Source organism: Callospermophilus lateralis, chromosome 11, assembly GCF_048772815.1.
Source record: "Callospermophilus lateralis isolate mCalLat2 chromosome 11, mCalLat2.hap1, whole genome shotgun sequence".
NCBI lineage: Eukaryota > Metazoa > Chordata > Mammalia > Rodentia > Sciuridae > Callospermophilus > Callospermophilus lateralis.
Window position 1 is genome coordinate 102,242,304 of NC_135315.1, and position 144,179 is coordinate 102,386,482.

The window sequence follows — 144,179 nt, forward strand, 5'->3', positions numbered from 1 at the left end:
CTCACCCTTCCTCACTATCATCCCCCAAAAGAACAAGAAAGGTACTAAATAGGCTAAAATAAATACAACTTTAAAACCAGGCAATAGTTAGATCAAATGGCATATTTGTTTTAAGGTATAACATTTGTAATTCTATCCTTAAGATAAGTCTACAGTGTTAAAGTTGTCAATGCCTCTAAATAATGAAGCAAAAGAATAAAGAGTTATATGCAACAGCCAAGCTTAATAAAAATCTGCAGAAGGCAAAGTCATCTTTCATGAGAGCCGCAGAATAATAAATGAGCCTGTAATCCTCTGGGCTTACTTTGTCATGTGTTGCAACAACAATAAGGGGACCACATCCTGATGGTTATTTGATTTCAATACCATAAGAGTATCGATTTCAACACCTTACCATTCATATGTTGTTTATACATAGCTATATATATATCTTCTAGATAAGTGTGTTCAGAGAGGAAGAAAGGAGGGGAAAAAATTAACACTAATGAAATACTTTCAGAGTGTGGTGCTCCACATTTTGTCACTATGTGCATTATCTTAGAACTACAATGAAACACTGTCTATTACTATTCTCACATCACAGTTGAGGAACTATATTAATTTTCTGTGACTATGGTAAAAAAAAAAAAAATACCGCAGACGTAGTGACTGAAAACAACACAAGTCTGTATCTTAGTTCCATAGTGTAGAAGTCTGAAAGGGGCCTCTGTGGGCTAAAGTCAAGCAGGGCAGCATCCCTCTGTGGAGTCTTCAGGGGAGAATCCATCCCTTGCATTCTCTAGCTTCTTCCCATGTCTTGAAGGCTTGACTCTCTCTGCCTTGACCCTTCTCCTCTACTCTCAAAGCCAGCAGAAATCAGCCAGGGTCCTTCCCACACCACCATCTCCTTGGTTTTGCTTCCAACTCTCTTCTCCTTCTTAAAACCAGCCAATGTGCAACCCAAACTCCATCAACAACCTTAATACCTGTTTGCCATGCAATTCCCGACACATTCAGATGTTTTAGGGACTAGGGTGTGGCCATTTGGGGGCAGTTTTTTCTGCCTACCACAAAAGCTGAGTTCCATTGAGTTTAGGTACCTGGGCCAAGGTCATCTAATGCGTAAAAGTGCAAAACCTGGGTTCTCACAAATTTGCCTGCCTTCAGCTCCCTTGATCTATTCAATATGCTTTGCTGTGCAGTTCATATGTCTAAAACTCTCAACAAGCCCCATGATTTAGGTCCAGTCAGGCAATACATCTCTTGCTCAATTTGACAATCAGCATGTTAGATACCATGCTAGTGCTAAGTACACAAGGATGAATAAAGCACATCATTCTCTTGGGAGAGTGAAGAGTCTGACAAAGGAGATCCCAACATCCTATTGTTATATACTATTGCAGCGTGTCATTCTGTCAATCATTTTGCAATGTATTGTATACTCTGTTGGATTTATGAACAGGTGCTATAGGCACTCAAAGTCGGAGGGGTTCGGACCAAGACAGGGAGTGCAGCGAGAAGGTGGTCCACATCAAAAGGCTTCTCGCTAAGGGTCATGCTGTGTTATGGCCAGAAAGATGAATAGAATTTCACTCAGCAGAGTGAATAAATAAGGTTGCAGAGGGATTCTTGTGGAGAAGCAAGTTTTGGGATACACTAGGGGGGGAACAAAAGGAGACATGAACAGAAGTGTACCCAAACAGGAGTTTGGATCCAGACTGCATGAACCCTCAAATGGCATAGTGAGGAGTCTGAACTTTTACCTTCTGAATGGGAAACAGAAACCTGGGACATTTTTGAGCTAAAGAGGAGCATGAGCAGATCTGGCTTGGAAATGTGAGCTTGCTAGGGATGCAGAGGAGATGGTTTCACAGCAGTTGGTCTTGAGAAAAAGCAAACCAACCAGATGATCTAACAGCTACCTGGAGTGCTAAGTTTCCAGGTCGGCTTTAATTGTGGAAGCTACATATTCCTTTGACAATAAAGTGTCCCCTAACTAATTATAGGGAGTCATTTTTATTCATTTACTTGGTGAATATTTATTAAACATCCATTGTATGTTGGGATTTGTGCGAGGTGAATAATCAGTTCACAATTGTGAACAAATAGATATTACCCAGTTTCCATGGATCCTATATTTCAATAGGGAAAATGGACATATATGCCCAGAAAAACATGTAAACACAAAAATAATAAATGAACTGAGTGACAGTTGTACCAAAAGAGTCAAAGAAAAAGCTGAGAAGGAGAGTCCCAGAAAAGGTAGTCCCCTGGGCACAAAAACTACTGACTGACATCTCACCTGAATGTGCTTGTTAAAACATTGAAATAGGGCAGCCACGTCTGTCATAAATAAATTCTCCCAGTATCCCCATCTACCCCTCGCTGGTGCCTGGGCCACACTAGCTTCTCCCTTCAGACTCCCTAGAAGTCCCCCCAGAGTAGCAACCAAGGATTCAATGCTTGCCCAAGGAAAGCCTCCAAAATCTTGCTCCAGCTCCGTGACCTCCAGAATCCTTTTCAATCATTAGACTCAGTCACCACTTAGTAGATCAGTTAGCTGAGACATAGGTGGAGAAGAAGAAAAAGGTTCTATGGCACCCTTCTACCAAAATGGAATCTTTAAAGGAAATCTGTTGATATGACACTTAAGACTATGCTTTAAAAACAAAATTAAAGGAAAAGTGTAAAAATAAAACCTTAGGGAAAGTTTACCATAGGTCAAATTAACTCCCTATCTTGTTAGAGTTCATCTAGAAATGTTCTGGATGAGATGGTCACCTTAAAGTTAAGACAGAAAAAGATGAAGGTGCTAGCCACCTATAGAGTGGGAGATGATCATTCCAGAGAAAATTGTGTTTGCAAAAAAAGAGAGGAAGCGGGAACTTGATATACTTGTGGAATTTAAAGAAGACCCAGCATGGCTGCAACTTAGCAGGAAGGCAAATTAAATGAGGTGGGAGATTGGCTTTTCAGTATTCTACAGCTACTGTGGGACGTAAATGAGTTGCAGAGCAAGAAGACCAAAAGCTGCTTCAAGGAGCCATGTGAAAGATGGAGGGAGTACAAACAGAAGTCAGATGTGACCTATGTGGCTAGGAGAGTTTTCAGGATCTGGTGATGGAAATGGGATTGGGGCATTGGGAGGAAGCCATGAACTTCTAGGTTGCCAGGGTGAGTTATTATGTGGGAAAGTTTGTGGAAAGAGTTTCATGGAGGAAAAAGAGAGAGGAGGATCTTGAACTGAGAATCATATGCTTGAGAGTTTAGATGGAGCAACAGATGTCAGCTCGTGAGAAAGAGAAAGACACGGAGTTGTTGTCCGTGCAAGAGAACAGACTGTGTCAGACTGTGAGTCCGGGTGCATGCGGGGGCGGGAAGGGGGGTGAAATTGAAGTGTGCAGATGCTCTAGTCTGTCCCAGTTCAGCACCTTCTCTGTCAGTGAAGAGTTGTATGAACTTGGACACTCAGCTCCTCTGTGCTTCACTTTCCTCATTAGTGAAAGAGGGTGATATGGTGTGCATTCTGAACAAGTTAATATGGGCAATTCTAGGATTGGGCCCGAGATGTAGTCAGTGCTGATAAATCCACCTCCTGTTGTCATCCACAGGTAAGATGAGGATACAGACTCTCTTTTGGATTTGGAAAAATAAAGATCCTTGAGAATCTTCACAATGGTGGTTTTAGAATCGAGAATGGAGTGGACTAAAGAATGAAGGGAACTAATGAGATTAGAACAGCTGGTCTACCTGACTCTGAAGAGTCTGGCTGTGAAGAGGGACTGGAGATGCAGCGGAGCTGGATAGCTCAGCAGGGGTTTGATTTCTTCTTCTTTTTAAAAAAATATTTATTTTTTAGAAGTAGTTGGACACAATACCTTTATTTTGTTTATTTATTTTTATGTGGTGCTGAGGATCAAACCCAGGGCCTCGCACGTGCTAGAGGAGGGATCTACCACTGAGCCACAATCCCAGCCCCATCTGATTTCTTTTCTTACCTATTTAAGATAGAGGTACGGGCATTGAGATGAAGACAGGACACACATGAAGGCTCTGTTGGCTTTCAGGAGCCACAAATTCTCCTTTCTTGCTCTTCTTCACCTGCTAAATTTTTTTTAAAAGTAGCTTGGCTTTTCTCTCCCTTATAGCTTCCACCCTCACACCTGAAACAGGAACTGGCTCAGTTCATCCTAGGTGAAGGAGTGACATGGCCAGGGTAGAATTTTAGCCAGGATGTCTTCCAGGTCCTAGTTTCCAACCTGGAGCAAGCACAGCTATTACTGGGAGATAATCAAAAGGTATCTCCTAGGTCATTAACCCAATAACTGAAATTCATTAGGTAAATATGGATTTAAATTGGACTGTGGAGAACAGTGAGGACCATAATAACTTGGGGGTGATTTAGAGGAGAGGAAACCTAGTAAGGTACAGAGGAATATGGACAGTCCAACAGCAGGCTTACCCAAAGGGGGAAGTCAAAAGGGAAGTGAGAGGTGCCAACAGGTCTGCTCTGGCCCTCTTCCAAGTTAAGCAAGGCTCCCCTTATCATTTGGAGAAATAGGCAGCCAGTGGTTGGGAATGAGTTCCTACTCACTCACTTGTATGGAAGCACACAGAGCACAGGTCATGCTGTGTGCAAAGAGGCATTGCATTCATTCTATGGCCTAAGCATACACTTTGGTCTTCAGGAAGTGAGGCAAGGATGGGCAAGGACTGGGGACCTGGGAAAGAAAAAGAAGAAATAGATGCATGCCCTTATTAACTAGCCTCCCCATAGATGTCTGCCAGGGAGAGGAAGGGGGCTGCACCAAGATGCTCAGGAATACACATTTATTCATTGCGCTCAGAACCTCCTGCTCACACAGCAATCACCTTTCCCATCGCTTTTTGAGCTCATAGAAAATTTTCATTGTGAATGTATTCATATTCATGGTTTCACTTATTCTTGACTTTTTCCAATTAAATGTTGAGGCTTAAACTAACAAACAGATAATATAATGAAGGTTAATATTGTACAATGCCTTTAGCACATGCCAACTTTTTCTTCATTCACAAAAAGACCTGCTTTGTTGTGTAGGGAAAAATTTTACCAATGCTCCCTGAGTCATCCCAAATTGAAGGACTGCCTGTCTTCATTGCCTCATTAGGATACTTGACAATAATTCACAGATCTTTGGGGACAATGAGCAGGCTTTTGAGTACTGCCTGGAATAGTGATAAACACCATATTTAAAAAGTAGTGTTACATGATTCCCTCAGGCAATTAGGCTGCGTTGCTTGCTATAAGCTGCCCTGCTTCTGTCCCTACAGAATAAGCATTTGGTCTCTGCTCAGAACCATCGCGTTTTTCCTTCTCCCCTCTAGGTAGGTCACTAAATTCTTTTGTGAACGGTGGGCAAACAGCCATTAAAAAAGAAAGAAAGAAAGAAACTAAATGTGTATGAAATATAGCTCTTAATATTTCTCTAGAGCATCAAGTCATATTGTACAGAATTATAAAATACTATCAGAAAAGGGCACTTTACATACCATAATAGTCATTTTTTTAAAGTTCAACTTGGCAATTCAAAGCCACATTTAATTTTCTTTGAAAATTCACACATGGCAGGAAGATATTACTCTTTGTGGCTTTCAAGTCTCTTTCAGGGAATTGTAAAATGACAATCTTTTAGAATTAGCACTTTTCCCATAAATAGACACTAAATGACTTATATCAAATAAAGTCACATATGCATTTTCATTAAAATAAATACTAAAATAATAAGTAATTTTCCTATATAGCTTTTCTGGGATTCATGCAAATTAGACTTCTGCGTTATAGTTTGGTATGAATCATTTGTAGTTCTTCATCTTCACTGATAGGTGGGGCTAGTAATTTCTGCTTTAATTATAATATTTTAGCATATTAAAATCTATATCTAGATGGAGCAGACGCTTCAAAGCTTCAAAACTGATGAAACTGCATGCTTCTCTTTTAAGGGAGAAAGCTGTTTGCATTAATATGTGAAATACACTACTAAAACACCCCCTGCTGATTTCATAGGATTTTGCAAGGAGTTATGCATAATTTTCTGAAATTAAAAGACTGAGGATTAGATATTTATGATGATAAAAATTGAATCTCAAGAATTATTAAAAGCTTGGAAGATTCTTCTAAGATGGAATTTTTATTTGGTTCAATAATTATTTAACACATACAATGTTTTTCAGAAAGCAGTAGAATCAAAAGATTTGTCTTCTACACTCAGCTTCTTCACTTACTATCCGGGTGATAGTGAGTCACTAAACATCTTTGTGAACCAACAACCCAGAATTGAAAAGAGAATTAAGAGAAGTAGCAAGGGACATTGCTGGGTGATGGGCCATAACCTCACAAATAAAGATTATTGCAGATGGCATGGTTTAAGACAAATCCCTATTTAGATCTGGGGACAAATTCTCAGGAATATACAAATTCTCCATGACATTGTGTTTTTGCACTTTTGAATTTATTTTTAAAATAAATTTTAAAAGTTGCTGTTAATCTTGTAAGAAGTTTATGTGTTTATATTTTGGGTCATCTGAATATCCTCCTTATGACTTGAGGCAGTAGATGTACTCACAGCAGAATTGATACCAAATTATTCAATTCAATTGTTTTCAAGTTAATGAAAATAGACATAGGCAGACTTAATATGTAACATCCATCTTCTCCCAAATGATAATGACAAAAAATTTGAACAAAGATTTGTTAGTATTTTGAATCCAGAAAACTGATGAGAATATTCAATCAAAATGTGGCACACTATAGCACTGATAAGTTGAATTTGAAAGAAAAAGGAATCCTGCCAGCCAGCCAGCATTAAGAGTAGTGATTTAACATCAATCATCATTGTAAATTAACAAGAGAATTGGTTTGGGCTTTGTAAGTTTGTATAGATTTATTGTAATTGTGTTTTAAATAGTCATATGAAAATTGTAAGTTTAAATTTATACCTAGATTCTTATTTATATGTATTTAAATAGTGCCATAAAACTAACCTAAATTAATTCATTTAAAAAATAATTTAAGCTGATACAGTAGTTGAGAGATATGGCAAATAAGACAGGAACTCAGATGAAGAAAAACTCAGGTTGCCTTCTTCATGTACTTTGTTATGTGACCCTGAGCAGCTCACCTTCATTTCTTCACAGTAAATCTCATTCTCATAAAAACTGTGATGGGAAAACAAAATGGCCAAGATAACATGAGCGAATGTTTTCCCAGGTCTAATGTGTTATGGTAGATAAGACCTCTGGGTCGAGAGTTCAAACTTTCAACCTACGTTTTTGATGCCCCATCAGGCAAATCTCCTTACCACTAGGGGGTCACATCTCTATTTTCTAAAGCTAGAAGCTGTATCAGATTATCTCAGAGTTCTAAGTAAGAGAAGGTGGTTGGGGTTTCCACTGGAATTTCAAGGGACTTCTCACTTCAACATCATAACCACTGTTATTTGGTTTTCCAATAACTTTTTAAAAACTTAGTACACTGAGGTTAGTATTACTTGTCCTATTCCACAAGGCTGTAATAAGTTTGTTTTTTTTTAAAGTATCTGAAAACACTTTCCAAAGTCTAAAATACTACAAGACAACATTACAACAAACTCAGATTAAAGATCCTGACTTTTATTCACGATTCTAAAATTAGGCAGCCTCCAGAACCACAACAGGTTCAAAGAACTCCAGCCAGCAACGTCGTTTGGCAGGATTTATGGACAGAAAACAATAATGAGGTACACAGACGCCTGATTACATAGATGTTTTGCCTTATTTGAATTATTTGTCCGCCAGCAGTTTACTAGAGCCCTGCTGTTGTAATCAGCTGAGACTCAGCTGTTACAAAAGGATACTCCCAGATTAGGTTTTCAGGTTAGGTACTACACAGGGCCACTGTTCCCCAGGAGGGACTCTAGAGTGGAGGCATTCTCGGGCGAAACTCAGGTTAATTTAACATGAAGAAGGTGGGTTTCTCCTCCATGGGATACAGTGTGAAGGGCCGGAGGAACTGCATTCTTATGCTGGCCCTCTCAACCAATGTGCTGAAATGAATCGCATCCATCTGCCACCGAACTTGTATTGCCCACCACTACTGAGTGTCCGCCGGGTGCCCCGCATTCCACCAAGTTCTAACTTCGCACTTGGGGGCCTCTCAATCAGCGCCTACAACTCCGAAGTCGACAAGAGGGCCATTTAACAGATTAAGGACTGAGGCTGACAGCAGTTACGTCCGTGCCGTGCAGCACCTGCGAGATGAGTTCTTAAAACACCCAGCCAAGAGGGAGTTTTGCCGCCAGTCACCCGCATTCTACCTGTCACAGACCCGCACCTGGAGCGCAAAGGCCTGCAACGCCCCCCGGCGACCGGACTGCGGCGCTCCCCAACTCTCCCACACCCCACCCACTCGCGAGCATCCAGCCCCACGGACCCTCCACAAGCTCAAGGGCGGAAACCACCGCGCACCCATCCTGCACCGCTCTCCGTGGGGCACAGCGCGTGCTCAATCAGCACACCCGGATTTCCTGTCCGTTCTCGTAATTTCCGGGGAGGACAGCCAACCAATAAGGAGAGCCAGGAGGCGGAACCTACTGCCTCAGGCTCCTCCCCCGCCGCGCGTTTCGGAGGTGGGGGCGGTCCGGGAAAGGCCGGGTGGTGTGTTGTGGGCCTAATGGCTGCCTCCGGGAACCTCAGCAGCTTCCGTCTCCCGCCGCTGCCCACCATTTGAGAGCTCATTAAGTTATTCAGACTGCAAGCAGCGAAGCAGCTATCCCAGAATTTTCTTCTGGATTTGAGGCTGACAGGTGGATGCATTAGCCAGTGCGCCCCCGTGGTGTCCCCGGTGCCCCAGGGGTTGCGGCGAGGGGTTTCGCTGGGACCTCGCCGGCGGGTCTTAAGGGACAGCCCTGTCTGTGTAGGTGGGCGACCTGCATTCGGTTAGGTTCTCACTTAGCTTTGCACGACAGAAGTCCGGAGTCCCGCCGGCCCAGACACGTGAAGTGCGATGTCTGCACGGAGCCCGGCGTGCTGGGGTGTCGGCGCGCGAAGGCTGGCGGTGCGGGCGCTGAGCTCCCCACGGGCCGGGGCGGTGGAGTCTCGCTCACTACGCTCCGCAGCGGGCCTGCACGTGCCCATCAGATTTGCTTTTCGTGCAGTTTGAACTTATTAGGGCTTAAAGTCGTGTGCAGCTTTTAGCCATAACTCGTTTTGAAATCTTTGTAGGATTCGTTATTTAAACATGTTGAGCCTAAGAAATCCTTGAGAGTGCAAATAATCAGTAAATACATATTGCACAAGCTATGAGAGTGAGCAGGTAGTTTTCATTCCCACGCCTTATTTTTATAAACAGTGAAATTCACCAGCTTGAGGTGCCTGAGTTGATACGTTTTTATGTTTGTTTACCACCCCCTTTTTTTGTATGAGATCGCTGTAAGCTCTATTATAAATATGTGCACTAATTCACTTCTGCAGTACTCATGTTTTGAGATTTTGAGATTTGATATTTCAGTTTACTATTTGGCCTCCCTGTAGAAGTTAAAAAAATCGGTGAATCACCCAAAACGTTTCTATTAAATGATGTACAGTTTATAAAGCATAAATAAGTTGTTTTAATTTCTTGGACCTGAATTTTTCATTCTGTCTGTAGCAATATCATTTTGGATAAAACAGTCTAATTCCACTCAAGTCATTTATTTAGAAGAGGGGCCTACTACAAGAGCTTTAAAAGATTGCCCATTTTCCAACGTTCTTTGGGTTAACTAGTACCAGCCTTTCAACTAGTTATAGGCCACATGCTAAATATAAAAACCATTCTTAGGGCTGAAGATAACAGGTCTTTTTATTTTAACAGCAAAAAGAAGCTTCATTTACATTTTCTCCTGTGAGTCTTTTTTTTTTAATATTTATTTTTTAGTTTTAGGTGAACACAATATCTTTATTTTATTTTTACGTAATGCTGAGAATCGAACCCAGTGCCTCATGCATGCTAGGCGAGCCCACTACCACTTGAGCCACATCCCCGGTCCTCCTGTGAGTCTTTACTGAGCCTCAGGAATAAGTTCCAGATTGTAGATGATAATAATTCACTCTTCCTGTGAGAACCAAAGCACACAGGGAGATTAAAATACATGTAGGAGCAGACCAAGATGGACACTCACTCTTAATGATTTGACATTACATCTTTGATATTCATTTGTATTTGAATGCCTGAGAAGTTTGAGGGTGAAAACACTGTCCTGCCTACTGTTACAGTTTTACATTTTTTAAAATGAGAATCTTAAATTCACTACATAAAGCCTATGCTTAATTAATCATTCTTGTTCCCTCTAAGGCATTTGATAGCTGTAAGGGAGCAAATACTGGCTTTATAATTTACACCTGAATTGGAGTTTTTTTCTCTGCCATTGCTTTTTTAGGTGACTATGAACAAATCTTTGAAAGAGATTTTTTGCCTTTCAGCTTACATAAGCTTACCAAAAATAAGCAAAGTTGGAACTTTATGTCAGAGGAAAAGTGCTGGTGTGTTTTTAGTAGCTAAATTTCCTATCCTAGAGGGCCCAGTTGATCAGATTTTAATATCTCAGTCGATAAGACCAACACATTGTATGTTTTTCCAGAAGTAATGATAAGTTGCAATGAAACATTAGTATTCTACCCTTCTGATTTCTTAAGGTCTGCTGACTTAAATTGACTATTCGAAGAATTATTATTTTTATGTTAGAGTGAATATTTGCAAAGCTTAGAAAACCTGTAATGCTGAATTTAAACTTTATCTGAAAGTGTCCAAAAATTAAAATTTCTGAGAGTCTTATCACCCAGGAACGTGATACCATTGCCATTCTGACTACCAAATAGGTGTCTGTGGGTAAAAATGGAGACTGACTGCACTTTTTGCTTTTGCACCTTCAACTAGCAGCATGGAAGATTCTGATTGTGAATGTCATTTTGCTGAATTTAAGGAAATGTGCTATGATAATTCTGTTTTTGTTAAAGAATTAGTACAGTTTAAAGTTTAAACATTGAAATTTGCCAAGATGATCAAGATAATTAAACTTTTTTTTTCCCTCTAGATAAAATTGTAAGGAAAGCTGGCAATCTGACAAATGCTTATGTTTATGAAGTTGGTCCCGGGCCAGGGGGAATCACAAGGTCCATTCTCAATGCCAATGTTGCTGATCTCTTGGTGGTTGAAAAGGATACTCGATTTATTCCTGGATTACAGGTAAGATACTTAAAGTGTCTATTAGGGAGCAAAAACACAATTTAAAATATTAGGCCATTGTTCTTAGGCCTCTGGGCAACCAAGTTTACAGAAATTACTCCTAGACTACAGATCAGAATCACAGAGATTTTGATTCTGTACAGAGAGGTCTAGAAATCTGCATTCTATAAAGCATCCCCAGATGGTCTGTTGACTACTGCTTGAAAATACAATGATGCTGAAATGTTTTCAGTTCCCTTTTTTTTTTTTAAATCACTTATCATTGTCTGTGTACATCATGTCTGCTCCTTAAAAAAGTGAAAATCAGTAATGGCCAGAATGACTCATTGGCATGACTTTTGTGAACCTCATTCATTTAGGTTCAAAATGCATTTCCACAAGCAAAAGGCAGAGAAGACATTCATTTGTCTAGAGAGACTAATTGTTAAGCTTAAACATTCTTATAAAAGAATTTTGTAAGTGAGGAAATGAAGTTATATCATTCTGCTTATAGATTTAGGATAAGGTTTGATTGAAGTGGTACACCTTTAAAACACAGATACTATTATTACATGGGAAATATGTGAAAGAATGGTATATTTTTTTGGGAGAGAAGAAACCTTGAGGGAGGATCTTCCTAGCTGCCTATCAGAGGCTGGCAGTAGAGAGAATAAGCTTGTTTTGATCTTTTCTAAGAACTAAAACAGGTGGGAATTGAGGGAGACAGGATCATGGATTTGAAATAAGGAGGAACTTAAGTTTTTAAAACCTCGGCAAACAGTGGAACCGATTATGTCAGGCTTCGTGTAAAGGGAGTTCCTCATAGGGGGCACTTAATGACTTAGGGCCTCTGTTTGATTCCTGTGTAATTCTGAAACATTGAAAGAGCCCTGAGCCTTTGACAGTTTATTATGTGACTATAATGGAACAATAAAACTATCCACATTCTTTCTTCCATAGAAGAGGGCTAATGGGTTTAAAATTAGTATATTCTAATATTTATTTGTGTGTATATTAATAGAAAAATGTTTAAATTCTGTCAGAGCAGTATGAGAAAATTTGTTTAAAGATGTAGGAGTTTGTGTGCATACATCAGATTTTTTAGAAACAACAATTTATTTCTCATCTGTATCTGATATTTAGGCCTTAAAGAATTGTATAATGATTTACTTTGGTATTGTAACGTGGTACGTATTTCTTGATCAAATGTGGGATTTAGTAGTGATTTTTGCTTTCAGGCATGTTCTTGTTTTAAGAACTGTGTCTCAACTTGAGGTGGAAGTGGGAATAATGTTATTATTGATGAGCTCATGAGATGATAAAAAGAAATTGGATACTGCATAATTCCCTTCAGGTTTGTTGTAGCATTTTCTGGATATGAGGACTACTTGTCTGACTTTTTCTCCCTTAAAGGGATTTTTTAACCCTCAAATTTCCTCATCTGTTACATTCATTCTTTCTTATTAGGCAAAGGGGTGAATCAGTTACATTCATTCTTTCTTATTAGGCAAAGGGGTGAATCAGTTTAATTACATATTCTCCTCTGTGATCTGATCTGAAGATCTTTGAAGACAGGCTGTTTTAAAGACCAGTGCCCCCATCTCTCAACCCCCTGCCCCGGTCCTCCAGTCCGTGCCTTGTAACCCTCTACTATTATTAGATTTCACATCACTGGGCATGGTGTATGTGTTCTCCTCGTTTCTCCGTTCACTCCTCTGGAATGTAGGTGCCGTGAGGGTAGAGTGTTCAGTGTGTTGGTTTCCTTGCTGAATCTGCACTACAGGTGGCAGTGCCTGCTGCAGAACAGGCGTCAAGTGGTGACTCGAGGGGAACTAAGAAGGCAGTCGGCCTCTGTAACTGTGTATGTATCTGTGTGTCATGTGAGCTGACTAAAGGAGTCATTCAATAGTAAAATAAATATGTTTTATGGGTTATCAGAAATTTTGTGCTCTTTTTTCCCAATATCAAGGCTAAATTCGAGGTGAATTATAGGAGATATATATATGACTGCTCATCATTTCAGAAGAAATAAAATTAGTTCTTAGTGTCTTCTGTGCAGAAAAGGAACTCACCTTAAAAAGAAATGTTGGGTACTAAATTATCAAATAGGCTTCTTTTTCCTATAAAGAATGTTTCAATATGTAAAACCACTTTCTATTAGAGGTCCTAAATTAATCATAAAACTGAGTAAAAGCAGAAGAAGAGTGATCTATTTTAAGGATTCCATTTTAGTGGTTTCTAAGCTAATAGAATTACTTTTTAAAGAAAGTATAATAATTTATAAAAAGTCCTCTGGCTCAAAGTGTATCATTTGTAGCTTAATTTAGTTCACATAGTGTAATCAGGAGGCAACTCAGGGAAGGAAGGCTGGTGATAACTTAGTGCTGTTGAGGTGAGAAACCCGTGTCTGCTTCCCGAACACCGCATGGTGCGGTTCTGTGCTGAAGAATGTGGACGTCAGGCTCTATACTAGTTGTATGACTCTGGGCAGATGCTGTCTCAGCTTCAGTTACTCGTAGGCGGTTGGTGGGACTAAGTGATGCCTGACACTTAGCAAGCACTTGGTAAATCTGAATTATAAATACATGGTTAAATTGTTGTCCACAATAATAAAGGCGCCTCTGGTGACTCAGGATTGATCAGGAGACTGCTCATCTGGAATGAGTGTGGGGCAAGATTAATGTGACTCCTGGCACGATGGAAACTGCAGTGCTGTGGAAATGGTGGGGCTTTCTCCCACTCCTCCAGCCTGCATCAGGCACCTGGGGTTTTTTTCTCTTGATGTTGTAACATTCCAATTGTGTGGTTCTTGGTGTTCATTTTTTGATGTTTTCTCTTACTTATTTTTTACATTTTTATGGCTGAGTGGATTCTCTGTGCCTTGGAGGGGAGTAAAGAGATTCCAGACAGCACAGGGAGCTTGAAGCCTTGATGGGTTCTCCTGTCATTTCTGAGCTGGAGATAACTTCATAAATAACGTGTTCCCTTCAGACAGTTCAGATTCTTCTTCATTTTGGTCTTTTTGAAAGGTTTCATACATTAATAACAACAATAGAAAATATTTATGAAGAATTTGCCATGCTAATATTTTGTTTTATACCTTTGTTGAGGTGCAGTTGATGCTCAGTAAATTGCCTATGTTGCAAATATAAAAATCACTGAGTTCTGACATATGAAGATCACACAAAACCATCACCGCAGTCAACATAGTGAACTTCTCCATGAAGAGTGCCTGTGTTCCTAGTAACCCATCCCCTGCTCCTCCCCTTCCCTCTCTCCAGGCAACCATTGGATTGCTTTCATCATTGCATTGTTTTCCTTTTTTTTAGAAGCTCGTATTAATGGAATCGTTCAGTATGCCAAATAGAAAACATTGTCTGATGTTTTTCTATTTGGCATAATTACTCTTGAGATTCACCCATGTTGAGGTGTCTTACCAATAGTTTGCTTCTTTCTGTTGCTTAATAGTATTCCATTTTATGGGATACGCCAGTTTTGTAAATATATCCACCTACTTTTGGACTTCAGGTGCTTTTTTTACCATTGAACATGAAAATAAAGCTATTTGAACATTCTATGAAACTCTGTGTGTGGATATATAGGTTGGGAGATAGCCGTACCCTTTTACATTTCCATCATTGGGCATGAGGGTTTTTCTTCTTGTTAGTTCATAGTATAGTGTTTTTCACATCCTAGTCAGGAGTGATTGTATCTTATTATGATTTATTGGCACTACTTTAATGAAGAATCATATTGCATATGTATTCATGTGCTTATTTGCCATCTGTATCTTCCATGGAGGATTTGTTTGTTCAGATTTTTTTTTTTTTTTGCTCGTTAATTTTTTTCTCCTCTCTCTGCTTCTTGTTGAATTTTAAGAGATCTTTATATAGTTCAGATACATGTTTTGCAAATATTGTCTCCTCAGCTGTCACTCATCTTTTCATTTTCTTGACAATGTTTTTTGAAGAGCACAAAATTTATCAGTTTTTCCTCTTAAATATGCTTTTAGTATGACTATGTAAGAACAAATACCACCACTATGTATAATGCACCAATAAAAAATATGGGAAAAAGAAATAAACATTAAAAAATACTATAGCTATTTTCTAAGTAATAAGCATCTGCTGTATTTACTATTTAAATAATTCCCATATTTGATATTTATTTCAGTCTTCAACCTATTGTCTCTTTACATGTTGAATCTGAAGTATCTTTAAATATTAAACACATAAACACATTTCTGTTCATTAAAAAATAAATATGATACTTTTCCTGTCATATTTTAAAAATATTTGCCAATCAGGATTGGTAGAAATTATTCCTTCCCCCTCCCCCAAGATGTTTATTGCTTTACCTTTGTATTGAGGTCGGTGACGCATATGATTTTTTGTGTATGCTATTAGATGAGGGCTCAGGTTTTTTGGTGGTTTGTTTTGTTTGCCCCATATGTTGAAATCGTCTTTCTTTTTTCTCATTGAATTGGCTTAGTATCGTTGTCTTATACATGTCAGTCTGTACCATGGCCTTGAATTCTGTTCCCTTGGTTCATAGGTTTATCTTTTCACCAATATCAATCTGCAATGATTATGGTATCTTTATACTTGGACGTGAAGTCAAGTAGTGTAGTCTTCTAACCTTACTCTTCTTTTTCAGTGTCATTTGACCTGATTTCCCTATATTTTTAGAATCAGATTATCAAATTTTTCATTTTTTAAAAAGCCTGGCAGGATTTTTAAAAATGAAACTGTAGATTAATTTGGGGGAGAATTGACGTCTTAATGATATATTCTCTTCATCTTTGAATGTAGTATATTCCATATTTTCTTTTTTTATTTATTTTACTTAAAATACTTTACTTTTATTTATTTTACTTCATGTTACACATGACAGTACAGTGATCTTGACATATCCTACATTTGAATCAGATGGAATATATTCTCTGATTTGTCTTGCAAGTTTTGCATGTGCATCAAATTTTGTCAAATTTATCCGTAACAGTTGATTCTTTAGAGGTAGACTTTATATCTTGCAACCGTGCTAAACTCACTTATTAGTGGCTGTTTTGTAGATTGCTTAGTATTTGCTGTGTACATTATCTTGTCACCAAATGAACACAGTTTAACCTTCTGCATTCCAGCATCTGTGGTTGATTCTTCTGGTGGTCGATTATCTTATATTGTTGGCTAGGATCCACAGTATAGTGTGAAATAGCAGTAGTAGGAATACACACCCCTGTGTTGTCCCTGACCTTAGGTGAAATACATTCAGTCTGGACCACAGACCGTGATGTGAGTTGTAGGTTTTTTCTAGATCTCCTTTTATCAGGCTGAGGAAGGTCTCTTCTATTCCTGGTTTGCTGAGGTTTCACTTGTTTTTTTGGTGGGGGTGGGTGAAATAATGAGTAAATATTGAGTGTGCAAAACTGCTTTTTCCGAGTTTATTGAAATGATCACATGATTTTTCTCTTTTTAGTTCATTAATATATGAATCATATTTTTTAATGTTAGACCATTGTAGAATCTGTATTGGTGTCACCTTTCCCTTCTTTGGTCTTGATCATTTTAATGTCAGACCATCTGTAGAACCTGTAGCGGTGTCACCTTTCCCTTCTTTGGTCTTGGTTATTTTGTGTCTGTTTTTTTCCTGATTGCTCTGGCTGTAGATTGGTCAACTTTATTGATCTTCTCCAAACAAAGCTTTCAGTTTCATTGATTTTTCTCTGTTGTGTTCTATTTTCAATTGTGTTGACTTCTGCTCTGAAATCTTCATGTCCTTCCTTCTGCTAACTTTGGGCTTTATTGTTCTTTCTACGGCTTTTTTAAGGTGGAAGCTGAGGTCATTGATTTGAGGCTTTTTTTGTTTCCTTGTAGACATTTAGTACTATAAGTTCCTGATAAGTACTGCTTAACAGAATTCCACAAATTTTGATATGTTGTACTTTAATTTTCATTTTCTTTCAGAAATTATATACCTTAAGATACTGAATTTACAGGAAGACTTCAAAAGAAGGGTTTTTTAAAAATATATTTCTTAGTTGTTGATGTACTTTTATTTATTTTATTTATTTATATGTGGTGCTGAAGATTGAACTCAGTGCCTAAAACATGCTAGGCAAGTGCTCTGTCACTGAGCCACCACCCCAGCCCCTCAAAAAAGTTTTGAGGTGTATATTTAAGGAAAGATTTCAGAAGTAGTTCGGAATTTCCATTTAACATTCAGCTCCACTTTCCTTTTGATTTGTATTTGACTTCTAGATGATTTAGAAATGTATCATTTAGCTTGCAATTTTGGTTTTTTTTTTTTTCAATTCTGTCTGTAATTATTTTTAAGTTTAATTGGATTGTGATTAGAGAACCTGCTTATGTGACCTAAAGCATAGTAAATCTTATCAGATTTTAGCCCATGGCCTAGAATATTGTTTGGGGAGATGGTTCTCATGCACTTAAAGAGAACATGCATTCTTCTGAAAAGAACAGGTATTCTGTAAGAGTATGCATTCTGCCGTCCTTAGATGACACAGTCTGTACATTCTAATTAAATCAAGTTAATGTTGTTCAGGTCTTCTTTATCCTTGGTGATTATTTTGTCTACTGAAGTGTCATTGATTGAGAGAATAGTATTGAAATCTCCAAATAATAATCATGGATTTGTCTCTCTCCTTACAGTTCTGTCAGTGTGCTTCATTATGAAATGATCTCTTGAAGTGCTATTATCAGGCTCATGAACACTTAGGATTGCTTTGTCTTTGTGGTGGAGTAACCCCTTTATTATTATGGAATGATCTCTTGTTCCCTGGTAATATTCTTTCCTCTGAAATCACTGTGTCTTGTATTACCTAGCTATTCCAGCTTTCTTTTGATCAGTGTCAAAATACTCTCTTTTATATCACTTTTCTCTGTTCATTACTTTATATTTTAAATAGGTTTCTGTAGGCAGTGTCTAGTCAGGTCCTTTCCCTCTGATTTGACAGTCTCTGCCTTATGCATTAGTTTTCTATTGCTGCTGTAACAAATCACCGTAAATTCAATGTCTTTAAAAGGACAATTTGTATTCTTTTAAAGTTCTTGGAATGTAAAGTGTAAAATCAGGATTGGCAGGGCTGTGTTTTTTCTACTGACTTCAGCGGAGAATCTGATGCCTTGATTTTTGGCTTTTAGGGGCCACCCATACTCATCAGCTCTTGTTTCTACATCTCTTCCATTAACTCTAATCCTGCTGCTTTTCTCTTGTAGGACTCTTGTGATTTTATTGGACCCAAACAATCCAGGATAATCTCCCCAATCCAATATCTTTAACTCAACCACATCTGCAAAATCCCTTTTCTGTCTCGGATCACTCCCCCAAGGATTCATAGGTTAGAGGGTAAACATCTTGTAGGCAGATGGGGGTACAGTATTCCACCTATTGTCTGTAGCTTATTGTCATTATTTTTGTGGCCACTTGAAGTTTATAGTGAACGTCTTTAATGCAGTCTGTCTCCAAGTGGCATTGTCACTTCACTTACAGCTTGCAGATCGTGCCTCAGCATCTTTGCATATCTCCTACCAGGCCCTACACCATCTTGTCCTACATTTTGCCTTTTCCTATGTTATAAAGTTTACAGACAGTGTTACTTTTGTTTTAAAAGTCAATATTAATACTCTGTATTAAAAAGATTAAGAAAATGATAAAAACTTGTTAGATATTTCTTCACTTAGTACCATTTCTAGAGCTCTTTATCCATACTTTGATCTAGTACCTTTATTTAACCTTAACAACTTCCTTTAGCATTCTCTTGTAGTGTGGTTCTATTGGTGATGAATCATTTAGCCTTTTCATTTGTCTGGAAAAGTCTTCTTCGTTTTGCCTGTTTGTTTGTTTGTTTTAGTTGTAGATGGTCATAACTTTAATTTTTTTATTTTTATGTGGTGCTGAGGATCAGACCCAGTGCTTCACGTGTGCTAGGCAAGCCTCTATCAGTGAACCACAACCCCAGCCCCTTTTTGACTGTTTTGAGTAATAATATGCTGGAAGCTCCAGTGCCCTGAAGATATTGCTCCCATCTTCTCACTTGCAATATTTCTGTCAAGAAATCTCTTAGTCATCCTTATCTTTGTGGCTCCATTTTCTCTACTGGTTGCTTTGAAGATTCTCTCTTTACCAGTGGTTTTGAGCAATTTGGTCATGATGTGTCTTGGTGTAGTTTTCTTCATGTTTTCTGTGTATGAAGTTCGTGAAGATTCTTGGAGCCGAAGAATGTTTGTATTTCTTGTTGTCCATTACCTGAAAATTCTTGTTTTGTGTATTTTGTGCCTTTTTGTTATTAGATTAAGATAGAAGAATATATTTGGTCCCTAATGCTCCATCTTGGCCAAAGTAGGAAACTCAAGGACTCTTACTGGCTATTAAATTTTATGCTTGTTTCATGGAATTTTGGAGACAGAAGGTATGTCATTGACTATTAGTAGATAATATTAGATAATGTCTGCATTTTATAATAGGTTAATGCAGGGATTATTTTTTCTTCATAAGCATAGTGGAAAGTTCATGGGATTAATAGTTATGTTTGTGGAGATTACGGTAGAAATTGACGTAAAGAACCTGGAGTACTGACAGGAGCCAGTGGATGGTTGCTACTAATATAATTATTACTCCTCTTGTCTGTTAGCCAGTTTCTTGTCACTTTGACCAAAACACCTGACAGGAACATTTTGACCCACAGTTTCAGAGGTTTGGTGAGATTGGTTGGCTCCAAGGCAAAGACATCATGGTATAGGGCACTGTGGAGGAAAGCAGCTCAGCTCTTGGCACCCAGGAAGCAGAGAGAACCAGGAAGGGCCAGAAGCAGATACAGGCTCCAAGGCCATGCCTCCTGCAGTCCACTCCTTCCAGCCACGCCTCACCTCCTACAGTTTTCACCACCTCCCAGGTATTAATCCATCAGATGGATTAATCCACTGGTAGGTCAGATTTTCTTATGATCTAATCATTTCACCTCTGAACATTGCTGCATAGTCCATAAGCTCTTGGGGGGCATTCCAGATGCAAAGCAAATACTGTCATCTTATAAGGGACAAAGTAATTCACACATTCTTGTAGAGAAAGCTCTATTTAGTTAGAGATAATAAAATTTTGAAATTATTTCATCTCTAGCAAATTATTCAAAAAGAGCAATTGTCTGACTTTCTGTTTTGACGTGACTGTTCACTTGAGACATGCCTAACTGAGGTGACCACAGTTAATCACAACACAGACAGACTTGGTTAAACAAAATGTGCCAAACAGCTGCAGTGGTTTGCAGTCCACTGAAGGAGAAGGATAAAAGTCAGTGTTGGTAGCAGTTATTACAGTAGCAGAAAAGCTATAAATCAAGTAGAGAGCTAATCATGATAATTTAAAATAATCCCAACTCCAGTGCACCTCTGTGCCCACAAGGCCACCGCTCTTCAGGCAGCATTGACCGACAGCATCACGAAAAGCAGGAGCAATGCTTTCTGCATAGGAGAATTGTCCAGTGTAGTCTAAAAAGATGCCACTCTGATTTTCTCAAGAAATGTTAACAAATAAAGGAGTGCATGTTGTGTGGGAAGTGTACGGGAGCAGACATTAGATTCCTTAAGCTCTTAGCATACGTATGTGATTCAGTAGTCTAACCAACCAGCACACTGACGGAAGTCATGCTCTAGTCTTCTCCCTAAGAAGGTGTTGTGATATTAAGCTCCTGTTGAATAACAGCACTGCTGTTTTTTGTGTAGTCTACATAAAAGTAAAGATCTGAAGTTTTTACATGTCGTATTTTAAGTATTTGTGTATTTTTTCATTCTCATATTACTTGTGAGACAGTTTTGCCCAGCCCTTTTGCAAGTTTTTATTCCAGCAGCATTCAGGCCCTATTCTATGGCACATCGGGGAGTAGGTAATGAATGCCTAGCCCACTCTGAGTGTTGGCTGCCATGGGCTCCTCACCCTGAGGAGGTGGCATAAAAATGCACAAAATATCCATTTTACATGTGGTTATTTGTTCTTTCCTCATCAAATTAAATCACCAAAGAAGCTACCCAGGTGGACCACTGTTACTTACCCCCTACAGAAAAGCTTTTACTGGGACTGACTTGTTAAAGGAGTTTTGTGTTTCGTTTTTTTTAATGGCCATAGAATGGCACTATCCATTATATTGTTCCATGTACCCTTTACAAAACCTGGTTTCAGGAAAAAGAAAAATGACTCTCTTGGAGACTTGGTCTAATTACTTCCAGTAGAGAGTAAGGTTTATATATTTCATTATGCAAATCATGAGTGTTAACAACTCTAACAATAGGATTCTTAGCACATGTGTAAAAAAATACATTCTTCTCCTTTTCATGGTTTGGTTTTCTCTTTATTTTGTAGTCCTAGTTAATGAAAGTCTTTTACTTGAAGACCATCTCATTTTGGAAATTTAAATGATGGACCAGGTTAAGAGTATCTATGAATACTCACCTGGCTGAAATCAGGTGCCCACACTTATGATCTCACAATGGACTGTGCCTCTGGGCGCATTGTGTGGTCACACCTTGGGCATGTTGTTGAAGGGCAGCAACAGGGATCCTTCCACCCGGCCACATCCCCCTCCAGCAGCGTTTCGGTGGTGAAAGCATTCCTCTGTGACTAGTTTACAGAGTCTCCTGTCCTTTCTGGGTGGAAGGCTGTGTCTGTAATGGCAGTATCAGTCTGCACTGCACTCTCCCCTCAGAATTGCCCCAAGGTCTTCAGGGAAGTCAGCAAACACCACATCCATTCCTTCTGCAGTGGGGAGTCACAAAGGGAGCTGGAGCACAGGGCTGTCAAGGAGGGGGCTGTCATTGACTGAGACCTAAACCTAACTGGGAATTCAGAAGAAATAGAGTAGACCTGAAACTTTAACCTAGGAAAAGAAAGTAGGTTCGTGTCTTTGTCAGTTTACTGGGATGCGGTTGTGTTTGTGAGTGTGGAAAAAGTTAATGCTTCAAGTGTGACTGTCAGAGCATATAAATTAACACCAAACAGTCAAATTTACATTGTTTTTAGTCCTAATTACAAATTACTTAATTACTTTCTGTATATTAACATTATGTAACATAACCTTTTAGTTCTGCCACTTTGTTTTTGAAATGCTAATTTGTTTTGTTTTAATTATGTGAAACATAGTTATAAAGAAATTTTAGCTTTCTCTAATCTTGGTCAATGCTGTCATTAAATTCTCAGTGTTTATACAGCAAGAGCATGTCCTATAAAGAGCTAGCTCTTTAGTATATTGTGGTTATTATGTTTTCTGAGATTTATCGGCTGAAACCCATCAGGTTAAATTTTAGCAAATCTGGTAATTTAAAATAATCCCAAAGTATGTTAGTACCAAAGGTATGCTGTTAGGTTTGCTAAACTGCAATGGTTAACCACTAGAAGATTCCAAACTTAAAATGTTTATTCTCTTAACTATATAAGCATTTCAGCTATGTATTTCTGAAATATTATTTATATAATTCTACCTCATTTACTAGTGAAGTAAATCTTTGCAAGTTTCTAGACCCCACATTTTGGGAGCCAGCTTCCAAGAAGCTGAATGCTGTTTGATCATTCATGTGTTCATTCCTTATTCAATATGCATTAGTACTTAATGCATGTGCTGCTCAAGTAGATAGGAAAGAGGTACTGCCTTAAGGCGCTCATGCTGTTGCCGAGGAAGGAGTCTAGACACATGAACTCTGATCTTAAGTGCCTTCAGGGTCACAAGCAAGGCACAGTGGAGGGCTGCTGCCTGACTCCTGACTCCTGACTTCTGACACCTCTTCATCCTTCCTGTTTAGTTGCCTGAAATAGGTGAGGACAGGGTATTAGGAGAGAAGGTCAGCTTATGGAACTAGAAGGACAGAGTCCCCCTTGACTTGTTGACTGAACATCCCTGTGTAGCCCTGGACAGGTTCTAGAATTTTGGCAGCTGAGCTAGACCAAGGTTCTCTGGGCCCCCTGAGCTGAGACTTGCTGTAGGAGGAGGATCACCTCTTTCTTGCAGTCTGCTTTGGAGTGACGTCTCATCTGGCAAGTTCACTCTGGCATTTTAAGTTTTGTAAGCTAGGAGCTGCATGCTTTCTGTTTTACTGAGGATCAAGTTTTGTATTGGGCGCAGGGACACATAATACAGATTTATAGTTGGCTTATTCATATGGCCTTTGCAAACCAAGTGCCAGCTTTTTATTATGTCTGAGGGAGTGTGGTAATAAAGTGAATGAAATTAAAACAGAGAGATCTATTACAAAGGAAGCTGTGTTTTGTTGTTGGTTTTCTTTTTTGCTTAAAGAGATTGATGGAAGGCTGGGCGTGGTGGCACACACCTGTAATCCCAGCCACTCAGGAGGTTGAGGCAGGAAAATCGCAAATTCAAAGCCAGCCTCAACAAAGTGAGGCATAAGCAACTCAGTGAGACCCTACCTCTAAAAAACTACAAAATTGGTCGAGTGCCCCTGAGTTCAATCCATGGTATGCCCCCGGCCACACACAAAAAAAAAAAAAAAAAAAAAAAAAAAAATTGAAGGAAAGGGGGAAAAAAGCAAATGACTGGAAGGTGGAAAGGGGCTGATAGAGAGCAAGTATGGAACTATATAAACACAGGACAGTTATATCCAGGACAGTTCATAGGTGGATAATGCCTGTGAATCAAGAAAGGTTCTGGCTAGGGCTGCTAGGTGAGGGTGGTCTCAGAATGCCAAATGGGGCATGGCATTGACTAGGGACTTTCTACTTAGTTTGAATCTACCCATAGATTAGGCTAAAGATCTAGGTAATGTGTAGAATTCTGTGTGGGTATTTAGACTATGAAGATTTAGTTGGATTCAAGTTTATTTTTCTTATTCCTAATTCTCAGAATTTCATTATCCCTTCCTTAGTCTGTAATTGTAAGACTTAGAGATAGGAGTGTAGTTTATGTTGAGTTCTGTACAGAAGTAGAAGTCATTCTGAGGGCCAGAGTTACACTCATATGCCACGTGTGCAATCCTGAGCTGCTGTTGTGCCACCTGTGACTGTCCCTAATCCCCCTGTGTTGAAGAGAAACTCTGTCAGTTTGTGGATGGTCACTCTGGTCTCTGGCTTTTCCAGCAGATGTAATGATGCACAGGTTTAAACGCTGTAGTTCTGTTGTTCTGTTGTGTGAGCTCATTTTATTGACCTTATAAACTAGATGCTTTCTGATGCAGCGCCTGGAAAACTGAGAATTGTTCATGGAGATGTGTTGACCTTTAAGATAGAAAAGGCTTTTCCAGAAACTCTTAAAAGACACTGGGAAGATGGTAAGTACTTTGGGCATGTTTTTTAAAATTTTTCTTTTGTCATTATTTATATCACAAGTATTTATTATACTTTTACTATAAGGGTTCACTATTACATGTTTATATTTTAGACTATCTGAACAGATTTAAATAATGTGCATTGTCATTTTTTTACTTTTCTTCTTTCTTCCAAAATTTAAACCTAGTAACCTTTTCTTAGTTCTAATTTCTTTGACTCAAATTTTCAAATGTTTTAGATTCCGTGCAAGTAAACTTGTCATTTTTACAATACCATATACATGGGATAAACTCTTATAAAGTATTACTTTTTCTAAATGTGAAAAAGGAAATGTAAAGCAGGCCACACCCAAGCCTTGGTTTTAACTTTACTCCATTTTCTTTCACACTCTAACCAGGGCACTCTGTTTTCATGCACTGTGTTCACTGGGTATCTGCTGTGTGCCAGCTCCCTAGAGTACACAGATAGAGTATATTTCTTGCTCATCAAAACCTTTGACAACAAATGGAAGAGGTTTTTGACACATCATTATCTAGCTGCCCATGTCTCTGGCCTCCCCAGGGCCAGGCTCCTTCAGGGTGGTCTGTGTTTGCAGTGCCAGCCTCTGACAGACCTTTGGGCACTGCCTGGAGGCTCCTACCTGCCCCCAGCCCCATCCCTGGACAGGCTCCAGCTAGGCTCACAGTGATCTCCTGCCCTCAGACCTATTCTGACTGCATCCTCCTGCATTCCTTTGCTGTTGTCCACCTTGTGTGTGTTCCCTTCCCCCCTCCGTCCCTCTCTCCCTCCCTCTCTCCCTCCCTCTCTCCCCCTCTCCCCCTCCCCCCTCCCCTCCTCTCCCCTCCCCTCCTCCTCCTCCTCCTCCTCCTCCTCCTCCTCCTCTTCTTCTTCTTCTTCTTCTTCTTCTTCTTCTTCTTCTTCTTCTTCTTCTTCTTCTTCTCTCTCTCTCTCTCTCTCTCTCTCTCTCTCTCTCTCTCTCTCTCTCTCATCTTCCCTGATGCCAATATCCTCCTGTTTTTTATTTGACATTTTTGAACTTTCTCTAACAACTCTTTGCCAGTGGTTTCTTTCCACTGAGTTCTTATGTGTTGTTTTTGCTGTTTTTCTTTCTGAGCATGTCTTCTTGCTACAGATTTGTCTGGATTGCTCCACTTCTGTGGCTTTACTTCCCACCCAAATATTTTGGGCACTCACATCTTTATACCCAGCCTGTATCGCCTTCCAGGGCATCTGAGCCCCTGTCCACCTCAGAGGTGCTTTAACTTCATCATGTTCAACTCGTTTTTAATTCATTTTCTAAGTCAGAATTCCTAGCACTGTCACTACCTGACTGGCACTAATTAAGTAAAGTCCTTTGTGAGTACTTTGTGAAAAAATGTTGAAGAATCAATGGACCAAACAATGCTCAGTCATTATCTTTTCAGATACTTGTGTTTGATGCTATTAATATCCAGTTTGATTTTACTCTTAATTAAAATGGTATTCAGAATTTATTGATGAAATTATTACAAGTTATTTTTTTTCCTTGTCAAAGAGATCCCCCCAATATACATATAATTGGAAATCTGCCTTTTAATGTTTCAACACCACTGATTATCAAATGGCTTGAAAACGTTTCTTGTAGAGATGGACCTTTTACTTACGGCAGAACTCAGATGACTTTGACTTTTCAAAAGGAAGTGGCTGAGGTAAGCATTAACTTTGTGGCTTAACTTTTTCTGGTTATTAAATGATCAAAATCCCAAACGATAATGCATTTTTACCTGTGTATTCTAGCTTAATGCTCCATTATACACAGAAAAACCCAACAGTGGTTCAGCCAAACATTAAACATGTAATGGGATGACCGACAACTGCTGGGAGCTTCCCGGGAGAGCGTGACTGATGTGTGTCCACCAGGAAGGCCTTGTGGTAAATGCAGGGCCACAGCCACGAGCAGAGAAGGATGAACATATTGCCTGTGTGTTCACATGTGGAGACTGGCCTGTGACAGCATAGATTTGTCCTTTGTACTGTTAGGATGAAAAAGAATGTCATCATCCGCTTGTTGTTGAGAAGGGCCAGAGTTGAAGCCCTCATTATCTAGCACATGCACTGTCTCCACCCCCAGCTCAGCTAGCCTGCTGTGCTTGCATCCCCAAGGCAGGCAGGGCCCCTTCACTCAGTGGAAAGTGTCTCTGCAGGATGGACAAGGGAAGCTTTCAAGCTGCAGAGGTTTAAGGGGGCCCTGCACACTGTGAGTAGGCTCACTCTGATTGCCTCTCTTCTCCACTCCCACCATCTAGATAACCAATGCTATGACTTTTGGATTTATTATTCCTTTCCATGGTCTTATCACATAGACTTGTCCATATAGGTAGTAGCCTTTATCTTGAGCCATTTTGAGCTTTCTACAATTGAGTTTATTATACACACACACACACACACACACACACACATACATACATGTATACACATGTGTGTGTGTGTGTATGTGTGTGTGTGTATGTATTTTGTCCTGAACATCATTTGTAGGATTCACTCATGTTACTACTAGCTATATTTTATTTACATAGTCCAATATACTTCCCACTGTTTGACTGTCATCATTTTTGCATTCTCCTATTTGGGGGATTCCAAATTAGTTTCAGTGTTTTATTATTACAAACAAAACTATCATGAACATTGTCATACAAGGGCAATGTTTCCCTGGGGTATATGCTGTAAAGTGCAACTGCAGGTCTTTGCTCTGCTGGGTGGTGCTCAGGAGAACGCCTGTTGCAATGCCATCCACAGAGAGTTCATTTTGTTCCACTTCTTGCCAGTTCTTGGTATTGACAGACCTGTGCATTTTCTTAATCTGAGGTTGATGGTGTGTCGTGGTGTTTTATTTGGTCTGTTAATTTTTTTTTTTTTTAACTTGAGCACCATTTTATGTTTCCTGGCCTTTTAGGTCACTTGAGGATCTTCTGTGAGCTGCTTGCTCACCTTTCTTTGGGCTGCTTGTCTTTTCTTATTGATTCAGAGGAGTTCTTACATTATTAAATGTGTTGCAAATTTCTCCTGATGGATGGAGTTTTGTCATTGGATTTTTTACAATGTCTTTTGAAGATTGGGTTTTCTTAATTCTTAAGTTTATAATCAGTGCTTTTTGTGTTTTGTTGAAGAAATCCTTTTATATCTAGAGAATGTGGAGACACCTTTCTGTTATCTTCCAGGAGCTTTTTGTTTCCTTTACATTTCTATCCACTTGGGGTTGATTTTTTTTTGTAAGGTTGAATTAGAAATAATTTTACTATTTATAACATGTGGATCCCAATTCACCCCATTGGCCATATTAACAAGTATCTATCATTTTTGCACTTATTGAAAGAATAGTTACACAAACGTTTAGGACTGAATTAGTGATAGACAACTTAATCCATCAGAGAGTAAAGCAAATCAAAGAGATTTTTATTAAAATAAGAAGTAAAAAAATATTAATTGGAGATAACAAATTACTTTGAAAACTAAGAAGAAAAGCAAGATCTGAAAAAATAACCATGAGTCTTTACCAAGAGTCTCAAAATTTCACTTAAAAAATGTATCATACCCCTGGAAGGAAAAATGATTACTGTAAAGTTGCTGATCATTTCCAGAAAACTTTGTATATCTAATACACTTATAATCCTTAGGGAATTTATCTTGAAATGTAGTGAATTTCCCAGGACCATCTTGAGGAGACCTGTAAGAATACAAAAGAAATGTTGAGAGGGAGAAACAAAGAGAAAAGAATCTCATAATCTCATTTCAAGTGTTGAAGTGCGAGGTAAGACTTGAATGTTCAGAGCGGTGTGACACGGTGCAGAACCAGTCATTGATTGGCTACATCATAATATTCAGAATCTACAACTTAGTGTATGTTCGTGGCCAGATAAAAAGTCAACAGTGAAGAAAGGAGTTAGTCATTCTGGGAATATTTGGTTACTTGTTATGAAGAAAAGAAATTTTAGTAATTTACCTTGCATAAAAATTCTGGTTACTGCCTCTTCTCATTCACCACTCTCTGTTCCAGCATTCATCTTTGATTCTATTTAATGGAATTTTTACTTAAAATATTGTATTTTTATCTCCAAAAGTTCCATTTGGGCCTTTTTATATCTTTCTCTCTTCACTGTGGTCATGTTTTCCGTGGCATTTTTGTTCATGACTAATATTTAAAATTACTATTTTTTGTTTTGTTTGTGTGGTGCTGGGGACAAAACCTCTGCCTTTAGCTGAGGGGAGCACAAGCCATTCCTCGCCCTGTGTGAGCTCCACGGCTCTCGGGGTCTTTCTCCAGTCCTTAGGCACATCAGGGCTCCTGAGACTTGAGGGGACCTTCGACATATGGGAGCTCTGGCCCACCCCTCACCTCCTCTTTTTCACTCTGTGAGAGAGAGAGAGAGAGAGCAGAGACGGGAGGAATGAGAATGAATGAATGAATGAATGAGTTCTCCCTATCCAGGCCTCTCTGACCTCCATCCTGTCGCCCCAGGTGCAGCCCTCCTCTGCCTGAGCCACAGCCTGTGCAGGGCAGCGCCTCGGGTAGTCAGGGGGCAGTCTTGGCTTACCTCCTTCCCTTCCTCAGATCACAGACCTGCAGTGTCTATTCAGTTTGTGAAGAACATTTCCTGTATTTTATTCAGCTTTATAGTCATTTTGGAACAAAACTTATCAGAATTCCTTTGAGAGTAGGCTGTGTAACTACATGAGTTTGATTCTTAAGATTCTTTTCTCTCAGATAATATGAGTGTGTTGTAAGAATTTGATTTCTCAAATCCATCTCTCTCTCCACCTATGTCCCTTCTTATAATCATCCCTAGTGGGGAAACTTTTGTCCCACATATCTCTTGGAGACATTGGGCAATCTCTAGAGACATTTTTGGTTGTCACAGCCAGAGGATGCTTCAGGTTCCTGTTGGCAGAGCTTAGAGATGCTGGTAAACATCCTTCAGGGTCCAGGAAAGCCCCTCACAGCAAGGACTGGCCCAGCATTAATCATCCCCAAATGCCAGTAAGCCAAGGCCCAGAACACTTGGTTTGTAGTCTTCATTAATAAAATCTTCTCATAGTTGTGGGGCTTTTATCACAAACATGTGGGACCCATTTGTGTTCATGGGAACTCAAAGATGATGTCAGTACTCCCCATGGTTCTTATCATTTCCTGTTACTGAATCTTACCTTCTGTTGGTCTTAACTGGCCTATACTTAAAAGTTTCCTTCATTGTTTTCTCAACCTTTGGAACTGTCATTTCTGACAAAAACCACTCTGTTTATACTCACAGCATTCTCACATGAGATGTGTGTGTGTATTTTTTCCCCACACCAAGCATTCCAGGTTTCCAAACACCAGCTGGTGTCCTGTAATTTAATTAAATTCTGAGGCTCTCCACCTGTAGTTATTGTCAGATCCACAGGTTTAGGGCTCAGTTCTGCAAGGGCATCAGATACCAGTCACAAATCTGGGCCTCCAAAACTTCTGAGCAGCCAGCTGTAAACTGGGAGTCCTGTGACCCCTCATCAGTTTCCACGGTTTGTCAGAATGGCTCAGAACTCAGGGAACCCCTTCATCTCTGGTTTAAGTAATGAGTCATCAGTTGGTCTTTCTGGTGACCAGCCCCTTCTGGGGGCTCCCTCTCCCCTCACCCACCATGTGATCTCCTTAGTATAAACTCAGATGTGATGAAAAACAAGACACCCTCTCCCCAGGAGACTGCCAGCCATCAGGAAAAAGACCAAGTCTGTTTCTTATTACTCCACAGTGGGTGGGTTTATTTTTCTCTCAGGTGACATGATTATTGTGATACTTCATTCTTGCACTCCGTTTCTTTCCCAGGGAAGAGCAGGGGCAGAGGCTAAAGAGGTAACTCATTGTCAGCCATGGTTAGTAAGTGTTGCTTCCATGTCACCAAAGACCATCAGTTTTCTTTATCAAATAAAGGTTGATTTTAGTTAAATTTGAGCATAATATTGAGAAGAGTTGTTATCCAGTCTACAATTTATGGAGTGCAACAGAAGTGTAGTGATTTTCCCATCTCTTGTGAGAAAGTTTCAGTGGGACACTAGCAACATTGTGTTGTATTTTAGCCACAGAAAACATTTTTTAACATTGACTTTGGCTTTGTGAAATAAAAAACCAGAAATGAACACCATACTCTTATTTCTTTCTCCAGGACTATAGGATTAAAATACAAGAATTCAGCCAGTGCACGTGAGGCGACATACAGAGAATATTACGTTACAGCTCATAAAATAGAATCAGACTGTGTAACACTAAATGAGACCTTAACAGACCTCATCTAATCTCACCTTGTAGTTGAGAAAACGGAGGCTCAGTCTGGCTTAATGAAGTCACAAGGTTTAACTCCTCCATGTGGTTGGTCCTGAGGTTTTTCCTAACTGGACCAGCATCAGCCTGTCTGTTGTCTCTCATGCCCAGGAGACACTGCTGTTGATGGGTACATTCCTAGCAGGAGGGCCTTTCCTGCCACTGACTATGTGGCTGTCATTGTCCCTGATGGGCGGCTGTGTGGCTTCTCAACTGTAAGCACAACTTTTCTACTTGTATTTAAAATTGTTTCAGATGAATAAGAGGAAAAGCAGCACTGTCTTTGGGAAGTCTTTGACCCCTTGTTTTCTCATACTCAGAGTGCTTTTCAGAGCTCAAGGGTTAGCAGTTGCTTTTTACTTAAAAACTCAGCTGGTTTGGCTTCCTGGCCTTTTGTGGTTAAATCATGTAACTCCTAATGGATTTTGATGGTGCTGTACATTCAAATGGTTGGTTGGCCATTTAACTCTTAGGCTAGTTTTTAATGAAGTCTTTCACAGGGCTTTCCAGCCTGTGACTTGAATTTTTACCTTATGAGTTAGGGACAGTTATATGTGCTGCTCTATTCCAAATTAAAATCTGTGATTCACATGTTTTCACCTCTACCACCCAGGGATATTTGCTAGAGACTGAAGGGTCGAGCCAGTGGGTTAAGACACTCCCTCCTGGTTACACTGGGTGCTTAGTTTTCTAAGTGAATATACTTAAATGTGCTTTTATATGAAATTAGAATAATTTTCATGTCTTACAGTTTTCCTTTTTTAGTTAAAGTTATTTTTAAATTCTCTTGAATTCATCACTTGATGCATACCTTTCAAACATAAAGTAAAATATTAGCTGAGAGGGGGAAAGAAATCCAGAATAAAATAATAATTTTTAAAATGTGGGCATTTATTTTGGTTCATTTTTTAATATTGTGATTATGTTCATACTAGATTTTATTATAAAGGTCTGCCTTGAATTGTGTGAGTTGGATGTTAATTATAATGCATTTTGCATTTTCTACTTTTATTCTGGTAGTAAAACATTTTTTTTCCCTTCATGGAGAACTAGAAATGTTTTCAGTCATTTGATTCAGAAGCTTATTCTTTAACTGAAATCTGTATGGTGGCTTGTTTTTATATTTGCTTGAGAATATATGCATTTCTTGGTTTTACACTTTGATGAGGAAGGATTTTGTCTTGTATCTTAGAGCAGCTTATCACCTTGAACCCTTGAACTCAGCTTCCCAGTGATTTCAATTATCTTAAATATAGACAAGAACCGGATATTTAAAATTTAAGAAATGGGGTGAGATGGGGATGACTTCTGATTATCAAAACAGATGTGACAGAATCTCCAGGTTTGCTCATGAGAAGATTCCTCAGCATCTCATGCAGAGCCTAGATTCTGATCTTAAGGCAGAACTCCAACCAGCCAGACTGTGTGGGTCTCAGGTCCACCGCCTTTAGAAGCAACAGAGTAAACCGGGCTGTTAGAACAGGTCAGCTCAGGACACCAATGCAAACAACAGTGTCTTCTTATATAAAAATGTCACACTAGACTTATTTTCTGCCACTTTCATTTTTTACTGTTTTGAGATTTAACCTACATTGACGACCCCTCATTCATTTAAATTATTATTTCTTATTTCATTCACAAAAGTACTACAATTTATTCATTCACCTCTTGATGAACTGATGTGTTTTTCTGCTTTTTTAAATAATGCAGTAACACTACAATTAACATTCATATACACATCTTGTGCAAGCATATAAACCATTCTAAGGTGTATTTCCAGAGACACAACTAAAGGGTCGTGGGTTTGTATAACTTCCACTTTACTACACATTGCCAGATTGTGCTCCGGAGTGCTTGTGCTGATTCTCTGCTCCCTTGCTAGCATGCTCGAGCGTTCCTGTAGTTCCGTGTACTTGCCAATGCTAGGTTCTGGCAGGCTCTTTTAAAAATGTTTTGTTCGTCTCGTGAATATGAAACAACATCTCATTGTGGTTTTGATCTGTAAAGTGGCTGAGCACAGTTCATGGTTACAGCCCCTGAGGATTGCTCGTCTGTGATCTGTCTTACCATATTTTCTGTTGTTTATCTTCGGATTATTAATGCCTGTCATGCAGGCATTCCTTTTGCATTCCAAACACAGATCCTTTAGTCCTGCAAATACCTTCTCTCAGTCTGAAATTTGTCTTCATAGTGTTTTTATCATACAGACATTCATTTTAATGAGCTTCTGTTTTTGCATATTTAAGATATTCTTCCCTACTATGGAGGGTCATACTTTTTCCTCCTGTAGATACCTAGTTATACCCATATCTCCGTTGAATTGTCCATCCCTTTTCCTGTTAGCAGTTCTGTATCACATCTATCACTTATCAGCTCTCCAAATCTTGGGTTTGTGCCTACGGCATACTGCTATAATTTTCACACTTGGTAGGGTGAATCCCCCTATCAACATTGCTGGTACTCTTCGGAAGTGTCTTGGTCATTCTTGGCCTTATATATATGGAATTTAACTTTTAAAAATGTATGCGAATTTTTTTTTGTACATGGAAATCAAAGTTTTTTTTTTAATCCTGCAATTTTAACTAAAATTTTATTGCACTTATTAATTAAGTTGATTATAACTAATACATTTCAAAATAAAAATAGGTGCTTAAAAGAATAAATTATTAGTTATTTACAGACATTATTTGTCAAGAATAGTCAGTTCTCCAGCAAAGAAAAGCACACTGTTAAAATGTTCATTCTTGTGTTGGGGTATTTCAAAATGTTCATTCATATATTGGGATAATTCAGGAAATTTAGTATTTGAGCATCTTTGGTTTTTTTATTATTCTTGCTAACTTCATCATCAAGTATTAGTTGTTCTATAAAGCTGGACCACCTTCTATAGAATGTGACAGAGGCTTGAAAATCCCCAGCAGTCAGTGGTAGGGAAGATTTCTTCCCTAATTTTTTAGTGCATTATGCATGACACAGACCATATAAGGTATAATCACATGAATGAGGTGTGCATCTGTTGATGGTGATGTTGGAAGAAAATGTTCCTCCTATTGGCTACGTGCCATGCTTTTATAATTTACCTCCAGAAGTCCAACATCAGATACAGTGGGATGTTAGCTCTGTTATTTTTGGTCAGACTGGATTTATTATTCACTAAAATTCATTTTTTGTTCTTCTGTAGAGACTCACGGCCACTAAAGGAAGCAAACAGCGTAGCCGCCTTTCCATCATGGCCCAGTACCTCTGCAGCGTGGAGCACATCTTTACGATTCCAGGTCAGGCTTTTGTCCCCAAGCCAGAGGTGAGTTTCTGCTTATGATCATAATTTAGTATATCATAATTTGATCTTCATTATGATTTTTATTTCCCTGTAGTGTGTCATAGGAAATAGTCTCTAGGATCTAATATTTATTTATAGCAAACTATGGCATAGTTTATTTCTTTTGAATAAAAACCACAAAAAATATACAAATAGTTAGTTCTTACACTAATCTTTTTCTCCCTTAGATAGGGGGACTGATTACTAGTATTCACCACTCATCACCCTTCCTACTCCCAGAGGCATCCCAGTCCTTGGGAAAAGGAATCAAGTGTTGTTTGTGGTTTCTGAGAAGAGATTCTAACTAATGCTACATCAGACATTATTTATTCATCATGATTTTTTTTACACGTTTTTGGCAGTGTTATTTGTAATAAATCATCTGTGGAAAATCATTTGAATGTTAACTTAGGCTTCGACTATTCCATGCTAGTTATATGAGTAAGTTTTAATTACAGAAACAAAGTTTCTTTGCCAATAATTAAAAAGCTAGTGCCTGTTTTGGCAAAACCACTGTTCAGTGAATTACTGTAGGACATGTAGTATAAAATCTATTTATTTCTTCACTGAATGTATATTGGGTGCCTACTGCTTGAAAGAAGCTGGGCTGGGGATGCAACATCAGTGAGGAGACAAGAGACAAATCAGATACGGAGCTTCTTTCGGGAAGTTCACAGTCTGATAAAGGGTAGAAATCTCTTGGTGGTAACTAAAATTCTTAAATATAAATTTTTTGTAGAGTGGTCTTTACATAGTTCGAGCTCCATAAATAAAAGTAGATAGGATAACAAGTGTATGGGGACTGGGGTAGGGCTCAGTGGCAGAGCACTTGCCTGGTGTAGTATGGTTTTATAGATTTAGGTGCAGGTTCAGGTTGTAGATTTGGAACAAGGGCTCCAGCCATTAGTGTTACAACGATTTGTGGGTCTTGGAGTGTGTTCATGTGCTTTTCTGCCACCTTTACATTTCCTCTTGACCTCACCACAGTTAGCTGAGCTTTCAGGTGCCTAAGAATTTAGTCCATCTTCCACTTCTGAAGCAGACGCATCAGCTTTCCCTGAATCAAACTCAGGAGACTCACTAGCCATCCCACCTCCACCTCTGCTCCTCAGGATTGCAAAGACACTGTAGATGACTTATTCCAGAATAAGACGAGAGCGGGTAGAGTATCATCAGATCACCACACTTGTGCTCTCAGGGGCTTTCTCTCCTGTGGCAGGTGGCCATTATAATGAAAAGGTCCAGTAACCAAATACTTGGCTTTCTTCTTATCTTGTGTGTGCTTCGAGCATTCTGAGTGGCCTAAAACCCATTCTTTGATGAAACCAAAATCTTGGCTTAAAGGCTTTTGTAGTTATGGTTATTATCATAATATGGTTATTATCATAGAATCCTAGACAGACTAAATTTTACCAAGGATTTTTCAGGATGGATGTAGAATATTTTGTTGGAAAGTTTCTCTTAGTTTTAGTTACCTAAATGTTTTATGGTGTTTAGAAATTATTAGTAGGTATATAGTTTGTTTTTAAAATTTATTTCCTTTGTGATTAAGCCCTCAAGAAAATATTTATATTTTTGGGAAAAACTAGCTATGTCTTTGATTCTCTTTTTACTGAATGCTTGTTTGTTTTTTTGTTTGTTTCAAATTAAACATATGGCACTTCTCTCACATGTTTTTCATTATGTTGTAAATATTACATGCAGGGGATTCATTTGTGATCTAGGAAAACACTTATCTAGGAGGACATAAGATATATTATGATAAAGGAAAACAACCAAACGGTCGAAATTCAGATTTTGAAATAATTCTTCACTGCTCCCATGGGGGAGAGGAGCCCTCTTGAGCACAGATTGCCCCCCAGAGTTGTCTCCTGTGCAGTTAAGCCTGAGCTGGGGGCCGCATGCTGCAAGTGGGGGTGCAGTGCCCTCTGTGCAGAGGTGGCTCCAGATCTGTGAGCACTGCGGGTAGCTGGGGATGGTGCTCCAGCCAGTGAACAGAACTTGGGCAGGCTCCAGCAGTATCCTGTGGAGGTTCCTACCAACAGACAGTGCCCTAAGAAACTTTCATGGCCTTATTTGCATAGGTTTTGTAGAAATTTTAAATGAAGTTTTATATTTAAGTACTTTAGCATGCTTCAACCAGGATTATTTCAGATCATTTTTTTCCTCTTTCTTTGTAACTTTAGTCTTTTCTCAATGTTTTATATTTATCATGCTGCAGTTATTATTAAGTTGCCTCAAATTTTTTTTGAAAGCAGGTGGCTCTATATGTATAAAATGAAATGAGATGAAAGCAAAATTTCTTAGAGATAATCACAATGTATGCAACAGTGTTTTGGAGAATTATGGGCTATGATTTAAATCCTTAAAAATAAATCCTTAGAGTAGATACTGAATTGTACCAAGTGCTCTGCCTGTATCCATTGAGATAACCATATAATTTATCTCTTTCATATAATATTTCTCTATATATAAATGAGATGATTGGGGAAAAGGGAAAAAAAGAAAATGAAGTTAGTGTCTGCTGCGTCTACAGTATATACCGTGTAGAGCTACCGACACAGTGATGAAGGAGACATCATGAGGAATCACTGTCCATGTCACACACTGAAATCACCTCTGTTTGTCCCGGCCTCCTCCTCCTCCTCATAGTCAGTATGCTGACTATATTAATCCATCTTCCATCACTGCATGAAATTCATGAAATACTTGAAATAATTAACTTTTGAAGAGAAAAGGTTTGTTTCAGCTCACAGTTTTCCAGTTCAAGACCAAGGATGGCATTACTTTGAGACTCTGAGGAGGCAACACATCATAGCAGGTGTACATGGCAGACCAAACCAGTGTCCTAAGCTGCACCTCCCATGTCCCCCCTCCTGAAGTCCTACCGCCTCCTGATAGCAGCCCCCAGGGACCAAACCCTCACACCTGGACCTTAGAGGAGTATCCAGGAGCCAAACCATAGCACTGACTCATGACCTCTTAATGTGCCCAGGTCACACAAGCCTAGATTTAGAGGTCATTTTAAGTGCCACCCCACTGCCAGTTACTTTACTCTCATAGTTGATCGGTTGTCACCAACTCTGACCTCACCTGCATTTCTCTCACACCATCCTAATAGTCTTCCCAGTTCTCCTGGCCTAATTTAAGTGTTTATCATTTAACTTTGTGTAGAGAAGGCGAGCGTGTAGGGTGGTCTCACTCTCTACTATGTCACTCTCGTGAGAACTAACCCACTCTGTGAGACCAGTGTTAATTTATTCGTAAGGGAGGAACCCCCAAGACTTAATTACTTTCTACTAGGCTCCACCTTTTAAAGGTGCGCCACCTCCCTGGAGCCCCAGCTTCAGCATAAGAACCCTTCAGGACAAACTACATACATACACACATATATACATGCATATGCGTTCCACAGGTAAAACCTAGCGTGGTATTCGGGGGGGTGTTTTCACCATTTTACCTTTTATTTTGGTAACTTTTTAGTCAAAGAAAAAATACATATTTAAATATATTCAGTATATTAGACCAGAGTTTTTCAGCCTCAGAACTGCCTGCATTTGGAGCTAGATAATTCTGTGTCACAGGGTTTGTCCTCTGCACTGTAGGCTATTTGGTAGCCTCCCTGGTCTCTTCCCACTGGAGTCCAGTAGCAGCACCTCAGTTGTGAGAGCCCAGAATGTTTCCAGGCACTGTCTAAATTTGCCCCACTGAAATCTGCTGTTAGAGTGAGACCTGTCAGGTGGCATTCGCTGTGCTGCATCTGTGCTCAGCCAGCTCTGTGTGCAGGGGCTGTCTCCGTCCCCACTTTCACAGGAGACTGAGACTCAGGTGTGGGCACTGTGTAGCTTTTAGGGTTCACACCCAGGCATTTAACTCTGGAGTCTGGTCCCTTGGGCTGAGCATGTCCCTTTTTATCAGCTGGTGACCTTGGGCAGGTCAGGTAACTGACCTAAGCTCTTCCAGCCTCAGTTCCTGTAAGCTGGTAGTGTTAGGAGGCAAACCAGCCAGTGTATGCAGAGATGTAGGACAGGACTGCCAGGTGGCACTGGGAGTGGCACTTCACTGAAGACACAGACGTGGAAACAGTACCTCGACTCCCATTCTGGTTGGAGACGCTGTTGTGTAAACTCATAACTCGTTGAAACGACAATTTCTGAGGGCAGAGATGGAGGCAGGGTGAAGATCACTGTGAGCCAGTGGGTCCTGGGCGAGGGAAGAACGCAGCACAGGGACGCACCCAGCTGGGATGGCTATGGCGTCATCCTTCCTCATGGCCACTTGCAGTGCACAGGAATCTGGCCTTCATCTTGTCTGAAGTGCCATCTCTCCAAGAGTCTGAATCATGCCAAGGCACAGGTGAGGAGAAACATTCCTGAGGGAATAAAGGTCACCTTTGAAGCAGGTACAGAATTACCTCAATATACATGAAGTGAACTCTAATAGGCTGTGTAGACTGTATCAACATAGACACGTTAAGCAAGGCGAGACAATCATACAGGTGGCAGTGCAGTCTTAGAACGTTTTTTTGGTCAGTTCTTTTTAATATGACATTTTGTTTTATTTAGGAAATAACATTTTGACCACTCAAATACAGACCTTGTTAGTACCACACGCCAACTGATTGTGTCGGGGGCGGGGGGGGGGGGGGCAAAAAAGATGTATTTTAAACAATCATTTGAACTTCTGCTGAAATGATTCCCTTCTTAGTTCTTACATGAATAGTACCTTTTCATTTTTGTTGTTCCATTAATAGCTAATGGAATCTCTTTTGCAGAGGAAAATGATGATGTTCCAAGTAGAACAGGTATAAAGTATTTTAGTCTCTATTTCTGTATGCACACATGAAAATTATTTATTGACATAAAACATCTTCCCACTTCCTGAGTTACCAGTATACAAAGAAAGTCATTTTTTTTATTTTTCCCATTGTATTATGAACAATTAGTAGCATAGATTAACAACTGAATTATTAGAAATGACAGCATGCAATGCTGTCCTTGCAACTATGGAAAATCCAGTTGATATTTTCTTATTAAAAGTTTTAAATTACATATCATAAACTAATTTAACCCGTATTTTAAAAGCAGTCTTCATGTTTCAACTTTTTTCACATCCGTTAACTAATTGAAACTGCACATTTATAAGAGAACTTTTATTAACCTGAATCAAATTTGAAGGAAAAATGACAACCTGGAATAACTTACCATTCAAATGGTAGTAGATTAAATGGGTTGGGGTGAGTCTCAGTTGTTGTAGGAAAAATGAACTTAATCTGAGGATCCTTTTGCTAGAAGCAGAAGAGAGTTCCTCAGCATTTTAAGACAAACTATCACTTGACTTGGACTTCATGATCTATAAGCCCGGGGGCGGTGCGTCTTCACTGTGGCAGTGCTTGCCAGTTCCCTTCATCCTGTTCACCTGCTGTGCTGTGCCTTGGTGAGACCCGGTGCCTGGGGGTGGCTCTGTAGGAGAAAACCAGAGTGGAGGGCAGGCTGGCCCTGTGCGGTTTGGGCAGCTCTTCTTCCCAGAGGCCCCTTCACCCCTGTGGCTTTAAAACAAGCAGGTTCCTCAAGCATTGCCCAAGGAGATAGTCTTAACACCGTGGAAGGTGCTTTTTGGACCTGTCAGTTAAGTTCTTTTGTAGAATCCAGTTTAGAAGAGGTGTCAGTAAGTCATCTTAAAAAAAAAAAAAAAAAACACTGTCGGTTAATTGCCTTATTTAATGCAGTCAGAATCGATTCTAATTATAAACCCTTAAATAAAACATGAAAACAATGATTAAAAAAAATAAAGAAATCTTGAGACAGATATAATTGTGTGTGCTAGTTAGTTGGCATTTTAAAGTACTTGTAGTTTTTAGGTATCTTTCACTTTTTGTAGAGAAAGGTAAGCACGTGTCTGATGTTTTTGTATCTACAGTGCAGTCCTAGCAGGCGCCAGAAGCCTTGCTGCGAGTGTGCGGCACAGCTCTCTACACATAGTCCTTCAGGCTGTAGGCTGGATTGTTCTCCATCTGTGTGGGAGAGGGGGGCTCCTGCCTGGGTGGGGAGGGCCAAGCTTCAGGGTTCTTTTTTATATAAGAAGTGCAGAAAATAATGCCAGAAATAAAGAGCAGCATCGCTGAAATGAATCCAATGTAGACAGCCCCTCCAGGTTCGTGTTTGTTGCCCTCGGAAATCGCCAGATTTCGGAAGTTGGCTATGATGTTCTTCGTGTACCACACCGTTGGTATCAAACCAGAGACCCCTGCAGACACAAGGCAGACCCCTCCGGCAAAGGCCGCGTGGCTCTTGGTCTCTCTGTCCCTTCCTAAGTGAGTGCATTTCATTCCTACAGTGGAAGTACAGATCCCGAAGGCAGACAGAACACAGGCCAGGACCATGGTGGCCCTGGCGGCCTGCACGTGGGTGGGGAGGGACAGGAGGGAGTGCTTCAGGGTGCAGCTGAACATCCCTGTGCTGTACCACGTGCAGTCCATCCACAGCCCCTGCAGCTGCACGATGGCCGTCACGATGGTGGTGCCCGCGTCCACCTTCACCTTCCAATTGGGCAGCAGAGTGGCTGTGAGCACTTCAGAGACCCCAGATAGGGCCAGGATGAAAGCCAGGAGCTGGAGGCCCGCCGAGGCCATGATGTCGCTCCTGTGTCTGTCCCCCTGGAGAGCCGATGCTTAGTTCTGATGGTGCTGTGTCAGAACTGGGCAGTGGAGAACCAGAGAACCAGAGCTGGGAAAGAAGACAGGCAGGGTGAGGGGAAGAGACAGTGAACAAGAAGCTTCCCTTTGGAGCAGGAGCCAGGTGTCTGAGTGGCGCAGCACCACATGCCCCGCGCGAGCGCCCACCCCGGTGGACCAGGGGCTGCAGCCAGGAGGGATGCTCGCCGCAGGCCACCAAGGCTGAGGTGCTGCTGAGTGCTGTCATGGCATGCTCAGTGCATGCAGGAAGCAAGGAGCTGTCTGCTCCTGGGAACCCAGAGTGTGCTGAAGAAGCCTGTGTGCAGACATGGGCCGTGAGGAAGCCCAGGCACTTCAGATTCCTGCTCTCCGCAGTCGCCAGGTCTTGGACGTTGGCTATGATGGACTTTTTAAAAGAATGATATAGATAATAAGGAAATAAACGTCTTTAACATGACTTATGAATATATACTAGAGAAGTTTTCAGAATTTAAGATGGAAAGGAAAGCAGTGGGGGGTCAGGGTCCCGGCCCAGTTTTCCCTTATTTTGGCTCCCATCCATTGCACAGTCCTTACTGGACTGGTGCTTGCTCTCCTTCAGGTCCCTGGAACCAGAAACCGGATCAGGCAAGCCAATGTTTTGCTTATGAGCTCGTGAGAGCCTTCTAGTTGGGACCATCCATCTGGCTGTACTTACTGCCTTTGAGAGAAATGTAAGGTTCCTGAAATAGTGCAATACTGGCTTTATATTTATTATTATTTATGTCTTTAAGAATTAATTTTGAATAATATGCTACAGGGGCTGTGTTGTGATTCACAGATACTTCACCAAAGACAGCCTGGGTTTTTGAATCCAAACAGCCCAGATCACTTCTGAACCTCAGTATCCTCTTCTGGAAAATGGGGAGAATCCTAGTACCTATGTCAAAGGATTAAATACATTGATAGATTTTAAGGGCTTAGAATAGTAGAATCACAGAAAGTACTCAATGGTTTATAATTGACCTTAGTGTTTTTATTTACTTTATATGATGTGAACATTAATGTTTAAAAACATTTGGATCTTTTTGCTTTTTCCTCTAACCTTCCTTAGCTGATTTAACTTATTTTTGTAGAATCTTGGAACAGAAAGAAACCTCATCTGTAATCTTGAGCATCATTATTTGATGCCGCTGGGGTGTTCAGCCAGAAAGCCCCCCAGGCCATGCGGTCTTCCCCACCTGGTGCCTCCCCTGCCCCTCATCCCGCACCTCTCCTCTCCTTTACCACAGGACGTTCTTCTGTGAAACTCCTTTTGTGGGGTTCCCCACGGAAAGTGGGAAAATGCCATATCTGGGGACAAAAACCATCATTAACTGTCTCACCCGTTCCCTTTCCCACTAGGACAGAAACAGAAGGAAGCCATAGGGTCCTAAAGGGACAAGTGGCCCCGCCTCACGTGACTCACCAGGAAGCCTGGGTCTGGCTGTGAGGTGTCTGAAGTCAGTGCTAGGCCCCACCCCCATGAGAGACCCGACTTTCTGTGATTATAAACATCAGTTCTCTAAGATGTTAAGTCGGCCTGGATTGAGTCGTTCTATTTTTGTACATAATCTTGAAATACAAATCCTGTAATTTTAGAAGAGGATTTCAGTTGGATTGTAAATCCTGAAGTCAGACTTATCTCTAAATATGTGTTTAGGATTTGCCTGCTATTAGGCATTTCATTTTTTTTTTCTGTTTTCCAAATTTCTTTCCTTAACTGAGACCAAAATAGAACAAAAGTTAACATTCTAGAGAAAAACTAAGCACATATATGCAGTTTTATAATAACTGTTTTTAAGTTTGGATTTTAGCATTTCAGAGCCTGGCTAACTTGCTAAATTACTGCTTTCCCAGACCATGTTCAGCCTGGGGATTCTCCAGTAGTGAAATGGCGAGGAGGGTCCCTGAGATCTGCTTACTTGCTGCTTCCATTCTTGGGTCAGACAGCCTTTACACATTGATCAATCTGTGCTGAGCTAACCAGCTAGAACCAAACCGTGACCAAAATGAAGGTCACTATTCTGTTCCTTGTATGCCCAGTTACTGGCATTTAAACTGTATTGCTGAGATTTTTTTCGCCTCTCTTTGGTTTTAAGCATAAAAGGGTTCGTGGCCTGTGCTCCCAAATCTGTCCTGTAGAGAATAAAGACATACTTTGTTGCAGTGGCTGTGGTAGCAAAATACTGTGGCTATAATCACAAGCAAAAGGGCGGCATGTACAAACTTAGTCTATAGAGAACACTGATCACACACAGACACAGCCTACGTATATTCGGTTCGTGACCTGTTCATTACAAGAAAGTTTCTAATAGGTTTCATAAAAATGGAAAGTCAGTTTTCCAGCAACATTTATTCATATTAAAAATAATACTTAAAAAACAGATTTATAGCTTGTAATTCAAATTAAATACCTGACAGTCTCTGAACATTCTAGAAACTTCTCATTTTCCATACCTTTTGTTGGTAGCCTTCAGGGGTTTAATTCCCCTCTGCCAGTTGCCTTCAAATTAGCTCTAGGCAGGTCTGATGAAGAGAAACCACATATGTGAGACTTGTTTCTGCGAGTGAGTATTTTTCGTAAAGCTCCAAGTTAACTTGAAAATAGCAAATAAAGAACCACATGGAAATCAGAGAGTTCATGTGAAATGTGCTGATGTTGCTGGAAGATAAATACCAGGTTCTCCATCTCATTTTTTGGACTGTGGGAGAATTAAGAAAGGAGAGGCGGGGAAGGGAGGGAGTTATTTCAACACTATTTGTCAGAACCTGAAAGCTAAAATGCTTTTGTGTTGCTGCATACAGAAGAGGAATTATTTGGGTACCCACCAAAAAAAGGACCTTTTTCTTTTAATATTATGTGGTAGCCACATAGTTATAATTTATTTTGGAATTTTTGTCTGTGTTGGAAAAACAGTTTATTATTTTATGTCCTCAGAAATTAAAGTATTTAATGGAGTATTTTTAGCTGGATTGTGCTTTGCAGATGGTAGTTGAGACTGCCATATCATCTGCTGCTTATTGTCAGAAACAAAGATTCACAAAACTGCTAACTTTCAGAATGACACTCAGAAGAAAGTTTAAAAAAAATTTAATAAAAGAAAAAAACCAGCAACAGCTGTTGGCTGCAGTCTGATCAGGTGTTTTTGTTTTCTGCACTGCCCCATTTTCTTTAATTCCCTCCCCTAAGAAAGGCTACAGGAGTGTCTGTAAGTTAGAGACTTGGGAAAGTTTTGTGATGAAACATATCAAGTAAAACCATGGAAGAGTTGAGGCTCTGAACTGTGAATGTCTAAATCAACATATTTTACTGCTATCCTTTTGCATTCTTAGTAATTTCAATTCTACAAGGTAGAAATTTATAGCCATTATAAGAAAGAAGATATTTTTTATGTTAGACATAAAAATAACAAACAACAGGCCGGGTTGTAGCTCAGTGGTAGAATCCTGGCCTCACGTGCATGAGGCACTGAGTTCGATCCCTGGCAACAAATAAAAATAAGCAAATAAAATAAAGGTATTGTTCCATCAACAACTAAAAAAATATTTTTAAAAATAAGTAAAAAATAACAAGACACATTTTCAGTATCTAGATTTTTCCAGATTTTTTGTTTGTTTTTGTTTTAATCTTTTCTCAAATGGGCATTTGGCAAGATACTCCTTTCCTCTCAGAAATCTAGTGACTGTGGATTTGGCTTCTAGCCACAGTGTTGTTTTAATATGTAGACTTTCTTATTTTGTTTCCTGGAAATGTGTGAACAGTTCTGAGTGTGAGCACCGGGTGAAGGGGGGCTGATTACCAGCACTAACGGTCACGGCGCTGCTGTTCCTGCCGTGGCAGGAGAGCCCCACCAGGCCCCCTGGAGCCCTGGGCTGACTGTCACTGATGGCAAGCCCCAGGCTGGCCTCCCAGCCTGAGCCAGAGGAGGACGCTCCAGCGTGGAGGCGTGTGTGGAAACATGAGGCAGCGGTACTGGGGTCTGCTGCTGACGTGGACACGAAGTGGAATTCGATCTTTAAGTCCAGAGGCTTCTCTAGGTAAATCTTTTGGCCCCGTAAGTCTCTGGCCTGACCTTCTCCCTTGATTCCCAAGTCGCACTTCCATCTGCCGATCCACTTCACTGATAGACACTGCAGACCTCTTGTGGCACAAAACTGAACTACCGGTCTCCAACCCTGCTCGGTCTGCCATCTCCCTGCATCTGTTAATGCGACATCCTTCCTCCACTCGGCAAGCCCCACGTCTTGAAGTCATCCTTGATTTCATATGCAGCATCTACTCAGTAGTCAGTCAGTCAACAAACTGTTTTGTTTCTAATTTAAAATTCAAGAGTCCTTCTGCCTCTGGTCCCCTTTATCACTCTACTGTGGCTTAGGACTGGGCCCCTCTGCAAAAAGTTAGGTGTGATGGCACACACCCGTCATCCCAGCAGCTCAGGAGACTGAGGCAGGAGGATCACAAATTGAGGCCAGCCTGGACAACTTAGCAGGCCCTGACTCAAAACCAAAGGAGCTGGGGCTATAGCTCAGTGGTGGATCCCCTGTGTTCAGTCACCAGTACCAGGGGCCAGGGAGCTCCACTCAGGACCCCTGAACTGTAAAGCTCCCAGGGCAAGGCCTCCTGTCTGTCCTGTCTATCGCCAGGTCTCCTGCACCAGGAGCAGGGCCTTGAATCAAGTAGGGGTTTGAAAAAATTCAGGAGCTGCTTTGAATTATCAGTAATTAGACTGTGGGTTACTCTTGAATGATTTAAAATATAATTTTATCCTTTCTGAAGAAGATTAGAATTTTAAGTAATTTTGCAAGTCTTTATTTTGCTTTGGCTGATAATAATACCTGTCTTTTATGAACTACTACCTAGATCCTGGGTGCTGTTTAAGACACTCTAGTATTTAGTTCTCAGACAAACCTTTGAGGTAAAAGGAATCTGTATTTCACAGATAAGAAAACCAGTATACAGAGAAGTAATTGACAGAGGCCCAAAAATGATAAGTTGCAGGAATGAGATTGAGGCCCAGAATAGTGTGAGCAGAGCACTGCCCATCTCCTTTGAGGACAGCACATGTCCAGCTCTCATTTGCTGACCATTTCTTTCTAGGGTAGTCTTTGCAGGTCATGGAGATACATTAACTCTGAAATCGCTTCACATAAAATGCTTGTTCTCACCCGTGAGTCAGGCAGTCCATCTGTTTGCTTCTTTACAGTGTTTTCATTTCTGTTTCTATTTAAAAAAAATTGTATGCAATCCCCGTAATGTGTTGCCTAGTGATGCTAACCTGGGTCTTCAGACTGGCTTTTCTTTTTGAAAGCATCAGTCATTATCTGAGCACTTTATGAAAATAATGCTATGCCTCTGTGCAGAACTAACAGTTTATTTTCATTTCCCTTTCACCACCTATCGCCTGATCCCAGTAGCAGCCTGTGAGAGGGTGACAAGGGTGTTATCTCTCAGAAGAGAAGCCTAAGGGTCCCTGAGGAAAAGAGAAACATTTGGCTGGCATTTCTTCTAATGAGGACTTTGAATGCCACTAGAAACTGGAAGAGTTAGCTCTGGTGGGTCTGGTGGTTATACAAGCACTTTGATGAGGTATGGAGAGTGTGTTTAAGAGGCCCAGGTTGGAGGCAAGGACTCTGGGAGCTCTTGTAGTGGAAGAAAGGACATGGAAGTCAGTGGCAGTAGAACTACTGAACAGGTTGCTCATAAGCTCAGGAAATACAGTTGAGTGTGCATGATACAGTCAAGGTCATCTTCGGCCTGTTGAAACACATGTCATCATCTTTGTTTCCAGTCTATATGACATTCTACATTTTTGAAACAAAATTATCAAAGGGCCATTCTCAGCTATGGAGGGGCTGGGGACGGGCTGGCAATATGCTGGCTTTGGGGATGTCCCTGGGCTGCCAGAGCTTGGTGAATGGAATTGACAGTGACTCTTTCCCCAGAGGCAGTATTGGTCCACTAGGGGCAGCTGAGGTGTCTTCGGTCAGCGGCCCTCTGTCCCACATGCTCATCTTCTAGGCCTGGGGTTCCCCTTGATCTGGGATGGCACCCCCTTGTGTGTTTTTCCAGTTCTGCCCACTTAATTCTCAGGAAAAGTTGGGTTCTACATTTTTAAAAAATAGCATTTCTTCTTCTTAGCTTTCTATGCAATGTTGAAAATAATTCAAAGATAAGCTACTTACCTATTCTAGTCTCACAAATTTAATGAAATTGATTTGATCTTGAAATGATGGTTTTCTTCTGACCAATCTTAGGAAATAAACAGCATCAGCTCTGAACATATCAGTCTGCCATTTTCTTCCATCTTTATGGCCATTTTAGTTTTAAAATAATGTTATAGACTGATCTGAAAACTTCACTAACTTTTAAAATTGGTAGTTTGTGGCTTCACTGTCAGTAGTGAGGACTTTGCTGTAAATGAAGAGGAATGTACCTTGGCGTGTTGGTGTTGATTCCTTGAGGTCGTCCTGCTGCTGTGGATTTTCCTAGCAGAGCAGGTGTGTGCTTCTGTCTACAGCTGCATTTTCGTTTGCTCTGTTATTTGCCATTTTTACATTTGTGACTCGTTTTTCTGTCTTCCTGAGGAAGAATCTTGAGAATTCATGTTCTATGTCTTCATTACCTCATGTTAGAATATTGTCCATGCATTTTATGGTGAAGCTGCATAGTCTCAAAATGGTGTGGATATGCATTTTTTGTGCTCTTCCCATAGCATATTTCCTTTGAACATTATTTGAGGAGCTGGTTGTTTCTAACCATCCTCATCGGGTATCTGAGACTGGGCTGAGGTGCCCGTCCATGCTGGTACCACTGCTCCCTGGCCTCTTCCTCCCCCCACTTCCGACTGCCCCCCTAGGGCCTGCTGTCTTCTCCCCAGCATCTCAGCCCTGACCCCACTGCAGGGTCTTCAGGTGAGTTCATGTGGACTTTGGATTTTACCAAATTCGAGAATTAATTATTCTGAATCATTTCTCTTATTCTTTATAACTCTGGGAATACCAAAGGAGGCAATGAGCTTCCTCCCCACCAGAATTCTATGAGTTCAGCCAGTGAGATAAATATGTAAAAGATGGGATCCAATTTACCTTAAAACACACAAAACAAACCAAAAAGAAGAAAGAAAACCCAGAATGTTTTACATGTTAGAAATAGGAAGAGCAGGGGACAGCATTAACCCATGTGAAAGTCTGGGGGTGTAGCTCAGTGGGGAGCACTTGCCTAGCATGTGTAAGGTGTGGAGTTCAACCCAGCATTGCAAAAAAAAAATATGGAAAACATGTGAAGAAGAAAAGTTTCAACAAAAGAGGAGTTGGTCTGGCTGCCTGTAGCACACCCCTGAGAGAACTCAGTGCCCAGCCCTAGGGGTACACAGGGCCATTACAGCTGTCTGCTCCAGTGCCCTTGCTCTGATTCCACAGCACTGTGTAACCGTAATAACCACAGAGCTTGCAGTTATGGGGAGTTTGACAGGAAGGATGTACTGGCTAGGCACCTCGAGGTGGTCTGTTAGCGTTTTTGGTTCATTTTGAATTCATATATTGACATCCATATTGTCAATACTAATGTTAATAGCAGCAGCATTTCTTAATCTTTTGTGAGTTTATTCACATTGAAACCATCTTCAAGGACTGATCAGTCCTGAGGTGCTGGAGTTTTTCTGGATCTGCAGAGCTGGGGCCAGACCTGGGTGCTTGTCCACTGTGTCCTGCAGGGAGCCCCAAGGGGAGACAAGCAGTTCCTGCCGTACCTGCCGACCACAGTGGGAGCACATGCCAGAACAGCTAACTCAGGGCCTCCAGTGCCTTGGTCACCAAGGTCAGGCCTGTGAGAAAAGTCTTGGCTTTAGGAAGGTGTTTCCACATGGCCATCCAGGAACTCCAGGGTAAATAGAACTGAAATTCTAGACTGTTCGTTAGTTTTTATTCTTCTCTGCATTCTTTAGGATGAAGTGTTCATCTCCATGAATTTTCACATCTCTTGGACAGAGGCGCTGATATGTTACTAGGACTGCAGGGATAAGTTACATACATTTACATACAGAATTCACACTCTAGAAGTTTCCACCGTCCTCCCCCTAGGAAATTCTTGATGTTGTCATTGTGGTCTAAGCCTACTGTCCTTCTCCAGGCCTGGTCCTTCCCAGCCTCTCATGCTCTGAGAGGAAATACTATGTTACTGTTGAAATCTGTTCTTTTTAATGGTTGCAAAGATCTATAGGAGGAAAAATAGTGTGGGGTGGTCTACAGAAATTAATCTTGTTACAGTAACACAAATTATAAACTTAAAGAAAGCTGTTCCGGTACTGACAGTCAATCTTTGTTGAATATGTTGGTTTGAAATACCTGGACTGCTGTTAAAGTTTTAAGGTTTTGTAATTGAAATTCTGTCCTTAATTTGGGTTTGGGACAAGGACCATAGGGAGTGTTGAATGGAGGCCCTTTTCCAGACAATGGACTGTGTGTGTTCATGCAGCGTAATTGAGATCTTGGGCACGTCATCATCAGGAGTCAGAATGCACATTATCCCTTATATATCACTGATTAGGGATCTGAGTTGTAATATCCAAGATTTGAGGTTTAACAGCTTCTTGACCCTTGTCCCTCTTGAATGCAAAGTAGCTGCTCTGAGCTGATAACCAATCATGCCTTAGGTACGCTGGCCCAGAAAAGAGGCATGTGCTTCAGGCTGTTATGGCCATGGCTGCTGACATTGAGAAACTGCCTGGTACAGTGTTGGCATTGTGATGGTTAGAGAGGCAAATAGAGAAATCCATTATAAGTCCCTTAGATTTGAAATATTACTAGGTCATTTTGTTTTGCAGAGAGACTGTGGAAAGAAGTTGGCCACAGTAAGCTAGAATATGTTAAGTGCATCTAGTGCCTTTATTGTGATTTCATTTTTATAGAACTCAAGGAAGAAAAAATAATGGTTGTAATTTTAAATAAGCATTCAATTATAAGTAAAAAGCATTTTTGTATCTGTTACCATAGTTACACAGCAGCCTTCCTGTGTTTGTGGAGAAAATGGCCTCTGTCATACGGATTATTCCAACAAGTCTCTTTGGGAAAGGGATAGAGAAGAGGGTGTATAGGAGAGGTCCTCCCACACTAGAAGCAGCAGGCATTACTGACCACGTTATTTTTGCCTCTGAGTTTTATAGAGGCCCCCACTAAGTAGTGCTGCGTTTGAAAGTGGAGGTTTTCTTTTAGCTGCAATATAAATGTTAGCTAACCTCACTGAGTGTCAGAATTGTATTCAAACTTTGGAAATCTGCTGCCATTTACATGGGTGCTGCTATATTTCTGCAGGATCTTAAAATATTTAAGTAAAGCAAACACTAGACGTTTCCTGTATTTGCAAACACCAACTGTGTCTCAAAAGAATGAAATTAGTCAAATAACGGATGAAACCGAATTTTTAATTCAAAGAAGCCAGAAGTGACAGTTTCTGTGCAGGAAGGAATGGGAGGGAGCATGCTCCAACCCCAGATCTGCGCCTTTGCTCCTAGAGTCTTAGAATCAGGCAAACTTATCCTGAGTTTTAATTCTTTGATAGTTTGGGGTTGGGTAGGGGTTAAATATTATCTTAGGCTATATTTTGCTGAAAGATGTTTTTCTCTGGAGACCAGCAGGTTGTTGGATCATTCCTGGTGAATGCACAGCTGCTGGAATCGACTGTGTAATTTGGGAGAATTGGATGGATGGGTTTGGGGAAATGAGTCATAAAGGTTGGCAGAATGAGAGATAGGGATGGGGTGCCAGGGAGCTCAGATGGTGACAGGAAAGGAGGAGTGGTGGTCACAGAATGACAAGGCAGGAGAAATCTAGAGAATATCATAGAACCTTCTCAGATATCCCCAATTAACAAGAAAGGTGAGGACAGGCATTTCAGAGTATGTGGAATCCAGTGTTTAACATGTAGTTTGCATGGGGTTCCTTGGGCTGATCCTCCCACTGCGCCCCATTTGTTGACCGTCCCTTTCCTTCCACAGAAGTGCTCGAAGAGGGAGCCATCTTCTCTGCTGACTGCAGCATTCTTCTCCCTTGAGCCCCTAACTCACCTTCTCAGTCTCTCTCCCCTCTGACCGCCATGCTCAGTGTTTTTTCTTCAAGTCTAAGGAAAGTGCTGGCCTTCTAGAGCCCTACAGAAGTACTTGTTGCTAACTTAACCTGGTGAAGCAACGCAGAGAGCACAATTAGAAAAACCTGGAAAATTTAGGAACATTTAGCGTTGTATTTAGCCATTACTCATAACTAGTGACCACCATGAAATCTTCACTAAAATGGTCTGAAGCTGGCAAACATCTGGGGAAGTCATTTTTGGTGCGTAAAGCCTCTCTGTTGGTGGTTCTCAGGAGGCAGTGGCCCTAGAAGGCTGGGCTGTCCTTAGACCTGAAGAAAACATGCTGAGCACGTCTTAGCATGTTCATTTTGTTTTCTTGACCACCATGTATCACATCAGATATCCCAAATTAAGAAGAAAGGTGAGGACAGGCATTTCAGAGTATGTGGAATCCAGTGTTTAACATGTACTTTGCATGGTGTATCACACCATAGGCCATGATGTTTCCTCCACCCTGAAGCCAAAGCAGAACAGCACTTGCCCCGTGTTCCAGCCCTTTTCTAGGGAGACTCTCAGGAGAAAATGTCCTCTGAGGGGTTCAGAAAACAGCAGCACAGCTCACACTGCCCACACTGCTCTCTCTCGGCTTTCAGAGGACCTGCGGGTGCTCAGAGTGCAGTTTCAATTCCTGGAGCCAGGTCCCCTGGTGGGCTGCGGAGAGACTTCCCATTTCCAGGGTCACAGTCTCTGTCAGGCTGTGCACCTCGAGAGCTGTTTCGATTTCATTTCCCTTTGTCTCTGCTTTCAGTGTTTTTCCTTTGTTGTGTTTAATGTATCCCCGGGGCCACTGAGCCCATTTTTGGACTAAGGCTGGGTATAAATCTCTTAAAAGATATGCCTGACAAGTTTTATTTTCTGATAATTAAAGAATCTCAACAGCTGGGAGCAGCCTAAACAATCTCAGTGACATTTTTTGGAAGTTTCCATTTTCAGTTTCAGTCCTGGGGCATGTAAAGTTCCCACCAGAAAGTTAGGTGGCTGTGCAGACTGTGTGCCTGAATTCTGTCCACCTGATTAATCATGTCCATACCCATAGTAGATGGTGTCCTGACTGTTTCCCTCTCCAGGAGTTTGGTGCTAATAGTCTTTGGGGACCATCTGCCTTCACTGTTTTGAGGCCCTGACTTATAGTGAGAACTGCTGCTGTAGCTTATTTTTTATTCATTCAAAGCCAACTAAAATATCCTAATGGTAGCTGTTATTTGCCTGTCTTTAATGATGATTGGAATGGACTGTAAAGGCTATTGTAAGACTTCATTTTTAAATTTAAGTGGTCATCAGGCACAGATCTAGGGGATGTATTATGGAATAGATGGAGCCAACTGGGACTTGAGTCCTCTCAAATGGAACACAGCTTCTTATGTGGCCAGAGAAGAGGAGTGTGGAAAGGTGTGTCTGTGAAACGGTGTTTTCAGCCTCCCACACTCGGGGATTTAAAGATGAATTGCTCAGTTGTGCTTTGCCACACGTGCCACACAGTGACACATGCTTGTTTACAATCAAGGTGGACGTGGGAGTGGTGCACTTCACGCCCCTGATACGGCCCAAGATAGAGCAGCCATTCAAGCTGGTGGAGAAGGTCGTTCAGAGCGCATTTCAGTTCCGGAGGAAGTACTGCCACCACGGCCTGGGGTAAGCGTGCCCCTCCTCTCTGGCCTTAAAATCCCTAAAGTTCCATGACTCCTTCTCTGTCATTAGCTGTCATTGTCATCCTGCGATGAGCAAAACGTGGCTGCCTTGGTTTGCCTCAGAGGCCACTCGCAGGCCTGGCACGGTTGCAGGCCTGATGCTGACCCAGTCCCGGGGAGGTGATGGGTTCTAGGGTGGACAGAGACAGACCATGGCTTTACCACGCTTTTTGTACCACGTTGCCATCTCCCTTCTTGAAGGACACATGACAACTAGGAAGCAGATGTAACTTCTGAGCAGCCAAAACGAAGTGACAGGCTCCTTCCCGTAAGCGCACTTGGCCCTGCTCTGCTCGCTACTCCACACAGGAAACAGACACTGGGCCCTAGTTCAGAGCCCGCATACCTCAGTGGACCTGCAGTGACCACAGTGATATCCTGTATCCTGAGGATCACTTATAGTCTAGGAAGGCCGAGAAATGTATTTTATAGATTTCCACCTAATGGGTAGCATTTAGCTGTTGAAAGGGACTCGGCTTTAGAGGCACACATTTCTCATTTCCAGGACCTCCTGGCATAGCTCCCTCTCTGGTCATGTGAAATGACTTCAGGCTCTGCTAGGCAGAATTCCACAAAACCTGCTGTTTGCTGATCCAGGTGGAACTCACAGCTGTACCTGACCACCCTGATTCATAGCCAGGAAGCATCACAAAGTATATCCTGCTTTTAGAAATCCTTGAGTTGGTCTGAACTTCAAGCTGGCCCTACCGTCACCAAGGCAACCCCCAGCTAAGTGACAGGCCCTGTTCATTTCTGCACACAGTCCTGTCTATGGGTGTGGACAAATATTGTGATCCGCTTTGGTGTGTTGGTGTCCTTCAGTCACACCACATCACACAGTGGTCCCAGATGTTAGAGCATCATCAGACCCTCCTGCCATGAAGCTGGACTTTGAGGTCACCTCACCTGAAAGTGTGGGGGCCTGCAGCTCCTGTTGAGGCCACTAAGCCTTCACTAACCTCAACACCTCCCAAGCCATTCGGGTGAGCTCTGTGGACTGAGGTCTGAGAGAAGAAAACAAGGCCAGGCACACCTCCTCCCAGTGTCCCAAGCAGTTGTTTGATTCTTTTAAAATAATGACTTCATTTGGTTAAATGCAATTTAAAGTACTCTGAAATGCTGTAAAGATGCTTCAAAAATATCTTAAAGAGGGGAAGTGCTGTTTTCCCATCAACTGTGTTCTAGCTTTACAAAACAGTCACTCTTGGGGTTGAAGGAAATTTAAATTATAGAGAATCAAAACTGGATCGTTGGTATGTAGGAATACAGAAGATTTTCATCAAAATTTGAGGCAAATCAGAACATACTTCTCCAAGATGCAGCTGAACAGATATGATGTATAGCAAGCTAGCTTTGGAAACTTTTTTATTTTGGATACACCTGCTTTCCAAAGCAGGGTGCATCTACCTCTGCTCTGTCATTCCCTCAAGGTGGCAATTGCCAGGAACCCTGTCATTTTTAAGAGTAGGAGATGTGATGATTCCCAGAATTTAAGTAAAATCCTGCTTTTTCCCCTTCCCCCAGAATGCTGTTCCCTGCAGCTCAGTGCCTGGAGAGCACAGGAAGGTTGTTGCAGTTGGCAGACGTGGACCCCACTCTTCGTCCCACCCAGCTCTCGGTTTTGCACTTTAAGAACCTCTGTGACATATACAGAAAAATGTGTGACGAAGACCCACAGCTCTTTGCTTATAATTTCCGAGAAGAACTCAAGCAAAGTAGAAGCAAAAATCAGACAAAAGATAGTGGCAGGGAGAGCTGTGGACTCTAGGAGGCTCGCAGCCAACAGGTGGGCTTCTCAGTCCTTGTCCGTCTTCACAGAATGACAGTAAAATACCAGTGGTCAGATGACATGTTCCTTTTACTGTACAACTTGGTAAAGAAAATAAATATCAAGATACAGTACCAGCTTTCTTTTAATATATACTGCATAGATATGACATGTTTAGTATAAACAGCATCTATTACAACCTTACAAAAAATGAAATCTCTGCACATTGTGCCCCTAAACCACATTAAAATAACTTAAATTTGCTTTAAATAAAGCAAAACCTAACAGCTCAAAGAAAATGCCCAGAAGCTTCTGGGAGAAAAAAGGACCCCTTTAAAGCTATTAATCACAACTTCCCCGACCTTACTTTTTCCACATAACTTAAAATAAAATTTCATTCTAATTACTTTAAGGATTCTAAATCATTTTGATACCTGCTCAAAAAGGGATATAAACTAATTTACAGATTCTGACCAGTTTAATCTGGTTTTCTGGTCCACAATAAATTAAAATAACTTAAATCTTTACAATGTTTTTGTGGGAAAATATATACTGCACAAAACCCAGTAATGGTCTTTCTGCAGTTTCCACTTCACCAATTTTAAAAGTCAAGGATCAGTGTCATCCACGTCTGGATCGAGCTGCACTATGATTTTCCATGACTCTCTGTTTCGTAAAAGCACTCCTCGTTGACAACCGAAGTTAAGCTCTGGACACTGAATTCCCGCTCTAGAACTGAATTTAGATCAATGTTGGCGTTTTCAGGTTGACTGTCAAGGGACTGGTGACGAGTCTGCGCCTTGAGCAGAGTCCCTCTGTCCCTCTTGGTGCTGTTTGCTTTTCGTTTAATGGGGCAGAAGTGGGCCCGGACCAGCTTGGGCTGCTCCCCTCCCTTCTGGCCCTCGTCAGCCCTGCTGCCTGGCTGTTGGTCAGCTGGGAGTGGGTCAGGGTCCTCAGAGATTTTAGTCTTTGGAACCGAATTTCGATGTCCTTGGTAGGGCTACCCTGGTTCAGTGTCGGGTGGCAGTCCTCATCTTCGTCGCTCAGAATATCGCTCTCTTTGATGAGACTGTCTGGAAACTCTGCTGGGCCAATGTGGGGGTCCCTCCCGGGAGCCGCGCTCTTGCAGTCCTGCCTGCTCTCAGCCACAGGGCAGCCACTGCTCTGGGTGCCGCTGCTCAAGCTGCACTCGTCCGAGTCCAGAGAGTGGCCCTTGCTGGACTCACTGGGCCAGTCGCTGCTGGCAGAGGTCCTGAGGACTTTCAAAGACCTGGACGAGGCTGCAACGAGAAAAGAACATTGCTCTCCCTTTGTGACCCAAAGAGATTACATAGTGGGCAGTTTCTGATTCGTAAAGTATGAGATTTAACATCTTAATTATGTAAGATTTTATTCTATCATTTGAAATCTATTACCTGGTATTTTAGACAGAAATGTGTAAATACTGCAAGCATAGAAATTTTTTATTTATGTTCATTTGAAATTGTAAGTTCAGGGAAGTGAGCATTTTTTGATTATTATTTTATATAAATAATGAAGCTCTAGTAAACTACCTATAGAGCCTAGAACTCTTGTTTTGCCAACAAGTAAATTGAAAGTTAATCACTAATAAAATCTAGGTTCCGTTCTTTGTAATCTGATAATCAAGATTATACCATCTTTCTCTGCATATCTTCTTGTTTATTTTCCTTGCTCAATTAAAAGCAGAAATATATTCTTTATCTTTCATAAGAACGCTCTCTGGAATTTCTAAGCAACTTTCAGAGAGTCTGCATTCTGCATGTTGAGCCCTGTGTGTGTTTCATTCTGTTCTCTTGGGTTGATGGGGAAAGGAACTTGCAGTTGAAGTGTTTCCAGACATTAGCTGCATATTATTTTTTGGTGGCCAGGGTTTATTTTGACATTAAACACATAATCTGAAGAGGTCAAACTATAGCTGAAAAAGATGTTTTTAGTTTTACAAACTGGTAACAAGAACAAAAGGTGAAACAGCAAGACAGAAGGTTCTGAAGACCGATGCTAAAATTTTGCAAACAAAGTTGAAGAGCAGAACCTAGAGTGATCACCTGCTGGCTTATTAACTGGGTAGAACAAAAGATTAGGTTTCTTGATCTTAATTGTTAAGCACTAGGCCTAGATGCCTGGTGCCGTTGTGAACCTGGGGATGCACAGTGAGCAGAACAGATGGTGAATCAAGACCTGGGAGAGTGGACTTTGGGCTGGAGGCGGATGCCTTCCTCAGAGGCTGGCTGGAGCAGGAGCTAGGGTGGGTCCCTTGGAAACGAAGCTTCCCCTGAGCACGGACAGTGTTCCCCAGAGATGGGTGACAAGAGCACACCCCATCCCACCACGTTGTGGATAAACAGAGCTGGCAAAGTGCTCACCTAATTTGCCTGAAACGGGAACACGGTTCTTCAGTGGGACCAGGCGATCCTTGCACGCCTTCTCCAGAGGTAGCTCACACTTGATGTGGCGCCTGAAGTTTTCCCGCAGAATAGAGTGGATCACCTTCGTGATGCTGGTTTTGCTCTCGCTGTCACTGTGGGAGTGAGGGTAAGCAATGGTCTACAGGGTCCTCTGCCTTTACGCTGGCCCTCGATGCTCCTCTGGGCACTGCCTTTGCCAGCCATGCCCTCCAGCATCCGGGCTTAGCCATCTTCTCTGCCTGGCTGTCCCCACTTAAAAAAGAAGGTGAGAGGCAGTCTCCCTGAGGGTTAGGTGTGTATACTTGATCAATGTATCCCTCCACTGGGCCTTCAGTGGCTGTTTTTTGGGGGTGGATGTGAGCCAAAACTCAGATGGGCACTAAAACTCAGCTTTCTAGGGGTCAGTTCTGTCATTTTCACTGGTTTAAATTTTTGGAAGTCAGAATACCTGCAACACAGCTGAAAGATGGTTTCTGGCCATCCTTCTAGTTCTGACTTTGTATGGATCAGCTCCCATAAGGAATTATTTTCTGTCCCTGCATAAAAAGAAATGGAAACAAGAGTCTATGACTTTGCCATGTGCCACGATTAAGAACCCTTGTGAAGCTTAACACTCAAGATTAAAAAGTCAAACAGTCCCAGTGCTGACTCATGGTTTTCTTCCTGGCTCGGGCTGTGTGTGATTTTGATATGCTTATTGCTTACAGTTTGTATTTCCTGCTGAAGTTTTCCAGCTATCTGTCTGATCCTGCCTTTCCAATGCTCCAGGAAAAAATGTTTTAACATGTGTCCTCCTCTTGCCTGCTCTTTGGCCTTTCGGAAGAAAGTGCTCGGGCCCTTGAGGTAACAGTCCCATCCTGGGGAAACCTAGTGCCTCTGACAGACTAAAGAGAACCAGCATATCACTGCACACCCCAGCCTGTCGCCCTCTGTCATCTGACTCACTGCCAGCAATTCATGGTTATTCTGGAAGGGTCTGTGACCATTTTCCAGAGCCAAAGACTTTTTAAATTTTAGGGTATCAAGAATGTTAGGCTAAAGCCAGGCACAATGGCGCACACCTATAATCCCAGCAGTTTGGGAGGCTGAGGCAGGAGGATTGTGAGTTCAGTGCCAGCCTCGGTAACAGTGAGGTGCTAAGCAACTCAGTGAGACCCTGTCTCTAAATAAAGCACAAAATAGGGCTGGGGATGTGGCTCAGTGGTTGAGTGCCCCTGAGTTCAATCCCCAGTACCCACCCCCTCACCAAAAAAGAATGCTAGGCTAAAAAGAGAAACACTGAAAACTTGATTATGAAAATAAAGTGATGAAAGGGGCCATCTGTCAGAGGAAACCATCCATTGGCAAAGGTTTGTCAATAAATAGCAAAACAACCTCTTGTCCTTGTTTTCCTTCCCTATAAAACAAGACACACCACTGGGGTGCAGCTCAGTGGCAGGGCGCTTGCCTAGCCCGCCTAAGGCCTAGGGTTCAATCCCCAGTACCACGAAAAAGAAGGGAGGCAGAAGTGTACCCCCACGTGCTGATGGCCTGTCTGCCAGCCTGCAGTGCCACTGGGAAGTGGGGGACCTTTACAAGTGGGGCTCCGTGGGAGGAAGTCAGGGCATGGCGGTGTGCCCTGAAGAGGGCACTGGACCTCAGTCCCCTCCCTCCTCCTGCTTCCTGCCTGCCACGAGGTGAGGCCTCCTCCCACCATGAGTGCTGTGCCCACGCCACCTAGAACAGACGCCTCTGAAATGAGCAAAAATGAGTCTGTCCTCCTGATGACTGGCGCTCAGCTGCTTTTGTCACAGAAGCAGACCGGACATGCCCCTGCCTGCTGCTGCTTCCTTCCACAGTTCACTGCCTGGCACTGCACTGCACAACAGTTACCTGCCGAGTTCCCCAGCCTCACTTAAAGGGCCGATATGGGAATCAACCAGCGGAATTTGAACGGGTCCAAGTCAGCGGAGTTGTGCGCAGGCCGGGAATTCGAGGGCTGCAACAAAAAGCCCACAGGAAAGAGGGTTAAGGAGCTCTCCCGGGGAACAGGTGTGCACAGTCCCTCTGTACAGACAGGCTGTGTGCCGCTGTTCCGGGTCCAGGACACGGAATCGGGAATCCATCTGGTTCTCCAAGACCTCATCCGTGGGGCCTGGGGTTCCAGGTCTCTAGGCCAGAGCAACAGCCAGCCCTGTGCACCTGCTGCTGAGGGCCGGGGACCACAGCTGAGTTCTAATTTAGGGGCCTGTGTTTTAAGTCAAGGTCAAAAGTCTTTTAAAACAAGCTACACGGACTCCAATGTGTGTGGAATAAACATGGGCCATTTTCAGGGATATAAAAGTTGATTTCTTACATAGGCCTCCACGTGAACAGACGTCTATAGGGAGACTCAGAAATGCCCTGAGTACCCGATTACATTAGTTCCCCTCGGAATAAGTACTAATCAGCCTGTGAGCTGCGGTGCTCAGCGAGCTTTCTAGTTCAACATCGCAGGAGACAGCTGTGGAGAGGTAGCTTTAATTAAAAGTGATTCTTGTCTTACCAATTTCTTTTTCAGTTTACAGTTTTCTTTATAAACCAATATGACAGCTCTCTTAAAAACTAAAAGGAAAAGAGAAAGAAAAGTCATTATTTAACAGAGACTCTTTCAAGGTTAATCTAATGCTAAATGTTTTACTAGAACAAAGCACTTCAAGCTTGGGAGTCGCTAAGATCGCACTGTGATCCCAACACCAGGTGTGTTGGTCATCCTGCGTGGAGTGTTCTAAAGCAGGACCTGGCACTGCGAATCTTCCTGTTTAACTGAATGCTGAGGATACAGTGTGCATCTCATTGGCGCTACACCCTCTACACTTGCTCTTCCGACTCTCAGAATTTAAGAGATTTTGAAGTGCAGCAAGCTTTAAGATAGCAGGTTTCAAAACAGCCTTGGGAGATCTGTGCCCATGACTCTTGTTCTGAGCCACACGGCACAAGGTGAGGCCCTTGGAAAGGGCCAAAGGTGGCTGTTCTCCCGACTCCTGGGAATCGGCATGTGGCTAGCTAGGTAGGGCCCAGTTCTCCTTACTCTCTGTCTCTTGAGAGTTGACATTCTTTCTAATGGAATACTAACCAAATACCGTAAGCTCAAGGTCCTTTCTGGCTTTTCCTAGAGACAAGAACGGATTCAGCCAGGAAACTGTAGAATGCATCAGAAGTTCCCCCATGGAAAGTTCTGTTACCTAGATTGTGAAGACAGGAAATAAAGAAGATGTGGAAACCCCCAGAGGTTTACATATATGTGGTCATTTGCTAAAAGAAAAGTGCACCTATTTTTTATGGTCCCAATAACACAGAGTATTAAATAGGTTTTATAATGTAAGCTAAGCATCAAACTGTGGATAGACAATATGAAGATGAAATATTTTGCTTCACTGCACACTGTGGATGTGAGAGGGGCCTCATGAGCTACTGTTTCCATAACGTTAGTTGCACTGGTGTTCATCTGAAGGGCCTGTGTCAATATCTAGTATATTTGCCACCTCTAATCCTAAACTGCATTAGACTTGATAATAAAAGAAGTACCAACATTGAAACTGACCATTATAAAAAAAATTAAATTCTGGTTCTTTTCTATTCTTGCCATTTTTTACTCAAACTATATTGCCTCTTGCATGCATATGGACATTAAAAGCACGGAGTTCTAAATTTAACAGTCACAAGAAAAGAATAATGTAGAAAATGTCAAATCCCACTTGGACTGGCTTAAGTAAGTAGGTAGCCACTAATAGTTGATGCTCAAAATGGAAGAATAAAAAAGGAGAAGCCCTTGATTCTCTCTGCAGGCTGCTCCCCTCTTTCCCTCATCCTTTCCTCCCAGCACAAGAATTGGGACTGGGAGATGTCATGCCCAGGGGTGGGGACATGAATCCAGTGAAGTTTACTTGTAGTCTTTGGTTCATTGTGAACATGTCATTAGGTTACATTTTGAGACCAGTGTAGTGAATTGCAGGTTAAAAATTAAGTTTTCTCCCCCAGGAGAGTACTATCAGCGTAGACTAAACCCCATCTACCCAGGCCTAGGGCCTCTCTGAGTCCAGAGCCCAACAGACCTCCTTCTCTGGACCACTCTGGTCAGCTACCAGCTGGTCAAACACGGTCCCGTAGTCCTCATAGATCTTCTGCATCTCATTGATGTGGCTTGCTACCTTTTCCATTGCCTTCAGTGCCTCTGCAAAATATGAAATCATGTTTATCATGTCTGTTTGCTTTAAGTCTGTCCAACAACAGTGATGAAGGAGCTTCAGGGGAGAGCCATCCAGACTGGTTCCCACCACCACCAGCATTGCTCAGGTGTGGCTTCCCAGGGCCCCCTGTAATCTAGTCCTTTCCGTGAACAGCCAGATACCTTCTACCTCAAATTCTCTTGGTGATGACTAACAGCAGCGCTAACACGCAGCACTTCCCACTAGACATGCATCACGAGTGATGAATGTGAATCATCTCATCCCCACCATAAAATGATGGCTGTAACCAACCTCATCTTAAAGAAGAGAGAATTGAGATACAGAGTGCTTTGCCAGATTCTGGATAAAAACAAGGGGTGGGGTCAGAATTCAACCCAAGAGTGGCAGGCCTCAGGGCACCTGCTCCTGAAGGCAGCCTCTCCTCCAAGGCCACTTACTGGATTGGAATCCATGATTTTCAATTAGCAGTTACAGATGTAAACTGTGTAAACACCTTGCTGCCAGAGCAGTGGTTTGTATTGATACATGGTGTTTAATACATGGTATGAGGGCACATAAGGGACAAAATGATTCTGTCAAAGTCAAAAAAGCAAAATTCCAAGTCACCTCAAAATAAGTATTTTAACACTTTGTTCTCCTCATTCAGCATTTTCATCCTCTACCAGGAGGGAGGTTTGGAAGTTGTTAACAGACTTTTTAAAGGTCATTGTAATGCAAAACAAACTCTTTGTATGTATCTGAATACTAATCATAATTTGTATCTTTACTTGGAGAATTTAACTTTTATATAAAAAAATTCTGTCTGCACTACTTATGACCCATAGTATGCTTGTCATGGATGAACAAGTTGAATTTACTCCTCTGGTGCTTATTATTCACTACTGCTAACCTTTATTAACAAATCTGTTTCTCTCCCCAGAAATTTTATGAGCTGGCTTAACTTGACATCCTAGTTTTGACATGTGGAGAATAAATCACTACTCTCTCTCCTGTCCAAATGCAGCATCTCTCTAAGGGATCCTCTACTCTGAAATTGCAGGGCCCTGTGCTTTGTCCAGTAGTACCTCAAGCCAGTCATTTCAGAGGCTTCAGATGGTAAAGCATCAGCCTGGACCTCAAAGCACAGTCGGCCACTGAGCACTCCGCCGCCAGCCCTGCTCTGCTCAGAGATGTCCACAAGGTGGCGCCTCCCCCAGCACGTAGGATCAGCAGCACCAGGGCAGCCACTGTCACAGCTCCCCAGTGGCAGGAGGAGGCCTAACTTGTTGTTCTGGCAGCCAGTTCACCAGCCAAGTGACTCAGGTAAGCTACCTGAGTCACTTTAAATCACCTTCTTTCAAAGATTCAGATCGAATCACCCCTCAGAATTGTTGGGAGCTTCTGCAGGAAACTGATTTTACCAAAGGACTCTGTATTCTAAAGGAATGGCCATACTGAGCTGTCATCACATAGGAAAACCGAATGAGTCGCAGCCGTGACAGTGACTCAGAATGTGTCCCCTGCAGCTCATGCTGCCATCCTCGCAGCCTCACCTGTCAGGTGGTAGTGCTCCTCGCTCTCGTGGTCGGTCAGGGACACGAGCTCCCGGAGCAGCAGAGGGTACTTGAGCACTCGCTGAACCGGCTTGATGAGGTAGGACTCCAGGGTGGAGGAGTGCTGCTTGGTGGGATTCCGCGCATCCAGAAAAGCCTTAAAGGCCTTATCGGTTTTGGCTGTAAGCAATGGGGAAAGACCCTTAGAAGAGCTTGGTGGGACACATGACACTCTATCATTTGTCTTAACAAAGTTTTAGACCATCCACTTCTGTAGTCCTCGTGATGCGATCCTTAAATAAAGGTCCAAGCACATCACTGCACCAGGCACCCAGTTATCAACCTGGGATCCAGCCTCAAAGCTCTAACGGTCCCCTGAGCAAAGGAAGCTTACTAGGAAGGCAGAGGAGTACAGGCCCACCCCAAGAGGGGCACCGAGTCTGAACGCGCCTGTCTGGCTCTAGGTGCACACTCAGGGTCGCTCTCACAGGCACCCTGGAAAGTGAGTTTCAAACCATTCATCAAGCCACAAGACTACTTCCAGATCCTCGGCCGTACCCCACATATGATTCAGATGGTAGCACAGCCAGAGTGTCTTCCACCGGCCTCGCTAGCACTGTTGTTCCCTCTTGTCTCCATCTCATGGTGCTATCTGAAAAAGCCCCACCATTTTTCCTTTGAAATAAGCCGATGAGCCCTGCAGCCTAACCCTCACAGAGCCACAGCGCCGGTGCACTGACTTTGGCAGTGAGGACTGCCTTTCTCTTCAGTGTCAAGTGCCACGAAGTACACCCAGGAATCCGGGTGCCCGTGATATGAGTGCCAGTGGCCACACCAGCTGCCACTTTGCATTCCACCAGGTGGCCTCCTTGGCCAGCTGTTTGGAATGCAACCCATCCAAATGAGGATAGGCCCTTATTTGGGGTTATTTGACAAAGGCGAAATCTCAGCATCTAGAAGATGCAGTACCATTTTTCTACAGACCTTCAAAATAAGATGATATTTGTAGGAGGAAATGCCTGGAGTTCAGACCTCTGTTCAAAGTGACTGGACACAGTGGATTCTGGCCAGTTTTAGGAATTGTAAGTGTCCCAAGACTCCATCTTTTAAACTTGGGGCTTCTGAGGTACTGACAGCTCTACATTAAACTGAATGCAAAAGCTGTAGATGTGGTTATACAGTGTCAGGAGAAAGATCTCGGTGCCCCAGGACAGTGTGCAGAGAAGGGCCACCACTGGGAGAGTGAGTTCTTCCCAGTTCTACAAAGAGACTCCAATAGTTCACACACATCTTGTGGGTTTGGTGGTAGTTTGTCATTGCTCCTCCAGCTAAAGAGGGTTGACACCAGAAAGTCCTGAGCACGCATTTCTTTCTATCCCATCCAAGATGTATGGTGGTAGGTTCCATAAGGCTGGGATGTGGTAAGAAAGGAATCCATGAAATCCAACAGCAGAGGGCGACCACCTAGCAAAGCAGCCACTGTGTCTCGGGCACATCTGCTCAGTGCTGCCAGTACACTGAAATAAGTGAAAACTGTCCCCAGAACTTCTGACACTTTCAAGACTAAAAAAAAGAACCAAATCCATTGAAATTGCACTTACCTCTGCTTGTTAAAATACAAATTTACTCTGCATCAAAACGAAAAATACTAAAGACCAAAACACATCTATAAAAGATATGCACTACTCACCACGCTCAAGAACCTTCTGTACTTTAATATGGTTAGCACAGAATCCGCTGTACAGTTTAAAGTGGTCGGCGTAATAGAGGAAAGAGCCTCCAAGAGAAAACAGCAGTTTCTAGAAGGGGAGGAAAAGTCAAATCAGACTCGCTTTGCTCCAGTGTGGGCTTCTGGCAGATGCAGGCCTGCTCCATAATGTCCTCCTTGGTACCAAAACACAAGTGCCTCAAAGTCCCCACTGACATAAGCCCAGGGCTGCTCTGCTCACTCTGGATGCACCCAGATTCCCCCAGTGGGCCAACAGCTTGAGGTTCTGGCAGAGCCTTCTGACTTGGTGTGCCGTCAGAGGACAGGCAGCGGAGAGTGCTAAGAAACGCACCCGCCGAGGAGGGCCAAGAGGGTGCGGGGCTGGACAAGGTCTGGAACTGGACTCTACTTCTGGACCCCTTTCCATGGCCTCTTGGCTCCTCGTCCCTGGGGGGTGTGGGGAGGTGGGGTTCGTGTCATCCCTGGAGTTTCCTCTGGCACCACAGGCGAGAAGGCTCCATCGGAGCATCTGAAACCTATGCGGTCCAGCCAGGTTCCCAGGACCACAGAGAAGGGGAGGTTCAGGGCAGGTGTTCTTGCTTCAGAAGCAGTACCCCAGATACCTCCCGGAAAGCTAAGAAAGGAGAAGGGTGTGGTCCAGGGCCAGGGGATGCTGCAGAGGTGGGGCTGCCCAGACTATTTGACTGGCAGAGCATTTACTTTAGGAGAAAAATCCATGGCCTTCTTTTACCACCTGCCAGGGAAACAGTGCAGCGAACGTGCAAAGTTCACCTGGACAAGGACACCAAGCCTTCTTGAAGAGAGATTTTTGCACCATTCCCACCTAATTTTGCTTTAAATCTAAGTCTAAAATACTCACTCTAAACTGTGAGGGGGTTTCCAGTACATCGAAGTCAGAGGAGGCTGAGATCCCATCCTCCAGTGTCTCCAGAAACACCTTCTGAAACTCCAGCATCTCTGGCAAGCTTCCGAAAAGCGACTCCATCTACGTGAAGGTTGGGGTTTGAAAAGAGTGTTAGCCAGGACAAGCTGGATGCCCCCTCGGGCCCACATGTCAATCACAAGGAAGGTCCCCAAGAAGCAGAAAGAGCAAATCTTTTCCAGAAGAGCATTTTCATAAGGGATTTCACTTAAATGTAGAGAAACATATAGCTTCAGCCCCTGTGATTCCATATTTCTAAGATAACTTTTTACACAGATGTAAAATTCTTGGTATTCAAATCAGGAAAGATGGAAGTCCACAGAAAAGAATGAATTTCTGTGGCTTAACATTGAAAGTGCATGTTCTGGAAAGTAATTTGGGAACATACGTCCTCCACTATAAAAAACAATGACCAGCCCTCTGCCCTTGCCGTGTTCATGCAGTAGAGGCCACACGTAGGACCTTCAGGAGACCCCACGCCCCGGTTACTCATTGGAATCACTACACAGAGTCTGTGTGAGATCTGCCTATCAGTACACAGAAGGAACGAGTGCGTTATTTACCTCATCTTGGGTTAGAAAAGTCTCATTCTGAAGTGGCTCCAAGTATAATTCAAAGAAGCAGCTCAGATCCTGAAAGAAGAAAGTCTTCTTAACACCTAAATCTGAAATACCCCAGTGATTCCAGCAGCAGACAGTAGCTCAAAATGCTCCCATTAGGATGGTGAGGTGCATCCTGCTGACACTCTGGGCACCCAGAGGGGTTGTTCTTGCTCACCTAATGCAAAGCTTAATAACACTCATCAGCTGGATTCCACAACCTTCCTCACAGCTTGATCTCCTATCTGTGTTGACAAAACACGCCCTCTCTCTAGGCCACTGCCATAGGACCCTTCCCTGCAGGGGAAGCAAGGTGTGGCTGGGGATTGCTGCCAGGGGGACCCCACTGGATATCTGGGTTCCTTCTCTGCACCAGGGCAAGGGGACAGCTCCAACATAGGACTGGAAGAACGAGATCGGGAGAGCTCTTCGATTTGGGGGTTGATACATTAGCAGAATTTTAAATTCCCATGATCAAATGCAAGAAAAGAATCCCCAGAGATTAGCAGTTAGAATGTTTAAAACGTGAGCTACATTTGTAAGCTCAGAACAGTTGGAGCTCACTGTATTTACAAACCCTCTAGATGAAGGGTTTTTTAATTTAATAATTTGAAGCTGAGACCAGGATATAATTAAGTGATAGAAAATATTTCTCTTTGGTTTTTCATTTATCCTGAAGAATTTTTAGTCCTAAAATACTAGACATAGTTGACTACTAAGTCAGCTGCAGTGGCTCCCTCATTTTACAAGGGAGAAATCTAAGAGCCAGAGAGCTTTCTCAAGCCCAAAGTGCCTCCTGGACCATCAGTCTGAGAACAAGACTAGGCATGCGACACTAATGGTGCTTCACCATAAAAACATCCCTGGCTTTCCTCCCTCGCCAAATTGCACAGTGGCCTGAGAAGTGAGAAGGGAGCACACAGATGTTGATCATTTCAGGGAGCATGCAGGAGTCCAGGTTAGGTTAAAGAATGACCACAAGGAAAATGACGTGTTAAATGTCAACAAAAATAGCAGTAGTGGGGTGTGTGTGTGAATCACAGGAGGCACCAGGTGCGGTTACTTTGTAGACAGTGGCAGGCACAGCAGTCACTGCTGTCCAGTCTAAGGCCACCCAGGGGACTTACTGCACAGAAAGAGCAGGTCACGCTGGGCTGGGGGTGGCAAAGAGCTACAGCCTGAGACCCTATGAAAACAAAGTGCAGGTTCTTGCAGAGAAAGGGGAGCCAGCCCCTCCTGTCCTGACCCACAGCTTGCACGGTGGTCCTCTACTAGTTCACAGGGAGATGACCCGCCCAGAGCAGCAGGAGGTATCAGGGAGAAGAAAATAGTGACAAAAAGGGACCTGATCCTACTCTTTCTCTGCCCATCAAGGCTCCAGGACTCAGGATATCAGAAGGACTCTGGAGCTCTCAGAGCTACCCAGAGAAAGGCCACCATGGATGCAAACAATCGCTCAGAAATCTGGCTGTCATTCCCTGGTGGTCCCCTGAGCTCCCCATGTTCACTGCAAGACCAGACAGAATGGAGAGCAGAACTAATCTCATCTAGCTTTTCCTTTCTCCCCTATAGACCAAAGGAAGGGGCTTGGGGGAGCTTTCCTGGTCTACCTGTAAGCAAGGCTTTTAAAGTCCAAGGGCACAGTAGAGATGTGACTGAGAGAATCTCAGCTGCACCTTGTGGAGAAGGAAGGGAAGAGCCACATGTGTGCCAGCACTCGGATCCTGGCCTCAGAACGCAGAGCTGGAGGCTCAGGAATAGCACAGGGACCAAGTGAGTTGGAGAAGATGTCCTAGGACATGCAGCCAGATTCGGCAGAGCCAGGCCTGGGTTCTCAGCCACCAACCTGTGCCATCCTGTTCCAGTAACAGAGAAGTAAAGTGACCTGATAATAGGTCCAGAGTTTCAGCAAATACTTAAAGTGAGGAAGTCTGCTTTCCCAGGCGCCAGTGTTCCCCTGGGGTAGGTGAGATAAGGAAATAAATTCTTTGGGTCCCCTAGACATTTGACATGATTCCCTCATCATGGAATGGGAATGTTCCCACATGATTCCCTTGCATTAGCCTCTGCTGCCCATGACCCCTGGGCTCTGGGGGCTTGCATCTGCAGTGGTTTCTGTACAGACTGCTGCCTGTGTCCTATCACCTAAAGTGATCTCTGCCCCGCCCTAAAGCAGTGCAGACTCCCTTCCCACAGATTGCAAATGACAAACTAGAACATCTGTTTCCATAGTGAGAGCTACCTTGGTAACAAAATGAGCCGAGAATCTAATTTTTTCTGAGTCTTCTCAGCTCTCCCACCCTCTCACCCTGCCCTCCTTTCCTGCAATGTTTCATGGCTTCGAGGAGCAGGTGTCTGTCTCATGAGTGGCAGGTGTCCCGGGCAGAGGTGACGTGAGGTCACTGCTAACATAACAACTCGCCGTGACCAAAAAGGAGTGAGCGTCTGACACCTCCGTTACCTTCACATAGGACTTCTCGGTGTCCAGCAGCTCCTGGATGACTTTTCGGAGGCGGTCTGCATCAGAGAGGTGGCATGCCAGGGGCCTTGGAGGCGGGTCCTGACTCTCCCTGGGTCCCTCCATGCTGTTCGTCTGGGAGTCGGTAAAGTCCCTGCACAGCGCGGCAATCTGTTCAGCACTCTGAGAGGTGAGGAGAGGTGGGGAGTAGTTAATGCCCAGGATGCTGCTCCCCATTCCCACCAGCGCCAGCCAGCCATGCCAGCACTCAGGAATCGCGCACAGGGCTGCGTCAAGGGCACAGTTTCATCCATCCCAGACCACTCTACCACTTAAAAGTCCAGCGAGGGAAATGGCACCTACCCTGTGTTTAATACTGACACAGGCTTCCCACTCATGACAGCCATCAAACGCTTCTTTCCTACTGGAATCAGCCTCAAGGCCCAGGGCCCACCCTCTACAGCAAAGCTGACATTGCTCTAAAACCAAGGTGTGGTCCTTTCTGAAAAGCACACACAGGAGACGTCCCAGCTGGGCCCACCACATCCCTCAACAGTTGGCCTAACTAGCTTTCCAGGATGGTCAGGAATCACAGTTAAGTGCCACACAGTTTAGGATGGCTTGGATCCAGTCCACCTAGAGTTTGGCCTTCAAATCTGACCATTTAGCTGAGCCAACATGTGCCAAGTATGAATGGAAACGTCTCAAGCTGGTGCCTATCTATGTTGGGGATGGGGCGGAGACTGGGAGATGAGAGAGAAGGCCTTCTGAAAGGGGCTGCAGAGCCCAGTAGGGACACGGGTGGAAGCAGGTGCCATAGTGACACCTGGTGAGAGTGAGAACAAGAGCAGAGGCCAGACCCGTGGGAAACCTTGGAGTATGGCCAAGTTGGGACTTGGCAGTGAGTAGCCATGGCCAGACCTAGCAAGAGAGGGCGCTCATCCAGGTAGTGGGGACAGAGTCACACAGGTTGAGTCAAAAAGGAACAGGAAGCCGGGCGCAGTGGCACATGCCAGTAATCCCAATGGCTTGGGAGATTGAGGCAGGAGGATCGCGAGTACAAAGCCAGCCTCAGCAAGGTGCTAAGCAACTCAGGGATACCCTGTCTAAATAAAATATAAAATAGGGCTGGGGACATGGCTCAGTGGTCAAGTGCCCCTAAGTTCAATCCCCACTACCCAAAAAAAAAAAGGAGGAGCAGGAATACCTGGGGAGAGCAAGGCCTTCAGTGCCAGTCCCTGTTAGGTCTGAGCAGTGCAGTGGCTTCTCACAGTGACACCCGCTGAGAGCCATAGCCAAGTAGGAATGACTCATGGCATTTTTGGTTGAAAGGTAATGCCAGCAAGCCATTGAGATGATATTGATTATGTTAAGATGTGCATTCAATTGGAGATTAGACCCCTGCTGTCCGCCTGGGCCTGCTACTTTGGAGCTTTCTCAGGACTCCCCGGAGAGTTCCCATTGGTTGGGAAGTGCGGTAGGAGGGAATTCCTGAGGAGGGAATTCCTGTTGGGGAGTGTGTCCTGGGAGGAGCCGAGTGGCGTGGCGTTCAGCATTTTTCCCTGGAGTGTGTGTGGAGTGTGCTGGTGGAGTTCAGAAATAAAGTTTGTTCCTGCTTGAGTGGCTCATGATTTTGTGCCCAGACAGACTGCGTGCCGCAGACACCTGTGTGCTCCTGCAGTGGAGGGGTTTCCTGTCTCAAGCACGCCCCCCATTGGCCTCCACAGGTCCTGGAGCACCATCAGATCACACCCCAAGTGTCCTCTGTGCTCTTTCTTTCCCTCCTACCCACATACAGCCCACCCCATCTTACCCCATGTCAGTCTGGAGGCTTGTCGGGGGCCAGCACCTCTCCTTGTCCCTGCCCCACACGCCCAGCTCAGTGCTCACTTCCCCAGCAACAGAGCAGCCACCCAGTGCCGACAACCAGTGCTCATCACCATTAGCCAGCCTCTTGTGTCTCAACCCAAACAGTCCTTCCTTCAGTTTAAATGCCTTCATGCCTGGACTATGTCCATCTCCATCTGGGGTAAAAAGCTGAACTTGACATTAGGTCTCTTAACGCTAGCTTAATTCATTCACTTTGCCTGGAAATTTTAGAACACAAACATGATACAAGTACATGGTGGCCTGACATACATTCTACACACGCTGTCACCAGGCAAATTCAATGCCTCAGAGAAAACACAGGTCACTCTGGCCCACCTTCCCCCATCCGACTCCCTCCCTGACAGCGTCTTCAAGTGATGGGAACACACAACCAAGACAAGAAGTCAGCGCGGACCTCCTGCCTGGCCTTTCAGTCTACTTCAGTGGCTCCAGCTGCAGGCCTGCTCTTAATCCAAAGAAGTGGGGGACAGATCCTGCCCAAGGACAGGAGACTCGCCAAGGCAGGACAAACCAAAGCACATGGACTCTGTCACCAAGCGCCAGTCTAACTGGTGTGTCCAACGCTCTGTAGATGGCTCCACCCAGCTGCCTGACCATCCAGACCATCCCAGCCATGTCCACTACCATTTCTGTGCTTCCTGTTCTACTTAAAATCCACGCGGGTTCCTTACCTAGAAATGCACCAAGACCCTCAGCTTTGAGAACAGTTCTTAGAGGCTTGAAAGCCAGTACTCCAATTCCGTGGGCATGTAAGATCAGCTTCTGGAATGCTGCAGAGTCCCGTCCTCTGCTGGCTCCCTCTAGCTGTCATGGTCCACCTCTATATCCTTGGATTCCTCTTGTGCATGGGGGCATGGAATAGAGGGGCCTTCATGGTGACACCCAACAACACAGTCCACTTGGTACCTACCCTACTGCTCAACCCCATACAGAGCAGTAGTCTTTCATTAGACACCATCAGCAGCAGCATGTTCTTGTCAGGGAACCCACAGGACAGACCCTGGGGCAGTCTGTCAGCACCGGGCCTACAGCTGTTGAAAGGCCATTCTCCCCAGCCATGTCTTCCCGACCATGCGGGTGGGGGTTGAAAATAAAGCAGAAGCAAACCCAGAGGAAGACACTGCCCCTCTGGAGATGGGATTTTTCACGTTGTTTTGGACTAGGTAAATATAAACCTACAAGGCTCAGACCAAACCCAACATTTAACAAAAAGATGCTTTCAGACAGAAAAGTTAATGGAGAAATGTTCTCTAACAATGACTGACAAAAATCGTAGCTTCACTGTTGCTAGACCCCGAAGCCACAGGCAGGCAGTTCCCAGGGTGAGAACGCTCAGCCTCCAATATGCTGAAGGCCCAGAGAGAAACCAGCCAACCAGCCCCACAAAGAAAAAGTGCACTTCTGCACAGATACCTGTGATTTTCCACTTTGGGAAAAAAAATTGTGCTTATGTGTGCCCCCAAATATATTTTAAATGGCTAATTTTAAAAGGTCAGTATTGTACTGTATGATTTTTAAATTATTGGATACTTCAAACTATTGAACCATTAACAGTATTCTCGGACTTATAAACTTCTGCAGATTTCAAATTAAGTGACAATAACTACTGGAAATTTCATTTTAAGTCCATGAAATCTTATTTTTAAAAGTATATATATATATATATATATATATATATATATATATATATATATATATATATATATATGTCAAAGCAAAATAAAAAAATAAAACAAAAATTTAAACAGCCTAACCCAGTTTGTAAATTAAGCTAATCAATCAAACAGTTGTGTCCAATTTTCCAAAATCCTACCCTGCAATTTACCAAATAGAGTTGCTCTACTTTTAAATCAACTCAGGGGTAAATATACTCCTATTCCACACATCTGGTATTTCCCCACAGCCCCCTCCCCTTTCCCTCTACAATCAGCACCACTTTCTCCTTCCAGAATGGTATAGTAGGAAAAATGGTTGGTTGGTTTGTACAGTGGATTAAACCCAGAGCTTCTCATGGAAGACAAGGGTTCTACTACTGAGCTTTAGCCCCAGACCTTTTTTATTTCATTTTGAGACAGGGTCTTGCTAAGTTCCTCAGGCTGGCCTCAAACTGTGATCCTCCTGCCTCAGCTTCCAAAGTAGCTGGGATGACAGGCGTGAACCACAGCTTGGCTTTAGTATCAGAGCTGGGTCTGAACACTAGCTCCAAAACTTACTGGCCATCACACACTAGCCTGACAGGTTTGTTTTTTCCCCGGTTCTCAGGTTCCTCAGGTCAAAAGGGACTAATAATATCTATTCAACAGAGTTGTGGAGGAAGTGGGTTTAAGTGAGATGATAGGTTATCAAGAGCAGCAGGACTCTGACACACCAGCAGTCTTCACCTCAGCCATGGGAGGTGGAGAAAAGACCACAGTGTGCTCCTGCAGGGAGCGATCCCATCCCAGGCAGGGTGTTTCCGCGACCTCTCCTCCCTCAACTCCTATCTCCAAACACAGTGCCACAGTAGTCGACTCACAGCCGAGACTCTAGAGGAAATTGCCAAATGACTCAGAACAATTGCTCAGAACTTACTTTTTTACAAAAGTGAAAGCAGCTATATTGCGGGGCTGGGACCTTATTAAAAGGTGGGAATCTGCCCTGAGTCACCAGAGGCACAAAAGCAGCCGGGGGACACAAACAGCCTCACTCAGTCGGCACCATCCAGGTGTCCCCGGCCGGCTACATGAACAAGCCTGGTCCAGGGTGCCTAAGGGTGCTCTACCCAGGCAGGCCGTGGCTGAGGAGTTTAATGAACACATAATGCGATCCCACCCCTCCCTCTCTTGGACAATACTGAAGATGAGGTAAGATACCAGGTACCCAAATAGTAGCAAGCCAAAATTAGATCCTAACTATCATTGTAACTCTTATTCCTCAAAATAAAAGGAGCCACAGAGACTGACTGGGCTCAGTGGCTGCGGAGCTTCTCTTGATGCCCTTGGATGAGACCTGGGAGCCAGTACTGCCTAAGCACCCCCGAAGACGGGTGTATGTACAAACCACCCTCTTCTAGCCCATCAGACCACCAGACGGCTGTTTATTTTACCAAAGAGGTCTATAAATTTTAGGTTTGGGATCAGCATGTATAATCTTGCTTCCCTTTTCCTCCTAAAATCATTTTTTTTACCAATTACAGAAAACAAAATCTTTTTAAATGCAAAAGCAATGTCACATAATGTTGCATTAGTGTCAACAATCTGGAGATGTCCAATCACCACCACGGATGTAATCGTTTCTGGTCTCAGATCATTTATTTGCCATCTAGGGGTTGTTTTATGTTTAACACCCCTCAATGTCTCAGCATATTAAAAAAATAAAAGCCTTAATAGTTAAACCCACCCAACCAATTAGACTTGAAAAACCAAAATTCAAGATGCAACTGGGTTAAACAAACACAGTGCTTCTCATTGTAGGTACTTGATCATCGATTCTGTAATGTCGATAATACTAAGTCAAGACCAAGGTTGAATGATTCAGACACTTACTCAGAATTATGAACCCAGAGCTCATAGATTTCTAAATGGGAAGTCCATGGATAAATGTCATGAGATTGGTGACCTCCATGGAATTGCATGCAACTTTTTTTTTAACATGAATAAGTGCAATTTTTTGGAGATTCATAGCTTTCATGAATTCATAGCTTTCATTTATAGCTTTTAAATAATTCTCAATTGGTCTGCTCCAAATAATTTCCTAAACAAGATAAAATGCAAACAGCAGAGAGATAAGTATCTTGACCTTTTACCATTACCTTAAAAACCCTGCACCAGCCAGGCACATGGCACAGCCTTCACCATTTACTGATCTTTAACATCTGTGACAGCTCCAGAGGCTGAGGCAGGAGGATCTTGAGTTCAAAGTCAGACTCAGCAAATTAGTGAGGCCCTAAGTAACTCAATGAGACCTTGTCTCAAAAACAAAATACAGAGAAGGGCTGGAGATGGTTAAGCACCCTTGAGTTCAATCCCCAGTACCAAAAAAAAAAAAAACAACTCTGCACAAACCTCAGGGGTTTCAACTTTGGTGAACTGCATGAAGAACAATAGATGATCAGTGCTATTTTAATAGGGTAAGTTTTTTTTTTCTTTCTTCTAAGCAGCTTTCCTTCTTTTTGAGGACAAAAAGTAACATTAAGGGGTTGGGACTGTGTCTCAGTGATAGAGCGCTTGCCTTGCATGTGTAAGGCACTGGGTTCGATGCTAAGCACCACATAAAATTAAATAAAATAAAGGTATTGTGTCCATCTACAACTATAAAAATACTAAAAAGAAAAACAAGGGGCTGGGGTTGTGGCTCAGTGGTACAGCGCTCGCCCAGCATGCCTGAGGCACTGGGCTCGGGTTCGACTCTCAGCACCTAATAAATAAAGATATTGTGTCCACCTAAAACTAAAAAATAAAAATTAAAAAAAAAAACTAACACCAAGGAAAACACTGCATTAGATCAGGTGTCTGGGCAGAAGACAGACAGGAAGAGGCATCAGAGCAAGGCAGAGGAGCTGACCCACTAGAGGTGTGATGGTTTATCCAAGGACCACAAAGTGATTATCAGTGTAAGACTTAGGGCCAAAACCCATGTGATCTCCCTGCGTCCACCCTCTGTCCAGATGGCTTCCCCTAAGAATATATGGGAACATACAAATGGAATTTACACTGAGATTGGGATTTGGCTGAAAAATTCAAACTTTGGCACAGGCCTTAGTCCCAGCAGCTTGGGAGGCTGAGAGGCAGGAGTATCACAGGTTCAAAGTAAGCCTCAGCAACTGAGCAAGGCCCTAAGCAACTTAGTGAGACCTTGTCTCAAAATAAAAAGTGAAAAGTGCTGGGGATGTGGTTCGGTGGCTAAGTGCCTCTGGGTTCAACCCCTGGTAGGAAAAAAATAAGTAAATCAAACTCCCTGCTTTCTTTTCTCCCCAAAAGCAAAATTATACTGAAGTTTCCATAACTGCCTGTCTGTGACCCAGGAAGTCTAGAAAGGAAAGAAATTATAAATACAGGGCGAGGGCATGAATGCTGAAGGGTGAAGGAGAGGAATGACACAGGGAATGTGCATGCAACCCCTTCTTGACGCTCATGCAGATGTGCCACCATGAAAGGGGAATGTCACAGAGCCCAGTCTGGAGGCCCCACTCCCCCTGGGTACAGGGAGCTGGCTGGCTACTCTTTGAACTGAACCTTTGACAGGCTTAGAAAGGACGAATGCGTCCCTCTCGGTCTCAGATAGGATGGGAGCGAAACTGCTGTCCTTGCTACTCCCCAGGAAAGAGCAAGGAGGACCCTGCCTCAGAAATCAATGTGGCACGTGAGTCATTAGGTGAGACTGCCCTGTCCATAAATTATGCTTCTCTGCTGGGTAGGGTCAAAGCTTGTGTCCTCTCTGGGGAGTCTCCAGGCACTTTCCTGTTAGTCATCCTTCCAGCACCGGGAGGAGAGGGCGTAATTATCCCTTCAGTCTTGGGCTGGCTTGACAGCGACTTAATTCCAGAGCCAGGGCTCCCCCTGACAAGCCCTGATGCTCCAGCCCACCCCTCGGTGACTCACACCGGCTCCCTAGGCCGGCTCTTTGCAACTTCCCCTTGTTTTCTCCTGCTTCACTCTGTGATCTGAAGATGATCCTCAGGAACAACTGATTCTCCCCCCACCCCCCCCCCCCAGAAAAACAGGATGAAAGGGAAAGTCTGGAGAAGACTAAGAAAGCAGGGGCTGGAGCAAGACAGGGAGGACACTGGAGGCCATGAACAAAGGAGGGGAGATGGTGGAGGAAACGCAAAGCACCCCCTCTGGGCCTGGGATGGGAAGGGGAAGGCGGGGATGCAGGACCTCGGGGTCCTTCCAAATCCACCGCATCAGGGCCTCACCCCGCGCTCCGATGAGAGGTCTGAAAAGCCGGGACGGGTACAGGAGCACCAGGTCCCCCAGAGTCAGTGCTCTGGGCTTCCTGCCAGCCCCCCAAGCTCCAGAGTCCCTGCCTTTCAGATGCTCTGCTTCCCAACACCACATGCTCCACATTAAATACAGAAAGGACACACCTTTCCACAGTGACTTGCAAACTCACAGCCCCGGAGGCCACCCAACCCTAGCCCAGGTCTCGACTTTGAGAAGCCACCTGAGTGTCTGAGTTTTAAGACTGCGAGCAGTCATCAGGCAACATCCAGGGGGTGGCAATGCCCAAGTGTCTGGCACCTGCTGGCCCTTTCTTTAGTTTGCTTCTGTCCACACACTTAGCAAAGGGAATCAGCGCCATTGCAGGGCAGGGGCAGCTACATAACTAGCAAGAAAAGTCAGAGCAAGACTTCTTCCCCCTGCCTTCCCATCAAATCCCTCCTTCTCCAGGATGAGCTCGCTGCTCCCCAAATGCTTTCCAAGCAGCCACCTGCACAGGATGTCCTTCCGGAATCCTTCCAACTTCACCACGTCGGGTGCATTCACCCTGCTCTCCAGCGAGAGGCCTCAGGAGATGGAGGGGGTAAAAGAGCACCGGGCCCCCCAGAGAGCCAGCAAGAAAAGTCAGGAGCTGCTGGTTCAAGCACTGCTGGTCCTCAGGCCTCCGGACACTTCCAGCTCCCTGTTCACTCACTCCCAGGCCCTCCCCAGCTCCCTGCCCTGGAATTTGGGGTAATTTTCTTTCTTTCTTTCTTTCTTTCTTTCTTTCTTTCTTTCTTTCTTTCTTTCTTTCTTTCTTTCTTTTTTTTTTTTTTTTGCATTTTGATAGATGAGTGATATCTGCAACCCTGGTGCATATTGTGTGTGTGTGATCCTTGATAGAAAGCAGGACGGGACTCCTGGTTTCCTCCGCACGCCAACCCGTCCTGCCACACCCAGCACAGGGGTAGCATCTGCCTGGCACATCAAGGTCAGACCCAGAAGAATAGGACATGAATGTCCTGTGTAGGAAGGTGAGAAAACAAATCCAACTAACTACAGTGAGATTAAATGCCCTTCAGAGTCCAATGAAAACCCGGCACAGACTCTTCAAGCAGGTCCACAAGTCTGCCACCAGGTCCTTCCAAAAGGAAGTATGGCAGACGGGTGCACCAGGCACAGAACTCAGCCCAACATTGCTCCTGTGTCCTCCCAGCCCTCCTCCACAAGGGGCGGAGTGTGCAGGACCCCAGGGGCCAGCAGCACCCCCAGGCTTCCTGAGCATCTCAGTAGTCATGGAGGAGGCAGAACTCACACACAGAGCTGTTACTCAATCATGTTCAACAACCCTTCAGAAAAGCTCTCAGTGCATGCCACCATACCGGAGGAAAATTCACTAAAAAGCCAGCAGGCCTTATCCTCCAACAGATGACAAAGAGCCAAAGACCCCAATCCTAAGGCCCTGGCTTCCAAGTCTTTCCATTTCATGAAGCAGTTCAGGAGGATTTGACCACTTACACTACACCAAGAAGGCCGGGTGGCAGCTAAGACACTTAAGTCATGTAGTCGGATTCATTTCAGTGACATCCTGTTAGCATGCTTATCTGACACTGAATCTCCCAGGTGAAGAGGCCGCCGGTTGAATGGAGGGGGAAGGCACTCAAAAAACGGGCACACGGAGATGTTCAGGAGGCGGTAACTTACAACTTCGTCACCTAAAAGCCGGGTGACTTGCCTGGTCACACAGTGGTAAATCCAGGCAGACAAATTCAGGTTTCCAACCAGAATCAGGACCTCCCCAAAACACTACTGCCTGCAAAGAAAGACTGCCTGGGATGACGTCATCAAGCAAGATGACATGCTACCAGAGGGCATCACACCCCAAGTCATCTTTCAGGAGCAAAGCGTTTGCTCAGAGAATGTTCTCCCCATCCATTCAGATAGGAATTAGATCCGATAACTGGCATCAGAAATAGATATGAATAGTTTTAAGAAAACTATTAGTTTTAAGAAATCAATGGACAGTCATGTAGAAAGACTACCATTTATAAATAAATTATGTTTTTAGTTTGCCTTTTTAATAAGAAACATCTTACACCCCAGAAAACCATGAAATAATGCAGGAAACTCAAAGAAAGGTACATACATGGAAGTGCTGGAAAACTAACCATGTAGTCCAATAATCTTTTCCTATTCTTTTAGCTTCCTGTATATGCAAGCCCTTCCAAGTAATTCGTGTAAAAGCCTGAAAAGGTTGGGCTAAGTGGGTGGGCAGGAGTTAAATATTAAATGCAAGTTATGTTCACACTGTGTACAAAAAACCTGACCATTAGTGTGCATTCTTTTCTTCTACCTTGAAAAAATAAACAGGACAAAATATAACTTAAACATGATTAACTTGCAAAGAGCACAACACATGGTTGTCATGCTGTATATCTCCAGATTCTCAATGCTCTGTTCTATCAACACAACGCCTACAAACTGCAAAAATAATCACTGCCAAAGCTACACGAGGTGATTACATAAAATTCTTCTAAAAAGCTGCAAAATTATTTAATCAGGAAGAACTAAATGAAAAATTCTGCTTACCTTGTAGAAAACGGGCTTCATCTTTGTGGATTTTCTTTCACAGCATTAAGCCCAGTGCAAGTGTGGGCTATGCTCCCAGATTTTACAAGCAGAAAATTATTTGCTATAAGTGAATTCTTCCTTTCTTTCTTTTCAAACACATTATACAGAGTAAATATGTTCCTAGTCTTTTCTGATAATCTGTCTCTGACAAAACAATTTCTGAGATCAACTTCAAAGACCTAAGAATGAGAAGGGGAAAAGTTGACCATGCCACAGAACTAGTGTACAAAGAAAGTTCTCGTACCCTCAGCCATCAAGAGAGCTCAGAGATTACTGCCGGAATACCTTGTGGAAGGAAAACAGTATCTTCTCATCTGCATAATAGCCTGAGACATTTTTCGAGTAAAATCAATTTTCAACGAAGAAAATCATTTAAGCATGCCCACATTTGGATCAGAATCTACACCCAAGAAAATCCACACCCTCCTTTACTTACATGCTGCACATAAAAGAGAGAAGTTCAAAGGAAACTGCCCCCTCTGAGAGAAAAGATCACATCCAACTCGGCTGCAGGGAGACGCGTAAGGCACGTCCTCTCCCGCTCTCATCCCCAGGCGATGAAATGAAAAAAATCCCAAACTGTTCCTCCCAGTCACATCCACGAGGACATCCTAGCACCACCGCCCTCTTCCTCCAAAGCAGCCAAAGCAGTGACAGGGGAAGGCTCACCCTCTTCCTCTAGATGCCCACCCCACTCTGTGAGCCTGCCTGCCTGGAGAGGCACCAGCTTATGGCAGACGTGGAGACGGCAGAACCACCAAGTGCTACGTCTTCAGAGCCAGTGCCAAGTCCATGGGGGGTCCGCTTCACACACCTTGAATTCCCACGACAAACCCAAAACTCTCTGAACCCCCTCGCCTGAAGAAAAGTTGTTTATTCCTTTCAAACTCCCAACTATTACAATAGCACATGCTAATTGCTAACAATACTGGGGGGGGATCCCCCACCCAGGAGAGGCTGACAGGGTCACACAAAGAGCGGTGACAGTAATAGGCACCCTCAAGGAGAGAGAAGGCAATCAATTATGAACCATTTGCAGAAATTGCCGGGCTGTCAAAAGCCCCGGTTACAGCTGTGCTTCATCAAGCCAGGCTTCGTTTGATTTTCAATGGAAATTATTCCTTATTATCGAGTCTAGAATACTTGTTAGTAAAATATCCCAAATAGCCCAGGTTCAACCAGAGTCTAATCTGAAAAGAAGTTAATGACCCTGAGAAGAACCAGGAGCAGGGGCAGCACTTCTCCTTAAGAGCGACCCTGTCCTGTGGGCACCTTACAGAGGACAGTGCCTGGGGGCATCCTGAGGATCTGCTCCCCGACATTGGGCATCAAGACATTCCCAGCCACCATTTTAAACAGAAGACGACTGCTTTCAGACACAACAGTGTTCCTAGGAGGTTAGAAAGGTGTAGAAGAACATATTTTATCATTAAACTTGAAACATACTTTTCATTTATATCCATCTCAATTATCATTATTGGTGCCATTTGATTCTTTTCCCCCCAAGACACAAGGAATACATCAACCACTCAGCATTTCCCTAAGTATGTTAATATTTGAAAATTCAGGAAGGTGATTACCATACACTTGAGAGGAATTTTGCAGCAAATGATTAACCTATTCACACAGGCTGAGTGTCCCCAATCCAAAAATCTAACATCAAAAATGCTACAAAATCCAAAACATTTTGTGCATCTGACATGATACCCTGAGTGGAAAATCACACAAATAACCTCATGTGGGGGTTACAGTCAAAACATAAGCACCCTAAAAACACGGCATAAAATCACCTCCAGCAACTATGTATAAGGTGCATATGAAACAGAAGAATTTCACGTTTAGAACTGGGTCCCAGCCCCAAGATGCCTCAAACATATAGTGCAAATATTTAAAATTTGAAAAAAGTCTGAAATCCAAATTCTTTTGGTGTCTGGAATTCTGGACAGGGGATAGTTAACTGGTATTCTCCTTCAATAGGTTCTCTCTCCTGTGTTCTTTGGTAGGTATAAAGGTATGCATGAATGAATGTATTTGCACTCTCCCTTCACCGTGAGTAACAATGGAGATGAGAGCTCAGATCACCCCAATTCCAACCTGACCACAGCTTTCACTGCTCTTCTAAATTCCTAACTGATGCTCCCAGGTTGACTTTATAACTGCTATATCTTCCGCAGCCACTGTCATTGAATAGTTGGAAATAGCCTTAACATGCTAACTTTCCACATATCTGTTTTATTGAATCTTAAAATACAACAAATTTGGGGTGGGGAATTAATTTCCTTCTTAAGAACTTCAGTGTGTAACTCAAGCAGATTATCACAGGGAGAAAATCATTATCCTTGATGGCGCTAAGTGATTTCCCCCAGCTGCCATGCTGTGCCCGTGCCTCCTGGGCATACTTGCTTTAAATAGAGCACCTCACTTCATGAGTGTTTCAGGAATGTTTGCTTTCTTAAAAAGAATAATAATAAGGCAAAGAAACTTATCTATTTCATGCTCTACGAGTAACGGCTTCATAAAAAAATATTGATGAATATTTGCTATAATATTGGTTTCTAAAAGCAAATAACCCACCAGAGATAGAACAGGAATAATACTAAAAATGCTGATGGACTTCAGTTTAGGAGAAGAAATTGCATCCTGGGGCCTTGAGCAGACCCTGAGGAATTGGCAGGGAAGGGTAGAGAGCTATGGCAGGAGGCAGGCAGGGAATGGAGGAAAGGGGAAGGGAAGAGAGGAGATGGGAGGCTGGACACCAGGGAGTGACCACTCTGAAGGTGTGGGCTCTCACCTGATGTGACCTTCGTAGTGGACATCATTATCCACAAAGGGCGTGCCACATGGCTCAACCATGTGGAGTCTGCCACCGAGGGGCTGACTCCTGGAGCTGGTTTAAATCCGAATGGCATGCAGTCCCACTTTAGCTTTTGTTTAAATTCCTGCTGTTATGGTTTAGATGTTGATGCAGGAATGTTCAGAGGTGAGGCGGTTCACCCTAGTTTGAGTGGACTGACTGGAGGTAACTGCAGGCAGGTGGGGCGTGGCTGGAGGAGGTGGGTCACTGGGGGACGTGGGATGGAAGGTTCACCTTCCCTGTGGCCAGCCCCCTTTCCCTCCCTCTCTCTGCTTCCTGGCCACCATGAATGGTGTGGCGGGTCTCCTTCCCCACGATGTTCTGCCTCACCTTGGTCTACACAACTGAATCTGTGAGCCAAAATAAACTTTTCCTCCTCCTACATTGTTCTGGTCAGGTATTTTGGTCAGTGATGCAAAGCCGACTAGCATACCTATTGCTGCTCATATTTCCTCCATTCATATTTCGTATTTAAGAGAAAAACAACTAATACAAAACAGTTATGATTTCAAAATCGAGACTGGATTTTAAGATACATCATGTCAGACCCCTTTTGAAAGTAGCCAACTACAAACAGTTAAACCTGCAGGAAAAGAAGGGACTGTAACAAGAGCCACTGGGGATGTTGAATAAACTGGACCCCTGGTAAGTGGCTGGTGGGGTGTAAGAGGGGGCAGTGCTGTGGGGACCTGTGGGGCTATTCCTCAGAGCTCAGCAGAAAGGCCTCCAGTCAAGCAATTCCACTTCTAGGTGTATACGTGAAATAATGGAAAACAAGCATTTCAGCAGACATTTATGCACCACCATTCGCCACAGCCTCGCTCACCGATAACCAAATGACAGCACCAACCCAAGCACCTCTCAAGAGATGAGTGGGCAAACAAAATGTGAGCTATACAGGCGGTGGGATATTATTCAGTCTTCCTAGGAATGAAAATCTGACACAGGCTAAAACGTGAGTGAACTCAGATGCAGTGAAATTAGTATCAGGAAAAAGGACAAATAACATCACATCATTCCACTAATCTATGAGGTACCTAGAATGGGCAAATGAGAGAAGGTATGACAGAGGTTACCAAGGAGGTGGGGTAAGAGAGGATGGTGAACAACTCGTTCTTGGGCAGAGTTTCTGTGTGGATTAAGAGATGGATGATGAAGATGCTGTAAAACTGAATATGCTGAAGGCCACTGAAGTGTATGCTTGAAAATGGTGACAATGACACATTTCATTTTATGTAGTTTTTAATCAAAACAATAACACGAAAGCATTCCCAAAATGGCTTACCTTTGACCCTCCCACCACGGTGGGCAGGGGGGAGATGAGGGGGGTGCGGGGGTGGGTGGAATGTAGAAAGGAACAGAAGAGTAATTTAACATGGCTTTCGGAACACCTGAGTTTAGGACTTCCTTGTCAAAATAGCTAAGCAAAACCATCATAATGTAGGAATGGTACCGTTCGCTGCTCCCTTTAATATCATGCCAAAGTTCTGTTTAAAGATAATGGCTCCCATTTGTACTTAACACTTAAAAAAATAAAAAGATAATATATTCTTTAAGGGGAAAAAAAAAGTTTGTACCAGGGACAGGATGAGTCTTCTTCCCCTTTTCCCATCTCAGGTGGAGGTGGGCGTTCACCCCGGCCTGCCTGGCTTGTGATTGGGGCAGCTTACCCTGAACGTCTGCTCCATCTTCTCCCTGTGGGACGCCTGGTCCAGGGTGCCATCTGTCTGACTCCTCTTCAGACCTGTGGTGATGTCAGGAACATTGCTGAAATCTGCAGGGGAAAGTGACAAAGACATACATGACTTTGGCCACCTGCAGCCAGACAGAGTAGACTGGCTCAGAGAAAGAACACTGCCCGCATCCTAGAGGGACGCTGGCAGCAGTCCTTCACAACCCTGAGGTCTGAGCCCACACACAGCTGGCCCTCTGGAACACAGCTGGGCTCTGAGGAAGCAGCCTCTTCTGCTTGTTTTGGTCAAAGGTGCCCCATCAAAATAATGACTTGCAGCCCTTGTCACTCCTCCCGTTGCTGTGCAAACTGTATTTCTCCAAGCTCTGATCTTACACAGTTCATTTGGATAAAGAATCCAACAGCAGTGACCTCTGTTGATATGCCTCTATTTTTGGCTAAGAGAGGGCAAAATTACCAGAAATCTCTTAGAAAACCAATAGTGTAATATCATAGACACATGGCAATCCATTTCTTGCTCACCTGAAAGAATAATTTTTTCAGGCATCAACCATGATTTCACCCTAAATTGAAAATATTAGACCATATCCTGTTAACTTCTAGAGGAAAGGTAAAGGGATAATTAGCAGTAGGTAGAGCACACGGCTTCCCAGGCTACAGCCACACACACCCACCTCTCCTCTGTTCTCCAGTTAACGAATTCAAGAGAGATGGAAAGACCTGCCTCTAGCTAAACACAGCAGAGGCTTTCCTTCCAGAGCTGGCGTTTGACAGGAGATGCCATCACCTAGGGAAAACCGGAAGGCTTCTGATTCCAGGCAGCTAAGCAGGAAGCCACTCTGTCCCAGTTGCTGGAGCCCAAAAGACATGGGCAAACTTGCAGAGAAACTGTCCAGCATGCCTGAGGCAGGCAGTGTGGTCTCTGGAAGACCTTAAGAAGGCCCGAGAGCCCTAGGAGGTGGACAACAGATGGGTAGGGATGATACCACCCTATCCGCACTGACATTACAGATCACTCTACAGGCACTTACTTATAAGATGGAGTGGGCGTGTCCAGAACGCATCTTAATGAGCTACACAGTTCGGCAGCTCTAATTTCTTCTTCCCTTTGCCTCTTCCAATACCCTGATCCCACCCATAAAAAGACCAGATAATCCAAGTCACACTTGAGTGATGTTAGGGAAGAGCTAAGTTAGTCTGGATAAGGCAGAGCTGATCACAAAGGCTGAGCGGTCCTGGCCTCGATGCCACACTGCAGAGGCAAGCAGACTGAAGCGGGTAACCAAGGCCCTCCAAAGTGACCAGCCAGCGCACCTCTACTGTAGTCACCATGCTCTCCTGGGAGACCAACTAGACCCTTCCCAGGAGGAAAACAGCCCTCCTTCCCGTGGGTTCAGCACAGATGCATCTTTCTGTCCATCCATCCACTCAAGCCACACTTCTTGAGCACTACCTGTTTTTCCAGGCACTGTGGCAGGCACAGTGATACAAAAGTCAGACAGACAGTCCCCAAGTCTGCTTCTGGGAGAGGTGGCTGGCGGGGGCAGGGGGGAGGGGCATGAGCATGACAGAGCCTCACAGATGACATGAGCAGTCTGAACAGGGACGAGCGGGGATGCTGGGCAAGAGAGTCCTCCTCCCTGGGCCTCAGAAGAGGTCACCAAAAGGGGACTCCTGAACGAGATCTTTGAATCTGAAATGAAAATTTAAAATGAGATCTTTAAACCTTGTCACCTTCCCCTTTAAGATCTGTCTTAGAGGGGAAGATGACAAGGTGAGCAGTGAGGACAGGGGCTCCAGGAGTGGACACAGCTGGGTGAAGATGGACAGCAGAGAGCAGGCAGGACCAGGAGCTTGAGTGTGGCTGCAGCAGAGATTGGGGCAGGGAGGGGAGGCAACCTGGGACGGCAAGACCTTGCAGACGGACAGATCGGAAAGTCCCAGAAATGCTGCAGGTACATGGGACAGGATCCAAGTGGACACAGCCTAGAGGAATAGCAAGAAAGTACGTGGAGGCAGAGAGTTTGAGGAGGAGGATGCCATGGGTCTCCTCTCTGTCACCTATTAAGTGACACAGAAAAGAGAGGTACTGAGGGAGATGCCTGGAGAGAACCTGGAAACACTACGGCAAAGGGGCAGGGCCCCTGAAGGAGCTACCTGTCTTCACAGGGAATCTGAGGAAAGCAGGAGACTGTCACGCCAGCCGGTGCAGAAGCACATCACCTAGGTTATGGAACCTGACCTGCAATATGGCTGCCTTTACCTTATAAACAAGGAGCTTGGCATTTCCAAAGAGCTCACCAAGCCCAGGAACCATGGCACAGTCCACACACGCATTCGTTCCTGATGGAGATTGCTGTGACACCCACTGTGTCACCAGCAGGCTCCAAAGGCTGGAGGTACTAAGGGGAGAGAGACCTTGAGTCCCATGAAGAGTCAGGCATGGCGAGGGCATACAGAGCTTGGGAGCCTGCAGTGCCAGATGGACGCTAGTGAAAATAGCACGGGAGATGTCACAGCAGGTGCCAGGCAAATTCTGAGTCATTCATCGAGTTTATGCACAAAACTTTGAAACTAAAATGTAGGAAACTCCCTGAGCCACTGTTTCTTACAGAGAGAGTCTCATTCAGGTTCTGAAACCGCATGCTTCAAGCAAGCAGGAGAAAAGGTGGGGCATTTACTTGGGAACAGATTTGAGACGCTTCCTGTCAGAACCCAGCACACCCAGGACAAAGGCTGAGCTACAACCCAAGAGACTCCCCTAACATCTCCATTGCCCTCAGCTCCAGGGAGCTTTGCTGGGCTCCTCTGAGGCATGAGCCTGGGCAGGATGGCCTCGGGAACCAACTCCTGGGACCCAAGAGGCAGCTCCGGACAATTTCTGAGATCTCCAAGACAGAAAATTTCAGAACAGTCCACCACCCAGATTTCACAGAGGCATAGGCAGAGGCCCTGTGGTGACCAGCAATGTGCCAGAGCTGTCCAGGAGACTGACAAGGCACGGGGAGAGGCAAACTCCACGGTGCCCATGGCTGCCGACCCAGTTCCCAGAGTCTAAACTTCACCAGAACCTGCAAAAGGAGCAGGCCTGAGTGTTCTTTCTAGAGGAGAAATAAATAAGGAAAAAGTACATTCTGGAAGGATGGAAGATTAGCTATAAAAAGGGTGTAAGCTGGTAAGATCCGAATGCTTACTTACAAAGCTGATTTAAACAGGCATCCTGTCCTGGAGAGAGATGCCTACATAGCCCCACTTACATTCCACCCACATCCTGAGCATGGGCTGCTAACAGGAGTAAATATATCCTACAAAAAACCGGCTTCCACCTGGCAGAGCCTTCTCATCAGGATGCATACACTGTGACGTGTTCCCAGAGCTCTTCATTCCTTGGGGAAAACACGAAGCATCTGCTTCCTGCCCTCCCCACACTCAGCATCATGAAGTTCCAGTGTCCAGAAACCTCTTTCTATTTATATAAACATAAATTTATTTATATACAACTGTAAATCAATTTAAAAGAAGAGAAAACCAAATTGTAAACCCAGGAGAACTATTTCTTTCTGTTAGATACACCCTTTGTCTTTCTCATCTTATTCCTTGTGGAAATTAAGTTTGGGGTGAAGTCCTGCAATTTGGAAAACCTAACGTTTAATGTGGCCAACGAAAGCGTCTATTAGGTAGCTGACTGAGCATGGCGGCAGCGTCCTGGGTTATGGGATTAGCTCCCATGTGGACCCACCTGTTGGATTTACCGATTCCCCCACCAGAGCCTGGCACTGAGCACCCACCAGGTGCTAGATCAGGTGCCACAATGAGCCCAGGCCCACCCATCTTTCTCATTTAATCAACAATTATTTTGTAGAGATGGATGACAGGTAGGCAGGTAGGCAGGCAGGAAAAATGAGCCCTGCGCTTCCATATAGACAACCGAGGGGGAAACACGGGGCTTTAGGTATGAGACACCTCGTAATTCAGTTTCCTCTTGAACAATGCGTCAGTACCTACCCCGTAAGTGCCACTGTCAGCCAAGTAGCTGGCAACCTCAAATCCTTTACAATTAAAGGGCAAAACCTGTGTTAAACTAACATCCTGGGCACCGACTTAAAAATAGAAACATCATTAACATGTTAAAGTTAAGGTCGCCTCACCCACACAGCTCGTAATCTTGAATTCAAAGTTATACAGTGACATCACTTTCAATCCAGTCTAGCAGAGGGGATGTGCAGGAGTGCAGGCTTTGCTGTCTCCCTCCCCTGCCAGATAAGAAGCATCAGTACACTCTGGGGCTGACAGGCATGGGGAAGCTCCCTGGGAAGCGTGGTGTGGGGAAGCCCGGGAGGGACTTGGTTGCAGTGGTCTCCCGGCCAACATCCCACCTGCAGCCTGGAACTGTGGGCAGCTTTCATGTTTGGGCCACCTGATTGTGGCCAGCCCAGGATCCCATCTTGCTGGCTGCCTCCTCCCTACTCAACTAGGTAGCAAGAGATTGGCATGAAAGTTCTTCCCAGCCCCTGGACACCACCAAGGGGCTGCCAGCAGACCCAGAGAGCCCAGGTGGTGTGCAGCTGTCAGGGAAGGGAGGGCTCTCTGCCACAGCAGCAGCCAGGGATGCGCCTCCCGAGGACAGGCAACTGTCTCAAGGATTCTGGTCAAAAGTCTGAGAATGCCTCCTGCATCCTTGGGGCAGCAGTTATACGAGAAATCGAGGCGACCGACTTCTGAACCAACACAAGATGAGAGAACATTTGTTTTTTTCTTCTGGGGCACAGTAAGACTTTTTGAGAAGTTAAGGTTCCTAGTTGTTATGATGCGACCGTGTCCCCCAGAACTCGTGTTGAAGAGTCGGGCAGGCTTCCCTGGGATTAGGCTGCAGGGGGACGCCAGCAGGGATGCCACAGCACAGCACTGTCCCCAGGGTCCGTGCTGGGAGATGGGGCCTAATGAGGGGCTCCGGTGACCAGATTAATGTCACTGTACAACAGGCTCTGGGGGGTGGGTCACGCCATCTCTTCCACCTCCTGCCATGTGGGAATGCAGAGCGCAGGCACCATCTGGATCAGAATCGCCAGACCCGCCAGTGCCTCAGGGTGGGACTTCCCCCTCCAGAGCTGCAGCCAGGGAGGTCTGCTCAGAGATCACCCACCGGAGGTGTTTGTTACAGCAGCACGAACAGAATAAGACAGGAGCCGTGGTGTCAAGAGAAGCTCCGCTTCCCTCGGTGAACTGAGGATTCCTGGGACGGCGGCCCGGGCAGCAGAGGGGGAACTTTTTTTTTTTTTTTTCCTGGTGCTGGGAATTAAACCCGGGGCTTCATGCATGCTATGCACATGCTCTACCACGGACGCCCTGGAAGCTGTTTTTCAACTGTTTTTTTTTCCATGTTTCAAGGTATATATTATAGCACACTGTTTGTCAATACTATCAGAGCCAGAGCCCCCTTTTTGATACTATATGCTTATACTACCCTGAAATAAAAATCACATTTAATATAATCTACCTCTACCTGTGTTTTTATTAAAACAAAATATACACACCCACAAAAAAATATGCTGTCCTAGCAGTAACACAGGGAGAAAAATATATGAAAAGTAATTTTTGATTTTATAAAATATGTGTTTCAATGTGCAAAGAATGGACCCAACCACTCCAGAACCCGTGTGGAAGTGGCCCACCGTGAGCACTGCAGAGAATCACAGCCACAGAGTCAAGCTCTGTCACAGATCACCCACAGCCAGCTGTCCTGGAGGTCACCATCAGGACTCAATTTTCCAAAGAGGGGAAAACTCTATGCAAAGTTCTGAACAAAACAAAGGACATGCTTCCCTTGACTTGCTGGTCTGTCCGCACTTCTAGAAAATTCAAAGCACCTTCCAGCTGTGAGGGAAGCTGGCTCTTGGCTCAGACCACTATGCACACGCATCCCCCAAACCAGACCCACACACTTCCAAGGTGTCATGTGGTTGGCAATGCCACCTTCTCTGGGACCTGCCTCTGCCTCTCCCCCTGGCCAGAGCCTCAACTTTTTCTCTGGGAGAGTCCAGTGGCATCAGAGAATGCAAAATGCACCAAAAGCACCCAGCTGAGAGCAGCGACCCACTGAGTATTAGTCTCCTCCCTGCAAGCAAGAGAAAGAGTGCTCACTACCAGGCAGGCAACCCATCATGTTCAGTCGGACCTCTCATCTGAGGTTCAAAAACAGTATCACTGATTAAATCATCAATCCTTAGAACCCCCCTCTGATGTGAAAATCAGGATACGCTTCCATAAAGAAAGTGGAAACGACTTTTAAATAATATCAAAGAAGCTAAAAGTGAATTCTAAATGGTTTAAGTTTTCAATTACATAATCCACTGTGACATTGGTCATGCGTCAGTGACTAATACTTAATTCTACTATGTTCTCACATTTAGATAACATAGTTTGTGTGAATTCTGCTCTTAATCTATTTGATTTTTCAATTTCTCAGAATTTCCACTGGGCAATTCCATAAATGAACAGCTTGTAGAGAATCAAAGAAAGTTAGATCAGAAAACAAACCTAGACATTATTCTGATTTCTTCCTTCCTTTAAATACAAGTGCAGTTTTAAGAGAAGACAAATATCTTGCTAAATCAAAGTCCAGTTGAGGAACATCAACATTTTCTAAGTACAAATTTAAACCTCTTGTTCAGTTCTCCAAGCTTCACCCGTTGCTACAAAACTCTGCATAAATGCTCACAACATGGTTATGGTACAAAGAGCACACTGAACAGCGAGTTCCTTTGCAAAGAGGCTTAGAGCCTCCCAATTTTAAAATTTAAATGTGCAAACTCGGTACAGTAATGCTTATTTTTAACTAATACTGATTCCCCTGGATTCTATTCATGCTCTTACTTTAAAATGCAGTGGTTGGTGACACCTTTCACTAATGACATTTGCTGCACTCTGTCACACAGGCAAATCTCTCTTATCAGTTGGCAAGACACAATGAAATACATCTGTTTAAATGAAATTCTGGAAATAATAGATGAACTGTTCTGTGAGAGAAAAACCACCGATTCTGCCACAAAGTTAATCAAGTCCTAAACTGTACTGTTAACCAAAAGATGACCAGTTAAATCACATCCTCCAATATAGATAAGGTCAGATTGATTTTTATCTAGGACTCTGCATTCTTCTTCTTCTTCTTGAGGCTAGGAAACTCAAAGGAGCAGACCAAATGTCATGGTCAAGTTTGCAAAGAAGTAAATTCTATCATAGCATAAATACCATACCAGGAAAAAAAAAAAAGTAAATTTCAAAAATCTCTCAAGTTCACTTAACCTGAGGTCACAATCCAGTTGATGATGTTCTTGACAAAGTCAGTTCAATTTTGGTGAAAAAGGGAGGGAAATGCCAGTAGAAAATGTTTCTTAATAGCGGGCCCAATGATTGGATTCACTATCTTGTGATAAGTACCCTTAGAGTCAAAAGAGGAGCAGGAGCGTGGCAGGTGTCATCAGGGTAGGAATATGCTGCTGGTCACCCCTCTGGCTGACTGCAGCATACAGTTCCTCTGAGGACTGTGGCAGAAGACTCTGGATAACACCCACATCCTTGTTCTACAGGCAGCTCTGGTTGTGACCCAGGCAGAGTATTCAGCCCCTGCAAAAGGAGACCCTTCCACTTTCCCTCATCAGGGCCCCCAGTGAAAAATATAAAGCCCATGACAAAGGAGATCTTCAGCCAAGGTTTTGGTATCACCAGACACTGACACTCTCCAGAGTTGGGAGGGTCACCAAATGCCATGCTCATTATATTCAGGGGTGTATAATAGATAACATTGTATTTCAGACACTTAAAGAATTTTAATAAAGTGGAGTTTTGGTATAAAACTCTTATGAACAACTTACTTAGAATTCTATTCAAAGATACAAGGGAAAAAAAAAACAACAGAAAAAAGTATGCATGAGTTCCCACTTGAGAACGTTGCTATGAGAAAAGGAAAGCTGAGCCACCCTGTTTTCAGTGAGTGCTACTGGTCTACCACATGAAAGAGTGGCCAAACAGGAATGCAGTACCGACTCATGCCACAACACGGAGGGGCCCAGACAACATCACACTAAGTGAAAGAAATCCAATCTGACAGGCCACCTAGAGTACAATTCCAGGTATACAAAATGCCTAGAATCGGCCAATCCACAGAGTAGATTTGTGGTTACCAGGAGCTAGGGGGACAGATCATTCTTCCAAAGCCAGGCACAGTGGTGCACGCCTGTAATCCCAGATTCTCCGGAGGCCACAGCAGGAGGATCACAAGTTGGGTCCCAGTCTGGGCAACTTAGTGAAGCCCTGTCACAAACAGGCTGGGAATGTAGCTCGGTGGCAGAACACTTGCCTAACATGTGTGAGACTCAGTACAAATCCCACTCACACACATACACACACGCACACATGTACACACTGCACAACAATAAAGATAGTGAAAATATTACTACAAGCAACTCATCTTTCACCAATGATCACAAGGCAGGCAGTTCCTAATCGCCACCCCCAGTCCCCAGACAAGAATGGAGATGAGATGACAAGGGCCATCATGAGTTCAGTTAAATCTAAATTTGCTCTCCTAAAGGGCAAATTATTAGTGGGTTTTACTCTATGTGCATTAATAGAGAAATCTTTAAAAGGAGATTAAAAAAAAAAAAGACAAGGTTAAAATCCAGACATTTCCCCATGTGGAGGGAAAAGCAAGGCATTACAGGACTGTCCTTCCCCGAGACTGACTGTGACCTTCTCCAAGTTCCCAGGGACTTCCCGTGTCTCTGTGCCTTGATTTACCCAGCTGTGAGAGTGAAATGATAATAACATCTCTGCTCCATCAGGGTGAAGCAAGGGGTAATTAGTGCTTTTAAGGCTCTCTGTGATCTTTATATTGAGACAGCCTGCTATTATTCCAGAGCCCTAACAAACACCTTCTTCACAGCAGTCAAGACCTGACTCTATTTAAAGAGGTAAAGAGATGCCTACAAAACTAAATGGAATTCTTGATCCATTACATGGCTTTTTTTTCACTTTATAACCTTTCCTAAGAAATGAGCATTCCTGCAGTCATTAAATTGTTCTGTTAATCGTATGAAAATAGATGAATTTTAGAGAGAGAGAAATGAAAAACTAAACTGTCTTGTCCAGTCCCTTGTTAGGAATTGCAGTAATGGAAATCAGATCCACCTGCCCCAGCTCATGCTGAACAAAGCCGGGGATGAGAGTCCAGACGTGACTCCTGTGGACCTAGCCTTTCACAATGAAAACGCATCTCCCTATCAGTTCTGACCTAGCCTGGTGACACAGATGCTCCTGCTCCTTTTTAGTTGTTTTTCACTTTATCTAGATCATAAACACCAATCAACCCACTGCAGTGGCAAGCAGGACAGATGTGGGACACTGGCTGGACTCTCAGGCTGCTGGGATGTGTGGTCAGGCTCTTCAGAGCCAGAGCATCCCGTTCCCAGCCCAGCACAGCCAAAGGCCAGCTCAGAGTCCCCTCCATGTGCTGAAGTAAGTGGAGACCTCAGTCACATCCCACTCTCTCCCTGCAGTAGACCAAGGAAGAGACTTGGAGCCTCAAAGTGTGCGGCGGGGATTCTGCTTATGCCCACACCCTGCTCTCAGCGACAGCCCTGACACCTTCCTTTTGGTTGTCACTATTTACTCCACACCTGCAATTGACCAAGAAGTGTGCTAGCGCTGCGTCTCAAACATCTCTGGCTTCCACCACGTCCCCGTGTTCACAGGATTTTCAGCAATAGGTAAACGTGTAGGCAGTAGGTGCTGACTCCTCCGTCCCGTGCACAGGCAGAGTCCTTTCAGAGCTCAAAACGGGGAGAGCCCAGGACTCTCCACCTGCGGGCAGCCCCTGCCTTTCACAGAACACAGTCCTAAAAGACACGTGCAGAGGCGAGTAGAGAGTCTGCCAAATCCCAATCTTGGATTCCTCAAAGACTCATGAAATCTACCTCCCATCTCACCTTGAAACACCCTGTCACACCTCTCCGTCTCCTTTCTCAGCTAAGTCAAACTGACCTCCACAAGACCGAAGGACAACCATGGAGTGCTGAAGGCTTGCTGGCCAGGGCCCACCTGACAGCTGGCACTTAAGCCATGAGTACTAAACTTAGGCTTCTTACCAACATCTATAGTCCCTTCTTCCCCTCATTTTTATAAAATAAAAATGATGACGTTTAATGAATTTGCTGATACTACCACAAAAAGACACCTAAAGCTCGTAGAAGCCTGACGCGGTCATTCATCCACAGAAACGTGAAGTCAGAATTCAATTCACAGCTGGCGATTCAGGAGGGAACAGCGTGTTGGAAAGGTAAGTGAAGCAGTGGACAATAACACGTCCTTCCATTCAAATGATTGTGCATCTTCTGCCAGGGCTCTAGCTGTCCTTGGAGAAGAAGATGCACAATAATTTTGCTAACAATGTCACATGTAAATTTCCAAAGAAATTTTCTAGAGCTACCAAGAAGTAACTAAATTGGTTAATTTGAACTTTGTCATTTTCTTCATTTTATGTTAAAGAGGCTAATAACCCCCCCCCAAAAAAAGGATTTATAAATGAATAATTTACAAATGATCATAGGTGATTACTGTAGCATCAAAAATAAATTTATAAGATACAACAGATCATCACTGAATTGTCTGAAAGAAACTGATGCCCTGCAACTGTATTTCAAAGTTTATTTATTTATTTTTACAAACAAATGTGTGTTTGCTTTACACGAGGAGTGAAAATCTTTAAAGTCGGCAAGTTGTCACTCAAACCTATCATTCTATGTTGCTAATTTTGATCAATTTTGTGGAATTTTTCTAGATGGATTTTCACTACAAGCCATTTAAAAATTATCTTGAAGGTAGGTGAGACATGAATCAGAGAGACTTAGCACAGTGTCCCAATGTCCTGGCCAATTATCTCAGAGACTTGCCATTATCCTTTGCTGGAGAGTTTTCTCCCAGATGACCCCAGGGCTCTATCCCTTACCTCCTTCAAGCCTTTGTTCCAATGTGCCTCTAGTTCTCTGAAGTCTGCTGGATTTACAATGTCACCCCCCAGTCCCTACTCCAGTTCCTGGCTGCCCTGATCCAACTTCTCCATTCCACTCCTTCCCTGTTAGTACACTACTTAATTTATTTATTATGCTTTTGCCTATCTTCTATTTCCTGCACTAAAATGTGTAAGAATTTCTTTTAACCTGTTTTGTTGACTGTACACTTTTACAACAGTCCCTGCCACACAATAGCTAGTCACTAAATAGCTGTTAAGTGAATGCCTGAAAGAAAAGTTAAAGAAGGCAAATATGTGTTTTCAGAGACCACCAGTTTCTCAGCTGGGGCTGAGAGTGCTCTCTGCAGGTAATGCAACCTACTGTGGGGGTGAGGGGCTGCAGGTGCTGCTTCATGGACCTAACGGAAGGCCTTGAATTCAGAAATAAGAACAAAAGTGCATTTCCCAACTTCAAAGTAAAAAAAAGAAAGAAAGAAAGAAATTCAGTCAAATTATTTACACCACAGATTAAACCTCAAGGAATAAACAAAGCCAGGATGCCCTTCTTGGCTACAAGTCTGATTTTCTACACTTTAAACAGACCACAGCTGGGAGGCAGCATAGTTGTTCACGTACTGTGAGAGCAGGATGCTGGATGTGAAGAGCTGGGGACTGCGGCCTCCTTTTCACATCTCAGTGCTGTCGTTTCCATATTCTTTATTTATTATTGATGAAATGTACCAGCAAATATTTATTGAGTGGTTCTGCTTATGTGCTGGGGAGTTATTGATGCTCAAAGAGTTTCCTGTTGAGGGAGGGCAAGTCCCGCTGCCTACCTATGGGCTCTGGTGGAGGACGGGCAGGGCCCTGCCACACGCAGCTCCCACCTCCCACCCCATTCCAGGCCTCTGCTGTCTCAATGTGGCTGGAGCAGCTCCTGTGCCCTTCCCAGCAGTGGCACCAGAGTGGCCTGTCTTGCTTACATACAAATGTGACCAGCCCTGAGAATCTCACCCGGCTTCTCTGACCGACTTCCTAGCCCTGGCTCGCCCATCGGGCTGCCCTCTCCCCTTCCTGTTTGCACCAGACTCTCCTACAGTCTCACACTCTTCCCCACAGCCAGGCTCCCAGCTCCCTCCCCACTTCCTCAGCCTCCTCCTCTACCCCTTCATGCTTCAGAGTCCAACATAAAGGAGAGCCTCCCTCAGAAGTGGCCCTGACCATGCCCACTTGAGTCTTCTGCCCCTCTTGCTGCTGTCTGAAGATTTGAGAAGAGCCCTTCTCAAAGCATGTCCTCTAGCATCCCGGGACCAGCGAGATCCTTTCAAGGACTCTCCAAGTTCAAAATTACTCTCAGAATAACAGCATTTGCCCTTTTCTCCAAGGTCATTCCCACAGATAGTGCAGTGCACTGGCAGGTGACTCTCGCGACATCTCAGCACACATTTTAAGGCAGTGACTTCAATCTGTCCTAGGGACCACTGCATTCTTCACCGCCACATGCTCAGTCTGAGAAGTATTCCAGTTTCACTTAAGAATGGAATTTCCCCTACGAAGCTGCACGAATTATGAAGCTTTCTACATCTCGACCCTTAGAATGCAGCTGAGAAGTGCACACAGCTCTCCTGCCACAGGCCAAAGGAGGGACGTGGGTGGTTGTGAGGAAAAGCACTCAGACAACTGAGTTTCAAACTGAACTCGTGAAACGTGATTTGTACTTAAAAATACAACTAATTGGGGGCTGGGGCTGGCGCTCAGTGGTAGCGGACTTACCTGCCTGTGTGAGGCTCTGGGTTCGGTTCTCAGCACTGCACATAAATAAATAAAATAAAGGTCTATCAACAACTAAAAAAAATTTTTTTAAATACAATTAATTGAGAATATTTCCTTTAAAATGTACAGAGTGAGCCTTCTAAGAAAACAACTGGCAGTATTTGCAGATATAATACAAACTTTCAGGCAAAAATTAGATTCTTGGAAACTTTGTATCTGCCACTATGACTGTGACAGCTCCCCAATATTTAAAGACTTTTCCAATGAGATTTGATGTGGATTTTTTTAATACAGAGTAATAAGACATCCATACTTGAGAGCCACATAACTCAGTGAGCCCACATTTTTCAAATAAACAATACATGCTATAAAATAATGTGTGAGTAAAAGACCCATTTCAACTGCAAGATGACCTACTGGATGTTTGTGACCATGAAGAAAAGTCCACTAACACCGTCTCAGATGCCACATTGCAACTAACTTTGAAAGACTACTTCTTCAGTTTTGGTGTAATATCAAAAACAGTCTCCACAATTATCAGAAAGGGCTTCCTGGGTGCGTACATCTGGGTGAGACTGGACCATCTTCAAACAGTGCCACCAGAACACTGCATGACAACACATGGCACGAGGAAACCAATTGAGAGTCCTGTGGTCCTCCGGGAAGACACATGATCAAGAGGTTCGCAAAACTGTAGAACAAAACTACTCTTCTCACCACCTTTTTTTTTTTTTTTGGTTTGAAGAAACATTTCATGAAATGGGTTCATTGAAAGTTTAAAATTAAGAAGTATTTTTGAGATTCTTCTCAGTTTAAATTTCTAATACAATAAACAGCTATGTAACCAGGGCTCTTTGGGGTCCTCAATAATCTCTAGCAGTAAAGGATCCAGAAGGAGCCCACCAAGTTTGTTGAAACCAGAGTGGTCGCTGCAGTGGGTGTTGGTGCCCACGTCACCTGCAGCCCGGCACCCTGAAGGTAGGGCTGTGTTTTCTCCATTTCTGCATCTCTGCCATCAAACACAGCCCCAGACACAACCACAAACGGGTTACCTTACAGTTCTGGAGGTCGGAAGGCCAAGGCCGGCAGGGCTGGGTTCCCTCTGGACGCCTGGATCCACGTAGGGAAACTGTTTCTCTCCTTTCAAGTACCAATTTCCAAAGGCCGCCTGCAGGGCGTGGCTCGTGGTCCGGTCACATGACCACGGGGCACAGCTCCTGGCTCTGGCCTTCCTGCCTCCCTCCTACGACCCTGGGTGGACTATGCGCCACCCAGATAACCCAGAGTAGTCCCTCTTCTCAGGCCCCTCACTTCCTCCCATCCACAAAGCTCCTTTGGCCACGTAACTCCCTGCTGCCTCATTTGCTGTTCTGAGGATTAGGGTCTGGGCACTTTGAAGGAGACCGTCGTTCTGCCTACCACAGTCACATACTAAGGTAGTGCTATAAAAACAAAGCAGGAAAATACCCCATCATTCCCCCCACTTTAAGCTTCCCCAGACCAGAATGAGAAAGACACTAAGAACAACAATTGCCCCTGAAGGAGAAACTCGGGGGCTGAGAACAAAGCAGGAGGAATTAATCCATTTTCTTTAACACACATATTGTAGCCATGTGCCAGCACCACCTAGTGTTTTCCTCCTATTTCCTCACTAACCCCATAAAAATCCCAGACCACTTTACAGTTGCTGTAACTCTGCACAGAGGGGTCACGTGACTTGCCTGAAGTCACACATCCAGGAAGCAGAAGAGCCTGAGCCAGGACTTGAACCCAGGATGTCTGGTTAATGTCCATGCTTTTAACCACTGCGCTACCCAATCCCAGGGCACTTGGCGTGGCTGTTCAACCTTCTACACTGCTGGGATTTCACACCATGCACGTGTATTACCAATCCCCCCCAAAAATGGAGGATGCTGTCAATCAAACAGTTGTCTCTAATAGAGCAAGCTAAAAAGGAGATACCAGGATGTGGTCATTCTGGATGGTTTTATTCCTTCATAGGGAGGAACAGAGTCAGGAATATAATTCTTTTTTTAGCCCAATACAAAAGAAGAGGATCCGAGGTGGAAATACAGATGAGCCTCATTTGGCAGCCAAAGCTTGAACGTCCACAGGAATAGAGGGGTCTGCCTCTTCTTTTCCTTATGCAACAGGCTATGAGGATTCAGCCAACCTGGACTCAGAGAACTACATGCCACAGAGGTCTGGTTCACTCTGTGTGCACAGGAGACGAGGCAGGACGTCAAGAAGGCTCAGATCTCTCTAAAAGTGGCACGCTTCAAATGCTCCACACACTGCCCTTCCAAGGAAGGTTCCTTAGCTTTTCACCTAAATGGTGTATTTGCACTTAGTGGTCAGAGAAAGAACACAAAGCTGGCTTTTACTAAAAATGCTGGCAAACTCTGGGCAGCTTCTGCCCTGGCCACAGCACTGCCCCACCCTCCTTGCTGAGGGGTATCTACCAGCCATCCCAGTGCAAGCCACAGGACATTATTGTGTCTGCTGTACCCCTAGAGGTGACCCGTGAGGACTGACCATCAGTATCTATGGTTTCCCAATGCTGACACATGCTTGGGCTTTACAGGGAACTTACAGTCATTCACTCATTCACTCTTTTCCCCAAATCATTTTTTTTTAATTTGTTTTACAGGGGACTTCCAATCATTAAAAACAATAAGACCCACAGGAATGAAGCCATAGTGTGAGAAAACAGAGCAGACAGGCTGGTGGAGGCTTTCAAACCACACTCCAGAGTCATCAAAGGACCAGATGAGTCCTCTGAACTCCACCAGAGGCAGGGAAGGTGGCGGTGTTTTCCAGATGGTACCACACTCCGCTGTAAATCCCACAAGCTGCCCAGCAGTCTGACCCGCCTTTTCGCATGAGCTCTGCCTGCCACCTCTGTGCAGGCCACCGGCTCCGTGGGAGACTCCCTTGCCTCCTTTGGGCGCAGAACCTGTGCATCAGCAGTGCCCAGATCAAATGCCAACCCCTCTAGAAATCTCTTTTTGGGCGCTCATGCTGCAAGTCCAGTCCTCAACTGTGCACTCCTCCGCTCTCTAATTCATCTTCACATGCCAAGGTCAAATCCCATCTCCGACCCCTGTTCTCTTCACCACAAAAGTTTTGATTTTTAATGTATTTTATTATTCACAAGTATTTCCACTCAACTGCAAGTTTCTTGAGATTATACAATGAATTCATCCTTACATACCAAGGTCAGATGAGTGAATGGCAAGAGTGAGAAAAAGGGAATCAGACTCCCAAACAAAATTCAGCAAGGGAATGAGTCCCCAGGATCTTTGTTCTCTCCACAGCTAACAGAAAGCCACATACTCCATTCTGGTGATGCACAGCACTGAAATCTCCTTTCAGAATGTTTCTAAGGAACTACTTAATCTGAGACCAAAGTTCCAAGTCCTGACAAAACCGATATTTCCCAATCAGCTTTTAAAAAAAAAAAAAAAAAATTTTAAAATGCATCTCCTTTCTTTAGGAACACTAATATGTTTTTATATCTTGGAGTCGAGGGTGTTAGCCAGACAGACTCAGTAATTGCGGTTTTACACACAAACAGTGTGTTCTCCAAGCTAAATGCCTATTAGTCATCCTAAACAAAATGCCCTCAGTCTCACAAACGGGAATAGAGTGGCCTGGCCCCATCACAGCCAGCTCTGTAAGACTTTCCCCTGGTGAAAAGCTGTACCATGGTCACACACATCCCCAGGAGCAATGCATCCAGGAGAGCAAACTCATGTCTAAGTGGCTTCTTCTCAAAAAGAGAGGTTCAAAGGGAGCCTGGGGCTCGAGAGGAACCTTCACCACCGGGGAAACATTCGTTGGGTCTGCACTGGCCTTTCCCATTTCATCTCCCGGTAAACACACCCCCACACTACACCAAGGCATCAAGAGCATGCGTCAAAGCCACGAGTCCAGTGTTGGCATAAGGACCTTGTTCAGGAACTCTGTGTCCAATGAGACTTCCCTAAATGCTGCTGGAATTGTTCAAAGGATGGCAAACACTAGAAAAGGGATTTTCATGCGTAACTCATAAAAGCTCATGAACAGGAATCCAGTATAAACAGGCCTGGAACACCCGGTCCCATCAATGATGGCCTTGTTGGCACTAAAATAACTAAAATTCCCTCTGGGGAATTCCAGTGGTGAAATTAGTTCTCCCTATAAAAAGTCTTTACAGGTGATATTTCAGCTCAAGTCAAAATACAGCTCATGGACATTCCCTCTTCCTATGAATATCAGAACAGGAATTAAAGGCAAAAATCAAAGAGCCATTCACTTCTTAGGGGGCAAAGGAACTTCCTATGGAACACAGGTCAGTTCTCAGAATCTGGTCAGTGAAGGACGTCAGGAAGGGAAGCTGATGACTAGGAATCCTCTGCTTCTTGGTGGATTCACCTACTGAACAGAACAGTCTCCTGAGCAAGGGCTGAGGAGCAAGTGAGGCGAGTTAACCAGTCCACTTGCTGCTTTCTGACCACTACAGAGGACAGGGGTGGCAGTTTGAGGCACATATTTCCTAACCGAGAGAACACCCCACCTGAGCACAACGGTTACCTTTTGCTATAATCTCCTTCCATTTTTAAGAACTCAAAGAGAGGGGCTGCTTAGGTCCAGGCTTGCCTCCTGTAGACTACTGGCCATGAGGCAGTGTGAGTGCACACACTGACAGGTTTGGCCATTGGGGGGCCACCCTGGTTGGCTAAAAGTGGAGCCTGCACTGATCCAAATCACCTGAAGGAGGCGCTCTCATAGTAGGACCCATCAAGCAAGTCTCATTCACGGTGGAGTTTGAGACCCATTTCCCTGAATGTTATACATACAGATCAAGCAGCCTTCAATACCAGTAGAACCCATCTTTTCTTAAAAAACAAAACAACAACAACAAAAAAAAAAAAAACACAGAGCCTAAACAGCAACCCACAGCCACTTCCCTGGCTCTCATGTCACTGTGACTAACACTTCTTTTAGACACAGATAGAGACAGATAATTTCCCCCCCTCTACTCAAACCTAATCAAGTGACTAAGGTTAACCAACATAAATGTCTGGATATCTGACCAAACCCCAAAATAGACCAAAAGCCCTAAGCTCCATGTAGCTTTTCCCCAGGACCTCACACATTCAAACACTCAATAGGGAGGAGGTCAGTAAATATTCCAAATATGACCAAACAACCAGTTAATGTTTTCTTCCTCCTCCATCTTCTGATATTCTAAAGCTGTCCTTCCCTCTTCCCAAGTACCCAGACACCATCTAGAAATGACCACTGCTATGTATAAACCAGAATTGTGTTAATAACTGGTTTTCAAAGGCATTTACGTTTTTATCTGTGCCAATTTAATTTTTTTTTTTTAAGAAAGAAAACAGGATTACCGTTTTCTGCTTCACTGCAAAAGCAAATCAAAGTAAGTTTCAATAAAATGTTAAGCTGCAAAGGCAAGGGAAGCGGGAGAATCAGGGTTTCAGACAAGGGGTGGTTATAGGTGTTTATGTGGCAGGTGGTCCCCAGAGCAGCAGAGAGAAACTGGCAGAAGCCCATGAACAGTGTGAGGCATCTCTGTGTGCACCGGGGCGCCCCCCAGGGGCCACTCGAAGAACAGCATGGAGCCTCTGCAAGGGAGGGGTAAGAGGGGTAGCACCCCCCACCAGGCCCCCCCAAACCAGACTCAAATCCCACTCTCACTGGGCCTGCACATTTGTCCTCACAGCCTCTCTCAGAAATGCCACAAACGCAGGCTTCTTTTAACGCAGAGATGTTATGTACAAATGAGAAGTTTGCTCTTTCTTTTCTCTTTCAATTTCTTACCTGCCCACCCCATATTTTACACCCACCCTGCTACCTTCAGAATGAATAGGTTTCCTTCTGAAGTGTCCATTCACAGGCAGTTAACTTCCTTCCCAAGTGACGTAACTATCCCAAAAAGAAAGAAAAATAATCACATTTGCAAAGTGTGTGGAGAAGCTGGCCCCTGTGGCTGTTTCCTTTCCAACACAAGCACATTACTATGGAACAGTCACCTGGAGCTCAGGAAAGGGGACAAACACCACCACCTAGGGCAGAAGGGATGGCACACTGCCTGGGATGCTGTCACCCTCCAAGGAACACAGTCCCACCAGGGAACCAGGAAGGAAGGGGCTAGTAGCTCTCCCTGGCTGGTGGGGAAGCCCTGTCCAGGGAAGAAATCTGCACATGTGGGTGCTGCAGCCATGTAGACGGGCACCAGCGGTAAGGCCAGCCGTGGACAAGCCCCGCTGCGGCTGGCTAGCCAAGTGACTTGTACTCACAGCTCCTCGGGGAAGTTACCAAAGTCTAGACCACCAGAAGGGCTCTTAGGACGAGGACTAGAGCGGCCATCTGACATACCCAGGACAACCTTTCCATCCTGTTTCCTTGCAGAAAGTGGTAGACAAGCCTACCTCACCTGCTTCATTCTATTTTTGTTTTAAAAAAAGGTGAATTTGACCCTTTTGCTGCTTTCTATAGGAATTCACTTATGAAAGTATCAAAAGTATAATAGACTCTTCAGTGATTCCTTATTGTGATAAAACGCAATTGTTATAAGGTATTGTTATACCTTAACACAGGAAGTGCACACATCTCTCAAGAGTAATGAATCCAGCAAAGCGACACATGCACAGATTATGTGGAACACTCAGGCTTGTGACAGCAGCCAGCAGGTTGAGCGATGGCCTAATATGGCACGTAATTAATGAGTTCCATCATAACTTTTTGTTTTATGATGCTCCCTTTTATATCCCAATAGTCAATTTAATAGCATTTTAAATGGGAAGAAAACCACAAGAGAGGAGGAGAAAGCATTAGGTATCTTATTGAATCACAAATCTTACAATCTGATTTTTTTAATTCCAAAAGTGACCTAATAAACTTGCTTTATAAGTACATCCATCCTTTTCTTTGGGGTTTTTCATTCACTTTTGGTAATCATGCAAAGGCTTCGATTGAAATACATTGTCATTTTAGTTAAGTATTGTGTTCCCAGGATGAGGAACCTGTCTTGGGCTCCTCTGAAGCTTGACCTCAGGGACACAGAATGCTACCTCTCATGTTCCCAAATAGTTGGAGCCTCTAATCCATTAAATCGCAGCATCGGCAATATGCATGAGCAATAACTTCAGAAATTTAAGCTTTGGGATGATTTCCTCAGATGAAAATTTTACCTTGAGAAAAATACACTGGCATCAAATTTTTCAGTTTTAGGCCTTCACAAAGTTTTGAAATTCACAGCCTATGTTGAAAGTTTCCTGCTTACTGAGAAAGCACCTGACAAGAAATGAACCACGTTGGCTGCTACAAGAGCCAGTATAGTGCTCAACAGGGGCCTGCCCTAGACCCAAAAGAGTAAGGAAAAGCCCTCAACCTCAGCTTTTATGCAGGCCTTCACCTTCCTTCCATCACGGGCAACTGTGGTACTAAATATCGTGGGTGAGTTTAAAGAGTCTGCAATTTTAAAGAATACTCTGTGTAAAAATTATTAATTTGGGGTCTGAGGTAGTGGTTTAGTGGTAGAGCACCTGCCTAGCACAGGTGAGGCACTGGGTTTGATGCTCAGCACCACATTAGTAAAATAAATAAAATAAAGGTATAAAAAATTACTTTCTATTTTCAGGAAAGCACCATAACTACAAAAATGCATGGCCTCTTGCTACAATCTATTCCAGTTGGCATCTGTGTTCCTCTGTTAACAAATTAGGAAGGATTCTTTGAAAGGTTTGTATCATCTGAGTTTGCAACAATGTATCAGCCTGAGGAAAAAATACCAGCCAGTAAGAAGGAAGCGGACACAGACTCACCATTTGCTGTATTCTTTTTAAAGTTGTCCAGGAATTCCTCCAGCAGTTGGGACTGGTTGGGAGAGGGCAGCAGACCCTTCTGGTCCCTGGAGAACAGGTCACTGTCCGACCAGGAAGTACACAGGGTTGCTTTTGTGTCCAGAGGCCGGGCAATCAAAGTGAGTCCAACGCTCTTCTCAGAAAACAGGGCCTCCATCTGCTTGAGGTCAAGATCAGACACAGCTTCCCCATTTAAGGTCATGATCTCATTGCCCTTTCTCAATCCTGAGCAGCCGCATAGGGAAACAGGAAGAAAACAGGTTACTGAAATATCTTGAAGGCTGCAAACTCAAACTGTGCGCCCTGAGGGATGGTTTTGCCTGTTGCTTTCCTCAGAGAAAGAACCACATCTTACAGTAGCTAGAAGCCACTCAGAGCCACAGTACTAGAGGGGAGAGTTCTGACATGACACAATTTGCAGAGCCACTGATTGATGATGCTCTGAGGGCAAATGCCCTGGGAAATGGAGTTTGCTTTATCTGCGTCTGCCTGCCTCTCGTACTCTCTCCCTCCATCTGTACACATGGATGCATGCTCTCTTTTAAAATGTACATGCGCATGCACACAAGCTTTCTGTGTCTATATACACATGCATTTTCAATTAAACTCTTAAGTTTATTTTCTTTAAAATTGCAGGAGAAACCATTTTTTGACCAAAAAAATTGCACAAAGTAGACCACATTTCTACAGTTTGAGAGTTAGAGAGAACAGACATGGTGCCACACGGACCTCCCCCATATGCCAAGCCATCAGGGAGAACGTCACTGATAAATATCCGGCTGAGATGCTGGTGCTCATCCACCTGGGCTGTGACTGCAAACCCTGGGAATGAAAACAAAAGTTAAACTCACCTCACCCCTCCCCTTCCCCAACCCATTGGCAGTATTTCCTTGAACGCTTGTCTCCTGGTAAATTCACAGTGTTATTACTGTGGCTATTCATCAATGTTCATATTCATTCCTTTCACTACTCAGGCCTTGTTCCCAAATATTGACATATTTTATTCTAGTAATGTAAATAGTAATGTAAAAAAGAGAAAGGAAGTTCAGAATCTACTGTCATTCTCTGAAAACGTGAACATAAAACAACAAGGTCCAAAGATGGGGCGTGGGGACCAGCAAGGCCAAGTGGCACAGAGCTCCCTGCACTTACCAAAGTCAGACACACTCCCCGTCTTCGTGAGCTGCACATCATAAATGTTTAGTGGAAAGACTTCTATTTCATCATAAACCTGCAAACGGCAGAAACAACAAAATCAGAGGTTTGATATTATGGTATCTTGGATTATTTTTGACTTTTTTTTCCATGACAAAACAAGAAAGCTATCAACAAACTACACTTTAGATGAGGGACATTTCCAAACCATGTGCAAAATTGAAGTCATTTTCCCTCAAAATTACATTTTTCAAACCCAAAAGGCCTCAGATATGATTCAGATTCCATTTTCTAAAGTTAATGCACTCACCTGTTCTTGCATGTATTCACCCAGGGCAGGAATATAGCACTCGAAGCTCTCATCAACTAATTTTCGAAGTTGAAGGCCATAGTGACTAGGTTCCAAGTGCCTCCTCTAGGAAAAAAAAAAAAAGACAGGAATTCAGATATTAAGTGTTCTTTCCAAATTTATCATTGTTCAGCAGGCCCATTAAAATCAAAGTAGAAATCTCTTTTTTTTAAAAAAAAAGAAAAGACTATAAACCAGGCACAGTGGCACCTGCCTGCAATCCTAACAGTCTGGGAAGTGAGGGAAGAGGATTGCAAATTCAAAGCCAGCAACAGCAACTTAGAGAGACTCTCAGCAATTTAGCAAGACCCTGTTTCAAAATTAAAAAAAAAAAAAAAAAAAGAACTGGGGACATGGCTTAGTGGTTAAGTGCTCCTAGGTTCGATCCCTATCGCGCGCACGTGCACACACACACACATACACACACAGATTATATAATTTGCTGAGTTTAAAACTATAAAAGAGCTCAAATTTTATGTAAGAAGGAATAGACAAATAATCATTTCTAGGAAATGATTTTTCTCTAAATGATTTTATCATTAAATGCAAGGCATGCGTTTAATGATAAAATTAAGGTAAAACAAATCTGATGGTAGAATATACTTCACCATTACAGCAAACACTGTCTCTTTATATACTGGTTGAATGTAACTTCAAGTGGCTTCCCATAACTAAAGTAGATGTAAATAATCTCAGGTTCTACAGACCTCAAAATTGGGAATTTCCCACCACATAATTTCTCAAAAGAAAAATGTACAGGGGCTGGGGATGTGGCTCAAGCGGTAGAGCGCTCGCCTGGCATGCGTGCGGCCCTGGTTCGATCCTCAGCACCACATACAAACAAAGATGTTGTGTCCACCGAAAACTAAAAAATAAATATTAAAAAATTCTCTCTCTCTCTCTTTAAAAAAAAAAAAAGAAAAATGTACAAATACACATTCTTTCTCCCACCCTATACATTTTCAACACTGAGAAGTTTACTCAGGCCTATAAACACCACTGTTGTTTTTCTGCATTAAAAACCTCTCATACTGGAACAAAAGGCACATACGTTTCTGAAACTGCAGGGTACATATGTAAACATATAGAATCCTAAAGCCTCAAGTCAAAATGACAGGAGAGTACTAAAAGCAACCATCAGCCTTATCTATTGCCTGCATGTGGTACAGAGTCACCAACTCTACATGTAGCCTTTTTTCTCCATTACACACATTACACACACTCAATATTTAACTTCGATATTTAAGCTCTACGGTGCCACCTGGTGGTCTGAAAGCCTCTGAGCTTCCTTTGTGAATGGATTTCATCTGGCTGCAGGCTGTCTTTAACACTTACCATGTACTTCCTTTTCAGACTAGGAATAAAGTCTAGTTTGAATAATGAATAAAACATCATCTTGTGTCAATCTCCATGAAGCAACTGTGAATGGTATCGAGTTACTTATTTTGTCTGGAGAAACCAGGTAAAAGGATTTAAGATAATATCAAAGCACTTCACATTTATACCACCTTCATACAGAGTACCATCTCCAGGTAACTGAAGTAGCAATACACACGAGAATCATCCTAGGTGTAAAGGTATTTAGAATTTAGATAGAATACTCAGGTTCTTCATGGAGGTGAACAACTCGTTCTGCTGAAGGGATCAAAGAAGGCAAATAAATATATCAACTAGTATGCCAACATGCTCCCTCTGTAGGAGCCTTTTACACTACACCAAATTAAGAGAGAGAGGAGTGTGGCAATTAATTCTATTCATAAGTATCTTTGTGCAGTAAAACCCATTCATTACCTTGCATGCCAAGGTCAAGATGTCTTCCACTCTGTGTTCTGGCTTGATGGTTACAGTGACTCCTTGATTGTCCTGAAAGTGAATGTAAGCCTGGATTTCCCACGTGGTGTCGCGGGGAGCACCATCTGCTGCTGACCCATAGAGATGCAGAAGTTCATCCACCTGTTTTGAGATATGGGAAGAAAGTGCACACAGGTTAGACACTCAAATGAAGGAAACTCCTGAAAAACTGTCCCCTTGATTTATGAAGTGGTTATCATAAGCCCCTCCACACTCCTCTTGTCGCGGCTTCTCACAACCTCTGGGTAGTGCAGTCGTTTCCCCCTGGTCCCCGTGGGTGAGACTGAGGCCCAGCAAGGGCGCAAGATCAGCAGACTCCTGTTCTTTCCACTCTACCTTTCTCCACGCAGATCAAGACAGAACACCAAAATCCCTGCAGGGCTACCTGGTGTGCAGTCTGACTGCTCAAGATCTATGTTGGAGAAGGTCCACTGTGAAACTTGCATCTAAACTATGATCCTCCTCAAACCTCATCCACGACCTCTGCTCTCTGCCTGCATCCCAAGGCTGAAGTGCACTTCACTTAATCCAAGCACAAGTTTCCTCGAGTTTCTAATTGCTTTTTAAAAACTAACCCAAGTCCAGGAGAAGTCTTTCAGCTGTTTTCTGGGTAGGCACTCTGGAAATCACCCCCAAATACCATCTTTAGGAGGCTTTTCCAAATGGCTTACTTTCCTAAATTTCATCATCACAGTCATTGGATAATTTCATGCTAATGTGTTCTATGGTTTATTAAAGAAGAGTTAACATTTATTAAGCAATTCAGAAATGTTTTTCTCAGGCTAGGTTCTTGTATTTTCATTGTGATCAAAAGTAACAGACTCTATCACTTAGGCAGCAAAGAGCAGCCTAGGGCAAGCCATTTAAGTGGCTAAGCCTCAGCTCCTATTCTGTCAAAGGGGATTATTATAATTACTTGAGTTTGTTCACTAACAATACACACTTCTGTGAACAAAGGAAGTCTTATAGGTGAAAATGTCTGATATACTAGAAAACGTCACATATTGAGTCAATGTTTTCACATTGGTCCTACCCCCAAATTACCATGGATGGGTGATTTTACATTTAATTCCATTAATCTTTTAAATATAAAGCAAAAGATTCTCCTCCATAGGATTTAAATACTAGAATAAAAACAATAAAGAAGTTCAAAAGAACAGGTTTGGGCAGAGCCAGGGAAGAATCCATCTTTCTGAGTCGTCTTTTTGAAAATGTGGTGATCAACTCTGACATGACACTTTTGGATCTGTCACGAATCCATCACTTTCATCACATTTTCCTGGAAGGATGATCACAGCCAGAATGATTGTCCCCTCGTGTGCCAACATGAAGGAACAGAGACAAAGGAGCAGATGCCTGGAGCCAAGGATGCCAGGAACCAGCCAGGACACCACCATCTCCTGAAGGGTTCAGGCTCACACCAACCACAAGCTTTTCCAGGGACCTCTACGTGGGCAGTGATTCAACCAGGTGCCTGGGCAGCAGCCCTGCAAGCCCCACCTCTTAAACTACTGTTGCGACTCAAACTAAAACCCCAGCAGAGGTCGCTGTGGAGTAAGAAACCACCAAAGACCAATTACTGTGCTGGGTGACTTCATGCTGCACTTTCAGATCAGAACAGGAAAAAATGTGACTGAGGTTAACAGGTAGAGGAGAAACTTGAGAAATATAAATCCACAGCCATGCCTTGCTGCCCTGTGGCCCCATCCCCTGCCATCCACCATAGGAGTAGCTACAGATCCATGCCCCTTTCAATTTCCTTGCCCACCTCACAGCTTCGGCGCTGAAATCACACATGTCCTCCAACCCTTTTCAATGCCACCCCTTCCTCTGCCCCACCTATCCCTAATTCCACTCCTCTAGATGAGCCCACTTGCCTATTCCTGGCATAATGTGTGTTCTGCAAAGTCCAGCTCACACGATGGTCAGCTGCAGGTCCTTCCACCTGGGGTGGTCAGAGGAATGACAGCACGGGTTTTGACCTCCTCATCCCTAGCCTCCATCAGCCCTTACCATGGTGCACTATACCCACAACACGGCAGCTCACAGGGTGCCCAGCCCATGGGTGCTGGGTTGGATGCAACTAGAAATTTGCACCCTACACAGGCTTGGAAGGTGAAGGTCATCTATTGGCCAAATACGATTTAAGGCTGTTTTTTGTAATGTCAGGTCCTTAACACTTCCAAATTTAAAGAGAACAAATCAACAGATTATGAAAGAGAAGAAATATTGAATGAAAGAAAAGTACAAAGGTAAATAGAGAAATAGAAGGAAAGACAAGAGATAAGTCCTATTCAATTATTTTTAAATTTGGCTTTTTACCAAATTTAAAAATTGGTACTACTCTGAGGCTTCATTTCTTGAGTCTATACTGTTAACTAAGCTCTAGTGAATAATAGAAGATGTCCATCAAAGCCAAGGCCATCAAAGTTCACACCTTCTCAATAGACCCGACAGAGAAAAATTAGATGAGATTTTTGCTGACACACACATACACACACACACACACACACACACACACACCCCACAAATGCATGTAATACAAAAAAAAGTAAAAACTGCTGGGTGTGGGCTGAGGTGATAACTCAGTGGTAGAGCACTTGCCTGGATTCGTTTCTCAGCACCGCATATAATAAAAATAAAGTTTCACTGACACTAAAAAAAAAAAAAAAAAAAAAATCCGCCAGTGTGGTGGTGCATGTCTGTAATTCCCAGGACTCAGGAGGCTGAGGCAGGAGGATCACAAGTTCGAGGCCAGCCTCAGCAATTTAGCAAGGCCCTAAGCAGTATAGTGAGAACTTTTCTCAAAATAAAAAATGAAAAGGGCTAGGGATGTTGTTCAGTGGTTAAGCACCCTGGGTTCAATCCCCTGGTACACAAAAAATAATAAATAAATAAAACCTGTTTATTCAAAGAAAGCTTCAAGAATGTGGAATTAATTAATTAGAACTAGAAAACAACCTACTTGATGATTACAGATCTTCTAGGTTGTTGAGAGCTTTCCCCTTTGGAGAGAAAGCTGGATGGATTCCCTTGAGAAAGGTCAATGCTATCTAAGCTAAAAATACACATGCTTTAGTTTCAATAAGCCAGATAAATATTCTGACATTCTTTTCATAAAAGGAATAGAGAATCTTGAAAACAAACAAAAACTTGTTTCCATCTGGAAAATTCTTTTCCCAACATATCCTTTGCAAAGGTACTACATTAAATCTTTTTAACCACTCACCCAGAATCCCCCCAGTGGCTACCTGTCAAGATTGCTGCCTATCCACACCACCTCCTGCTCCGACACCTCCCCGTGTCCCATTAAAAACTTCCAACTGTTTCCAGTCCCTGGAGAATACGGATGAAGGTGGCAAAGATACACAAACAGGAAGACAATCTGGTTCAGGACCAGCCTGGCTAGGCCTGGCTAGCCTGGTCACCTCGTCTCTGCACTTCTGTTTCTTTACCTTTACGAGATTAAAAACACCAGCCTCACAGGGTGACAGAAGAATGGTGTTTGAAAGACGCACTCTGAAGACTTTCAGAAGGGCAGCGTGGACGGGGGCACTAGGTTGTTCTACCCATAACCATTTTTAAATGAAATGGCAGTTCAAGGATGGCCACGTCAGAACTGCGGGGAGTCATCCCCTTTAAAAAAAAAAAAATCCAGGCAACTCAGGAGAGTGGGGCCACAGACGCCTAGAGCACCTTGCAATCCAGCTCCCCTGGCCATCATGACCTGGGAGCAGAGCGATCTGCAGCCAATCTGCAGCCACAACACACTGACCAGTTAACACTTGCAAATCTGCTGCTCCCTCCTTGCAGGGCGACGTCTCTTATTATTATTACTTGAATGGTCCTGAAACCACAGGTCAGATTCCTTCTGCTCAGTATGGAAACCCGTGTGTTCTCACAGCAGATGCTTTTGGATCAAATGGCTTGTAATTACTACTTGGATCACGGGAGGGGAGCGAGTAGCAAAGTCGCAATCTGGCTGTCACAAATGGGCCGGCACCGACACAGTTGCCGATAAAAGGAAAGTCTATTAGCAAGTGAGATGAGGAGCAGGCACAAAAGGAGGTATGTGCTCTGGGTGTCCTTAGCAGTGAAGTGTCACAGAGGCCCACTGTTTACTTCCTTCTTGGGCTGGTGCCCGAGCATCATTTGGAAGGAAGGGAGACAAAGCCCCGAATGGCCAGCTGTACATACATGCGTACACACGTCCCAGGGACCATACACGTCTGTCTGTGGCCGGGCAGGGCTCCAGACGAGCTCCCTATTTAAACAGCATATCCTGCGGTCAGGAGTCAGTTCTTAATTCACATTTTCCACTTAACAAACCAACATTAGGTCCCCCCACACCCATCTAGTTAGGAGCTAATAACTAATACAACAATACTTCATTCACTCGCTGCCATAAAGTTGGGACACCCCGGCCAGTTTTCCAGGAGAGAGGGCCAAGGCCAGAGGCTGGCAGGATGTCTGGGATGCAGCTTCTGAGGCAGATGACCCTCGGAGCCTGGTGGGGGGTTGTTGTCACAATCTCCATGACAAACTCTGCCTGCCACACTGCAGGAGGCTCCTCCTTACTCATCAAGGAGGAGACCAAAAGGCTCTCATTTTTGGCTGGCCAAGGTGTCATTTTAAAAATGCTCCAATGAGACTGGCTTTATTCCAGCCCTAACAGACTTTGGATTAGGGTGACTAAGTGCTGAACAGGACGGGAAGCACCAATTAGAGTGTTTAAAACTGCGCGCGGCCCCTCCCTCACAATGGCCTTTCTGTGTTACTCAAATGGACATATTGTACTTACTGTATAAAAATAGATGGTTTGTGCTGGTTATAAATAGTCTCCAAGAGTGATTAGCAGAGGAAAAGCAGTGAAATGTAATATTAACTCCTTGGCCAGCTACAGGAAGAATTTTGAGTCCCAAAGACTTTTTTTTTTTTTTTTTTACGTACGCCCTTAGTTTTAGCTGCAATTCGATTCAGACCTAGTTAGCTCAGTGCTGCAGGCAGCACAGAAAGAACAGACTCACCAGATGCACCACTAAAACAGTCCTGCCCACAAAAGGACCGTCTTTGATTATCCCTATACTGGAAGTGATGCATAGTTAAAATAAACAGGGATCGCTGAATATACACGCTTAAAAAAACGGATGCAGCAATGGTTTTCTCTCACCCCTGGTGCTTTGGTAAGGTCTGTCAATTAAATCACAAGATGGGTTGGTAAGTTGAGCTTGATTTAAATAAGCACAAAACTGAATTTCACCACTATTTTAGCAAATTTGACTGTCAAAATCCACCATAAGTTCAGATAACAGAAAATGTTTTAAGATATAATTTCTTTTATTCTTTAAGCAAATAAGCAAGGATTTTATTAAAATCAAAGGTGAAAGAAAGACTCATCATGACTCCCAGCCCAGTGTGCCTACGAGGGGTAAGAGTGCCTGAGATATAATCTCTTTAACTTTTAAAGTAAGAATTTAAAATTGTTATTGATGTTGGAAGAGATATGACCCTAAAATGATGGGCTTTTCTCAGAGAGCAAACACTTCTCAGCCATTAGAGGACTGCACCTAACACAATTAGCAGACTTTCATAAGCTAGTGCTATACCCTTGGCAGTGTGTTACTGACTTAGAATATATACCTAAGAAAGGAATATACACAAACTCTCCAGACCAAGGGTCCTGGTTACCAGGTATCCTGGACGCATACGCCCAACAGGGCAGCCAATAGGAAAAGGCAGAGTAAGAACCAGGAAATAATGGGGATGCATCAACCGCAGCAGAGTCCTGTCCCTGGAGGACAGTCCTGTCCCTGGAGGATAGAGCGAGACGGATGCCGACTGAAAAGCCTCTGCAGATGCACAGAACCCAAGGGGCTGGGAAGGGAGGCCATTCATCATGAAAGGTCTGACTTCTGACCACTCATCATGACTTCTAGAAAAGGAGGTACTCGTTCCCCATGGTCGGTTAAATCTAGCAAAAGGAGAACACAGACCAGGAGCCACTTCGGAGGCCCAGCTTCCTGGTACAGGACGCTCCGTTGCATAACCTGTCTACTGGCAGCCCTGTCCCTAAGGTGATGGGGAGCAAGGCACCCAGCAGAGGCTCTCCTGACCCATCTTAAGCTCACTCTCCGGGAAGCAGGACTCTGCAGGCCGAGCTGTCACCTGGAGCTGTCTCAGCAGCATGATGGCCAAAACAGCTCAGAGTCAGCCTTACGTGCACGCAGAATACGGCCATCTACGCTGCTCCATCATATGTTAGGATGACCCAAGGGTTCCTCCTCACTCCCCTTCCCCTGTCTAGTCACAGTGTCTAACACTCGACTTTCCTCTATTTTTTTCCTAATTAAATTCCCAATTCACTGAATTATCCCTATTAACTCACTAAAGAAGGCTGCCTGCTTCTGCAAAGGTATATTCAGTTTGTCTAAGCCTATCGTCATTAGCTTTTCAATTCCAACAAACAGCTCAGAGCTTCTTTAGAAATAACACTAAAGACAAAATGCTTTGGTGAGGGGGAGGTCAGAGAAACAGATCTATAACATGCACCAGCTTCTAGGGGAAGGTGTGGGTTTTAAAAAGGCACCAAAGAAGAGGCCCGAGTACTTCACCCCACTTCAGAATGTCATTTGGACACAGCTGAGGAGTTTTGGGTAAGAAGCGCATCTGGAGCCTGGGAAGAGAGTCTCCTGGGCTTTGCAGGGGGCACCTGGAGACACCCACAGCACCGAATGTACGGCAGGAAGACCTCCAGGAACGAGGAGAGGAAAACGCAGTTTGGGGTTCACTCAACTTCAGGTGAGGAAGAGAGAAGCCCCACTGAAGAGGCTCTTAGGACCTTAGTTGAGTTGTGCCACTAATTCGAGGATGGTGCTGGCACGAGTTTACCTCCCCAAAGACTTGGCATTCAGGACCCATCTTAGTCTACCTAGTAGGGACCATTTCGATTCTAACTTTATTTTCAACAGATTAACATAGAGATTCTGATGAATCTGCTGAAAGTAGAATGCTGAGCCAGCATTCCCTGCTTCCCAGAGCATCTGTGTCACTGATACAAATCAAGCTGGCTGCCTGGAGCAGACTTTACCTCGCTGGAGTTGGTGGAGCTCTGAGGTAGCTGGGTTCCAGAAAATCCATGGCTGCTATTCGAATCAAATATCTGACAGACAGGGGTAAAAGAAAGAGAGAGAGAAAAGAAAAATGGCTCTGAGAAGTTCATATGGCATCCACCCTTTTACAGTGTTTAAAAATTAAAGTTGTGTAACGTAAGATCTTCATTTCTCAATTTGTAATGTCTAATATTGTAACCCAATTGAAGGTCTAACTTTGAAGAAAAAAAGTTGCTTTCTTTCTTCCTAGTCATGTATTTTACTTTTCTATGATGTCATGTATTATTCAAGTCATTCTGAATCTTTTTGATGTCACTTTTGACAAGTTCACATTTTTGAAGAGATGGAACAGAGCTCAGAGTTGGCAAAGGCTCCAGAATCAAGCTTATCCTTTCTTTTAATGCATGCAGAATAAATTTTGAAAGAAAACAGCTAAATGTTAAAAGTGACTGTGTTTGGATAGACAGACTGCGAATCATTTAAGTTTCCAAATTTCCTTCTAAATTTTGTAGATAACTAGCATTAAAGATCATGTAAACATTTAATAAAATCTACTAAATCAACTTGATTCAATTATATAAATACTAATAATATAGTTGGTGTCATCTTTTTTTTTTTAATACAAAAACGTATGTTCAACCAAATGCTTTTTTGTCCATCAACAAACCTTTTGTTGGGAACATTTACCATATATGCTGGGGTAAAGACCATTTTAAGCTCATTTGTAATTAGCTAAACATTTACAACTAAGAAAAACAAGCAAGCTATCCATTTTAATGACCCAAAATTGATCATCTCGAATAAAATCATGACTGGCCTTAAAGACATTATTTAAACATCTCAGAAGTTCAGCTCAGGAAACACAGGCCCAGTGTGAGAGTACGAATTTGTGACCATAAGTCCCAGCATTATGTGCAACTATAATGCACCAATAAAAAAAAAAATATGGTGGTGGGAGAGAAAACCTAGGCCCAGTATAGCCAATGACTTATGACTACAATGCATAATGTAAATTAAAATACAAGTAGAAGTATGACTTTAAAGTGTGATATTCTTGGCTATGTAAAAGAAGTCACGTGTTTCTGCTATCTTTCCATCAGCTAATCCACTCCCTCCAACTTCTGTGACCTTGTTGTTTCAAGGTCTTAGGTAAGTCAAAGAAGTTGATACTAGTCCTTTTATTCACTTAATTCATAAATGTATTATATACTTCTGAATAAAGAGCTACACATGAATTAGAAAATAAAGTTCCACGAAATGTGACCACTCTTTCCCATGACACTGAAAGCATATTCAGAAGAATGGCAGCCCACTGAAAACAAGACCAAGAACTCCTCCCCAGGGCACTGCACACATTCTCCCCACTCACAGGATCAGATCGTCACACCACTTATCTTTCTACAGTATTTGAAAAAATAATAACCCTAAAACATACCAATCGCACGATGAAACTCCTTGTCATAGGCTATGTTATGGGCATTAGGAAACACTTCAGATCTGAACACAATTCGCTATACTTGGGGCCACATTCCAGGAGTAAATGTTCAGGCTGTCTTTTCTTGGTGAAATGGTAAAAGAGCCACTACTTCTAAAGGGAAAATAAGCAGCAGCAATTGTCCAGTGTTTTAGGGTTTTGGATTCAAGGCAGGTAAGTCCCAGCCCTGCCCCTCGTGTCAGTCTCCTTTTCTATAAAACAAGCTGATAAAATTCCTTCTTCATATTTCAAAGGTTTGAGTGAAAAAAGAATCCAGCACCATCAACAGAATTTAGCTGCAGTCACTCTGATTGGTATTAACTTTCTATATTTATTTGAATATGAAGGCTATGGGAAAATAAATGTTAGAACCAAAGGCACTGAAGAGTGTGGATTATTGCCTGATAATTCTTCGTGTGCCTAAGCACTATACAAGGTTCCCGCAGGTGTGCATGGGCACTCAGAGCAACTTGTATATACTTCCCTTGGAATCAAAAGTCCGTGCCAAGATGGATTGCTTTGAACAGCTCTTTTTTTGTGGGGGAGGGTACTGGGGATTGAACTCAGGGGCATTTGACCTCTGAGCCACATCTTTAACCCTATTTTGTATTTATTTAGAGACAGGGTCTCACTGAGTTGTTTAGCGTTTTGCTAAATTGCTGAGGCTGGCTTTGAACTCACGATCCTCCTGCCTCTGCCTCTAAAGCCACTGGGATTACAGACATGCACCACCATTCCTGGCCTGAACAAACTCTTATTTCACCCTGAAGAGAGCATGAACACCTCCGGTTCATCGCAGGCCAATAAACAGGGGCTTCAGGAAGGTCAGTCCAGCTGGAGTCCTCCTGAGCCGGGACTCACCTGAGTCACGGATGCTCTTTTCTCCCTCCCTCTCCTTGCCAGCGTGTCCAGCCCTTTTAAGGAAGAAAATATGCCCTTCTTGCTCCTCCCTCGCTGGGTCAGCGAAAGGGTTCTTTTCCGGAGAGCAGAGTCATCTCTTGAACACACCTAATTTAAAACAGTTTAGAAAAATCAGAGAAGCATTAACAGTCGTCCTGGAAGAAGGAAGCTCTGCTCACTAGAAACCTGTCCTGGCGGGTGTCAAGGGCTGCTGCGTGTCCCGCGTACTAGGACGGCACCCACCATGCAGCTCTCTCCTACCAGGCAGCACAAGCCAAGGTGGAGCTTTCAGACTCCCCACATGGGGAGCAGGGTCACAGACAGTCACAGACCCAGTTCAAGACACAGACGCCACCTCAGGAGCAAACCCAGAAAACCCAGGGCAGCTCTGACATGAACAACCCTCCTTGCTTCCTCATGCCACTGTCACTACTCCTCAAGGATCCTGCGTGCCCGGTGGCATGCAGAGGAGCTGAGGGCAGGCAGGTGCGGACACGAATATGGACTAACTGTCCACTAGCAGTGCGGTTCCTAAAACATGCAGCAGACAAACTGGGCTCTCTCTAGTCTCCTCTGCACATCCCAGCCCCTGGTCTTTGCATGAGCCTCGTCACACACTAGATTCACTTCCCACGGAGCTGAGGGTGACAAGCTGGAGAAGGAGAGCCACTGTGATCCTCTCCCAAGGCTGTGGATACAGCCTTCCTCAGGAACTTACCAGAGCATGGAAAGAAGACACGGATAAGACTCCCAGCCTGCCGAGGGCCAGCTTGGAGGGACGGCTGGCGACTGCGAGGAGATTCTTGGGGTTCGGTAACTCCCCGCCTTGTAAGCTGGCCAGGTAGCAGCGCATCCTGAATAGGTCCGTGTGAAATTTCTCCAGATTCTGCTCCCACTGTTGGATCTTAAACAGCAAAAGCAGAGGGAACTTGAATAAAACTTAGGAGTTTGCATGGACCAAGTAGAAAATGCAATCAAACGTCAAGGAAAAATTAGTTTCAGCTGGAGTTGCAGAGGTTTAAACCAGCCCTCTCTGCTCGCCACTTCCGGGCTCCCAACAAAATACACTTATCAGGGCAGCCAAAAACCAAGGGTGGCTGGTGGTCCCGATCCCGTGCCATGCCAAGATGGCATGATCGTTGGAGAACTCCGGCATTAAACCACACTGACTTACAACAGGATGCAAAATCAAAACATGATTTTTTTCCCCTTTGTTTCATTTCCCTTCCCATTTACAGCCTCTGATCCGAAAGTAGATTAACTGAACTGGTTCTGTGAAGGCAGGGCCTCTGCAGCCCTGTTCACTTGAGTAACTGACTCGGAACAGTAAGAAGCAAATGGACTTGGGGGGGGTGAGGACAAACAGAGCTGGGACCGCTATTTCAGGGATCTTGAGAATAACAACCATCTGTACATCTGAATGAAATTAAAGAATCTACAGTTATTTACACAACGGAAATTCCTCCTAGTTCTTCAAAACTGAAGTCCTGAGTGGGTAAAGAAACAGTCCGACCCTGGGGGCCTCTGTCACTTTCCCAAGGATGTCACAGTGTGTTACACACAAGCATTACTCCATTAAAATGGAAATTGTAGGTGGAGAGAGGCTCTGGTCACTTGCCAATATGGAGCTCTGAAGCCAAGCAGAAAGCTGGCTCCACAGGTCTGGGGGACCATCTCAGAACACAAGAGGCCTACAGCAAGGGCCCGTCATGAGGAGCTCAGGACAGGGATTATGCCACTGCCTTTGCAGCCGCCGCATCTCCAGTGTGCCGAGGTGCTTCTTAATTCTGGATCAATGATAATCTGGAGGACTTCCAAGCCTGGGCACTGAGACCCCTTCAGTCTCTCCCTGCAGAAAAGTTACAAATTCTGGGTATTCCCCAGACTCCTCTAAGTTGTCTGTATTACTTCCTTAGGAAGGTCACTGAACAACTTTTCTGTGGGAAAGAAATATAATGGCTATAAGACCTTAATAAATAATTCCTTGATTCATCAGTCTAAGTAGATCAATGAAGTCACTCACGAGGGCATTGAAAGGGCCTGAATGTCCACAAGGGATTTAACCAGGGTTAGGGTCTGCATGCCCTTGGACGTCTCTCCCCCTGGAGATGGCCCTCTTCTCCTCTGAAGGTGTGTCTGCTCTTCTCTATAGATCTGTCTGGGGGTGGGATTTTCTGTATCCTTGCCAATGGTGGAGTAACTACTGGTGTTAACCTGAGTGAACACCAGGACACGGTGGCTTTTAAAACAGAGATGACTCAGTCTTACCCCCAAAGAGTACACCCATCAGGTCCCAGGCTTAAGACAGTGTAGATTTCAAAAGTGCCTCCTGTGATTCTGGTGCCCAGCCTTAGTGAGGACCACTGCTCAAAACCAACAGGAGACTTCAAATGGGAGCTGCAAATCTCTTCTTGGTCTCACCAAATTAGAGAACTCTAGATTCCAGATGTGACAGATAGGGATAAACGGAGTCTATCAGGACCCCAAGCTGCAGTGGAAACTAGACTTCCAGCTCCACCTCATAAACCTCTTCCCCTCTAGATGACTCCTGAAAATCCATAATCACAGACGTTCTCCTTTGTCCTCTCATACTATGTAGATATTTCCAGATTGGGTGACATATTGAAGCTTACAAGACCTCCCTCAACACACACACACACACACACTTAGTGTGAAATTGCTGAGACTACTTTCTGGGAGGTCTGCTGGGACTGCAGACCTGAGAGGAAGGTAAACAAAGAGTCACTTGCTGCCCAGAGGAAAGATGTGCAGACAACCATAGTGGATTAAAAGGATGAAGGAAATAAGAGCCCAATCTGGACCAGTCACCGCAGGTTAGGAAAGATGACAATCTCTTACACTTACACCCAGTTCTACAACCTACAGAGTATTTTTTAAAGTGCCATTTAGTGTATTCATGTGAATACCCATCAAAGTACCACTGAAAGGCAAGGACAGTTTGATCCTACACAATATACAAGGAATCTTAAAATTTTGTCAAGGAAAAAAAAAAAAGAAAGAAAACAACAAAATTTTGTCAACACTCCTCTAAATCTCTCCCCCCAAAATGCAAGTGAGTTCATTACAAGAACAGGAATCCAGATGCTTTCATCTGCTGGAGGACGGAAACACAGTGGGACCCTAACAGACCAAAAGAGACCTTACAAAGACCATGACTTTGGCTAATGTATGTGACTAAGTTCCAAGAGTATAAGTACCTCAATTAAGAGTGTATGCTGTAGAGGCATTTTAAAAATGGAATTTAGTAAAAAATGCAAAGGAAAGTGACTATTTCAACCGTGCTCTTTATCCTAATCCTGACATCAGCTTTTATGATGGTTAATTTTATTGTACTTGATTTTGGCCCCAAGTGTCCAGATATTTGCTCAAACAATATTCTGAGTGTGTCGGTGAGGGTGTTCTTGGACGCAATTAACATTTAAATGGATAGACTGAGCCAAGCAGACTGCCCTCCCTAATATGGGTGAGCCTCATCCAAGCAGCTGAAGGCCTGGTCAGACCCAAAGGGCTTGGAGCAAGAGAAGTTCCCTGCCTGACTGTGAACTGGAACACTGGCTCCTCGCCCTGGGTCTAGAGCCAGCCACCGGCTCTCCAGCTTGTCCTCTCCTGCAGACCTTGAGACTTCCCCACCTGCACGATCACCAATTCCCTGGTGTGACTGTTTCTCCAGAGACCCTTGAGTAATACAGTCTACCCCATGGATCTCTATGGCAGGAGAAGCCATCATCAGTTGCACATCTACTGCATTTAAAGACAATAATTACCTTGTTTTTAAGGTCATCGTTCTTTATACAGAGAATCAGTTACTGAGCTTAACGGAGGATTTGTGGTTGGATAAGAAACAATGAGATGTTTGACTTTTCTTTCTGCACTCACCAAAGTTCTAGGGAGTGGCTAGAAGATCTGCAGGTGAAAGTGTGCTGTGAATGTGGATTCAGAGGGGCTCTTCTTGGTCTCACCAAATTAGAGAATTCTGGATTCCAGACGTGGCTGGTTTCCTAGAGGGGAGGAGGTGGCAGAGGGCTGAATCCGTGAGCTCAAAACAGACCTCACAGGATCTGGAAAGTGTGGAGCAACACCTGTTTCCTCAGTAGAGGCCAAGGCCCACGGACCAGTCAAGGTCTGAATAAGCAAGCCCTCCGGACTCACAAAGACCCACACTGACAGTGCTGTCAGTGGGAACACTGCTGCCCCTGACAAGCTACAGGGTCTGCTGCCCTCCCCGCGGAACTCTGTGCTCCTGAAGCCAGCTGCAGCAACTTCCACCTCAGTGACGCAGTGAACGTCATTTCTTCCAAGGCCCCAGGTTTCCTACAGAGAAGGAGCGGAGCTGCCTACGTTCTCATTTAGGTGTCTTATTCATCTTGAACTGTTCCCCTTCCAATTTTTAACCCCGACGTTCAGATTTAGCCCAAATTTAAAGTAATGCTAACTAAAAAGAAAACATTTTATGATAATCCTGCAGACGATGAGATAAAGGTGCACTTTTAAAATGTCAAGGCAGGAACAAAAGACAGTTTCCTTAGCTATTATGCTACCTCAGTTGAATTCAATCATCATCATCAACATTATCACTGAGCTAGAAATGCCATCGGCAACTGTTTATCAGAGATTTTTTTTATTAATTCTGGAATTTTCCTCCTAACATTATTACAAACCAAAATTTTCAAAATGAATTCCTGGAAGCCAAGACTTCCCCCTCTTTTCTGAATCCCTTGCACCCTGACAACTGTCCCTGGTCATTACTTTTAAAGGTAAGTATCAGGACATGATATTAAAAACTCAACCTGTAGACTGAGCTTTCATTTCTTCTCATGGCCCTGCACAAAACAGAAAATGACAAGGATGAAAAAATTTACTCTAAGGTGGTTTTCATTCTCTTTCACTGTAAAAGGGTAAGTTACTGGCAAAATCACAGGGAAAACTCCCATGTTTAAGCTCTGACATAAATTAAATGCTAAAAAGTTTCCTTTTCATTACAGCCATAGCTATATTCATTTAATGAGCTCAGAGAGGTTATGCTCTGCTATAGAAAAGAGGGAGGGGAGAGATGAAGCCTGATGATAAAAATAACAAATGAATCAAGTGAACGATACATTTTAAAAGATGACAAGCACATTCCTACCACACCCAGTGCTCCTAGAAAACTACTTTGCACTGTGTAGTCATTTGATTACGAAATTCGGCCAGTTGTCCATGACTAGGTTCAGCCTAAAAGATAATTCATTTGCCCTTTTTGGTGGAATAAACTGAAAAACTTCCATATTTTACAAACTCTAAAACCTATCTTCATAGAAGACACTGACCAAAGACACAGATTGTGCTCAAGTTCATTAGTTAGAACAACCTGCTACAGTTTAGAGAATCAATTTTGTTTGGTTTCGAGATAAAATTTACTCTAGTTTATATATACTTCCCAAAACACTGAGCTGAAAAACCCAAGTTGTGATAACAGATGACTTAAAGGTTAATTTCTGACTTATGCCAAATAAATCATCCCATGGTTTAGAGAGCAAAGCATCATCTGATTTACCCAAATCCTACTGAGAAGCAGGGGAGCCTCCGCAGCACAGATCTGGATTCAGACCCCAGCTCTGCCACTGAAGAGCTGTGTGACGCTAGAAAATCCAATTCACCTGAGCGTACTACGGACACATCTTTACCTATGAAGTGACTATGGCCCCAAACAGGAGCTCTCTTAGTGACCAGGGAGGGAATCATGGCAGGGATCGAGGCAGGAGGAGGAGATGTGCTATGGGGAAAGACACCAGGAGCCCTGGAGAAGGACCAAGGAAGGGCCGTCTCGGAGGAGAAGTCAGTCTCCTCGAGTAAAGAGGAGCGATTCCTGGGTTCACGAGAGAGACATGGGGGCATCCACTCATGTTGCTTTAGGAGCCCGTGTTTTATAGCAGGTGTAAGATCAGCCTCAAGGAGATTATGACAGAGCAAGGTGATGGTAGTGGAGATACAGACAGAAACCAGGAACCATGGGAGTCCTTGATGGAGTGGATGGAGGGGAGTCAGGGCAGCCCCGTAGAGGACGTGCCCCTCAGCCTTCATTATAATGCTGAGCCAGGTGACAGGGAGGAGGGACAGGCACATACCCTGGAAATGGAGTCCTGTCTGTAGAGGAGACACCCACAGTGAGGAGTGGGGTGGAGGCTCAGGTGGGGACCTACAGGAAGCCAGTCTTGCCACAGTGTTGACCCAGGTCAGCAGAGCAGAGGTTCTCCGGGTCCTCATCTTGCAAGTGAGGAAGCCCACTAAGGTGTGTGTAAGCTAGACACACACACAGTCAGGTCGCCTTTCTAGATGACATCTGCTCTGGTTGTGTGGAAGACGAACCAGAGAGGGCCAAGCCGGAGGCTTCCACAGCAGTACAGAGAAGGGAGAAGGACAGCCCCTTACCTCTTCCACCTCTCACCCCGGCCTGAGACGCTGAACCGCCAGGTGCCCGCGTCATTCAGAGCACTCTGCCATGGCTGAACCTCGCCTGGAACGCTCTTCTCCATCCTCTTCCGAGTCACCCCTTGGTTTTCAAGAAGCATTCAGGCGTTTCTCCCTGAAGTCCTCAATGTCGAGGATTAGCTTCCCATTTCCGTCTTCCCTGGCACTCAAACATCATTTACCCCGAATTCAGGGTCTTATGTGGAAACTATATGCTCAGCTCTCTGTTAGCTACTAGGATGAGAGCACCCCGAGGACAGTGGTCTCTGAACCCCATCCACGTGCACTCACCGGCCCAGAGTATGCACGTAACCCAAGCTCACTCAACAACACAGACCCACCATCTCCCAGCAGCTACAGAACAAAGTCTGTTCTCCACCAGGCACCTGCATAAGCCAGCCTTGCTCCCTCAAATCCCTCTTCACAAATATTCTGCTCTCTAGCTGCTCCCCCCCACCCTGCATACACTCCTTACTGTATTTTCCTCAAAGCTTTGTTCATATTGCTCCCTTCACCAGTTTCCAATTGTCTAAATTCACTACATCTTCTTATCACGTTAAACCTTTAAGTAAACATTTTAAACGAAGCCCACATTTCACATCCCACTCACTGGAGCACTCCTGGGGGTCTGGCTATCCCCTCCCTCTCGGCCTGGTTAACACAGGAAACTGCCAGGCCCCCCCAGAGAAGGGCACAGAATGAGCCGTCTGGGGGAAGGCATCTGGGAGGATGCCAAGATGGCCTCAGGGTGGTGAGGTTTTGTCCTTATTTACTTGTTTGAAATAATAAACGGAAAGAAAATAAAGTACTAACTGGACTTAATTTACAAGGCTTCCTCCTTCAGAACTTCAAAGACACTCTGACATGTGGACACACAGTGTGGTCTGGTCCAAATTGGATATGCTCAAATGAAGGTTGCATCATCCTGCCCCATGGAAAAGCCCAGAGGCCTGAGGACAAGGCTGAATGATGGTTTATTTTAAGCAAAGCACATGACCCCGTACCAGTATGAAATTCAGCTGTCCTTACTGTGATAGTGTCTTTTTGTTAGGAAAAGGCATCGACAATGATTTCCTCCACCCACATACTTCAAAGAAAGCCTGTCCCAGGGACTTTATCTTGCATGATGTAATCTATGCTGCATATTCTGCTATTATTGGCATACATCATATGACTAGGTCTGAGGGACTTGGGGGTCTCTGGAGGAAAGTGACACATAAATAAAAGTTAGAGTTATTTTTTAAATACTTTCTTTTGTTATAAAGCTATTGTGGATGAAACTGTTTTCCTGATTCCTTTCTCAGAAGATTCCCTGGTGATGTATAGAAAACCACTGATATTTGTATGTTGAGTGTTTAATCTACTACTTTGTTAGAGTATTTATCAGCTCTAACAGTCTTTTGATGAAGCCTTTAGGGTCTTCTAAGTATAGGATTAATATCATTTGCAAATCGGGACAATATAACTTCTTCCTTTCCCATTTGTATTCCTTTGTTCTGGAAAATCTCAAATACTATATTGAACAGGATTGGTAAAAGTGGACATCCTTGTCTTGTTCTTGATTTGAAAGGAAAGACTTCCAGTTGAAAGACCTCTACAAGGAAAATTCCAGAATGCTGAACAAAGAGACCAAAGACACCAAAAAATGGAAGGAAGTACCATGTTCATGGATAGGCAGAATTAATATTGTTAAAATAGCTACTGCCAAAGGTCACCTACAGATTCAATGCACTCCCAATCAAAATCACAAGATATCTTTCTCAGAACTAGAAACAACAGTCCTAAAGTTTATATGGAAGAGCAAAAGACAGAGAATAGCCAAAGCAATTCTAAGCAAAAAGAATAAGGCTGGAGGCATCACAGTACCCAACTTCAAATTATAATATGGCACCACAGTAACAAATGCAGCTTGGTACCGACATGAAAACATACGTAGACCAATGCAACAAAATAGAAGACATACCCACACAGCTATGCTCATCTGATTCTCAGCAAAAAGTTAACATTGGAGAAAAGACACTTGTTTAACAAAAGGTACTAGGAAAATTGTATATTCATATGTAGAATCTAGATCCCTATCTCTCACCCTGCACAAAAATCAATTCAAAAATGGACCAAAGACCTTGAAATAAGACAAAAATTTTGCAACTACTAGAAGAAAATACAAGGAAAACAATCCAGCATATTGGCTCAGGCAGAAATTTCCTCACCTGAACTCCTGTAGCTCAGGAATAATATCAAGAATGAATAAATGGGATGGCATCAAACTAAAAAGCTTCTGCACTGCAAAAGAAACAATTAACAGTGTGAGGAAGAAACCTACAGAATGGGAGAAAATCTTTGCAAGCTACTCTTCCGACAGAGGATTAATGTCTAGAATGTATAAAGAATTCAAAAAAGTCAACACCAAAGAAACACCCCACTCAACAAATGGGCAAATGAACTAAATAGATGTTCCTCCAAAGAAAAGGTAGAAATGGCCAACAATCATAAGTAAAGAATCTTCATCTCTCATCATCAAGGAAATTCAATCAAAATGCCACTGAGATTTTCTCTCACTCTAGTTAGAACATCAGAAATACAAATGACAATAAATGCTGGAGAAGATGTGGAGAGAAAAGGAACAATTACCCACTGTTGGTGGGAATGTACATTAGTACAGCCACTAGGGAAATCAGTGTGGAGGTCCCTCAAAAGAGTAGGCATGGAACCACCATATGACCTGGTCATACCATTCCTCAGTATTTACCCCAAAGAACTGAAGTCCACATACTATAGACACATGTGCAGACCCATGTTTACAGCAGCATAATTCACAACAGCCAACCTATGGAACCAGCCTCAGTGTCCACCAATAGAAGAATGGATAAAGAAAATGTGGTATGTGAACGCAACAGAATTTTAGTCAGCTATAAAGAACAAAATTGTGTCATCTGCAGGAAAATGGACGGACCTGGAGAGTATCACGTTACTCAAAACAAGCCAGATGCATAAAATTGAGGGCTGTATGTTTTTTCTTATATTTAGAAAAAAGAAAATAGAAGAGAGATAAGGAGGATGGAGGAAGGAGATGAGGGGATGGACAAGGGGAGGGCAAGGCAGGCACTGGGGAGTCAAAGTTATTAAAGTATGCTGTGCACACGTGCCAATATGTCACAATGAGCCCACTATTCAGTATAATTACCAGGCACCCAGAAAAAGTATGTAGTGGACTTGAGACTTTTAAATGGTAAGTGCACTGAATACTGCTCTTTCATAGAGGTTTTAAACACTGTACGTGTTTGGGATATTGGGAGCCTGGACCTAAGTGGCCTCAGCCTGTAAATACCTTTGTGGTCACATTACCATTTCCTAGTCAAAGGGGATCTCATAAAAGCAATTCCAAGCATGCGCTTACTTCCCTGCTGTGTGTCTGTGTGTTTCTCAGTCTGTGTGTCTGCAGGTCGAGAGTAAACAGTTCTTTCACCTTTCATGGCCAGATGTGATGCTTTTCAATAACTGCAAAGTCCTTTGGGAAAATAGGACTAAATTATAACCTAAAAAACTATTCAGGTGAAATTTCTAAATATCAATCCAAACAGGACCTTACCTGAAATTCCCTAGAATACAACTAGAAGATGAGCTTGCAGGAGGTGTGTGGGGGGTAGGTGGAGGAGGTACAGGAGCAGGGAGGAAGCCAGTGGGGTTGGAGCCTGAGATGAAAACCAAGGAGCACGAGGACAAAATAACCAAGATACGGACTCTGGCAAGAGTGGACAATGGGCCCCAAGTGACCATCACCCTAATTCTTTATAAGAGAAGTAACTCTTGAGGCCAGTCATTCTGGACCCTTCGATTTGTGAAAGGGTTTATGCAAGGGTAACCCCTCCCAATCAGAGAATGGCACCAAAGGTGACATCATCCATCAGGCATTCACAAACTTCAGGCAGGCAAAAAAAAAAATATCTACCTAATGGAAAATTCATGTGCTTGGACTTCTTGTGGTCATAAAAAAGGCTCCATATAGGGGCTGGGGCTGTAGCTCTGGTTGAGCGCTTGCTTAGCATGCATGAGGCACTGGGTTCAATCCTCAGCACTACATAAAAATAAATAAATAAAATAAAAGTATTGTACTCATCTATAACTTAAAAAAATAAATAAATAAAGGTCCACATACATAAAAGGAGCCTGTCAATGTTCCCTCATCTCTCCCTAAACCTAAATCTTCAACTAAATGTAAGGCCCTGAAAACTCTAAACTGAGCGCCCCTTCCAGACATACGGTTCGAAAGTTAAGCTCGGGAGACAGAAGGGTTGAAAGTGTGCTTTATCCCACCACTGTCCTATGTGGTCTTTGACGAGGGCACCTGAGCACTCTGTGACACCGGACCCCAAGAGTTATATTTCTCCCAGCAGAAGGGCTGTCACGACTGGACCGTGGAACCTCAGGACCCCAGGTGGGATGCAGTACAAAGAAAACACCAGGATAGCCATCTCTCCTTCAGCTCTCCCATCACACCCTGGGCAGAGCTGGGCACACCCTGCATTCCCCAGGCAGGAAGCTGGGCAGTGCCGTCATGCAGCCTCAGGACCAGCCTCCTCCCAGATGTGAGCAGGGGGGGCTCTGGCGGGCTGCGGGGGTATTCCTGCCAACCCTTTGCCCCTCCACTCCTGCTCTCTTCCTGGAGTTCATGCTGCCTTCTCACCTCCATGTGAAACTGTCTTGCAGTTTGGCGCCTCCAGCTGGCAGGCTGTAGATAACGGCATCTCCTGTATCAGAACAGTTCCACTCAGGACTGGAGGTGACTCTAGAGTCCACACAGCCACAGCAGACCATGCTCTCTGGTGTCCATGTGAACTGTTGAACTTTCGTACCCCTCAGGACCAAGCCCTTGTATGCGCACATCCAGATCAGGGCCATCGGACTGCCCAATGCCTTTCCCTACTTCAGTCTGTCCTCCAAGTCACTGCCTGATCGGTCTCCCCAGGATACAATGCAGAAAACTAGATTGCTTTCTACTCTGAGTGTGGAATACAAGTTGAAATTCTATCCAAGCCTAGCTTTCAAAACCGCTAGGGCCTGAATGTGTATGCGCCCCACCCTCCAAATTCAAGTTGAAAAACAACCTTTAAAGTATTAGCAGGCCGGGCCTATAGGGAGGCGAATAGGTCAGCCACAGAACCCTTGTGAAGAGAACGAGTGTCCTTACAAAGGAGGCCCAGAGAGCCTCCCTGCCCTTTCACCAAGTGAAGACACCATCTCTAGGAGGCAGGCCCTCACCAGACCTGGAATCTGCCCTGCCTTGACCTTGGACTTCCCATCCCTGGGGACTGTGAGAAATCCATGTGGGTCCTGCTAAGCCACCGAGTTGACAGTACATTGTTACAGAATAAGACAAAACACCCTGAAAACTGCCCCAGCGCCTGTCCGGCTCACCACCAACTACTCCTCCTTTGCCAAGCCACACGCTCTGTGGTGTGCCCAGGAGCTCCATGCCATCCCTGTTACTCCTGCCCCAGGTCTTTTCATGGAAATCCCTCACGTCTGCACCACCCACAGTGTTTGAAGGCCATGTCCTCCCAGGAAGGCTCCTCAAGCTCACCCCACGACTCCAACCTTCGATCCCTCATGAAATTGGATGTCACTGAACATCCCATTCTAGAATGTTCTTTAGTTTCATATTTAACAGGTTTTCTAACTAAGTTATACACTAATTACCAACAGGGTCCCATAGTTTATCATCATTTTTATTTCTTGAAGCCAGATGCATCTGTCAGGTGGACCAGTACCTGCAGGTAAGAGGGAAAAGAACCGAGAAGGAATACAGACCAAACAGAACATAAGAACAGGAAAAGATGGGAAGAGTATTAGTCAGAAGATTCACCCATATTGCATTGTCATTTAGAAATACTAGATGAGAGGCAGAGGTGAGGTTATTTGGTTATTTTACTACTGCTAACTAATATATTCCAAATTCTTAGCGTGTCACAAATACATCATTTGAATTCATGCGCGATTCCCACTATAACCTGAATTTCTTTCTACACAATGCCATTTTTCAAATATGTTGACGATCAACTTTTGAACAAGGCTAAACATTCACACATAATGGAAGACTGACATGCGACTTGTGTAAAACATCATAGGCAAAATTTTCTAATAAACTGGTCCAAATCTCTGTGTTACTATGGAATATTTTTAAGAACCTCATTTTCAAGTAAAAAGGATAAAAAATTCAAGAACCTGCCAACTTATCATCACCCTATTCTTTGTTCAAGTACTTAAGTCACTTGGCAACGGATTCTGGAAGGGCCACAGTGGACACGGCATCTCCTGGACCCCTTGTTGAAAACAGAGGTGTTCTTTCAAAGCTCACAGCTGGGTGCCTCTGGGGACTGACCTCCACTGAAGGGAGCTGCCAGGCACAAAAGCCTGGCCCCCTTGCCACGAGGCAGACAGCTCTGCAATGGCCACCCAGCTCCAGGGCTTCCTGTGGGGCCTGCCCGGCTGTCACAATCCAGTTCCGCTCCTTACTCCCAACCAGTGTTGCTCCTGAGGGCATTCCAGTAAGACTCCTCACCAATACTTCTCCAGCTCAGTCTGTTTCCCAGGGAACCTGACGAGAGAGGAAGGCTAGAAATTTCACGAGCTCTTTCCCAAGTATTGAGGTGGTCCAAGCAAAGAAAAATAAAAAGTAAAAAGCTACTTTACCTCCTTTACAATGCATATGGGGTAGGAGCCACCCAACGGCATGAACGTGGCAGCAGACCAAGGAAAGCATTTTCCCTGTTGTCTGTTAGTGGTTTCTGGACTCCACAGACACAGGAATAGCTAGCTGCATTACACCAAACCCCCCTTCCCAAGCCATCCTTTGAATTAGGATTTAGCTGTCCAATCCTCTGGGGGTTTTATCACATGGATTTTGTCCAGAAAAATAACAATTTTTCAGATAATCAGCTGGGCCAAATGGCACCACTTAACATAGGCAAAAAGATATGGTTATAACTATTTCAATATATAGGTTGAGCGACCCTAATCCAGAAATCCCAAAACTGGAATGCTCTAGAATCCAAAACTTTTTGAGTGTCAATATGATACAAGTGAAAAAACCTACACTATGAAAATTTGTTTCATGCACAAAATTCTTTAAAACATTATGTAACTTACATCCAGGTTATGTGTTTAACGTGCATATGAAACAAATTAATTTCGTGTTTTAAGTAAAATTTCTGTCTAATGCATCAGTCTGTCCAAATTGGTGTGTTATTATGGAATTTTTCTTAAGTCCCATCCCCAGGATACCTCATTGTATATACGCAAATATTTCAAAATTCAAACATTTTAAGAAAATCCAAAACACTTCTGGTCCCAGGCATTTCAGATGAGGGAAGTGCAATGTGTTTCTGATCAGTCACTAAAGGTTGTAAAGTGAACCACATCACCTGTGTCACACAAGATGGCCATAAGTACGTGAACTTAGAAGCCACAGAAACCTTTTCCCCCAGGAAACTGGTGCAACCACTCTGGAAAGCAATATGGAAATTCCTCAGAAAACTTGGAATGGGACCACCATTTGACCCCGTTACCCTACTCCTCGATATATACCTGAAGGACTAAAAATCAGCATAAAATAGTGATGTGGCCACATCAATGTTTATCGCAGCTTCATTCACAATAGCTAAGCTATGAAACCAACCTAGGTGCCCTTCAACAGATGAATGGAAGAAGAAAATGTGGTGTGTGTGTACACACACACACACACACACACACACACACACACACACAATGGAATATTACTCAGCCATAAAGAAGAATGAAATTATGGCATTTGCTGGTAAATGGATAGAACTGGAGACCACTATGCTAAGTGAAATAAGCCAATCTCCCAAAACCAAAGTCTGAATGTTCTCTCTGATATGCAGATGCTGCACAATGGAGGGCGGGGGATAGAAGTTCATTGGATTAGAAAAAGAGGGGAATAAAGGGAGGGGGGATGGGAATAAGAAAGACAGTAAAATGAACCAGACATAACCTTCCTATGTTCACACATGAATACATGACCAGTGTAACTCCACATCATATACAACCATATGAATGCGGATTTTTACTCCATGTATGTTTAATATGTCAAAATACATTCTACTGTCATGTATAACTAAAATGAACAAATAAAAAAAAATAAAGAAAGAAAAGAAACCATTTCCCCCCGAGTATGTGAATTATGATCATAATTCCAGTCTGCACTCTTGGTTGCTGTACCTGGTTCTCGATGGCCTTCCTGTTCCTGGGGTCGCTCACCACGGACAGCTGCAGCTCCGCCATCTTCTTCATCTTGCTGTCCATGTCGATCTTCTGGAGCAGGCTTCTCGTCTGGCTCTTCAGCAGCCGCACCGTGTCCTCTTTCCCATGCTTCTTTGCAAAAAGGGATGCACATGCAGAATGGATGGCAGTGACCCAGTTTTCCAGGTCTGTCTGGCTGGTGGCCTAAACAGAGAGAGCAGGGAGATGGTTTGAAATTACCTTGACACAAAATTTCTCTCCAAAATGGCAGGCTGGGTTTGGATGAGTGAATCCCAAGAAATATCTGCATTTCATAAAAAAAGAGTTTAATTTCAAAAACACACCCAACCACTCATTGGGCTCAGAGGACCAGAGAGAACGTGGACTGCGGGGCAGACACAACCCTGGCGCCCTAGCCACGAGCCGCCAGGAGTCAACAACAGAAGTGATGGAAACCGAGGCCACATCTATGCTGCTCCATCATGCCACTCTGAGTGGCTGCTTCTCTTCATCAGTCTAATAGAAGAAGAAAATATTGGGGCTAAAACACAAAATCTGGATATAAAATTATGTCTACAATGTGGCTTCAATTATAAAAAAAAAATCAATAAAAAATATAGGGAGAGGTCGCACACTAAGGACACTAAAGTAGAAGTCTTCCAATACTGGGCGTTTGTAACAGTTTCTCTTTGGTAAGTGACTTCGGATGCAAAGACCGCATTATTTTGATAAAAGGAAAATATTTTAACAACTATAAGGAAAGCCTAAATTAAGTGGAATGTGCAAATATATGTGAAGTTAAAAAGGCTGAGAAGCACTTTCATGGTGTTCAGAAATGTCCGCATATACACAAGCCAAAGAGTGGATCTTCCATTGGCCTCTGGGATCATCGAATAGGACCAATTGGGAGAGAGTCTTAGAACTAAGAATATTCAGCGTGAATAACAAAACATTAGCCTCACACTCACTCCTAGCAGTCCACACAGATTTAACATAAGGGGTTTACCTGCCTGCATTAAGGTTGACATCAATTCCTTATTTGGCTTTAAAACATTATGAAAGGTATTAAATGATCTTTCTGTTAAGACACTTCAGGCCCTGATTCCTATCAGTCAAGTCAGTTTGGGGACAGAGGTAAGGCTGTTCTCAGGAAACCCCGATGCAGTGGCACTAGAGAATTCTAGACTCCCAAAGTTGGTCTAGAGAACATTTGTTCTGCAGGGCTTCTGAGGGCACCTAGGACCAACTTTACCAGAGACCTAAACCAGGATCCCTGAGGTTTCTTTTCTTTTTTTTTAATTAATTTTTTATTTATATATAACAGCAGAATGCATTGCAATTCTTATTACACATATAGAGCATAATTTTTCATATCTCTGGTTGTATGCAAAGTACATTCACACCCATTCGTGTCTTTATCTGTGTACTTTGGATAATAATGTCCATCACATAGGCTCTCTGAGGTTTCTATGAGCCCTCCAGCCAGACACAATCTACAGCCCACGCTGCATCTACATCAAGCACTAGGCTTGGATTAGGAGGCATTGGAAGGGCACATTTCACTTCCTGTTTATCACTCCCAACTCTTTTGAGTGGATTAATAATAACAGTCAAAATTTCTTAGCCCAATGGCACCTGGTAGAGCCAACCACCTGGGAGACTGAGGCAAGAGGAGAGTTTAAACTCAGGAATTTGAGACCAGCCTGGGCAACCTAGCAAGACCCCATCTCAAATAACTGTTAGCATTCCTTTAGGACTGAACACATGCATATGATGATATTTACCCTCAAAGCAATCCTGTCGGGTACGATAAACATACACGCTGAAGGGTCTGAAGCTCAGAAGTTCCCCAAGTGCTCCACGATGACCTACTTACCCCAGTACAGCACCAGAGTTCAAATGTCAGGTTGACCCAGGACCCCAGGCTCAGCACCCCTATGCTCCACCACTCGGCCTTTGGAACTAGAAAGTGGCTCAAACTTCCAACAGCAGATAGCCTGAATTTTCACATCCGAAGGCCATTTTCCCGGGGAAACAAGGCCTCACTTGTCCAGGAGGTTTTCCCTAGAAAGCTGATTCTTTGACTTCCTCTGGAATTCTCAAGAGCCTGAGTCTCCACTGTTCCCTGGGCTTCTTTTAATAGGACTTGGCTCTGGGAATCCCAGATGCTGCATTCTCTACACCGTGAGCGGTGCTGGAGCGGGGACCATGATGTTTCTCTGCATCCTGTGAGCATCTCATGGGCCGCAGCCCTGCACTTGATAGGTGCCTGGGAAATGCCAGCTGCACCCATGTCTACACTGGCCATGGTACCAGGGCACTGGCAGATGGCACCACGGTCTGCTAATCCAAAGCCCAGCTAAGCACCTACTTCAGCTCTCGGTTTTGCCTTGTAACTCTGTTCCCTTTGATCACAGGGCAGCACCTCAACCCTTCATTCGCAAAGCCCCAGCAGTACCTGGAAAAGGTAGACATCACCAAGGGAGTTGCTGAGGCAGAACACGTTCTCCTTCTTGGGATGCTCCGGGATGGACTGCACTATGCTCTCCTCTGCAAAGAGAGCGCACCGCGGGGCACCGCTCTGATCCGTGGAATTCTTCCCATAGGTCTCGTAAAACAGCAGGGTACAGCCTGGGAAAGAGAGAAGCAAGATGATCTCCCTGCCACAAGACACAGGGTCTGGGAAAGGCATGAGAGTAAGGGATGCGTGCAAACAAGACCGCCAGCCCTACATGAGACCATCATTTACCACCACCAAGTCAGATGGCATCTGAAGTGGCCGGCTTGTCTTAACAGGCAGGGGAGTATGTTTCTGTAAATGTATCAGCAACCATGATGCCCAGCACAGACTGGGCTTAACTCCTCTGGGTTCTCTGCACACATGGCTCAGTCAATCCCCAAGGGGCCCTGCAGGAAGGAGGTGGTTATTCACCCACTCTTCAGGCGAAGACCCTGGACGATGGACTCCCTGCGCAGCCCCTCAGCTGGCACTGGGACAGGGCTATCAATGCAGGCCCTCTGGCCCCAGCCTCCCGGTTCTTGGGCAGACTACAGTGTTATTTAGGATGTATTTATTAAATAGGGGAGTCTAAAGAAACCACAGATTCTAGGTACAGTTACTGAATAAGGAGTTAACAAGAAACTACAACGAGGTAACTTTGCATTTCTGAGAAAGTGCCCCGTTTAACCTCCAAAGGCTGGGGCGAATGATTTCCTTTTAGTAAATTCTCTAATTTCATAAGTGATAGAAAATATCACAGTAATCTTACTGACTCAGGCTAAGGGAGAAACTGAGTACTCCTGAATTTTAAATATTACTCTGAGAATGTTGCTTCCTAGGCTTTTAAGTATTCATTTCCCCCGAAATTAAGCTAGTAAACAATCGCTGGTAGAAGTTACCAAGGGTCTGAAGATTAGATAGAAATGCCTTAAAATTATTAGAGACAATTTTTAATCAAATTGATGCTCCTGGTTTAGGTTTACTATCCCTTCAGCCTCTGTCCAAGAATCAGTTCTGAGCACCTCTCCTGAGCCAGGCTCGGGCACACGGCACGAATGAGGTGGTCACAGTTGATGTGCTCAGCAAATACCTCTCACTCCAGCCAGCGCTCACCTGCCTGAGAGCCTGCAGAGTCCACTTAACGGCACTGCATCCTGCTGTGTGGGTGTCCTCAGTCATAAGAGTTTAGGAGTTTTCACTCTTGTCAGTTTCGCTGCTTCCTCTAAAAGTAAGTCTTAATCTAAACAAACAGCACAACGGTGCTAGCCCAAGCCTGGACTTCAGAACTGGCGCTTTCTTCTTCAAAGACTGCAATTCATGAGCTCAGGAGGCACTGAGCTGAGCTGTCTGCTCCCATGCATACAACTCACCCAGGGGCTCCAGGTGGAGCCCAGTGCCACAGGGTGTGCTTAGCGTGCTGGAGACCCTGGGTTTGAGCCCCAAAACAACAACAACAACAACAACAAAAACTCAAAAAACAAAAACCTCACCCCAAAAGGCTACACATGCTCAAATATTAAGGACAAGGGAAACAGCAAGAGATTAATGGCCAGTATTGCTTCTGGAGGGTCTGAGTCTCTCTCTTTCCCCAGCTAATGGTACACTTAGAAACAACACATTTCTAATCCCTCCATCAGGACCCTGGCCCCTGCTGAACGCGGCAGGGCGAAGGTGAGAGAGCAAGGCTCAGTGCGCCCAAGCCCACGTTCTCTCCAATGGGTTGATGTTTTCTTCCCAGTCTCCCTGCCATTGTATCCCAAAGGCCTTGATCTGAGTCACTACATCTAGAGGAAACGAACACAAGCCCTGGACACATGCCAAGATGTTGCCAAGCACCCCATCAACACCAGACGGCTGCTCACGGGGACGTTTCACTTTAGAGCCGGCCAGGATGCAGTTCCATAAGCAGAATGGTGTGCCTATTGAATTTAAAGGACAGGAAATCCACCTTAACTCTCGTTACATCAATTTTGACTTAAAGGAACTCTGCCTCTCGAGGGGGGCACAGGGACTGAGGGGAAGGGACTGATCTGTACTGATGAGTTCTCCTCCCATTCGCCCCAGGGCAGCAGCCATCGGCCCTGTGCAGGGCCCACCAGGTGCTAGTGTTCACACGGGAACAGTTTGAAAGTTCAGGTTTCACTTTGGTTTTTTTGGAGAGGACAGAGGGTATCCTCTTTGCCTCTGCAGCAGAAAAAAAAATATACACTGGAACAGGAGTGGAAGTACAATATACAAGAGGTGATAACAGAGGGAGGAGAGCACCTGGCTTCAGTCCTCCCTGAAAACCACCTTTTCTTGAAAACCTTCTTGCCCCACATTCTTCCCTCCATTCCCTGCCGCTGGCCTGTCTCAGGGCAGAATCACGGGCTTCCTCAGATTATCAGATCAACTCCTCTCCTGATGCTGGACACAGGGTGATGTGCACTCTGAGGGACATCTTTAGTGACCTTGCCAACAACTTGGCCCAGGAAGTCCCTGTTAACTGCATGAAATCCACTCATTAGAAAAGACAGATGTAAAGCAGAACCACCTGGTTAAAGTATTACATTTGTGTACCCTTAGCCCACCTGCACATTCAAGGGAAGCAGGCCACCAGGTTGTTGGTTAATAACTGCTCTTTCCAGAAACCCGTTTCTGCTTTTCTTACACAGATACTTTGAAAACGATTTGTTTTGAGAGTAAGTTTAAAATCCTGTTTAAATATTTATGCGAATCTACACGTAGGTATGATTTTAAGGACAATTAAACCAAAGAGTTAAGTCTGAGCATTACAACTTGGACTTCAAGCCAAGGAAATGGAACTTGACATATTGAAATCCCAGAGGAAAAGGTGTCAAGAGCCACATAGGAAAGGTCGTTCTGGGAAAAACATCTTTATCGCATGGCGAGCCCTGGCTGCAAAGGAAACGGGGAATGAGTGTTTGATAACGTTTACAAAGCTCCGTTTGTGTGTGGATCGTGAAGTGTTTTACAAGCACAGCACAGATCTCTCAGGGGTCAAAGAAAACTCGGGCCTTTCCGGTCCCTGAAGCTCTGGCTTACCTTCAGGGGAACACAGGGGCCTGGCAGTTGGGTCTTCCAGCCCTGAGGGTATTTCTGAATTCTCCACCATCACATCCACCCAAAGCCTCCACCAACTGGCCCTGCACAAGTGCTGCCGGGAGTGTGGGAACCAGGAAGGTGGTGTCTTTCCACCTGCCCGAAGCTCCAGTGGTGGTGGAGCTCACGCTGACTTAGAACCAGCCTGTCGACCCTCAGTCCGTCTTACAGAAGGAAGTCGAGACCCCTCTACAACACCACTGCTCGCTCTCACACCAGTTCTGCAGTCTCCAGGGTGGACAGTCCTTCCACAGGGCCTGGCTCCAAACCCTTTCACTGTCACTCACACCCCGTTTCTCAGGTGGGATGTGGCCACACAAGCCCCACTATCAGCCCCACACTGTGGAGATGCCACCGGCAGCAGGGGAGAACTTCCCAAAGCATCAACTGTAACAAACAAACTTTAAGAAAATGGATACATGATGCATTACGGAGTAAGACGCCTATGTTCTCCCTCTTGAAAGTAGGAGTCATCTTCAGACTGTGGTTTGCAAATGATTCCAGAGGACCATACCCTGGGGACAGGTGTCCTCGCCGCTCTAGGCAGGGATTCTTCAGGCAGAGCCTTTCCAAGAATCATTTTCTATTTCTGAACAAGTCTCTTGAAATACCGGGTCCACCAGGAGGGGAACAGCTAACTCTGACCAGAACAAAGGATACCACTGTCACCTCCTTTGCAAGAGACATGGCACCGCTAAGGATAGAGCAAAGGATGACATCCCCTCCTTTAAAACACGTTTGCTCTTACTTTAGTGATAGCACCTTGGAAACTCCTTCTGAGTGGCCTGCTAATTAAGACCCCAAATCTTTGTCACTTGCTGCCACGTTTCCCTGTCCCATTCTTCGGTGTCTCTTTTGACTTAAATCTTTAAGTTTTCTTACTCCTTCAAAATTTTATCTTCCTGGATTTAACCCAGTGTTCCAACTTTCCAAATCTCTGCTGTTAAAATATAAAAGCCTGTCTCCCCAGTACCCGAAAATGAGGTCCATTCTTTGTCTTTCCCAGGCATAATATACCACAAGGATCTAAATCCAGGGTTAGAAAGAAGACTGTAGTGTGTGCAGAATGTTGGGTGTAGACACACACACACACACAGATGTGCACAGCTCTTTCACTGGGGGAAAAAGTGTAACTTACAGGGAAAATGCCTCTATAGGTGCACATTTACCAGGGGGGCTCACTGGTCATCCAATAATGAGGCCTGCCCTCCCAGGCTGTGGATATCTAAATATGGGGCAAAGGAAAGCAAGGAAGGGGCACCTCAGAGGGCTCTGGGCATTTCACATCTACTAGTTACAGATGCGGCTGCCCTCTTCTGTGATTGGGAGGGGTACCGTGTCACCTGAGGAGGTCTGACTTGTAATGTCACATTCGTTCCTCTGACAGAGGCACAGGGGGGCTCCACAGAAATGCTGGGGTGGTGAGGCTGTCCTCCTGTTTGCCGCTGTGTGGATCAGCACTGTGCTGATTGAGGGCACCACACCTCCTCATTCAGATTCCTCAGCTCCACACAACTACGAGGAGCAAAGCAATTCTGATTTTCTTTTTTTTTTTTTCAATATTTTTTTTAGTTGTGGATGGACACAAAATCTATAACTCAGTGGTAGAGGGCATGCCTAGCATGTGGGAGGCCCTGGGCGGGAATTAACAATAAAAAGAAAGAAAGAAAGACTACACTGAAAGTATAGCTCAGTGGTAAAACACAGGGTTATCACACATGGTCAAAAGCCCTGGGTTCAATTCTCAAGACCAAAAAAAAAAAAAACAAGAAAGAAAAAGAAACACAAGTTGTTGCACTGGGGATAACAATTATACTTTCTTAGTTTATAAATGTGGAATGATAGAAATCCAATAATCCAGTTGATATTCAAGGTAGGAAGAATCACTGTCAAATGCTGAATGTATGCAAAATATGAAATTTCTGAAGTACATTTAGCAATTCATTTAGTTTGGTTTGGGTTTTATTTTTGTTTTTCTTTCCCAAGAAGCAGGAAAAGTATCAAAGAGTGGTACAGTAATGCATACAAAATGATAAGCAATCACTTTTAAATGAACCCCAATTATTTCTTAGACTAAATAATAAACATAAATAGTAAGTGAACCATTTTATACAGGTTTGGCAAAGTGCTTGTGGTGAAGCACACCGTAAGGTTCTGCGTGGAAGCCCTGCTCACTAGCTCCAGTCAACGCTGGCCTCACTGGCACTTCCTAGGCAAGCACAGGGGACGACAGGGACCACCTGCCCCCTGCAGCAGGTCACAGTGCACTCACCTTTAAGAGTTACCCAGTACTGTTTCCATTTCCTCCGTGCCACCAGCTCCAGCTTCCTCTCCTTCTGCAAAGTGACGAGGGGTTTGAAGAAGAGCCACCCAGCTTTCCGGACCACTCCTTGTTCCTTCTCAAACAGCAGATCCAGTTGCTCCAGCGAGCTGAGTGACTCGCTGCTGGACTCCACGGTCTCCGTGGATGTTTCTATGTGCTCTGGGTTGGTCCTGCTCATTTCCAGCTCTCTCATGAAATTCTCGTAAATGTTCTGTTGCAGGGGATCACTACCAATCGCATGAGCAGATTCGCTCCTCTGAGACAGGATGTGAGCCGAGCCCCCTGGCCACAGCAGCGCAGTTGATTATTTATTTTTCCTAATTTCAACATTCTGGATTTAATATTCTTTTTCAAATTAAATCTGGACTCTAAAATAATGAGCTCGACGTGAGGCGGGATCTGCTGGGCAGCAGGCAAAATGTGAATGAGAAAGAGGAGCGCGATTTAAAGGTGCTGGCGGCGCCCGCCAGAGACAAGTGCGCCGACTTCCCGCGCTCCCCAGCGGCCCGCGGGAGGCGACGAACTGCGGGAAGGACAAACGGACGCACCGACGGCTGCTAGTTGGGCAAAGAGCCGCAGACGTGAAGCTCTCGGACTCCAACCGACTCCCAGCGGGCAGCGGCTCCAAAGAGCCCGCAGGGCCGGCGCGCCCTCTCCAAACCCCGGCGCACAGCCTACCCCACGCACCTCCCGCGCCCGCGCCCGCCGGTCATGCAGTGGACCCAGGACTGAGTGGCCGCGGAGTCTGCTCTCCCGGTCCCGCTTGGCGCCTTCCCGGCGCTCCGGGTAGTGCTCGCGTCGTCTGGTGGGCTTCCCGGCAGCGGCGCGGCGCGGGGACTTTTCGTCTCTCCCTGGCCTCTCCCCAGCGCGTCTATGAGCGCAGCGTTCCCGCCGTCGCTGATGATGATGCAGCGCCCGCTGGGGAGTAGCACCGCCTTCAGCATAGACTCGCTGATCGGCAGCCCGCCGAAGCCCAGCCCCGGCCATTTCGTCTACACCGGCTACCCCATGTTCATGCCCTACCGGCCGGTGGTGCTGCCGCCGCCGCCGCCACCGCCGCCCGCGCTGCCCCAGGCCGCGCTGCAGCCCGCGTTGCCGCCCGCTCACCCTCACCACCAGATCCCCAGCCTGCCCACCGGCTTCTGCTCCAGCCTGGCGCAGGGCATGGCGCTCACCTCTACGCTCATGGCCACGCTGCCGGGTGGCTTCTCCGCGTCGCCCCAGCATCAGGAGGCGGCGGCCGCCCGCAAGTTCGCGCCTCAGCCTCTGCCGGGCAGCGGCAACTTCGACAAGGCGGAGGCTCTGCAAGCCGACACCGAGGACGGCAAAGGCTTCCTCTCCAAGGAGGGCTCGCTGCTCGCCTTCTCCGCTGCCGAGGCGGTGCAGGCATCTCTCGTCGGGGCTGTCCGAGGGCAAGGGAAAGACGAGTCAAAGGTGGAAGATGACCCGAAGGGCAAGGAAGAGAGCTTCTCGCTGGAGAGCGATGTGGACTACAGCTCGGATGACAATCTGACTGGCCAGGCCGCTCACAAGGAGGAAGACCCAGGCCACGCACTGGAGGAGACCCCGCCAAGCGGCAGTGCGGCAAGCAGCACCACGTCCACGGGCAAGAACCGGCGGCGGCGGACGGCCTTCACCAGCGAGCAGCTGCTGGAGCTGGAGAAGGAGTTCCACTGCAAAAAGTACCTCTCCCTGACAGAGCGTTCTCAGATCGCCCACGCCCTCAAACTCAGCGAGGTGCAGGTGAAAATCTGGTTCCAGAACCGCCGAGCCAAGTGGAAACGGGTGAAGGCGGGCAATGCTAACTCCAAGACGGGGGAGCCCTCCAGGAACCCCAAGATTGTCGTCCCCATCCCTGTCCATGTCAGCAGATTCGCTATTAGAAGTCAGCATCAGCAGCTGGAGCAGGCCCGACCCTGAGGGCCAAGCCACGGCTGGCAGCCTTGGAGAAGACCCAGCACCCGAGGGAACCCATGGTGGACTCCACTGTGTGTGAAACGAAACTCAGAATCTTCCCGGACGTGGACATCCCAAGCAAATCGAGAATATATCCATTAAACAGGCTTAAACGACTGCTTTTGAAGGGGCTACAGCCACACCTGAAGATACACTAAATATTTATTATACTATCCTACTTTGTACATATATATCTATATAGACTGGATCTCAGCTGCAGTATTTTGAAAGTTATAGGACCAAATTACCTAGTAATATTCTCCACTCACATTCCAGAAGAAACCAAACCCTCTGCTGTAACCTGCCGTGCTTAGCAGCCATCTTTCCATACTTTTCCAAAGGTAAACATGAAACACAAGAACAAACACTGGGGCTTAAACTTATTTTTGTTTCTATTCTGGCTTTTTGAGTTGACCGCAAAGCAGAGAGTGTTGGGCAGCCTGGAATTTGCTTTGCTTTCCTTTGCTTTGCTTTGCCTGGCTTTCTTTCTTGGGGTTGCTTATCCTATCTGAGCCATGTCTGAAGCGCGTCTCCGTTGTGTTTAATTTATTTCAATGTAGTTTATTTTCTTATAAGTTATGACATTTAAACAATCTCAGTCTTGTGAATAATAAAAAGGAACAAGGAAAAAAATCAAAAAAAAATAAAATAAAATAAAATAAAATAATGAGCTCTATAATTACTTGAATGTTTTTGGATATATTTACATAAGAAGTATTTATCTAAGTTTATTACCATCTATTTCCAAATCAATTTGCATGGAAAGATAGGTGAAATAATAAGGAAAGAAATGCAAGGTAAAGTTCTAATTAACCTACACCTCTAGTAATGATTTAAAATATTAAATACATTAAGAATATCAACAAATGATGTAGGAACAATTGGGTATATGCATGCATAAAATGAACTTTGATCTTTTTTTCTTGCATTAACTACACAGATGAACTAAAATAGATCATAAACACTACATGTTAAAACTAAAGCTACAAAATCTATAAAAGTGAACAAAGAAAAAAATTCTTGTGATCACGGGTTAAACCAAGATTTCCTAGATATAGTTCTAAAAGCACAAGCTATAAAAGAAAACAAAATTGATAAATTGGGATGTCATTACAACCAAGAATGTCTGCTCCTTTAAAGACACTGTTAAGAGAATAAAGACAAGTCACAGATTGAAAGAAAATGTTTGGAAAACCCATATTTCATAAAGAATATCTATCTAGAAGATGTCAGTAACTCTCATAACTTAAGAAAAAGCTAAGTAAAAATTTGTCTGGACACTTCATTTTACCTAACAAGACAATGAATGGCAGGCAAACACATAATAAAATGATCAGCACCATTAGCCCCCAGGGAATTGCAAATGAAGACCACAGGGAGATAATATTATATGCCTGTTACAACCCAAATTAAAAAGACTATGCTAAATGTTAGGGAGGGTGTTGGAGCAGTTGGAACTCTTATAAATTGCTGGTGGAAATAGAAGTAAATGAATGTGATGGGGAATATCATGGAATTTTATAGATAGATAGATAAAACATTAGATATCATCTAATTGAGGCATTTGATTTTGCAAATGAGAAACTAGGCCTAGAGTGGTTGCATGTTTTGCTAGTTATATAGCTAGTTGGAGAAAGGGCTTGAAATATTATTCAGCATTAGCGAAATCCCAAGAATCTGGCAATGATACCATAACTACTGAGAAGCTAATTTAAATCTATACTGCTTACTGGTTGATACATGTGGTTCTGATATTAATTAAAAAAATTAAAAGAGCATACATATTGATTACAATAAAATACAAAAAGCGTATTGATTTCTAGCTGAGATAATAAAATTGAAACAAAGCCTGTTGAATCATTGGAAGACTTGGAAAGTCATTTTAAATAAAAAATCACATATAATTAAGCATCAAAAAAAATAAATTGCTGGTGGGAATATGTAAGCATGAAACCATTTTGAAAAATAATTCTTGACAGTTTCTTAAGAGGTTGACCACATATTCACCATATGGCTTAGCCATTCCATTCCTAAGGATTTACCTACAACAAATGAAAATGTATGTTCACACAAAGATTTTTACATGAATGGTCATAGCAGCTTTATTTTTATTAGCCTAAAATTGAAAACAATTTTTTTTTGGTAGTACCAGGGACTGAACCCAGGGGTGCTCAACCACTAAGCCACACTTCAAGCCATTTTTGTATTTTATTTTGAAACAGGGTCTCACTAAGTCACTTAGGGTCTCACTAAGTTGCTAAAGTGGCAACTTTGAATTTGCCATTCTCCTGCCTCAGTCTCCAAAGCCACTGGGATTACAGGCATGTACCACCACGCCCAGCAGAAAACAAAATATTTAAAACAGTTGAATGGATAACTACATTGTGGTATAGACATACAATGGAATACTGTTCAGCAATTTAAAATACTTTCTATTGATGTACAAAGGCATGGACAAATCTCCAATTGATTATGCTGAGTAAAAGAAGCTAGATAAAAAAGAGTGCTAACCGTATGATTTTCTTTATATAAAATTCTAGAAAAATCACAGCAATCTATAGTGAAAGAAAGCAAGTCAGTAATGAATGAATGAGGAGGGAGGCTGACAGGTTGGGAAGGACCAGAGTAGGGAGTTCAAGGGACAAAGACAACTGTGGGACATGCTATAACTATAAAACTATAAAACTATCTTTATAGTTTTGTTTATGATGATGGTTCATAGATGTATATATAAGTCAAAAACTATCAAATTGTTCACTTTAAACATGTATAAGAGTTTACTGTATATTTATTATTTCTCAATAAAATTTAGAATAAAAAATACAAATTTTAATTGTGTCTTTAGTT

At 43.8% G+C, this 144,179-nt stretch overlaps 3 protein-coding genes and 2 pseudogenes across 3 annotated transcripts; 2 read left to right on the forward strand and 3 right to left on the reverse strand.

Annotated features, from left to right (window-relative positions):
- Nucleotides 1-8,605: 8,605 nt before the first annotated feature.
- LOC143385920 (dimethyladenosine transferase 1, mitochondrial-like) lies at nt 8,606-54,395 on the forward strand (annotated as a pseudogene).
- LOC143385949 (claudin-20-like) lies at nt 40,094-40,753 on the reverse strand. The gene has a single exon (XM_076841379.2). It carries the CDS (start codon nt 40,751-40,753, stop codon nt 40,094-40,096), a length of 660 nt encoding a protein of 219 aa, XP_076697494.2.
- A 636-nt stretch (nt 54,396-55,031) lies between the features above and the next one.
- On the reverse strand, nt 55,032-83,287 carry LOC143385948 (rho guanine nucleotide exchange factor TIAM2-like). Its single transcript, XM_076841378.2, is given in 14 exon segments — nt 55,032-55,361; nt 55,364-55,675; nt 56,780-56,934; nt 57,270-57,357; nt 58,694-58,799; nt 59,346-59,404; nt 59,916-60,024; nt 60,895-61,013; nt 62,562-62,741; nt 64,252-64,360; nt 65,150-65,275; nt 65,776-65,844; nt 68,273-68,452; nt 83,215-83,287. Coding segments are annotated over 14 exon segments (1,950 nt in total). The 5' UTR covers nt 83,233-83,287; the 3' UTR covers nt 55,032-55,041.
- Nucleotides 83,288-101,458: 18,171 nt separating this feature from the next.
- LOC143642334 (rho guanine nucleotide exchange factor TIAM2-like) lies at nt 101,459-139,677 on the reverse strand (the record flags this gene model as incomplete). Its single annotated transcript, XM_077110661.1, has 12 exons — nt 101,459-101,463; nt 103,848-104,111; nt 104,616-104,708; nt 105,039-105,117; nt 105,352-105,456; nt 107,182-107,343; nt 114,329-114,400; nt 116,686-116,832; nt 117,443-117,628; nt 131,431-131,655; nt 133,910-134,082; nt 139,326-139,677. Coding segments are annotated over 12 exons (1,863 nt in total), but the record flags the coding sequence as incomplete, so codon positions are not given.
- Nucleotides 139,678-140,249: 572 nt separating this feature from the next.
- On the forward strand, nt 140,250-141,296 carry LOC143385973 (homeobox protein GBX-2 pseudogene; annotated as a pseudogene).
- Nucleotides 141,297-144,179: the final 2,883 nt, after the last annotated feature.

What these genes read in the sequence shown, in the direction of transcription:
- LOC143385949 (XM_076841379.2), bottom strand. Translation starts at nt 40,753, where the DNA reads ATGGCCTCGGCGGGCCTCCAGCTCCTGGCTTTCATCCTGGCCCTATCT.